General features: G+C 39.5%; 7 protein-coding genes across 8 annotated transcripts; 2 read left to right on the top strand and 5 right to left on the bottom strand.

The window, feature by feature from the left end:
* Positions 1 to 5525: 5525 nt before the first annotated feature.
* Positions 5526 to 11433, bottom strand: hsd11b1la (hydroxysteroid (11-beta) dehydrogenase 1-like a). Its single transcript, XM_020632064.3, has 6 exons — positions 11254 to 11433; positions 7548 to 7678; positions 7222 to 7425; positions 7037 to 7130; positions 6000 to 6165; positions 5526 to 5869 (listed from the first exon to the last, which is right to left on the bottom strand). Exons 1-6 carry the CDS (start codon positions 11336 to 11338, stop codon positions 5686 to 5688), a joined length of 864 nt encoding a protein of 287 aa, XP_020487720.1. The 5' UTR covers positions 11339 to 11433; the 3' UTR covers positions 5526 to 5685.
* Positions 11434 to 14674: 3241 nt separating this feature from the next.
* On the top strand, positions 14675 to 16753 carry micos13 (mitochondrial contact site and cristae organizing system subunit 13). The gene is made up of 4 exons (XM_020632077.3): positions 14675 to 14836; positions 15108 to 15264; positions 15959 to 16016; positions 16223 to 16753. Exons 1-4 carry the CDS (start codon positions 14808 to 14810, stop codon positions 16318 to 16320), a joined length of 342 nt encoding a protein of 113 aa, XP_020487733.1. The 5' UTR covers positions 14675 to 14807; the 3' UTR covers positions 16321 to 16753.
* A 76-nt stretch (positions 16754 to 16829) lies between these two features.
* On the bottom strand, positions 16830 to 23523 carry zmp:0000000521 (spindlin-1). 2 transcript variants are annotated; one of them, XM_020632076.3, is made up of 5 exons: positions 23203 to 23523; positions 22438 to 22476; positions 21741 to 21988; positions 21399 to 21632; positions 16830 to 20189 (listed from the first exon to the last, which is right to left on the bottom strand). In XM_020632076.3, the coding sequence occupies exons 2-5, from the start codon at positions 22455 to 22457 to the stop codon at positions 19984 to 19986; spliced, it is 708 nt and encodes a 235-aa protein (XP_020487732.1). In that variant the 5' UTR covers positions 22458 to 22476; positions 23203 to 23523; the 3' UTR covers positions 16830 to 19983. The 2 variants fall into 2 exon arrangements, with proteins under 2 accessions (XP_020487732.1, XP_020487731.1); XM_020632075.3 differs by having other exon boundaries at positions 22438 to 22479; positions 23203 to 23521.
* Positions 23524 to 23921: 398 nt separating this feature from the next.
* Positions 23922 to 38211, bottom strand: LOC109982730 (transmembrane protease serine 9). Its single transcript, XM_065956327.1, has 10 exons — positions 38082 to 38211; positions 37853 to 38000; positions 36812 to 36944; positions 35504 to 35767; positions 35251 to 35409; positions 26207 to 26252; positions 25954 to 26107; positions 24977 to 25106; positions 24617 to 24862; positions 23922 to 24333 (listed from the first exon to the last, which is right to left on the bottom strand). Exons 1-10 carry the CDS (start codon positions 38137 to 38139, stop codon positions 24181 to 24183), a joined length of 1491 nt encoding a protein of 496 aa, XP_065812399.1. The 5' UTR covers positions 38140 to 38211; the 3' UTR covers positions 23922 to 24180.
* Positions 30860 to 33420, bottom strand: LOC109982792 (duodenase-1). Its single transcript, XM_065955912.1, has 5 exons — positions 33276 to 33420; positions 33038 to 33188; positions 32768 to 32903; positions 32405 to 32662; positions 30860 to 31455 (listed from the first exon to the last, which is right to left on the bottom strand). Exons 1-5 carry the CDS (start codon positions 33334 to 33336, stop codon positions 31297 to 31299), a joined length of 765 nt encoding a protein of 254 aa, XP_065811984.1. The 5' UTR covers positions 33337 to 33420; the 3' UTR covers positions 30860 to 31296.
* A 9462-nt stretch (positions 38212 to 47673) lies between the features above and the next one.
* Positions 47674 to 78200, bottom strand: fgf22 (fibroblast growth factor 22). The gene is made up of 3 exons (XM_020632139.3): positions 76988 to 78200; positions 51943 to 52046; positions 47674 to 49402 (listed from the first exon to the last, which is right to left on the bottom strand). The coding sequence occupies exons 1-3, from the start codon at positions 77346 to 77348 to the stop codon at positions 49208 to 49210; spliced, it is 660 nt and encodes a 219-aa protein (XP_020487795.2). The 5' UTR covers positions 77349 to 78200; the 3' UTR covers positions 47674 to 49207.
* Positions 78201 to 86955: 8755 nt separating this feature from the next.
* On the top strand, positions 86956 to 128871 carry polrmt (polymerase (RNA) mitochondrial (DNA directed)). Its single transcript, XM_020632051.3, has 21 exons — positions 86956 to 87156; positions 87887 to 87985; positions 88821 to 89683; positions 90872 to 91005; positions 95557 to 95743; positions 97875 to 98024; positions 99446 to 99613; positions 100136 to 100306; positions 100970 to 101209; positions 103616 to 104401; positions 104717 to 104839; positions 106054 to 106176; positions 107056 to 107235; positions 108337 to 108423; positions 110944 to 111057; positions 119875 to 119927; positions 122641 to 122739; positions 123145 to 123217; positions 124972 to 125063; positions 126693 to 126766; positions 127964 to 128871. The coding sequence occupies exons 1-21, from the start codon at positions 87015 to 87017 to the stop codon at positions 128011 to 128013; spliced, it is 4008 nt and encodes a 1335-aa protein (XP_020487707.2). The 5' UTR covers positions 86956 to 87014; the 3' UTR covers positions 128014 to 128871.
* Positions 128872 to 132091: the final 3220 nt, after the last annotated feature.

Below are 132091 nucleotides of genomic sequence, written 5' to 3'. Positions count from 1 at the left end.
TACTTGATCCATCCTGCTTTTTTCACTAATTCATTCTGCATTATAAGGACATTACACATGCCCATTAACAAGCAGGCGCACACAGTGCGTGCAGATTCAACCTTGCAAAAAACGATCTTGCTGCATTGGAAAGGGTCCCCACAATCTAAATCCAGTAAATAGATTCAATTTAAACACATTACATCTATTAAGGCTCACAGACTGCATTAACTTTGCCACAGCTGTTCCTGGTTTCCCACTGTAATGATTTAAAAAATTCAGTTTTATGAAGGACTTCGTTCGACTACGATGCTTCACAATGGCAGCCACACTCTCACCTTTCGAGAGTGAGTGAAAAGAGGTGCCTGCCTCTCTTCTGATGTTTCTATCCCTGGCCAATAACACGCGACTGTGCCGATAACTGACTTTTTTTGTAGTCAATGAAATTCTGAACACGTGGATATGCTGCTTCAATCAATAACTTGGGGTGATTTTTTCATGCACACATTAAGTAAATTGATTGAAATTACTAGTTGTTTTCAGACTTGCACTAAAAGTATTACTAAGTTGATATTTAAACCAAGAGATGCTATGAGTCATGAATTCTTTGGAGAAAACAGGCAAACCTACCCGTATGTAAAATTAGAAATTGAGCATCCCTGAAAACTGTCTCCCTGGGTCATCAAGTGTGCTTACACCATCAATCAATCAATCAATCAATTTTTATTTGTATAGCGTCAACTCATAACAAGTGTTATCTCAAGACACTTCACAAAAAGCAGGTAAAGCACCTTACACTCATATGTAATAAATCATCTTGTTCATGGTTTTCTATGACACCTCTACATCCAACTTAACCTCTGTCCCATTTTAACCAGTGGTCACCCATTCTGAAGCTAGTGGCTGATAAATGTTACACACATACACACGCATGCACTCACACACAAGCATGCACGCACGCACATGCACGTACACTCACACAAGCTACATCAAGGCCGCTCTTTCTGTAGTTTTCAAGGTAACTGATGGATGAAGCTGGACAGAGATTTGTGGAGCTGTGGCCTTTGTGATCAAAGAAGCAGGACAAGAAAGAATCATAAATTGAGACCGTTGCATTTTGCTGGAGGTGCAGCGTAATCACTACGGATAGGTGACTATTTATGATCTGAAAAATTACGTTTTTTGGCTGCAACAGCAAATGTTGAAAAAATAAGATGATGAGATTACTCTGTATGCCATCTGGAACTTTTTTTTCTTCTTGTCATTAAATTTAATACTTTGGCACAAAAATAGATTTTCTTTTCTCATCAGGGGAAAATGAGATGAAAAAAATATACTGTGTCACGTATATTAAAGCTCTTGAGAGGATATTCTTGCTAGTTAGGAAACAGACTGAAATGAATATGGATGCCTCTTTATGACCTGCAAAAGCAAACAAGACCAACAGCAATAAGATTGACTATTCTTAAAGATTATTTTCAGAGTCTGTTACTGCTGCAACCGGGTAGACAAGGTGACTAACTGCACTCTGTCAAAACAGCCATTGTTTAAATGTTCCACTGCAAAGCTTAAAGGAGAGTGATTTGTTTGACTGTTTAAAAAGAAGACATGCTGATAGGGGTCACCAAGAATGATATGAAACCGAATGTGACTCACAGTAGCTTTAAAGCAGAATTCAAACCTCTGAGCCAAGTTAGGCCAATCTGACATCTTTGAAGATTGATGTGAAGTCAATATAGCAACCAGCCTCTACTTTGGTCTTTGACTTTGTTTTTTTGAATTAAAGATTTTTTTTAAATTGGGGGGCTTTTTATGCTTTTATTGTAGAGATGGGAAAGTGGATAGAGTCTGAAATTGGGGAGAGAGATAGTGGGGAATTACATGCAGGAAAGGAGCCACAGTTCGGATTTGAACCCGGGCCGCCCACTTGGAGGACTATAGCCTCTGTACAAGAGGTGCGCACACTAACCATGAGGCTACTAAGATAAAATATTTGATCTGGATATAGAGCGCTGTCTTTGACTATGGAGCCGGTTTAGCTCAGTCCGTAGAGCTAGGTCCCTCTAACTCTCTCCCCATTACCTGTCTCTCTCAAGCTGTCCTATCTAATAAAGTCATAAAAGCCCTACAAGTTATCTTTAAAAAGAAAAAAAAATCTCCATGGAACTGAACCAACAGGATAGTGATAGTAGTGTGGGCTTAACTTGTAACATGCACAGCAGTGAGGGGGGAAAACAAGAATGATTAAAAAAAGGACGTCCATGGATGCATGCAAGTTTTAATGTTTGATATAATATTGAGTGCATGTGTGTGAGGGTTGTGGGTGGATGCTCCTCAGCCTATAAGATACGTGCGTGGTGGAGATGGAGATGCTAGAGAAGGGTGAGAGGATTTATTACCTAGCATTAGGAACACTAATCTGTTGCAGGTGTTTCTGGCTGTTCTCCCAGGCACTGCCTGCTCTCCTCCCAAGGAGGCCCCACCACATTTGAGTGTGTGTGTGTGTGTGTGTGTGTGTGTGTGTGTGTGCGTGTGTGTGTGTGTGTGTGTGTGTGTGTGTGTGACACAGAAAGAGACAGGACTGAAAAGAAGGGAGAGTTTTTTTTCAAAGTTTCGTTCCACAGAATCTAGAGGGAGATTATACCATCGCCACAATCCTCAGTGTGTCAAGATAAGGACAAGAAGAACATGCATTGCAATCACGTCCCGCCACCATTCATATCCATCAAAAGACAACAAAAAACTGACAAGTTTAAGGAGAGCTGTGCAAACCTTACATTATAAATTCAAGGCCACTTCTTCTTGCTCCTGAAGACTGAATGTGCTCTTCTTTCTCTTCCTCAACTTTTCAAATTATTATTTTTTTCTTGCAAGGCTTTTTGATTTTGACAATGAAAACTCACACTGGGAATACAGTAGAGCACCACTATATCAGCAGGGTACAACCTCTGGGGTGTATTAAAATAAAGAAAAGACCACCAGGATGGATTGAGCCAACAGCTTCACAGGAAGCCTGTGGTGCTTTTGGGGGATGATGAACAAAGACACAAGGGAACCCACTGAGAAAGTCCTGCTCGGTAGGAAGTCTGCAATACCTACTGTGGCCGGCTTTGGAGAGAAGAAAAGAAATGAAATAGAGAAGAATAAAGATGGAGAGAAATCAAGGGGGGGCATAAAGAAGACAAGAAAAGGGAGGTTGAGTTTTGATGAGGATGGACACTTGGGGAAAAATACCATTTGTCACTCAAACATTGAAGAATTCAACATTTAAAGAAACCAAAGTAATGCAAAGTATTGTGCTAAATGACATCAAACATACGATGCTCTGGGTTTCTTATATTCATCCTTAACATAAAGTGGACTTTAGTGGGATTTGAAGGTAGGATGAAGTAGTCTAACATCAGTTCTTTGGCACTACTGCCCTCATGTGGACATTTAAAATACTATTCTGTTCAGATTGACGTGCCCTTTTTGACAGGTATGGTATTGAGCATGTATGGTTGTTGTTGTTTTTATAGTGTATACCTGAACGATTTAACAAAGTTAATTAAAGACATTTACTCTCGCTCCATCTTTTCCTCTCTGTCGGCCTCTCTTATAGCAGATCACAAGTGTTGACTCAAAACCAACCAGATTTTGCACTGAACTCTTCAAGTAAATCATATGGCTTCTGTCACACTTAAGGAATGTTTGCATGTCACAAACACTTAAGCTACCTTTTAGTTTCATATTACTGGTAGAAAGCTATGTGAGCACCATGGTGAGTAGAGTTAAGTCCCTTCTATACTTATTCCCCTTTTCTCAGTTAATAGCCAATAACTCAATCCAAGCTGAAATTCAAGCCTTCAGCCCAAAGGACATGCTTCGTCTTTGCTAAATTGTTAGCTTCCAATATTGCTAAAGGCCTTGTGTTACAAGTATGTACATATGAAATACGCAATAACCACTGGCATCTATTTGGATATAAAATCCTTGTATCTGAACCTTGGTCTGTTTTTAACTCACTCGAGGGAGAGGCTTGTTCTCCAGGTTCCTCTTTTAGAGTTAGTGCAGCAAATTCTTGGAATATTTTACAACATGATCTGAAATTGAGCACTTTTATCCCTTTTGGACACCTAAGGAATTTTTAAACCGTCCAATACCTGCCTGTAACTGTTTTATTTTATTTTATTTGCCGACTTATTATTGTATTTATATCAAGCTTTTCAATTATCGTCATTGTCAAGACTTTTGATGCTATTTGTAAGTGCTACATCCTCCTTGTCATTGCTTTTAGAAGAATACAAGTCATATACTTCACAAGTTAATTAATCATTCGAGATATTTAAAGGCTTTTGATTGATGTGTCTAGAATTCAAAGGTCAACTTCACATCCTGTTGCACACATAACGTGTTTTACTAGGGTCAGCATGACCCAGTTCAACCTCATTTGCAGTAAAATTGCAATATTTACATATTGTTATATCAACAACAGTCTAGTTTCTTTTCAGCTATGCATTTCTGAATGTGAAGCTTTTTCTTCTTTGTTCCGCGTCTTTTTTTTTCCTTTCCTTTATTCTTCCTCTTATGTTTTAAGGTTGAATGTTGACTATCCTATAAATCTCACTTGCACTTACAAATACATTAACACATCCCAAAGAGGTCCAATCAAAGCAAGAAGCAAGATTACAGAAAGGGAGTACACAACAGCCCTTATGATCAATTTAGTTGAGATTTAAATAAAAATACAACTATAAGAATGACATGTGATTCACACGTTAGTTCGATTCAATCCTAATGTGAATATGAAAAGGGTGCTATGTTGTGCGCTCCAGTTCCAGAAAAGTTTATGAACCAACCCTAATTCTCAATGCGTTTCCATCAAGTTATTAATTATCCTTTTATTGGGTGCACCGTGCACATATCGCTGCATTCATGGGAACTCCCCCAATAAACATACACCTCAATGACCTGCTCACCCTCAAACATCCACAAGAAACCTCTACTTCACTGACACCAATCGTCTCCACTCCCCCAGGACTATATCAATGGGGAATCGGGCATTTTCGTGTTGCCGCTCCATGGCTGTGGAATGCCCTCAGAGACCACCTGAAGGCGCCAAAAACCCTTTTGAGAGTTGAACAAAACTATGACTTTCCTTTTTTTTTTTTTTTTTTAAATTCTCCTGCACTTGTTTTATTGCTTTTGTACTCATGTTTACTAATTCTTCTGCCTGCTCTTACTTGTCTTTTTTACTAATTTCCATTCCTGCTTTTCTTGAATATGTTGCACTTTAAGTTTGGTTTACTGTAAATGAAAGTGCATTACAAATAAAATATATTATTATATCATGCATTTTTTTCCATCCAGCAGATCTTAAATCATCCTCGTTTACCTTTTTTCATTTTACATTAAATGGCTGCTATCAGTTTCCCACCTGATTTGACTTCATTGACTGCACTTAGAAATGAAATAAATTCAAGTCATAATATTTTCTCCCCTGTGGACTTTCACTGAATGAACCTCTCCCCCAAAAAAAGAGGGAAAAAAAGGAGGACAAGGGTCAGTTTGTTATAAATAGGAACTTTAACCAGTTGGCTGTAAACCTGTTTCCCCAGTTAAAAGTTAAACAAACATTTAGGCAAACGAACATTAAAGTCTGAGTCTACTAGAATATTAGTATTGCGTAACAAATCTACGACTTGCATCAGGGTACTACAGTTTCTTTCATGGGCTGTAGTTGTAGGAGTTCTGGATGATATAGCTTGTGAGGGATGGTAACCAGTCTTTGCTGAGAGTCACAAGTTGGGTAAACCAAGGGTAGTATAAATCTGTCTGTCTTGTAGCTCCTGTTTTGATGATGTTCAGTGCTGCATCTGTGGCTGGGTATGCTGGTATGTTAGTGACACCCCTAGGATAGAGAGAAAAAATACAGTCTTAACTGCAATGGAGAGCACTTGTAAATGTTATGTCAACAGCTGGTGATCATTTTCCAGCAGGGTTAAACGATCTGAATTGGACTCATTGTATGCTGGACTTACCTGACTTTGTCCATAGCTGCTTCAGTATCAATGAGACCTAGTGTACATATAGAGATGGACACATTACTTTTCTTCATAGCCAGCTCATGATGAAGGGCCCCAAAGAAACCATTCAAGGCAAATTTTGTTGAGGTATACGGTGCCACAAAGGGACTTGCCATTTTACCTGTGAAGAAAAGAAAAACTGTTCGAGAGAGGTTTCCGAAACAATTTGACAGTTTCAGAAACAGGATTTATAGGCAATTCAAGACTCTTATTCTCACAAACTTGATTTGGCATGTGCACTCATAAAATGCAATAGACTTGTTCTAATGGAAAAGATAAGCTCTTAGCTTGGAAACCCCTCTTTCCCATTATGCCCTTCTAACCCCTCACCTAAAGCATGGCACAGACTTCAAATTTTTTTGGGGGCCATTTTTCCAGAGGGTAAACCCGCTGTTAACACACCTCACACCACAGGAAATCTGGAAAGATAATCTTTGGAATCAATACATATTCGGGCCTTTTTTGACATTGGTGGGAAGTGGGGGCAAAATCTTGTAGTGTGTACCCCGCTTAACCTACCACATGGCCCTAATGGCCCCCATAATGCAACGGTGCAGATAGATGGGCAGCAAGAGCCAGTACATCATTGGGGTTATCCAGAGGGCACCTTACTTCACGGATGTTTTTGTCAAGTTAGGCCCACAACACCTCTAGGATGCTCAACAGTGAGCTCTGGCGTCCCAGAGCCACCCCTCTCCTTGCTAGCTCTTACTGCCAACCATAGCCACACGTAGAATTTCTTTATATTACCTTCTTCACCACAAGGCCATTAAACCAAAAAAGCAGCCACCATATTTTTCTAAAATGTGACCACATGAAATAACTGCATTGGCGAGCAGTTTGGCTTATTATTTATTTAACCTTAAATTAAATAAATACAAAAAGAATGAACGTAGGCTATACATATCTTGTAATTAATGGGTACAGTTCAGAAGTGTATAGACATATGTTTCAGTTGCTGGTAAAAAAACAAAACAATGTAGCAAACCTACCTAAAAGTGATGAAACAATCACCAGAGATCCTTTACTTTGCTCGAGGGAAGCCAAAGCCTTCCAAGCCATGTGAACATAGCTGAAGAAATTGACCTTTAGAAAGCACACACACAGAAAAAAGACACAAAGATCAGAGCATTCTCCTCACTTGATCTGCTTGTGCACTATTAAAATACTGCATTACCTGCATCAGCCACCTGGTGTGCTCCACGTCTCCGTCCCACATTCTGAAGGGGCTCGGCCCTATGTGGTTGAGAACCATGTAATCCAACCCCCCAAGTTTCTCCACTGCAAAATCGACCACTTGATCGGGGTCAGACACACTGGCCATGTCTGCTGCTATGTAGAGGGCTTTTTGGGCCCCTAAACTCTGGCATTTCTCTGCCACCTGAAACAAAAAACCAAAGAGAAAGCAGAATTAATGTATAATTTCAACCAACAGATAAAAAACACTCTTAAGGCATAATCAACCATTTAAAGCTTTAAGTCTATTTAAATACATTCGCCTACCTGCTGTAACACTTTCTCCCTTCTTGCTGTAATTACTATCTGTGCACCAAAGCGGGCGTAGTGATATGCCATCTGTTCTCCAATTCCCGTACTGGCCCCCGTCACCAATACCCTGGCTCCTCTGAGAGACTCTGAAAGATGTTCAAAAAACACAAAAAAACATCTGTTTGATAGAAAGAGGAAAAGTCATTTGAATGCCATTGACATAGTCTGTAAAATTTTTGATAATTCTGGTGTTGCCTGGGTAGGTTTTTGTGTTAACAGATATGTTATAAAAAAATCACGTGTTATATATAGTAATAGCCTATAGTACAGTGACTATGATGACGTTGGATTGTCTCAGATCACAACTATCAAACCATGACCTCCATTTTTTCGATACTTATTTAGCAAAGCCATGCATGAAAAATAGAAAGTCCTCTCAAAGTCAAAGTCCTCTACTACAGTATGTGTTGTTCAGACATATTGAAGACCTCTGATCCTGAGGCAGGAGGAGCTGTTACACATTTGTTATGCTCTGTTAGAGAAATATATATATATATATATATATATTTTCAAAACCGGGATGGCTCCTTTATACCCAAACTTTCTACCTTAATTAAGATTTTGATGCAATACAGACTTAGAAAATATTCTCTGGCCAATGTCCTCCCTCATAAATTTGTTGAATCACTGAGCACACAGACTAGGACAAATAACTATTGTTATATATTGTGTGTCTATAAATGTGGAGCAGATCTGTAATAAATCATTTGAATTTCCATTTGTAAAAAAAAGGCAATTAAATGTCAAAATGTAAAATTCATTAAGCTCAATTATCAGCTGTGATACTTTGACACAATGTTGTCATTGTTGAAAGCATAAGTAAACACTAGCCCATTGATGAAGAGCATATCAAAGCATTATATGTGGAAACTTGTATGCACACTGCTCCCTAACAACATGAATGCTGTGTTCTCTCTCTCTCTCTCTCTCTCTGTTCTCTTTTCTATAAGCAAGAGCATGCAAGATTATTACCAATTACTCGCTCAGTTTGGGCTTTTTTCCTAAATTTCCCCAGGGGAACACTGAACTTTCATTCATGATATACACATATTTTGCACAGTGCAAATATGATTATGATTATGATGATGATGATGATGATGATAAGGGTTCAAGTCAAATTGTGGACCATGTCCAGGGTGAATGATCCCTTTATCAAACATTCTGTCCATATAACCAATAAGTTTGCTCTTTCAAAAATAAATGTCCCAAAGATATTTTCAAATTGTATCAATTAGCTATAGATATGCTTAATTATATGTGTTTGAAGATTATGGTTTTAGTTTGTTCATCAGAAGGATTACAGAAAAACTCTAGGCCTGATTTTTATGAAACTGGAAGGTGGCTCATGGACCAGGGAGAACAAACTAGTTTAGAACTGGAGCTGGATCCCACTCACCAAATAAGCCAAAAATCTAACCCAATTCAAACACAGGTGATTCATTCTGGCAGATATGACACATGAAGTTAAAACGCCTTCCTACACACCTTCTAGGTTTGTGATTGATTACAGTCTAAGAATATGATATTAGTACATATGTACATGTTAGAGGCTCCTGAGAGACTCAGAACAAGCTTCTACGCCCAGGCTGAGCTGTATGTTGTAGGCTGAGGTGTATGACCATAATGAGGTCATACACTTACTGGTACATATGGTGCACCTTGCCCTTAAAGTCTACACTGCTATGATTGTCTTTTATCTGAAAAAGGCAAAGAGTTATACAACCTGAATTAAGTTAACTTGGGAAAGCATATTTGCTTGATTAGAATCCAAGACCCGATAGATTCTTTAAACATCTGCTGCTGGGTGAAGAAACGTTGTATTTGGTCAGAATTTCCATTGCAGGATTACAGTCTCCTTACCAAAAAGGAACACTTCAAAATGAGATCACCATGTACACATGTTGTGTTCTGTGGTCTTTGATCCTCAATGAATGCTTCTGCGTGAGACCTCCAGGTCTCATAAAATCTCTTCAGTCATGTGTTAAACAAATTTCAGATCAGGAAAGTATTTTTCAGGCAACATGTGATAGATGGCTATTAAAGTTGTTTCTGGTTTTCAACAAAGAATGTTAAGTTTTATTTTTGTTTAAGTTGCTTTTTTGTGTTTTTGCCTTTATTAAGATAGGATAGCAGAGAGTGTGGGGAATGACATGCGGGAAAGGAGCTAGCATTTGGACATGAACCTGGGCTAACCACGAGTCCATCAGCACCCCAAAGAATATTAAGTTAAAGACATTTTAGTTACACACAGCTGTTAAGAATATCTCAACATATAGACATTTTTTCTCCTTCCTTTTACTTTGGTCATTCTCTGTTTTCACACACAGGCCATTTTCATCTTGATTCATGTTCATTTTTGGAGGCTTAAATATGATTTCTTTCTGCTGTGTTCCAGATGGAAAGTTACATAAATAAAAGGTAATCTGACAATTGAAAGACAATAGAGAGTGACAATACAGAATAACATCTGGTCATATCTAAGTAAAACAACATATTCTCCTATCACTCACCGGAAGAAAAAAAAACACTTGATTAAAACACTCAGCTCTTTCTTAGCCAACATAGCTGTAGACTGTGTTACATGAAGTTTGGTGGGTTATCAAATGCATGTTTTACCCTTCAATGAGGCTCAATGTCCCTCTAGACTTTCACAAATCATTTTCCTTTCAGGTGCTGATCAATTTGGAAGCAATGCAAAGATTATGATTTGTTGGATAACCTAGTTTTATACAAGTACAAATGCAGCGGTACAATATTAGCAGCATTTGAACATTGTCTGTTACATCAGAGGATTATTGGTGCCATGTCAAAATCTAGTGAATTTTGACTCACTCCCTCACTTGCATTTAATTCATATTAGAACTGCAAAGTGTGACATGAGTCCAAACAAGTTGAACTAAACAACATGGCTCTTCGAGCTCAAGCATCTTGGGAACAATGTAGTTAGAACACTATAGCTTTAATCCTACCTGCCAACACCTGTGCCTCTGTTGCAATAAGCTATGGCTGTTAATTTAGCTGAACACAGCAGATACAGTGTCACGCAAACTAACCCTGAATGGGTCAGATTTGAGAAAGAATAAATACAGCACTGTTTAGGGATGTTTAGCCTGGTATATTTCCTGGGGGCTGGTCCATCATGCATAATGTTGTCTTGTGCCTTTTCTATTTGGCTTGCAATGAACCATCAGTCACTGATTCACTCAATTAAATTGCATTCTGCCAACCTCCTGAAGGACTTAAGAATTACCCAACAAATAACAATGTGGTTATATTTCATCACTGTGGTAAGACTGAACTGTATGCATTCCATAGATGTAGACTTAACTCAAAACCCTCCATTCAAAAGTTTTCTTATCAGAAAATGTATTTTGTTGTCTAAATGCAAATATTGTAAATTAATTGTATTGAATTCTGCATACATGTGCATTTATGTCTTTCTCCAGACACACCCCCCCCTCTTTAAAAAAAAAAAAAGGTCCATATCACCCTGCCCACCGTCCTGCAACATGGTTTACATATGTAGGTCTAATGAAACCTGCCATTACATCAAAGAGCTTTATGTTTTAAAGTAAAGAAAAACAAAAAAAAAAACACAAGAACATATCTAGACATTAGTGGAATCACGTTGACTACAATGTTGCAGTTGCGTCTCCCTTACCTGAGTCAAAACTCGGTGCAGACCACTTGACAGCAACAAAAGCGACACATAAACTTGCCAGCAGGACTTTTTTTAAAGTTCCCATTTTGTAAACTTCTAACCACTGAGAGTTTATGAGTAAGCCCAGTCGCACACGGAACGCAGTGCAGAACTGCGGTCAAGCCAGCCTCTCCTCGCTTTTACATGGTCAAGTGGGCCGCCCCTAAATTTGAAGTGCCCACGTATTCTGATCGCTATGGTAATGACCGAGCAGGCGTAACAGAGAAAGAGAGAGAGAGAGGTTTATGCTCCGTTATTATTCTCCTTTTCCAAACGAAAGTGCTAAATACTTAAGTCTTACCGTAAAACTGCCATGAGATACGCGTGTATTGTCATGATTTAGTTTTGGGTTTTGTATTTGAGTTTCCCCGTTGTATCCCAGTGTTGCTTGTTTCCCTTTGTGTGTTAATGTTTCCCTATGGTTTCCTAGTTTTGTCTTCAGTGTTTTCTGTTTTATTTGGTCATTTATTACCCTCGTGTATCGCTGTGTTCTAGGTTTTTTTTTTTTTTTTTTTGTTAGAATTTTAAGTTCTGTGTCTTCAGTGTTTCATGATTTATTTCGTATTGTCCTCAGTGTTTCTGGTCTTGTGGTTCTCCCTGCCTTGATTGCCCTGATTGTCCTCACCTGTGTTTTATTAGTCTCACCTGTGTTTGATTATGTGTCTATTTAGTCTCTGTGTTCCGTCTCTCCTGCTGTCACTTCATTTCATGTCAGTGTCAGTTTTTGCTCGTGCTCCTGTGTGGTTCCCTGTTTTTGATCCCTGTGGGTTTTTTTGTTTGTTGAACTTTTGGAAGTAAGTTTTGTTTGCCTTTGGCCTTTTTGATAATTAAATACTTTTAGTTAATTCTGCAAGTGGGTCCAGTTCCTTATTTTTTTCCCCTGAACATGACATGTATGAAACGAGAGCAAACAAAATTCTGTACAAGGAATAGCTTCGGGGGTCGATGAAGTTAATGAGGTGAGAATATTACTGCGAGTCTTCGGTAACATCGGTTTTTCAAAATAAGGTGTTCACAATTTAAAAAAAAAAGTTTTCCTGGGGAAAAAAAGAACACCATTATTCTGATATGGTTGGAATAAGTAGGCTACTTCTTAAAGCCTACTACATGTACAGGTACTATGACATACTGTGTACTCTTTAAGAAATCCACTATCAAAGTCTCTTATAAATCACTGTAATGAGTCTTTTTTTCTGACTTGTAAAAACCATTTCTTCCATTAGTACAGTATGATAATAATCCTGTCATGGATTACTCTTGTTTAGTTACACGACAGATTGATCTGGCCAGAAATATGGACCCAGCAGAACCCTTGGAGAAGCTGGATTATTTTTCTGCAAGAATCAGCTACATTCAAAACATTTTTAGAACTGCTTCTTTGAATGTCAATGGAAGAGCTGATTTGAGACAGTCACCCTGGACTGGAACTAGGCTGGCTATTTTTCCTAGTTCACGAGGAGGCCAAAGAAATAGGAAAGGTACCCATCACCATCTCCTGTCCACCTGAGCTCTGGCTCTCCCTGAACTCTAGACCTTTATCATTGTTAGTTGTCAGTGTTGGATGTTAGTCTTTGTCGGTCGTCTTCCTGTGCTCTAGTGTTTTCGACTTCTAGCTGTTGGATTTCGAAAGTAAGTTTTTGTTTGCCTTTGCACTTTTTATTCAATAAATATTTTTAGATTAATTCTGCACATGGGTCCAGTTCCTTGTTTTTTCCCTGAATGGGACAAATCCACTGTCAAAGTCCATTATGAAGCACAATAATTAGTCTAATTTTTCTGACTTTGATGTCTTTAAAAAACGAATTAAGTTTGAGATGATCTATGATCTAAGTATTATAGTGATTTATGATGGACTTGGATACTGAATTACTCAAAAAGTACACATTAAAAGTAGCCTATTTTATAGTACTTGTGCATGTAGTCTAAGAAGTACTAAGTCCAACCATATCAGAATCGTGGCCTACTTATGGAAGAATTTGTTTTTACAAGACATTAAAGTCAGAAAAACAAGACTAACTGACTGTGCTTCATGATGGACTTTGACAGTGGATTACTCAGAAAGTAGAGTAAAAGTACTTCATAGTACTTGTGTTTGTAGTCTAAGAAGTACTAATCCAACTATATCAGAATCGTGGTGTACTTATGGAAGATTTTTCTTTACAAAACATCAAAGTCAGAAAAAAAATCAATATGAAATAAAAGGTAGGCCTACTTTGACAGTGGATTAGGCCTACTGAAAAAAAAACACAGTTAAATGACATCAAAGTAATTGTTCATGTAGTCTAAGAAGTACTTTAACAGAAAGTTTCCCAGGAAAACTGTTTTTTTTAATTATTATTTGTAAACACCTTATTTTGAAAAACGGATGTTACCGCAGACTCGCAGTAGTGGCCTATTCTCAAACTAACTTGACTGACCCCCCGAAACTAATCCTTGTACAGAATTTTGTTTGCTCTCGTTTCCTACACGTTTATCTCAAAGCCAGTTTAACGGTGAGACTTGTGAATGTAGCACTTTTGTTTGGAAAAGGAGAAGAATAACAGGTCAAATCCTCAGTCTCTCTCTCTCTCTCTCTCTCTCTCTCTCTCTCTCTCTCTCTCTCTCTCTGCAGTCCGGATCATTTACCATAAAGACCAGATTACATGAGCACTTCAAATGTAGGGGCGGCTCACTTCACCATGTAAAAGCAAGGAGCGGCTGGCTGGCTGGCTGTCTTGACCGCTGTCCCACAAATTCAGTTTCCAGGGCTGCCTTACACGTGAGATAAAGGAAAGCGAATTCCATTTATGTAATCTCTACTCTCTCTTTCTCCCTTGACGTGTGTGCTGTAAGGAAGCCCATTACTACCAACAAATAAAGATCCTGCAATAGGCTTTAATAAGAAAGTTTGTTGAAATAATTACAAATTAGGCTATCTCAAAATAATGTCCCTTAAGCTATGTGTTTCAGCTTAAGACTAAAAGCATACCAGCCCAGAAATAATATTACTATGGAACAAAGTTAAAAAAACAAAAAAAACTCTAATGAATCATCTGTTACATAATCACATATTTATCAATTTCCATTGTTTTGAAAATAACATCTCTCTAATATCTTGTTTTACCTTTGTGCTTTAGGTTGGCATGCATGATCCTCCATTCAGGGTTATTGCCCAAGAGGTTATTGAACTGGAATCAGTTCTATCCTGCCTCTCATTTTTAACAAAACAAAATCACGATTTTATGTTTCGTGACAAAAAAAACAAACTCAAAATGTGTTATTTTATGTTAAGACTTCCCATTGTTATTTAGTCATAGACTATAAATAAACATTAACCAAAATACGTTTATTAGAACGAATCTGCTGCTCTCAAATTAAGATAGCGCTTCTTTTTGAAAGAACAACTTTATTGACAAACCTCTGGTGCACAGAGGCAAGCAGGCTTGTCCTTCAGTGGAGATATCTCTTCAATCCCCCTTTTTTTTGGTGTACTTGAAATAACAGAACCCAAAGGGAAATTAATCGGCTGTGGAAAAATGGCAGCAAAGATTTTGCCTGTCGTGAAGTGAGTATCTTTTATTTCAGCCATGATAACCCTGAAGTTCATGCTGTTGTAAGTACTAGCTGCTCGATTAGCTAGTTAGCTTACTGATGCTAACTTCCTGAGCTAATAGTCTACTTGGTTTCTACCCAAACTCTTCTCTTCGCAAAAATGAATACTCTCAAGTAAATGAAACATAACGCATTGTTTCCAGTCCATTTAAATGATGTGATACGGGATACGAGGGCAGTCGATCCCAGTTGAAAGCTTGACTCTCTGTGTTGTTCACTTTCAGACTAGCCACCAAGGTGAGCATCGCAGGAGGAGCCCTGTACGTGGTCTATGACTCTGGTCTGCTGGGGAACAGTGTGCAGGGCTCAGAGGCTTTGGGGAAGGCTAAGGCTGCAGTACCCCCCGCCATAGAGGAGTGGATGAAGTACTTTGGCCTGCAGGTACAGATGGGATGCACTTTTAATGCACATAGTGCAAGACAAGGGAGGAAAATATGTCAGGCAAACACCGTATACACCTTTTGTTATAATAAATGTTGATGTCACTAATTATGGTGCTTTTTATGATTGAAAAAAATGATGAATTAGATGAATTAGTTTAATTACATTGTTATTCCTTCATCTCTTGTCTTTTGTACCATTCTCTATGAGATTATAAAACACTATCATACAATGGGATGATCATTGTACAACAATGAAGTGTGTCCAGCATCTGCACACTGGCCATTTAGTTGTTTATTAAGTTAAAACATTTAACAATAGTGTAATCCAGCAGTTAAGTATTTCCTACTGAAGTCCTGTGGATCCACTACAGAAGTTGAAATGTTACACTATGTATTTGTTAAACCAACCATTTTTATACAGAATGTAATCTGAGCACAGATAACTTTTTTGTGTGTATGTATTCAGCTTTCTTCAGATCATTCGACCAGTTGTGGTGTTTCAGGAAAAAAAAGAAAAACATATTTACATTTTAAACATAGTATTAAAGAAGTCAAGAGTGATAAGACAATGTTGCGTCTTTCACATTTCACCTGTTAGAAAGTGTCGCACCTTCAGTGAAATGTAAAAAGAATAATAATGAATCTTAATTTTCTGTCCCAAACTAATGGGCCCCTCCCACCCCTTTTCTCAGGCTCAGCTTCCTACCATGCCTAAGATTGAATTCTCCCCGGTTCAGGGGTGGAACTCCGGTAAGAGCTGCAAGACATGCTTCTCTTTTAGTTTCAATTTAGGTCATACGTTCTTAGAGTGTGCCCAGACTTTAAATTGTAGTATGAAGTGATATGTTGAGCATGTCAATGTTATCATTCTTGAGACGATTATCTCTTGGATTAACTCCTTTCCATGTACTGTACATATTATTAAACCCAAACGTGTTTTTTTGTTATTATTTCAGGAGTGCGGTGGACTATTTCAAGTCTTTCAGAGGCTCCAACAAAAGCAAATGAATACACAAATCAGGGATTGCAATACATCAAAGACCTCGTCAAATGAACAAAAACTCTTTGGACAACCTGACCTCTTTTCAATCTTTTTGAGTTTTGCACTTGACAAATATTACTTCTTCAAAAGTTGTAGCCCATCACAGGAAAGAAACAGCATGAAAGAAAACTGTAAGATTCAAAGAAGTTGTTAAATCTGGCTTCAAGGAGCCTAGTCTTTTGAAATGGTACTGTGGTTCTTTAAATGAAAGTGGCATTCATCAGGAGTTGTGTTGTACATAAAGCTGAAATGCTAAATGCATTTTTGGAAAAGTTGTTTCATTTTGTGTTAAATACCAAATTTATTTTTCAATTTTAATCACTGACTGATGAATCATATTTTATTTCCCTTTTCTCAAACCACTCTGGGGTCATGAAGAGAATATCTCTTGTATATATGCAGTCTCTCCATTTGTGATTTAATAATACATCCATCTTCAAACACATCCAGTCTGACGTGTGATTTGTTGAGATATGATATTAACCAGATGTTGATTATGCAATCAAGGAACAAGACCAAACAAATGTGCAAAAATCTTTATTTCTCATGACAGAATAATGACACCAGTGGCTCGTTGATGTCGCTACAACTTCCCGACAGGAGGTGATTGAAAAGAATGAAGAGCACATACAGTCATTTGAAACTCCACGTTACACGACATTGAAACACTCCACAGCACCATTACTGGTGATGAAAAGTTCAAACCTTTTTTTTTTTCTTTTTTCTTTTTTTTTTTTAAATATGGGTTTAATAAAGAGCACTGATTCTGCCACACAGTCACTTTTCCTATTGTCAAAATGAAGCTTTTAAAATCTCCAGGCACTCTGTTCAGAGGACACATGCAGAGTTTTGACAGATTAAAATGAAGAGCCTTTTGATCCACTAGTCTACAGACTGATACACCGAATGACCTGAAGAAGGCTGAAAAGGCCAAAAAAACCCAATTCAGCTAAAAGTACATGTTGGCAAAGTTGGGGATGAAATCAGTACTAGAAGCATACATGTGTTTGCAAGACAAAGTAATGAAGACTAGAACCAGAGTGAGCTAGATACTGTAAACAAAGAAGTTTGTCAGTTTATTATAACTGTTAAATATTCAGTTGATAATTCATATATATATGAATAACCCTTCCACTAAAAGCTGGTGGTGCTTTCAAGAGATATTTATGAGTAGTCACAACAGGCAACAATACATGGCATTATACACAAGTTGTACATATTAAATAGTGTGTTTTTTTACTTTCTATATGTGTGTTTTACATGGTATTCATTCTGCCACATTTTCTTTTGAAGACAAAAAGCATTGGGGAAACTATGTAGTGTACCGTCATTTTTAATATGTAAACGTTAAAAATAAAGTGCACCAATCATAATGAGAGTTATACTTTAAGATCATTAGCATACCGCGTTAAGGGGAACACATCACTAATACATACTGATGGTGGAAAAACCTATCTTCAAGCCGACATTTTCACCTCCTCTGAATGAAAACCAAACAGCAGCCTTCATATTGCAATAACTCGAAGTGCGTAGCCATTCAGAGATACAGTATGTACAGTATTGCCACATGGGAAGCCAGAAGGCACTTCATGATATGTGTGGGGTCAAATTGGATATTGGAATTTAGCAAAGTGCATCATCATCACCAGGAAAAGAATCCGATACAATACAAGGCATGGTGCTAAGGTGCAGGAGTATAGATCATCTCAAACTTAATTTGACAATATGCTTGGATAAATACACTACACATATTCATTCTGTCCATTTATTTCAATAAATGCCTCAGTAGACGCAATTATATCATACTGATTCTTCACATGTACAGGCGTTTCTAAAACAGTTTTTTTCTAAAGAGGGTTTGGCCTTTTGTCTTTACTAACAGTGAAAATGGAGCGTTTATAAAGTCTGTTTTTAAACTCGTAATTTCACTGAAAACACAGAAGAAGACTGCTTGCACACTGCAGTAACCAAACACTCCAGAATGTTTATTTCACTAGGGTAGTGACGTTTTGAGCAAAGCTGCTCTTCATCAGACTAAAGTTGCATTGTACAGCGCCATCTTAAATGTATCTCCCAAATAGTTCTAGTTTTAGGAGAAGATTATTGATATCTCCTGTTTGACTCATTAACTGAAAAATGGTAAGCAACATGGCTCCTACAGTCGGGGTTTCTTATTGTACTCCTGTGTTCTGATATTCCAAGAGATTTATTTTCAATATACACATTAAATACCATGTCACCTAGTGGTCTAAACAAAGAAACGGACATCCGTCCTTTTTGGTTAAACTTTGGTTTTGTCTTTATGAGGGTCATAAATATGGTGCAAATGTGGTCAAGCACTTATCTATCTTTGTCCCAGTATCTCTGCCTGTATATAGTAGACCAGTTATAGGATATAGAAAGGCCTCTTCACATACTTTATGTTATTTACATTTAACTCTACTTGAGTGTGTTTTCTCTTTGTACATATAATACCAAGAGGTGTAAATAGGTGTTGTATATATTGGATTCTCTGCTCTCGATTTTGTGCTGTAATGGGATCTAAGTGTTTCCACGGTGCAATATTTTTCACTCGCATATCTTTATTAGTGGGTACACATTTTTTGGGGGATGTTTTCTGTGACTTATCGGACATTGATCATGTGATAGCTCATGTGACTGTGTGAATGTGTATTTAAAATGGCACTGTACAATGTAACGTAGAAAGTAGAAATACCAGTACCCCATGTACACGTTATTTAGGCCTTACTAGTTAGTACATTTATCTTTAACAAGATGTCTTTAGAGCTTCTTTTTTTTTTTTTTGGGGGGGGGGGGAGAGAGAGAGGTCAGACTTGGATTTTATTAGGATAAATACTTTAAGGAACCAGCAATGCAATTGCAGTAACAACTGCAACTTGCAGCTGTTGGGAAGTGCAATCTTGGACTGTCCTTAGTAAAAAGTAAAGCAGCAACAATTAAAACAAGTGAGGCCCTCTCCAGGAAAAAGCCAAGCAAAGCGGTGCTACAGTTCTGCTGTGCCTATGAAAAGCAGATTGCACTTTCTTCTGAACAATAAAGCATATTAAAGGAGCAATATGTAACTCTGACACATAGAGTTTCAAATGTGTTCTCCAGTCCAAATCCAAAACATCCCCACACCCCCTCTCCCCTAGAGCCGCGGAAACTGAAGCTTCAGTGTTTAGCCAGCTCTTGAAACCTTTATGCGTGCCAACCTCTCTCCATTTTTCAAAAGCATCTCAAACATTTATCCTAATTGTACCACGTTTCTGTTTGTGGAGCTTGTTAGAAAAATGCTGAGGCTTGGAGCCGGCTTCCATCGCTGCAACACCCGTTGGTTTGCCGTGATAACTGGTCTCATGTCTGGCAAACCGAGGAGCGTCCAAAACGGGTGTGCGGGGGTGCCTTAGAACCGCCTACCTGCTCTGGTTAAAACAAATTCAGACCACTCCAGACCAGATATGAAAATTATGAAGGAGGACCTACTGGCTGCTGCATTGTTGTCAGAGAGGCCAGCACTTCAACATAGCATGTCTCCTTAATGCCTGATGATTAAATATTGCTCCTTTAACTTAGAAACCCGGGCTTGCTTTTGAATAATAAGATTATAACAATGACTGGGAGTAGAAGCACACGGATGGACGGCTGGAGAGTGACATGAATTGTCCACTATCTCTAGGTGGTTTTGACCAGGTCATAGACGTGGATATGAAAGTCATCATCGTATTTGATATAGTAGACAGAGGGCTTGGCTGGGACCTGGTAGATCACCAGGCCTGTTCTCTTAACACCCTTGTCGGTAACATACTCTACTTGTTTTCCCACCAGGCTCTCCGTCTCTTCTCCTGGCTTCCTGTCAGCAGGCAACAGGTGCTTGTTCTCTGAGGAGTGAAAAAGAACATTACAATAACGTTGGAATTAGATAAGGTATTTTTTCAGTACTCAAAAGGATTATGCGCATAAAGCTTCAACGTACAAAATAACAAATGATCTGATTTTTTTCCATTTATGATCCTCCATGATGCCTCAGTTTTTCTAGATCTAAAGATCTGAATGTGACCTAATTAATTGATGTGAATATTAGTTTTTGTAAACTCATTTAATTATTCTGTAATTTAAAGCTGCAACTTATACTTCTTTAATAATGACCATTACTTCAGAAAAAGTTCAGTTCAGTTCAGAGTATGATTGAACCACTGATTAGAGTCTTGATTCTAATTATTTTTTTTTTTTTTGAAACATGGCTGTTTTTTTCAACAACCACACAAATGTTATGGCCTCAGGAAATCCTTGTCGGCCCTGATTTTACTACAGCTTTCATTTAGCAGAACATTTGTCTCTTGACGGCATACACTACCGCTCTTTAAAATCTTCTGCCACATGAGCTCGATTTAAAACAAGCTGAAAGGACTACTCTTCATTTTTCAACGGTCTTTCATGCTTTTTTACGATGGATGTTATTTTTTATGATCCCATTACACCAAATGTCACAGAACGAAACGCTTTACAACTGAGCAGAGCAACAGTTGAAAATAAGAGGTATAAGAAAGCAGCAATAAAAAGGTCAAAGAAAAGTTGAAACTTGAACTGGATCACAGAATATGTGCTGAACACACTGTAGACAAACCATCAACAATATTTAGAGGCTAGTAGCAGAATATTTGTGGTTTAATAGTTATCAAGGGTTACCTCCACTTTTAGACGGTGTAGTTAAAGTGTTTCATATTTTAAAAAGCCCTCATTGAAGAAAAGAATAAACATTCTTACATTCAAATTAAATGGAGACTTCATAACAAATGTATCTCTCCACCTATCTGTTTCAGTGGCTGTAATCAGTGCTTGTTATAAATGACGGACTTTAGCATAATGAAGATTTGTGGGGAATCCAGACTCCCACAGGCCACCATGACTCATGGTGAAGTCACATGGTATGCATGCTGAGCGAGATGAAATGATCTTTCAAAAGTGGAAAACTGATTCAAGAAGCAGAGCAGTTGCTCTTTACAGATTTTATCCATAATGTACTGAAATGAAGAAAGATTTTGTGTGATGAATCAATCTGCCTCTTTTCATATCCAAATTACAAGTACCTGCTTCAGGCAGAATTCTGAGGTCTCCGTCAGCGTAGTCGTCCCACAGTTGGTACATATAAAGAACGGGGTCCTTTTCATAAGTGATATAATACCAGTTGGTCATTATTGGCGCCCTGGAGAGGACCATGCCTCTCCACTCATTCTTCTCTCCATCCTCTTTTTCAAACAGATGCTCCACAGCTTTTCCCACCAGCTCCTCCGCCCCAGGAGGAATCTTTATCTTGTTGTTTACTGTGGAGACAAAGCTGCGATCAATAATGGCAATCTGTAATGTTGCAAAGTCAGCATAAAACATCTAATATGAGAAGCAGGGTGAAAAAAATACTCAAACCAGCTCACCAACTTTTTCTGTCAGAACTTGTAGGTTCGACACCCTGTCATCCTTGAACAACTCGATGCCGTAGACGCAGTCAAAGCCGTCATACTTCACCATGAAGAGAGAGGGGTTCACACTAAGTCTGTCCAGTACGGTTCCCTTCCATTTACTCTGGTTTCCCTTCTCACGCCAGTTGTGCTGGATGCGAACTCCCAGAATGCTGTTGGGCTCCGGGGTCAATGTGTCACTCAGCTCCCCGCTACTCCGCTTTCTGGTAAATGAAGAAGAATATTCAGGTTGTAAGGGTCTTAAGTTAAGGTCTAAAATAAGGTGTGAAGCTTTGCAATATAAAAGGCTGATATCAGGCTTTCATATCAGTTACAGTGTATCTTCTCAGAGTTTGATCACAAAATATTTGTAATTAAGACTTTTTTTTATTTTTTAAAGTTAGTGTTTGTTAAACTGAGGTCACTTCAAATAGCCTTTGTTTGTCATGAGACACTGACACAAATGTGTCCCTCTTTTACACGCATCTTATCATTTAAAGTTAACTGAAGAATCAACTTCATGTTATCATTTCAAGTCCAAATATAAACTTGTGATTTCTTCCAGAAGTTTACACCAATAACAGTCAATTTCCATGTAGCTGTGACAATATGTGTTATTTCTACAATACACTCTAACAGGGGTTGCATATACAGTAGCTTCGTTTCTACATACCTGCCCCTTTTCTTGGACATGCCTCAAGAAACTCAACCGCTACTGATTAAGAGAAAGAAAGGGACATTTTTAGATATAATGTGAGTGAAAAAGACAGCTGGCAAACTTCACATGTAGGCTACTGTATCCTACTGCATGAGGAAGGCCTCTACTTGGGCTGAGAGGCTGGCCTGTTCTTAGAGACCCGTGACAGGCTGCAGCCTGCTCAGCGGAGACTGACAACTCCAGCAGCCAATAGATTTGTATGATGAAATAACTTCCTGGGCATTTACTTTTAACTACACAGCCATTGAGGTCACTAATGCCAGACTATCAATTTGTGTTGATATGAAACGATAATGAAAGCACATATCTCGCCTCAGTGTATGGGTACGCATCTAACATATAATCTTGTTAACACTACTTGAAGGGAGCCCCTCTGTAAAGTATGTCACGTTACATTTCTAAAAAAAGAAAATACTAATGATAATTTTCACACTCGAAACAGAATAGGATCAGGGCAGCCATATGAAACACGTCGGAAGTCATGCCATATGTCACCTGTCCTGGACTGATTCCAGCACACCTACACCTTACGCTGTAGGTTATCAGTAACACTCGTATTGTCCTAGCTCTGCCTCAATGCAGATGTTAACGTTACTGTCAAGAGAAGTGGAGGCGGCTAGCTACATCCGCTCGTCGGGGTTGATAATGGTGGTTAACAAACACCGGAGACAGCTGCTCGTTAACAGCCTCATTCCGCCGCTTGAAAACATTGTCATTTACCTTTACGCAGTTTTCATATCAGTATTGTTCAGTTCGTCTGGCAGAGAAATGTTGCCACACACCACCCGCCTATGAGAATCTCGCGAAACCTGTGGAAAATGGGAGATGAGCGGAAAGACTCCAGCTCCCAGGGAGCCTTGGTGTGCCATGAACGCAGAGGAGGACGCGGATGTGTGCGCAATGAACAGTGGTAGTTTGTGTTTTCGTGACACGATGTGGACTACAGGAGATAAACAGATGTTGTTGTGCCGGTATTCGGAAATAATTACGGTATTAGTCCGCAGAATGAGTTTGAAAAGTCAACCGACCACAACCATGCATGAGTGATCGTAATCGGGGAAGTGAGGTCAAGGCTCTTGCTTGACGCAAACATGCCTAGTTATGACTTAAAGGCGCAGGCAGCAAAAAAAAAAAGAGGTGTTCAAGATGCTCTGGATCTGCTTGTTTCACTCTGCTGTAGGCCTATCTGCAGGCTTATGAGCAGGGCTATCAGTTGTACAGGCTATGTGAAACACCCGGGCTTGGTGTTCATTATATCCTAAGTCAGGGCAGCAGCCAATCTTTTTTTATAGACCTCCTCTTAACACTACTGTGTGACTTTTTGTTTCATTTTCTTTTTATGTGCAGGTTTTAGTGAGAGCAGTAGGCTACTGAATTCCAATCAGATATGCACAAAACATTGAGCCATTATTTTTAATAAACAGATCCAACATCGGCAACACAATTCATGATTTATTCACCATTCACCCTGTTATTATTAGGCTACATTGATCATGATACACTTTTAAAACTTTAGAAGGAGTTTTGCCTGACCAATATGCATATATAGGCTAAAACTAATTTCAGCTCTCATTACCTCATCTGAACAACCACAAAACCACAATGTTAAACATACGGTATATTAAACATGGCCACATGTTTGTTTATTAATGAGCTGAAGAACCTTCTTAACAAACAGACAATATTCAACTTTAAAGCCTAATTGTTCTTTAACACGTTTCTTATCCAGCGTCTGAAGGATGCTACGCGAGTGTAGACATCAGGAGTTTTGGGGTCTCCACAACGCTGGCCAGAGAAGGAGACGACACCTGCTGCATCTCCATCACAAACCAATGGACCACCTGAATCCCCCTTAAATAGAAAGATAGAAGACACTTCAGTGAGTATATGTGTTCTTGGTATAAAATATCCTCTGTGATCAATTTCATGTGCTATCTATTTGTTACTTTGGAAATCTCAAATAATGTGGCACAAGATATATAAAAAAACATTACTTTTCAGTTCTTGTTATATCCAGATCAGTTAGAAATTTAGAATATATTTTGTTTTTCACCATGCAACCTTACACACACTTCAAACTTCTTCAGAGGTCAATGTGGGGCCTGATTAATGTGTAACCACTGTATTTACTTACCGAGCAAAAACCTTGAAAGACACGGGCCCCAGTGCCGCAAAGCATTGAACTGGTGATGGGAACAGCTCCCCATCTCCTCTGACATATCCGCTGAGACAGAAGTGTTACATTGACTTCCTGAAGCCTGGTTGCTATGGTGTTGTTATCCCCTATATCTCCCCAACCAGCTGTGATGCACTCCCTCGGCCTGCCTATTTTTGGAGGGATGAGCTGCACTGCTTCAGTCAGTGCAGCACTGCCACCGAGCTGAGAAAAGAAGGTCAATGTTAGAAACAGCTCAAAATGCACATGAAACGATAATTGGGAGTATTTCTTCAAACATGATAGCATGTTGTGAACAACAGTTGAAACTGTCCGCACCTTCAGGAGCATGATGTCGTTTTCATGTCCGTCATAGTTGGGATGTGGAAAGGACCTGGCCACTCTGAACTCTTGCTTTGTAGATTCAGCACGGGACAGAGAATCAACTCCAACTACAACTGTGAACGGTCTAGAAATCACAATCAAATTCTGAAAGGACTTTATGACTTTTTTTTAGGTGCCAATAATCTCTTATGTCTAAAAAAAACATCTGTCAAACACATTAGAACATACGGCATCACAATCTTAGACTGCTTTTCATACATACACATATGGTACAATCAAAACTTTGAGACTTTAAATAGGTAGAGTAATTCTGTCAGAATTTAATTTCCTGCTGTTTTTCTTTTACTTGGCTTTGTCACAAGAGCATAACTGACTTTTTTAAATCTACATTTGGGCTTTTTATTCTGTAACTTTATTTAGAGATATGACAGTGAGATAGAGCCTGAAACCGGGGAGCGAGAGAGAGAGAGAGAGAGAGAGTGGGGAACAACATGCAGGAAAGGGGCTACAGGTTGGCCGCCCGCTCTCAAGGACTTAAGCCTCTGTACATGGGGCACACACAATAACCACTAGGCTAAAAGCTCCCTAATAAGAAGTTTAGAAAATTGGCCCTGCTTAATATTTATTCTGATTGAAAAAAACAAAAATGTCTAGCAATCTAAAACACAGGTTGATTTTAATTCTGAATTTATATGGAATTAAATTAAATTGGCTGCAGTGGACATAACAATATAACTTGGATAAGTTATAATAATTAATTGGATATAACAAATGTAAAATCAGATTATTTCATTCTTTAGGAATTTAAATTTATATTCCTGAAGACATTTATACTGTGGGGAAAAATTTCTGGAGGGGTTTACATTGTATTTAGCAATATTTCAAATACCAAGGTGTCTGTTGTAGTTATTTGAGTAGTTCTCAAAGCTGAAAAAGACACAAAATGAAAGTTCAATTTTTTGTATTCTTACCTATTTATCAAGCAGTGTGCTGCTGTGAGCACAAAGTCCTCTTTCACCAGAACTCCCCCGCAGAAGTGCTGACCTCGGACTTGCAAAGAGGCCATGTAAGGGCGAGAGTGGGGTGCAGCATCTTGGCCTCCCACGATTTTTGAACCATCAGCCCCTGATACACAAATTAATCATTTATTCTTTCCTCACATTTAGACAAGATACAGTTTTACTGTATAGATATACATTGTTTTATTAATAAAGCCTAACTTACCACTCAGGATGAAAAGCAACAGCTGTATGAAGATCAGTGCCATGGTCTCTGGTCAAAGCAACACTTTCCACACCAGTCTTTAAAGGTTTGGAGAAGAGAACATCTTGCTTCCTTTGTGGTCTTTATTGCTTCAGTAAGTTTAGTAACACACTTCATGATTTTCTTTTTGAAGTTGTGAAGTTGTAAGATTACAAAATAGTTGGTTTAGATTTTCAACAATGTTTCAGAAATGATGAAAGAAACCACTGCAGTTGCAATGGATTTAAAATCAAATCATTAATATTTCCTAAACTAAAGGTGACATTATCAATCAACAAGTGTCTCTGTGGGGTATTCTTACAGTTAGGCCTACTGCTTTGAATCCTGCAAAGTGAAAGCCCCATCATTCCTCTGTCCTCGTTCAGTCCCTTGCGTCATGTTGTGTTAACAAATGATTTTTTCAGGTAGAATGTGGTTTTGTGAAATAACTCACCGCAGACTTAGGACAGTATTGTCCAACTGTGCAACACTTGTCCCTTTACCTAATCTACCTTATTTATCAAACTACACCTAACATCCCTACTTTCAAAGCCCGCACTAACATTTCCTTATGGGGTTTTCTGGAGTTTTGTTGCAAATAACCAAAAGTCACAATAATAATTACTGCAAAAACTAAAATATTATAAAGTGTATTTATCTAATTTCTAGTCCAAAATATCTCAGTACACTTATTGTTTGTCCAACAAGTCCAAGTGATCATCTTATATCAGGATATTATGAGCAAAAAAAAGAGCCCTTAATGGCTTGTCTAGGCACAAAAAAAATCTGGAAATGGAACAAGAAAATATATTTTTGAGTGTATTGAAGTAAGACGTACTTTCTAATTTAGGGACATCTTGATTAAGGCATTCAACAGGTAAAATGTCAGATTTTTCTTTTTTTTTTTTACATCTCTTAAAACAATTTATGCCATATTTATTTTGCTTTTAATTTCTTGAATTAAGATCTTTGTTTGGACTTGTCAGATAAATATGTCTTATAATAAGTTTAATGTGATATTATTGATTAAAAATGAGACAAACACACTTGCTAAGATTCAAGTTTTGCAGGCAGTCAACAGCAGGCATTGTGTGTTGACTTCTAGGTCCAACAAACATGGCGAAACACGTCTCAAGAATAATGTTGCTCTAACATGCAGGTTTTCTTTACTGTGTTGACTCCTCAATTCTCCAAATGTAACCTTTTATGAATGTGACAACAGGCCTGTTAAAAAGATTGGAGGGCCTTTTTGGTTACACTCTTGTGGGAAACAGAAACTCAGTAATTCTATATGATCTTTATGACCGTTGAAGCCTTCACCACAAAGCTGAACAGGAATATATCTCTTATCAATATTTCATTTATCGGCCTCATCCTCCTGCCCTCCTCACTAAATATCTTGCAGAGTGAGGTGATAAGTAATTACCTGTTATCTGTTTATGCTTCCTTCTCCTTGTGCTTGATGAATGCAGTTAATCATCAAGCAAGCTGTTGGGTTGTGCAAGGTTAACATTGAATAGTCTGCAGAGCACATTACTTTCCTTTATTTTGTTAACTCCCAAACATGGGACCTGCTGGTCACCATTCTGCCTGTCCTGCTCGATCCTTAAAATGTTGGGCATTAACTCAACCATGATGATTAATTGTTTTCTATAAGGTTGTGTGGAGACACTCAATGAGAGCAGTTATATAACTCACTTTCATCCAAAGAATCTAGACTTGTCTGATATAACTGGGTCAGTTAATGCTGAAGTGTAACACTTAAAAAGTTTATATAAATGATTAATATATACAAACAAATGTTGTATATCTAACCCTACCCCTAACCCCTAACCCTAAGGGTCTGTCTCTTTCCTCGTAGTTTGATATTGGCCATTAATAATTGAATGCTTAACCTTGTTTAAGTTTTATTTTTAATTTAATCGTTAATCTATTTAATGAAAATGAAATCTGAATAGAAAGAGGAAGTTTAGAGGTGAAAAATAAAACCATTTCTTCATGTCTCGTACATATTCTACAAATGTTGATGTTGTAACTTAATTGAAACCGGTAACATTGCCGTTGTAATTTGAATTTGCGTGTCCACAGAGCATTGTCACAGTGTTTTCATGCCAAAACCGTCTGCAGCTCGCAGTAAAAACATGAATACCCAAGCGAAAAGCTCAAAGCTCTGTGACTGACATGTCATGTATACAAATTATACTCTACCCCACTGAGACACCAAGGTACACAACTGACAGTGTGTTTGTATGCTAGCCATATGGATTGATGGTCAACCATGTTAACACAAGTCAATCCTGGGGATGGTCTTAAAGACTTGGCATGTCCCGGACTGTAGCGCCCTCTCTGGCTTTCTCAGGTGCTATTACAGGAATAGAATGTAGGCTCCTAATTGGTGATAGAGAAAATCTCCAAAGGGTTTGTATAGCATTTTTTCCCTCCTAAGCAGGTAAGCTGTCTGATGAGTTGCCTAATTGTTATCTTTAAGAACAACCCCATGCAAGTCAATTGCAGTGTAGAAACCTGAGGGATTGTGACAAACAGTCTTCCTAATGAATCTGCTGTTCAGTCGTATGGAGCATGTGCTTAACCTTGGTTGGGAAATTGTATATTGATTTGGGTAAAATATAAAGTGTTACGAATTCAAAGGCGTTCACTTAGTAGGAAAGCAAGCAGTGTGAATTTCATAGTAACATTTATAGAAGTGAACTTTTTGTCTGATGAAGAAGTTTGAAATCACTGCTTTGGAGCTTCATGCCCTCATAAGGTCCGAAGGTTCTTGGCTAACCTTGTGGTACTCTGATTGTATTAATTTAGATAAGAGCTACACATGATAAGATAGTCTCTTATTATCTCGCTGCTGCTTTAGTGGACTTGTAAAAAGATTATGTAGATCTTGGAATATGTTTGGTAGTTTGTGTTGCTGTGCTGAGCTATGTGTTGATGCACTTTACGCAACAGTTAAGTCTGACTAATGGAACAGAAACAAATAGAATAGAAACAAATAATAGAATGCCTTTAAATCACCACATTCAGCTACACACTTACATTCCTTAAAAGTCAAAAGTTATAAATAGAGTTAACTAAAACAAGAAAAGTATGAGGAGAAATTGAGTGCATTCAGTGTAGTCTTCAGTATTGTAGGACCATTGGATGTTAATGTACATTACAAAGATAAAAACTGCACATGTTATGTATTTTATGAGATACTTAAAATGTTACATAGCATAAATATGTTGTTAAATATTACTGCACCTTAATATATATATATTGCACAGTAAATGCTGAAAATTATTTTACAGTAAATGTTAATGCATCATAAATGATAATGCACATATATATATGTCATGCACCTTGCTCATATACTGTCAACTGTAAGTCCTGTGTCCATGTTAAGTAATCTCATTGAACAAGAGGCATTCCACGACTTTATAGAGTCAGTCGTCTCTCAACTGGAAATCCTGGGTTCTAACCCCTGCTCCATCTATTTATCCATCCACATGGTACCTCAGAAACATACACATCACTGGAACAACTGTCAACAGCCTTATTTCACTGGTTTGATAATATGGGGAACCAATAATTGTAAAAGTGCAACAAAAACTGGTCTACCCTTAACCAAAGACACACTTCTAGTTGCAGAGTTAAAAACCAGGTGCGGATGTGTTGATTGGCAGTTCAGTTTCAGTCAAGTTGCAGAAGTTCTGTCTTTACAGAATATCAGCAGACCTTTGTTAACTGTTCACCAGTGGTGGTTCAAGGGAGAGGTTGGTTCACTGCTTTGGTCCAGACTTAAATACTTTTACAACTATGCGATTAACTACAATTACAACTATTATGTAAAGTTCATGTCCTTGTTCAGGAGAACATTTATATTCATTTATATTAATTGAGTAGTTGGATTTATGAAACAAAAAAAAAGCAAAATATTGCATACACTTGTATATCATAAAAGAATTATCTTGCAAACACAAAACTACTTTTTAAAATAATGTCACTTTGTTATATAGCCAAGGAGTAGATTTAAATGTCCTCATGTGTTTCACTGTGGCCTGCAGAGGGGGCTGCATCTCCTTTGGGCAGAGGCAGTGGTACTTAAGTCTATCGCTCAGATATCTGACATTCTTTTGAATCTCTCCTTTGCTTTGTTTGTGGAGACTACTCACTCAGCCACATCAAATGAACCCTAGATGAAGTCAATCTTCAGACCTATTTTCTTTGGTGGGTAACTACCCAGGCCACTGAAACATGTTGCATGACAACAATGTGAACTGCAGAAACCGCAGTTTACAGATTCAGGTATCTATTTTCAGACAATCACAGTTACCTGCTCTGTATATTCACTATATTTTGTGACACTACAGCGCCTTTTTAGCGCATCAATAGGCTTTTTTACAGGACTTCTTATACTTTAGATTTGCCCTCTGAAGTTTAATAAGTAACTTCGGAAGAAATGCTGACTTTTACTCAGATGATATTTCCCTGTTTGATGATAAATGAAACAAAAGGAAATACAGAGATGGTTATTTAACTAAATACATTTTATGTATGTATGTATGTGTATGTATTTTATTGCATTTGAAATAAGAAGCGAACACAAAATGACTTAACACAGTAAAGCATCCACAATGAGAATAGAGAGAGAGTTTTTTTATTTTTTATTTTTAAAGATTTATTTTGGGCTTTTCGTGCCTTTAATGCAGAGAGAGGACAGTGGATAGAGTTGGAAACCAGGGAGAGAGAGCGGGGAATGACATGTGGAAAGGGGCCACGGATGGAAGTGAACCTGGGCCTACTGCTTGAGATGAGAGTCTCAATACATGGGACGTGCGCCCTGACTATTGCGCCACCAGCGCGCCCCCAGGGAGAGAGTTTGTTTGCAGGACGATTAAAAACATTCAGCAATGTGATAGTAATGAAAAAAAAATATATTTATTTTTTAAATGAAGCCCAATATGTAATAGTGCATTTAAAAACAAGCTCTACAACCAAACATTTGATCAGTAGATGTTTGTGGGGGGGTTAAGAGTCAGTGACATACAAAACAGAAAGATGATTCTAAATAGTTCTGTTTAACAGCCGTGCTTTTTCTTGACTTTACTGATCCAGTGGAGATATTTCGATATATTTGTGTAGACGTTGGGAACATTTGGATAGTCACACCTGTTCCTATTGAAAGACACAACACCAACAGCCTTCCCATCGCACACCAGAGGACCGCCAGAATCACCCTGTGAGGAAAACAAGAGCTTAATCTTTTTATTCAATGTGTAAGTCAAACCATTTCAATCAAAATCTGTATTAATTTATTATTATTTTTGACTGAAATTAATACTGATGTCCCTGTTTGGTGAAGCCAGCCGGAGAACCTACACTGAAGCTTTGTTTCACTGCGGATGGAGTCACAAGAAACACTTTAATCACTAAAAAAAGTTTCACAAGTCATAAAATGTTTAAGTTTAGGTGTACGTATGCTATATTTTTGGTTACAGTTTCATAGATCCACCTTGAACCAGACAGTCCTTTCCTTAGGGACTATATTTTATAATCGAACTGCTGTTTGAGGCAGCAAGTGCTGTAGCCAGCTTAGACTTCACTTTTCTGAAGATATCAAAGTTGGCTCTTATTTTGACAGAATGTCCTGGTCACCATATAGACTACACTGAATTCTTCAGAGGGATAATGGCCTCAGACAGCTGTGGCTTACTGCACTGAATGAAACCATCAACACTGAGACAACTCTGAACTTAACACCACTAATTTTTCTAGGGAGGGTTGTGCTAAATCAACGCCCTACAATCCAGCTAGATTAAAGAGTATTACATGACAAACAAATTAAACAACAACAACAAAACCACAGAAGCACAACTGAAAAAGTTAACCTGTTTACAGGGCTGTTTCTGATGTGAAGTGGTGAAAATATTACAACGTAAACCACACACTAAGGTTTTTTTTTTTTGGTTTTTTTCACAAACAGGACTTTTTAATTGTCTGAAGTATGAACTTCTAACGACCCGATCCGCAGTGGTGTATACATTAGCTTTTGTGAATACATAGCTTGTCTTAACATGGGCCTTGCTGACTGTTATACTGCATTTAATACATTATTTATCATTCAACTATTTATCATTCAACAACAGAAACAACTTGATATTTTCCATGAACAAACAGAAAACATACCTTACAGAATCCTTTGTCTGTCTTATATCCACCTGCACAGATAACATTGGCAGGAAGATTAACCTTCCATGTTCTCTTACAAGTCTCATAGTCAACCACAGACACATCCACCTCTTGGAGCACATCAACAGACGGACCACCAGTTTCTGTGGAGCCCCATCCAGCTACAGAGCACTTGGCATTGTCCTTTATTTCTATCTTAGATTTTGGAAGTTGAATCAGTTTCACGCTTTTGCTCAGTCGAGCTTTCTTCAACAGCTGGAGACACAAGAAGTGAAATAACAATTCAGAGATCTTTCTCTGAAAAAAAAGCATTGTTCCCCCCTGAGACACTTCAGCTGCTAAGCTATCTACAGAACTTACTTTGAGTAGCATGATGTCATCACCAGTAATTATGTTTTTGTAGGATGGATGTTTGCATAGCTTCACTCTGTATCTCATCGTGCCATTATTTACCTTCTTGAGATTGTGGATACCAAGAACAACACTTGTTGGGGTCCTGAAGAAGTTAAAAGGTTGTCAGTAGCTTTCTTAAGCTGTGCAAACAAAAGAATAGCTAGAATAAATGAAAATCTGATAAATATTTTTGCTAAATGTAAGGTTAGGATTTTTATCTGTTCTGTAATTACTCACTTGTTGTAACAGTGTGCAGCAGAGACTACAAAGTCTTTACTGATGAGGAATCCACCACATATATGTATACCTGAATCATTCTGCAAGGAGGCCATATACAGCATCTGGTTGTCCGGGGCCTTTTTACCATGTATGATTTCACTCCCGAGGGCTGTGAAGGTTAGAAAATAAAGAAAAATGGTTAGTTAAAGAAGCATATGTACGCCAAAGACCAATAACCAGATTCATAAAATCTTACTGTTAATTTCAAGACATCCAAAAAGAACAAAAAGCAGACACTTGTGCAGAGAGTGCATCATGCCGACAACAAATTCAACTCTTTGGTTTTTGGGTCTCAGCTTGACCTTTTTATACTTCAGTTTGCTGAGTAAGCAAACCTGAAGTTTCCATTTGCTTCACCTCAACTTTTCAGCACCGTACTCTGTGCAAAAGAGCAACCTTTAATTGACATTTAGTGGTCAGTGCATGCGGTGAGTCAAGAAGTGAGGCGCCACACAGAAATGCAATTGTTACAGCTATATATATGAAGCCTGTGGTCCTGCTGCCTGGAAGACCTGCAGTGCACATATCTACATTATGTGATCGGCATGTGATGAACACGCAGAGTCTGTAATCATTCAATTCATGACCGTTTGATACCACTTAAGGCCACTCTAGTGTTAGTGAACTTTAAATCTAGATGAAATGTCATGAATATGTTTTTTATCACTGTGACTTAGAGGTGTTGGTGTTTGTCGCTTCAATTTCTCACCTAAAACTTATTAGTGAGAAACAGAAACCGCAGTATGTTGCATCAGTGTGCTTACATTCTCAGTAATCAGTAAACCATACTCTGAAGTCATGTGATCATTAACTGGCAGTTACAGGTACTGTGTCACTGTGTTTTTTCTTGAACCATGATAGTGAATGACTTTTGTTATAAATTGTGCACTACAATAATATCAACTATAATGAGACTGGCTTGCCTGACAAAGTTGGTATCCCTCTACTTTTAAATAAATAGATGGGAAAGTATTTCTGGAAAAGGAGCATAACTTGACTATATGTATGATTCTGGTGTGCAAAGCAAGAGGAAGTAGAAATTGTTGTTTTTTGTGGTGTGGTTGCATTAACACCTTCCACAAACTTTGTTGATGTGTTGCAGTGAGGCTTTAGATATTTGGTAAAGCTGTTTTTTAGGAGTAGTTAAGATTCCAGTGATGTGTGAATCTTTCTTTTTTGGGCTGACACGGATAAAATAGCTACTATAGATTAGCAGGCTTTTAATGTCCGTGACCACCATCAAATAGAACCTCAGTCTTAGGGAGACATGAGGGTAAACTAGCTGTTTAGCTAATGTATTAGCCAAGGATGTTGACTGTGTAGCTTTAATAACCTGGTGTTTGGTAACCCCTGGCTCCACTCGAGCACCACCTTCTCTCTTTTTTTAGCTAACTACCAACATGGCAGCAGGGAAATGCTAAGCTGAAGGCTAGCTATAGAGTTAACAATCCAATGGGTAACGTCACAGTATTGTCATTTTCCCATACGATTGATTTATACAGCTATTATTTTTTTTATATATTTTTCAATGACACTTTGATTAACTGCATTTTATTTATTTTTAGATTATTTTGCTTCGCAGTCCTTTCTGTGCTTGCCGAAACAGAATAATAATTTTTTGTTTTTATGAAAATAGAATTAAGTAAAAAAAAACACAGGCACAACACATTCATTGTGGTGGATCCATGTGTCACAGCCAAAACACGTTTCTTCAGAATGTGAGGCAATCTGGATGAACCAAAGAAACCACCAGTTGCAGCTGCACATATGAGCAGTGATGTTCCCACGATCACAAAACCAGCTAGGTCACTGTCATTTTTTTTCTTTCTCTGTAACATAATTTGCTAGACAACAAATTTAAAATGACCCTTATTACCCAGTCGGATGATTTTCTTATTGAAAACAATTCAGAATGTAAAAACTTATTTTAATTGTGGATATTTCAAGTTTAATTAAAAATACATCACAGACACACAGATACATTTTATTGGATAAGACACTTGTGCATTGGTTTCCACTGATTCAAGTAGTCACAGAAGGACTGCTTTCATTCCAATAGTCTGAATAATGCAGCAAGCTGACTGAGTCAAAACAGCACTTACAGTCACAATACATTCACATGTTATACCTCCACTATGAAGAGATCTTTTTTTAAGGCCCTTACATTTTTAACAGTTCTTTTTCTTCAGAATCTCTTTGATCCAGGGCAGATATTTGGACACGTCGGTGTAGACGTTGGGAACATCTGGGTAGTCACAGACATCATTATTGTTGAAGGAAACAACACCAACTGCCTGCTTATCGCACACCAAAGGTCCACCAGAGTCGCCCTTTGAGGAGAAAACAAAGTTTCATTTGGTCATTCTAAAAGATCTTTATATTTTCTGTATGTGTTTGACACCAGAAGATTAAAAGAAAACCCACCTGACAGAATCCTTTTTTTGTGCCGTATCCACCTGCACAGATAACATTAGAAGGAAGCTTGTTTTTCCACAGCTTCTGACATTTCTCCAGGTTAATGACAGGAACTTCCACCTCTCGCAGATCATTTTCAACTTCACCTTTAGTACTTGTCATACCCCATCCAACCACCTGGCATTTTTTGTTGTCTTTTAGTTTCATTTTATGACTTGGAAGCTTAATTGGTTTAATTAGTCCTTTTTTACCCAGGGGAGCTTTTACTGACAGCTACAAGAAATCAAATAAGAAAGAAAGTGTTACAATCTGACCCAACAACCTTCATAAAATGTGCCTTTTTCTTCAACAAACTTCAGGTTATTAAAATATTTTGAGTTCTGTGCGGTATTTGCTGTTGCACACCTCACATGAAAGGACAAACAGACAGAATATTTTGGAATTGAGTCAGAGTAAAACAACATGCTTCAATATCTTACCAAATTAATGAACTTTAAGCTACTTCTGTTAACTTGTGGAATCAGGAAGAGTTTGATTTTGTTTACTGTGATGACTGAAGATGAAACTTGAACAAATGTTTGGTAAATAAGCAAAACCATTTTTTTTAAATTATTATTTAATCATAACAATACCATCAATCAGAATGATCCGTGGATAAAACAAGCTTTTTAAACTGCTCAACAGTCGAAAGGTTTTTTAAACTTTCAACAAAACTGCTTCGATGTATCCCGCCAATATGGTACTGGCCAGGCATGAACTTTAAGAGAGCTGGATAAGAAGCAGCTAGCCGGGTCGCTGGTGGTGCAGTGGTGCAGGGGTTAGTGCGCGGGCCACATGTATGGAGGCTGTAGACCCCCAAGCGGGCGGCCCAGGCTCAAATCCGACCTCTGGCTCCTTTCCCGCATGTCATTCCCCACCCTCTCTCCCTGATTTCCGACTCTATCCACTGTCCTATCTCTCCAATAAAGGAACAAAATGCTAAAAGAAGCAGCTATAAACTGACCTCCCAAAAAGTCAGTCAAGTTTTTTTTTTTTACAGACTACTTCTAGAAAGAAGATGTCTGTAAAACAAATTTCAGGATTGCCTTTAATTTCAAAAGATATGATATTTCTTTGTGACAGAAAGTGTTTCTATTTATTCAAGTTATGATAATTAAACTTTAAGAAAGTCTATTTTTAGCCTCTGTACATGGGGCGCGCGACATACCTACCAGGCTATCGGCGCTCCATAATAATTGAACTTTTATAGCACATAATACAACTTATTATGTTGTAGTATAGTATAGCAAATAACTTGGGACCATAAGGTTGTCTTACTTTGAGGAGCATGATGTCATTCCCAGATCCAACTTCCTTATAGGATGGGTGTTTGCACTTCTTCACAGAGTATCTCATTGTTTCATTGAGTTTGTTGAGATGATGTGTGCCAAGAACAACACTTGTGGGTTTCCTACATAAAAAAAATAAAAATACTGAGAAATTAACAGAATGATTACGACGGAGGATTAAGGCCATGTTATTTATTTATTTATTTTTTTAAATAAATAAATTTAAAGTCATTTAAATAAAGTCGATTAAAGTCGTAAATTTACGAGATTAAAGTCGTAAAGTCGTAAATTTACAAGAATAATCTCGTAAATTAACGAGTTCGAGACCAGCCTGCACAAAATGATGAAAGAACTCTTAAAGCAATTTCCTCTGCAGACAACTTCCTCCAAGTCAGTGTGGTTCTTTCTTCGGAAAAGCCACAGTTTCTTGCAGTATCTTTTCAGGGTGCTGATATTTTATGACAATGTGAAGATGATGATGTGCCAAAAGCATGTGTAGTTTCATATCTGCATAAGTAAAGCCCCAACACAACTATTTGTGTCTGTTATCGGTCTGCCTTGTTAAAGTGTCTCATGTGCAGAGCCAGTTTGTGTCCTGTTCATCATTTTACAGATAAACAAGGTCTTGCAAGTTCAAGTGAAAACTTCTCTTGAACTAACTGTTTTACCGACTTCACAAGGAAGTAGACTCTTTCCTTATTAGTGAAACCTTTAGGACAAGATGCTCCATGTTTGTCATTTGAGAACAGGATGCTGCTGCTCTTTTGATATAGACTAAAATAACGACTTTATTCATTTATGCTTTAAATGCTTTAAGAGTTCTACTTTCATCATTTTCACGCAGGCTGGTCTCGAACTCGTTAATTTACGAGTTTATTCTCGGAAATTTACGACTTTAATCTCGTAAATGTACGACTTTATTCTCGTAAATTTACGAGACATTTACATTTTTTTATTTTTTTATTTTTACCGTGGCCCTAATCCTCCGTCGTAGAATGATATACAGTAACTGAAGACGAGAGACACTCACCACTTGTCACAGTGCGCTGCAGTGACCACAAAGTCTTCACTGATGAGGAATCCTCCACATATATGACCAGCTTTGCTCTGAACAGAGGCCATATACAGCATCGACTTCTCCTTGGCCTTTTTGCCATTTATGATTTCACTTCCCAGGGCTAAAATATAAGAAGGAAATTTTAACATTTTTGTGTTTCAATTTTATAGCAGGAGAACATAATGTGATTTGGTAATCTTACCATTTCCTCTGAAACCTGCCAGGACACAAAAAAGCAAGAGCTTCTGCAGAGCATGCATGATGGTGATAGCACTCAGTCAGTCGTCTGAAGACTGGCAGAGAGAGACCCCTGAAAATGACAGTTTGTTCTCTGAGACCCTGTGGTTATCACCTGCTCCAGCCTAGCTTCAGTCACATCCTGTCTTTGTTTGTACCACTTCAACTGAAGACAGGCAGTATTGCAATTATAACATTCAATGGAAAAACTAACAAAGTCTGATATTACTGTGTTCTTTGATTTCTTCCTTTAATTGTATTCAAGATATTTTGCCTTGAATCACACTTTCAATCACTTTCAGTCCCTATGTATTAATGAGCTATTGGCCTTTTGGACCTTTTACTCTCAGAGTTTGGATACTACAAGAAAATAGATTCAAGAATAAACTTTATTTGCTGCAGGTCTAAATGTGAGCTTTGTGTGGCTGCGATTTCGCTGCTTTAACAGTAATATGTTTGTTTCATATTTACTTAGCCTTATTAGAGACCTCAGTTGAAATCCCTTAAAAAATATTTGATCTGTCAGAATAGAGACATTTACTAAAGACACAGCCTCTTAGCTGTATCTTCATACAAACTGGGCTGTTAGTGGTGCCTCATTTAAATTGCTTAAGAACAAATTAATCTCATATTGGGGTGACTTGAACTTAGAGGTAGGTGTGTCGTAGAGGTCCACTGATGATCTGCCTGGCAGATTTTCGGGGGGTCAATGTTTGGCATTTGGGTCGGGGTCTGTTTTCACTCACCACTCTGTCTCTCCTAATATCCTTCCTACAACACTACCTGATTGGCTAGACATCACACAAGTAAAAGCCAATCAATACTAAAACCTGGATGCCACTGACATGCACAGAGACGAGATCAGCCTGAAGCAGGGGGAAAGTCTCATTTACTGTAAATGCATATCGGTTCCAATGATTGATTAACGGTCTCATGAACTACTGCTTATCAGCATTGGCCCTGAAAAACCAGTCTAAGTCGACCCCTAGAGTGTCGTCTTCCAATTGGTAGAGCAGTGGTCTGATCCCTCCACAAGGTAGGAAGCTGAACACTAAATCATTAAAGAGGCAAGCTGTCAGTGTATGAATATGCATGACGATTAGAAAAGTCCTCGCAACATTTTAAGTCTCACATAAAGCATGAAATTTGGAGTTATAAAGTCCACATCAGAGCCATCATGCACTCAATGATTTCACAGTGTGACAGCTCTAAGCAATTACTCACTCAGTGTAAAGCACTTGAGTGGATAGTAAAGCAGAAAAGCAGCAAAAGTCAAGTCCACCAACCATTTTGTGTTGATTTCCAAGGATTAATCATTAACATGCTTTCCCCAATTCACATGTTATTTTGCTATTGTAAGTCACAGGTTTGATTTTTTTAAGGAACTTGAATTGATATGTTCAACAGAAAAGGTTCAATTTTTACAGTCTCCAGCCCCAATGCACATATTACACTACAATTCCTTACATGTCAACATTTAGAGGTATAACATTATATACAGTATGAGCTCTATTTGTCTTTACTGTTACTGGTTAGTTCTCCATAATATCCAGCAGAGTGTGCCAGAGTCCACATTAAGACTTTAAAAACTGCTCAACGTTTTTGCCACCAGAGGGTACTGCTTCTCCATCAGTTCATTCTAAGGTAATGTCACAAATTGAGCTGTCTAATTACTCCTCCTAACAGCATCTGTCTGACGTCTTTGGTCCATTGAAGTCAACTCCCTCATTTTAAGGAAAGTGTAAGCATGTCATCACACTAAAAATACATGAGGTAGTCCTACACAGTTTGTGCCATTTGGAGCTGTTAATGAAGAAGGAGAGTGATGCTTTTTTTATTAAATCAATCCCCCTGTGGACTCTACCAAAGTAGGAAAAAAAAAAGTCAGAGATTACAAGAAGATCTAAAAAGATTTTTAAAGCTCACACAGGCAGAGAAGAAATGGACAATTATGATAGCAACTTCTGGACTTTAGAGTAATTCAAACTATTACAAAATAAAGATAACCTAGCCTTATACTTGAAATATTTGGTGCAGTTATAGGGTTTGGGTTTAAAACATTCACTAAATCTAAAATGTCTGAAAAACAGCAACACCATCCATCCTCATTCATTTTTGGAACACAAGACCTCAGAGCATCAGAGTAAAACTAATGTAAGCTCTCCTCACTGCGGCCGCTGTGTCTGATGATCCTGCTGTAGAAGTGCAGCACAAGATGAAGTCACTAGGTGTGTACGAGATAGCTCCTGGGTGGTTTTGTTATATTCTAATGTTCATGCATGTGTGAAAGTCATTAGGTGAAAGACAGATCTTTCTTTGCTCTCGATACAACTCTCTTTACTTTCAATTTATCTTGACTCTTTATTTTTGGCACTTATATTTCATACCAATCTTATCAAAAGTACATGTTAGTTTAATGAACATTACACTTTGTTCGCGAGATAATGATTATGGTAGATGACACAGCCCCTTGATACATAAGAAAATATTTTAGAGGCATCATCATGTTTTCTTGAACCTTCATTGTATGTGAGACTATAAAAAAAGATGACATGACAGCTCCCACAAAGTTAAGCCAAAACATGTGGAGCGCCCTGGCTGTACATGTCTAAAAGCCTGCCTCCTACATGTGTAGAGATGGGACATGGGTCAATCTATAAAGATTAGATTAAAATAATATGTCTAAGTCATAGTTCAGTTTAGTTTTCATAAAATGTTTTTCTGGAATTTCAGTTATCTTATCATTGATTCACGCCAGAGTGGGAAAAAAACCCCACAAGAGTCACTGAATTTTTCTTAATCCTGAGTTTCCGCCTCAAACCAACACCAGTATCTGTTCTGCTGTGGACTGTAACAAGTTTTTATCAGAAAAAATAAATATATACTTTGATTAGAGGAAGAGGCAGGACATCAACCTGCCAATCTGTACTGTGTGGACTCTGGCTCCAAAATGAGGTCAACAGCTCAATATTTCAGCAGGGGGTATTTTGACTTCATCTTTCAACAGCAGGAGGTGATGACTTATCATCCATTTGTATACAGTCCATGGGCCTCATTAACCATTATCTTCTTCAGAACTTTGTTAAAGTTCCAAAGAAAAACCAGAATCGGATTAATGACATGTTCTTTAACAACAGAATTGTTCTTAAATTGATTACCGCCATGTTTTTCCTAATAAGCACAGAAAAAATGTTGTGCCCTTATGAGGGCATATTAGGGAATGTCTTGAGATAACATTTGTTAAATAAAACTTATTGATTGACTTCATCGCCAAGCCCTGACCTTGGGCTGCAGTGGAGCTCTAACAGCTTTTCTTAACATATAGCTAGAATTATGTGTCAATAGTACACAAAACATTATCCTCTTTGTTTTTCAAAACCAAATTGAAGCCAAGATTGGAGTAGAAGATTGTTTCTTTACAGACTCATCATTTGGAGTGGCTGTAGCGTCCTCAAGTTTTTCAGCTTTAATCAAGTTCTTTCTCCTGACAGACTTTGACAGAGGAAACTGACCTGTGCACATTTTGCTAATTGTATGGCACAACCTTTGAGTTTTAATCCAATAAAAAAAAACTCAATCTGCTTTATTTCAACCTCCCTAAAGGAAAAGGAAAGCAGATTTCATCATTGTACAAAAAAAAATTGTGTTTAAGGAAGAATATGCACCTGTTCATTTCTGATTTAAAAAACTGCAGGGTTAAAAAAGAAATTCTACCTTGCAGGCAGTGACAAAACACAGAGTCTGTCTGGTTTCACTGGCACGAGGAATTACTTCACACAGCCCAGCTCGGGGATCAGGGTGGATAGTCTTTGGCACAATTAAAACTTTGTATGAAGCAGCACTAACTTTGGTCTTTTCCAGTCACTGACAGCCAAAGACAACCTCATGATGTTGACTGGGACACAGGCCAACATGTGACTGCTCTGCTTCAGTTAGCCTGACTGTAGGAGATGGTCTGTGCTCCTTTCGGCTGCCACTACCTTTAAACTGATCTTCTTATATTAGCACACTCTTTACATTCCCATCTTTGTTTTCTTGGGTTAGATTTCCTCATTCAACTTTAGAAATATGAAGAATTGGTGTAACCTTTATACTAACACCCTGTGCATGTAACATTTCTTGAAGTTGTGGGAGCTAGCCTGATTGCTATTTCATGTGTTTCTTTAGGCATGGATCCTTCAGACACAAAAGCTCCCCTTAAACGTCATCCTGTACTATCTAAGAGAAACAGAACAGCAACATGTTTGTGAAACACAGGTAAACTACAATTATTAGATTACACTACAAACACAGTAACATTACTTTACTTTGGTTGTACCTTGTGTGCTTTGACAGGTTAGGGTAAATGTTGATAGGAAAGAAGGCTTTTAAGGGTTAAGACCCTAACACACCAAGGAGATTGTTGGCCGAAAGTCCTTGCGATGTGTCCAGCTCTGTCGCTACCCGTCGGCCCCCATCTGCCTTTTTTTGGCTGATTAGACATGTTGAGTTGGCGTCTGCGCAGTTGGTGAGAGGAATCACTCTGATTGGCTGTTCTGAGGTTTAATTTATCGCCAGCGCTCGACACAGGTTTGGCAAAGCCCCTTGAGCCCGCCGCTGTAGTACCCATGCTTTCACCCATTTAGTGCGGTTACTCCTTATTTGTCGCCTCCGCCTCTTCTTTTCTTTTTCCACTAAAAGACCAGAGGCTGACAACACCAGTGCCATTTTAAACTTTTTATCAGACATTGTTCTCGATTAAAAGTACCCATATTACGAGTGGTGCGCAACATCGGTTTGAAAATGGTCTTCTCGTACCATAACAACGGACTACCGCCGCCTGCACACTCGCATGCACAGAAAGTACATGGTGGTTGGCCGTCGGCTGTAGTCTTAGCGGTGTGTTGAAGTGCAACTTTTTGGCCAAGACTATCATCAAACTATCATCCCTCCATCCAAGTCTTCAGTTTGCCCCCATGTGTCTGGCTCGGCTGCAAACATCCAGAGAATGTCTGACATGGGGTTTGGCTGGTTGGCAGCACATACCTGCGGCGTGGCACTGCAGGGCTTTAGGGGAACTGTGGTGCATGTGCCACTCAGCGGCCTTGTCTAATGTCCACTAAGTGGCTTCATGAACACTAATCCACTCAGTGATGAGAAGGCCACAGTCTGATGGCTCTGCTGCAGCCTGCCAAGAGGGCCCAGACACACACTCTAGTACAGGATGGAGCACAGTGAGGACAAACTCCAGACTCCACTGGGAAACATTGCAACTTAAATGAAATTTGATTTCCTTTGCTGGTATTTGACTGTGATGAATCAGTTTGCTCACGCTTTCCTCTTTCTTATTAAATATTTAATTTGAAAAGGGGACAAGGCATTGTATTGCTTTTATATGAAATAGAAGACTCAATAATGGATGGGATGTGGTTAAGATAGTTTTGGAGCTGATTTTCAATAGTGACATATTTCACATCTCTATAAAGATAAGTTTGAACAATGCAACTCATTTGTTGCTGCCTTCACACAAATTTGATTAATGAATCATTTGTTACATTTTTAACTCCTCAAAACAGACAAAGATTAAAAGGTTTGGAAGGAAATCAAAATGGACAGAACAACTGTGATTCAGTGTTTGACATGGTGTCTTTTGGTCTTGAGATATCTCTATTGCTCTTTATTTTTCTATTTCTATTGGCAGATTCAAAGAGTTTAGATGAGTGCTTTTTTGTTGTTGCTCAAGTTCAGACTTCTCAGCTTGCATGGACTCTTCCCCCCTCAGTTAATGCCTCCCTGTGTACACATCCATCCCACTTCCATACCGTCAATACAATATTTCAAGCTCTAAATGTCAACTTTCCTAACACTTTATAAGTATACACTTAATACAGAGATATCTCTGTTCAACATTCAAAGAAACAAAACATTAACAGTACATACTGTTTTATACCCCTTTCCACCTTTTAAAAGATGGACAAGGGGTATAAAGTGGTCTAAATGAAACATCTGTGATGTGCTTCGGTCAAAATATAACATGAATCAAGCAACAGAGGAGGTTTGTGACCCTGTATAAACCAGCTCTCTCAGAGCGCTCCGTTTTGTGTGTGTGTGAATCTTTAAATGCAATGAGCCCCCCCTGAGTTTTCCTAACAGACATCACTTTGATGCTAGTGAGAATAAAAAATGGCGGACCTGGGCAAAAGTTTTGCTGTAGCCAGGGAGTGGAGTCAATGGGTGGAGATACCAGGGGAGGGGAGGGTATTTCTTTTTCCAGAATCTCACTGTGACGTCACAAGGAGAGCAAATTTGAAATGAAGCATTTCTCTATGTTGTGAGACCTATGCAGACCACAAACAAAGGACTGGATGTGCTTATTTCACATTTTTCACACTAAGGTTATCCAAATATATGTTCAAAAACACTTGGTTTCTTATAATCCCAACAAAGCCCTAAGAAGTTCAAAAGGATTCTGCTATAGCTGAACATTAAAGCTGCAACAAATACTCTGCAAAGAAAAACTACAAACCTTCATTTTAGCACAACTTATCACTGAAATGCGAATCACGTCAAAATCCTGACTACATTCTGTGTTCTCATGCATTGGTCACAAACCTCAGCATACCTGGTAACCATACATACACAAGTCCACAAACTCACATGCACACTCATCTGTCGTCCACCCTTTAGTCTATCTATTCAGCATTATAACTTCGGCTGTTTTTGTAACAAAACAAGGCCTAATCCTAAATTCAGGGAGCTGTGAATGTGCCTCAACAAATGGCAGACAAATGAGAAGGATTAGCAAGGGCCTGTGAAAGAGTGAAAGGTTTGCCATTGATCTACGGTGGTCCTGTTCTCTTTCAGGGCCACTCAGTTTGAAAACCCCACTGAGTAAGAGCATACAGGGCCACTCCAGAGCCCCCTAGGCCACCGAGAGACACACAACAGCCACAATTAGTCTCAGGAGCTGTAATGGCAATTCAATAAGCGCTTTAAAATTGTGCCTTAGTCCGTCTGCCACCCCACAACCCCTCCCAGCCATCCCATTTTCGTCTACATACATAAGATTGGTATTATGAGTGGCGAGGGTTCTTTTTTTTCTTTCCCACCCACCACAGTTCTATTCAGTCGCTGTGAGAGAAAATGACCACACAGGGTTTCAAAGGTTCCAGAGGCTGCGGTTTGTTGTCGCTGAAGCAGCATGACTTGTGCCCCTGTAGATTTTGGCTAAGGCCCTCAAAATGGGCTTCTATTATTACTTTTTTTCTGTCACTCAGCTGCAAATTAATTTTTAAGCAAGTCAAAGTAACCGCTTTTGTATTGGGCCATGCAGAATACCTTCAGCTGAGTATTGTTTTCATAGATGTGCAGATGTGAATTTGTACTGTAATTCATGTTTTGAATATTTCATTACATTGAATTCAAATAGAAAACATATCATTATTCTCTCAGCAGCCTAGCAGGTGATTTCATATATTCATTTCAGCGACAACTTTATAGCATGACTTACTCTGCTTACACTGATCAGATCAAACGCAGGCCAAACACCTGTGCTCCTGACATCAACACATCACATCACATCACAGCAGAGCAGGAGCTGAAGATGTCTTCTGGATGGCTGTCATTCCCATTCTCCAGGCTCTCTTTGGGACATTCCTCGTTGATTTTGCACAGTGTTTAGTTTTTTTTCTCTTCCTTTTGCTTCTGATCAAAGGCCAGAGCTTTTGATCAGGACTTCCAAGGGATCCCTCTTGTTTTGCTGGCGAGCACACTGACAGGATAGTGGTGGGGCAATGATAATTACAGCTCCCATTTGGTGTCCCTGGAACTGGCACCAGCAGACAGTCGCACCCTCAGGCCAAGAAGAAAGGAGAGATTTTTGGGCGTTTAAAAAAGAGGAGAGCCGAGAGGTAGAGGAGAAAAGATGGAGGACACGTTGACAAAGAGGTGAGTCAATCGAGAGAACAGGCAGAAAATGGGATTACTTTATGCCTTGCATGTTTGAGTGTCTGTGCCAGCTGATGGTTAGATGGCGATCATATGTTCAGAGTCACCTGCAACACTGAAACACACTGTATTTGCACAAAAACAAAGGGACACTGCTAACTTGTCAGCATTTTCATGAAGAAAGTGCAAAGTGTATTCGACAAAGTATTGACAGAGTATTCGGATTACTTTTTTGTTGTAAAAAAAAAAATGAAACAAGTCAGATCTGCAACTTCAGTAATCCAACATTAAATTAGGATACTGTTGCATAAAAGTAATCTCGATTGTCTTGTTTTCATGATCATGTGAAGCCAAATTCGTAATTTCTATCAAAACTGGATTAATTGCACATATGAATATGCACTCAGTTTATTCAACTTGCAAAATGGGGCTGCATTTACTTTGGAGAAATACGCCCATAATGTTGAATTTTTGGACAAATTGGACACAATATCATGATAGACTTTAAGTTCAAGTTCAGTAGTCTTCATTGAAACAACAGTACCTGATATGCCTTTTCCCAGTTCGTGGTCAGAATTTTAACATGAAGAGGTGTAAAGGTTACGGCGTCTGTTATTCCTGATATTAGTTGCAGGTTTTCAGATAATGGGCTGTAAACCAGACTGTGCAAAGACGGGATGTAGACATACTGTGTGCTAAGTGCTGGCTGGACAATATAACGGACATATGTAATGTGTTCCAAAGGAGTTTTGATTTGGAAACCAAAAGTACTATTATTATGTAATGTAGTAAAGAAACAAGTTACTTTTTATTGGCAGTAATCTTGTATGGTAACGTCTTAATTTAGTCAGTCGAGGGCCCTTAGAATCATCCTGATTTTTTCCCCCTATACAGCGCTCCTGTGTACCATACAGACATGTGAGTGGTTTCCATTTCTAAGCTAACCTCTGGCAAAAAAATTGCATTCGGTATAATATAAACCTTTCTTTAAAATTACATGAAAAGATTTGATAGATAAATACAACAGTAACATAAAGAGAACAATTACAAGCAGTCTTTAGAAATGTAAGCATCTCTCAATGGTGCATATCTGAGGACAATTACATTTGCATGGCAACAGCTCCACCAGACCCCCCATACTGATATTTCACTGCTGCACCCAGACAGAGCTGAGCTACAGTGTGACTTCACGCCATTCTGACCAGACATGTACCCCGTCACAGTAATCTCACATTATGACAGGCTGAAAGGTTGGCCTTTATTCACCCCAAACAGCCACTATTCATCACCGCCTCGCTTTTCTGTTCGCTGAAAAGACAGAGTGGCCTCCTGTGCCACTGGAGGGCTCGTCTGTGTGTAAATGACCTCGATGCTCGGTCCCATAGTTCATAGCCACGTAGCTTTCATCAGACACGGGGAGGTCCTCCACATCAACGCCTCTCCTGCTGTGAGTTTTTTCATGATTATGATGAGGACGGGGATTATCTGGGGCAGCTTGGATGGAGATGTTACCAGCACTTAACAATCATTGTCACACACAAGACACGTCCCCCGCCCCACCCCCCACCACCACCTTCAATTCTGTCTTCAAAGTTGCACTCGAGATTTAAAAAAGGACTTGCAAGCATGACTCATGATTTATGCACATTTTTTTTTATTGAAGTTTACCAAACTCAGCATGGACCAAGGCACTCAAATAACTTTACTTAGCTGAAATGAATCTAAACACGGTTTGTTCTGAGACTTTGCCTTTATATACAACCTACTGTTACTGGTCTATGAAAGCTGTTTATGATAAATGGATCACAAATGTACCTAGATAGTACCAGCAGTAATACCATACAAAATGAGCTGAATATGATGTCTTTTTACCCCTCTTTTTTTCTTACCAGTATGACCAGAATTCAACACAGAAAGTCAACAATTACAATATTCACCAACTTCAAACAGTTAAAGAGTACAAAATGTTTTAAATATATTAATTGTTCTATTAGCATCAGCCTTATTGTTGAAATGTTAGCAAGACTTGACAAGGAGACAGTAACAGTTTACTACTGTGTATAAAATAATCGAGGTACCTGCTAAAGACAACTGAACTGGCGTACCTACAGCTGCTATAATGCATTAAATGAGTCCAAGTGTCCTTTTATTATATCATTATTTTCACGACTGAACTAAAAACCAAGAATCTGAATCTTAGCTGTAGATTGTTGAAAGGAAGAAGCAGACAGAAGCATGCACAAACATACAAAAGGTCATGTCAGAAAATTCAGCTTGTTATCCCAGTAGTTAGCTTAGTTTCTGTTGTGTTATTGTCATATGTAGACATACAAAGACAGAACAACACAATTATTTCAGTCAGAAGAGATTTTCATCTTGTCTCCACAGCTCAGGTGAAAACCAGCGCCCTTTAACAATAATTAGTGTCCTTTCAATATATCCCAAGAAGCATTTCAAGTTCCTGTGAGAGCTTTCAGTTCATGCCGTTTTAGCTGTCCCCAAAAGTGGCCAAAGCAGTGGGTCCTATCGATGCTTTTGTCCCGTAACTGTTAAAGTGTGTTTACTGATGAAAGCGTCGACAAAGGCATCTTTGGGCAGCGTGCTGTTCTAAGCTCATCTAACACCTACCCTCTGGCAGTGGTTAAAGGCATTACAAAGGAATATAGTTCATGTTGTTCCTAATGATCTTGCTTGCTTTTGTAGGTCACTAAAAGGCCTCAGCATTATTTTCAGTTTGTTTCATAACCAGCTTAAAACTTCTCACAGGAGCTTAAAACTGTAAAATTTTCAGTCAAAGAAGGTCAAAGGTGATACTTTTCTATCGCTACAGATTTGACAAGAATCATATTTTTCGTACCAGAGGTTTCCAATCTTATTTTTCCTCTTTTTTTTGTACCTTGTACAGTCACTCAAAGTCAGTGAACATCTGCTTTATATGCAGACATGCAGACAGATACTGTAGCCTTCTAATGTCATCAGAAAACGGAGGAAATAACTTAAAAGTACATATTATACTACCTCTACAAATGTTACAAGTCTCATCAAATGTATTTTTTTTTTTTGACAGGAGGATGGGATAATAAAGATAAAGAGCACTTTCACTGCTAAAACACTAGTGAGTCAAGTGAGCCAGTTGGTTGCTGGTCAGAGTTCAGACTTGGGCAGCTAGGAGGGGAGCATAGGCAGGAAATGAGTTGACGGGTGCCTTCGTCGGGCCTTGTGACCTCGCCGTGGCTTCCCTCTTCCGTTCAGGGAAACAAACATCTGCCTGCCACCGTGCTTCCAGCGCAGAGAGGCGTACGTGTTGTAGCCGTTCTCCTCGATGCGCTCCTTGAACTTGCAGCTTGGGTTATACTTCACCTGAAAAACAAGGGATGAAGACAGAAAGGTTAAGGAGGTTATAACAGATGAGTGTTTAGCGTCTGACTGCTATTCCTGCTGTGCTATGCTAGGCCGGCTTCCAAGAAGAGCACAAAGGTTAATGTCTGTTGTTGCACAGAAGGATTTTCCATGTGTTAGAGTAGTTGATATGTTGTTTTAGTGTTTTTCTAACCCTAAGTATTCTTCTGGGTTTCTTTTGAGAGCCACATGAAACGTTTTGTTTGAGTCTAGAAGTGAAGATTGGCGGTATGTTTTCGGTATGTGCTACTCAAGGCATTGGACATTTCCAATTAAAAAAACTGGAAAGCACCATGTCTTTCCAGTAACAATGTTGTGGTTACTCAAAATAATCTACAGGCCTCATGGTTAAGTTTTCATTGGGACAGAGCTCTGAAAAGTGATCAGTAACTGAAACTGATCACAATTAGGTCTGTTAAATATCTCGAGTCACCTGGATTTTGTAACTGGAAAGATTGTTGCTGCCAAAGTACAACACAAACCAGAGCATACCTTATTATTCCACACATAATACCATTATTATCAAGCAATATCACACAAGGAAGAGGGATATTGTACTGCATATCAGCACGGCTGTGATGTTGTCAGAGGCTTAAGTCAATGTCAGCCTTGCTGATACTCAGTTTCCTACATCAGCCCAACGTCAAGTGTGCTACTGGTTTTTATACAACTGTTCTACAAGCAGCCTATAGTATTAAAAAAAAAAAGAACCAGAAGATTATTTCTGATAATTTTATCACTCAGTTGTTTTTTTCCAACACAACTACTTCAACAACTTGACTGAACTATTTCCAAGCAAACCCCAAATTCTCCCGGCACTCTGGCTACCTTTTGTGACTTCATGTAACAGACAGACCAGTTACTTTGTTCTCAAACATGTATCTGTCTGTTTCCATTCACCATGCAGCCAGTGGATTAAGACTATGTTAACAGTTGCATTGATGGTCTATGTGATTTCTAAGTTATTATCCAGTCTGATAAAACTAGACTGTGATGTTAATTAACAGTGTTTGTTACACGACTGTGTTAAAAACTTGATTCTGATTGGCAAGTTATGCATAGCAATGGTCCGCTGTCCCTCAATAGCAGACAGTTGTTAAAGAGAACAAACCGTTTCTAAGAAAAGCCCTCGGTTGCTAGGGATGTGCCTCTTATCACAGATCATGTAGGACCAACTGTAATTATATCAATCCGCGGCTAGAAGTTGGCTTAATTTAATGTTGGTCTGTTTACCTGATGCAATAAAAAGAGGATAAAAGACGTACAAAACTAACACTGTGATAGAGAAAATTTACGAAACTGAAAACAGCGCATAAAGTTAACACAAAATTGGAACGTGCTATGGGATACAGTGGCATTAAAAGACTGCTGAATGAAAAAGAAATGTCAACAGATTCGGACATTATGGGGCAGAAAAACTCAATCAGGTGCTGCAATGAGGATGCAGATCTCTTCACCGTGTTCTACTTCACCATCAGTGGAAAAGTAACAGCGAGGTTAACTTAAATGTTCAGTTTAATGTGAGTAATGAAAGCAACAGTTCACTCTTTTTACGAGGGCTACAGAGTTAAGTGTTGTTGTGGATGCATTTTTAACACTTATCCATTCATACACCGCCACCGAAGCAGCGAGAGCAATGCAGGGTTAAGTGTCTTGCCCAAGGACACATCAAACATGTTGCTCAGCTGGGGATTGAACTCTACCTTTTTTTGGTTGAGAGGCGACCACTCACACTTCTTGTAGAGATTTGTTGATCTATGTAGGTAGAGTGAGTGTCAGCTAAAGTGTGTCTTATCAGTTTGTCAAAGATTCCTGAGAGATAAAAGTGACAAAAGGTTCCACGCAATCTCCTTCTCAGATTCTTATCATAGCTGCTTTAATGAGGTCCTGACTACATCAGATAGCATTGACTGGCATGATTCACTGCTTTTTTGTTACTATGGGAGTTAAGTAAAGACCTGGGTCTTCAGGTATGTTTACTGTGTAAGGCTGTTGAAGGCACTTGTGTTATCACTGCTGCTGACTGATTGCTTGTCCCTCATTCTCCAAGATATAAATACATGAGCTGCAGATACCGCACACCTCAGGTCTGATGTTTAGATGATTTTAACAAAGAGAGGTGATTTCTTTTAAAAGCTTCATGTGAGAACAACAGGCAGATGGCACGCAAGAACTTTGAGGAGTCCAGCTGGCTCTTTGTCTTTTGTGGTTGCGTTTCTTTACACTGATATCTATTTTGACAGTGGAACACGCCAACTCAGGCTGAAGGTATCATCCCACATGGCCCAGCCAGGTGTACAGCAATGAAGGATTGTAGCACTTTGACCTTTCTGGACTTTCACAGCAGAAGATTCCTGACATTTCCAGAATCCAACATGTTTGGGTGGGCACTCATTTGGGACCCCTATACACATACTATACCTCCCCATACGCTCACCTCCCTTCCCCCTTTCCCTCCCATTTTGAACCCCAGAAACATTGTTTCCAGGTTGTATACGCACCGATCCAAAGAGCGTGCCTTTCTTGGACATAGCTAAGTACAGCCCAGTGCTGACAGATTTGATGGCGACAACTCCCACACTGACAGATCGGATTTCCATCAGGCCTGGAAAAATAAAGGAGAGAACAAGAGTCTGGGTTACAAACATCTAGCATTGGTAGTTTTACCATCAAAAGAGACTCAATCAATAGCGATTAGGATTCCAGACTGACATATGCTCTGGGGAGAAAGAACAAAAAAACACACACAGACGAATAGAACATGCACAATGACCTTAGCAAGCTTACATTGTGGAAGACCTGGGGAGATAAATGCATGAAAAAACAGAAGGTTAAGGTTAATTATACACAAATAGGTGGGAAATTGTGAATATTTTCACATAGACACTTAATTGAAGTATGCATCCTTGTCTCAGACAATATCCTTGGTCAACATAATGTAAATCTGCCTTGCTGTTTGCAGCCACTTAAACCTCCAGACTCCAGATGTGATGATGCCTTACATTGTTTACTGAGGGACATAAAAACCTGTGTCTGCTGGACTCTTAAGCATCCTCTCCAACACACTTCAACCCATGAAAAAAGCTGCCAAGCTTGTGAGCTAATTGTTTCCTCTGGGCAGTGATTGCAAACAAGTCCCATGTGGCTAACTCTTGATCTGGTTTTTGTCTGCATACAAAAATAAAAGGCATGCAGCCATTGTCATGGCTACATGAGGGAGATGTTTTGGAGATGACCCGAGGGCGTACCACAGGGTGCTGAATAGCTGCTAATTACTGAAGATGAAGCTCTCTCTTGGATGGTTTTATTTTTTCTGGCTTTATTTCCCCACTTACACCTTCAAAAGCACCCTGATGGGGCCTGTTATCAGATCAGTGCACGATATCCTCTTTTTACACCCCTGGAAACAAGTCCGTGCAGGGAAAACATGTAGTGTTGTTGCTCAAAGACAAGGCCCTGCTGGATGTTTGTAAAAAAACAAAACAAAAAAAGAGACTCTTGTCCTTGGACAGATGCTGTAAACATAGCACGAGATCAAGGTGATGAAGGACAGGGTGACCCAAAGCTGGTAGGAAATGAAGAAGTCACAGAAGTAACAGCGGGCACCTGGCCATCCGACTGACCATCCCCAGCTGCATCCATACAACCACATTACTGTACAAGGCCCTGACTGAGTTCCTCAGCGCTCTCGCCTGTTAAAACCATCCAGCAATGAAAAATAAACGCTCACAGCAGGGTTTCAAAGGTGCTGCCGTATTTGTTTGTGCAAATCCAAATTTGTTTTGGAGAGAATAGTGAGGCTGAAATTGGCACAAATACTTAAGTTACTATGTTTCATATTTAAAAAAAATCATTCAACATTTCCTTCTCAGAATGCTTATAAGAAAAGCTCACATTTTTTCAGGTAACCCTTAATACACAATTTGCCTTTAAGATGAGAAGTTATTTAAATTCGAATGCTCTAAGATGGCTGATTTACAGGATGAAATCTGTTGTCTGTGCCTTCCCAGACCATCAATAAATCTGATGAATGACATTAAGACCCTATGGCAAATGTTTGGTAAAGGTTGGGACAAAAAGAATACTAGGTTGGAAGTATTAACCACGGATTTGGTTAAAAAAAATGGAGGATTCTGTTTGTCAAAAAACCTAATAAAAAAAACTTTATTAATCCCTGAGGAAAATCCTGGTTTATACTGCTTCTCACACGCACAAGCCCAAAATACACACATGCACAAACAGGACCTGTGGATATACATTAATGGAGAGATGTGTGAGTGGGGCTGCTACACACTGCTACACAGGAAGCGTGCCAGAGCTGTTGAGGGTTCAGTGCCTTGCTCGAATGTACCTCGGTACTCAGGAAGTGACCCGGCACCTCTCCAGCAACCAGACCAACTATTTTGGTCCACATTGGGACTTGGACCAACAAAACACCCGGTTCAAGTTCCTGCGGATTACGGTAATAGTTGAGGGCAGCTACTGCTGAAATAGCCAGTGCTGTCATTTGTAATCGGAATATAAGACTCAGACGCCCATTTATGCTGACAAGGAGTTTAATGTTTTCTTTCACCATACTTCCTGTCATTAGGCTACTGACTGCCAGAGGTTCCATTTTGTATGTGACATGAATTGTTTGGGTACAAATCCAAGAACTCTGATCTGTCTCCCTCTGTTTGTGTTAAAATAGTCAAGGAGCAGTAAGAAAAACAGTTGCCAAAAACTGTAAATTATACTGACATGATTTCTCTAATTCAGATGACTGAATACTCACTGATTTCTAAAATGCCACTTATAAGTTATGGTTATTGTCCCAATTTCAGCCGCCCAAATCTGTTTAAATGTATATATTGGCATTCAGGCGTTCATGGACTTATAAAATGTGATGATTTCATTTAAAATGTTGTGACGATTTTACAATATGTGTCTATTGTCCTGATTATGCCAACACTATATTATTCCATATTCTAACAACATGCACAGATGCTACCATGTAACTACCTGTTTCCCACAGGATGGCTGTTAATGTCATCAGACTGCTGTTTCTGGTCTCATAGAACACATCTGAAGGGCTCTAAAACTTAAAAACACACATCTGCTGCCCCCATCTCTCTAAGCACGCAACTATCTCAAACCTTTGTTTTCTTCAGCTCTGAACATCACCAGCCATGCTTACCCTGTGAGGTCATCTACTTCAGGCACAGACACAACGGAGTACAAAGAGTAAAGAGGAGGACAGAAAGGCACAGGAAGGTAAACAAACACAAACTCCTGTTGAGTGTCTTTCTTCTCTGACAGGAGCGTGTAAAAGAAAACCTCTCTAGGCTCCACACAGCTGCAGGGAAGGAGGGAATGCCTCAGTCGAGGAAATCCAGGTACAAACCCAGCTGCACCCCCATCGTTCCCGCATCGCCTCTGATCCTCCGAGGAAACATTAACACTTAGATGGCAGCCTCCTCTTTACGAGCTGTGTTTACAAACACCGGGTGTGCTACAGTGGCACCTGGAGCGTGCAAGGGACTCATAAGCAATTAGTTGAGGCCCGGCTGGTGATTGGAGCGCTGCAAGGATTTATGGGATATTAGTCCAGGCCAATGAAAACCGCTGGTGCCTGAAAGTGGTGCTAGCGGTAATTGCCATTATTTGCTGCTTTGGGTTCCAGGCACAGTAGGTGTGTTGGAAGGATGTTTGTCACAACTGAGACATTTCAAAGAGTTGGTCATAAAAGAAAACATATCAGGCTTTGAAAGTAACAAAAAACATGCAACTGCTAGATACTAGATTTAATACAAGAAAAAAGAGTAAAAATTAAAGTTGATTTGGTTGATCTGTGACATTTGTTCTAACAACAAAACCTATCAATAACTACTGAAGAAATGTATCACTTAGGATTTGACAAAACTGTGGTAAAGGTTTGGTTAAAGACGGTCACTACAACAACTTGGTTGGTTTTAGGAACAAGTAAAATAAGCACATGGACACATTTTTGTTTCAGTTTTGAAACAGTTGGCTGTGGAACAATAAAAAAAAAAATGGATTAAAGATTTGAAAAGAGAAAACTTAATGATTAGATAGAATTAAATACATAAAAATTATGGAGTTGGTAAAGCACTTTATTAAAAAAAAAAAAAAAAGGACCATTTTGGGTCTACTAGTAATATCTGTGTACTTGTATTGACAATACAGAAGGACAGTCATTTTCTCCTGCTCCTGGTCTTGCAGGTACCCTGCATGTCACTCCATTCAAACATGCTGGTGTAGCAACCAGACGACACAAAAGATCAGAGCACATGAAATGGGGATTTCACATAGTCTGGAGGAATCACTTGGGCTCTGGACGCTTGACCACACATCTATAAAGACCAGTTAGATCCATATAACTCCCAGTCGCCCCTTTGAAAAGTCACTCCATTGTGTTCAAAGCCTGAGAAATCAGAGCGAGCTATTCCAGGCCATTAGAGGGGCTTCCTAACTGCTGAAATCCCAAGGTCACATTACTGGAAGTGTTGGTAAGATTCATGAGCTGCTTAGTCTACAGACTTGGAGACATGTGCGTTAATATTGCAACATTTTTCTGAGGTTCAACATTTTTTACCAGAATTTTGACTTAATAATCTATCAAGGGATTTGAGTTAGGGCAAGCCTTGTGTTACTTAATCTTGCGTAACCAATAACGTCATTTGAGGGTAACATTTTTTAGTATTTTTCCAAATTGTGAATCTTTAAAATGTTTTTTAAAAGTATCACTTTAGGAAAGAATAAAGAGAATTAATGGCGACAAATTAACTATTTGTTTCTGAGTTCACATTGCAAAGGTCACTCCTGCTCCGCTTTCTGCTGAGCAAGTATCAACTCATGGCCCTATTGAACTCATGAAAAAGGTACTTTTGGCTTCCCACTTGCAATTGGCAAGATCTCTTAACCTTTGACATGTTTTGGCTGGGACTGTCAATAAGCCCAAGCTGCCATTACAAGCAAATCCTGCACTATACGAGTCTAGTCAACTGTGGACTTGCCATTTATTTCTCCTCTATGGGATTTTTTTAAAGCATAGAAAAAGTCTTTCACCCAGTCTTTTTTATACTCTTTCTTTCTCTCCATCCCCTATTTTTTGGACGTTAGCCCATCGTCAGATCATTCAAGCCTTTTCTGACTTTGAAAAAAAAGGGGCAGAAAGGAAAGAGGGAGACACTCTCACGGGGTTCTCTTTTGTCAGATTCATGGTATAGGGGAGGAGGAGGAGGGAGCAAGTACAGGGTGAAGGTGCTGGTTATAAGCTTCAATAAATCTTTGTTACTCACCTGAGAGGTGAAGAGCTAGACAAGATCTTATTAATGACCGAGCAGTTTGAATGGGCCTCTACAAAGTGTGGCAAAATGGTTCCTTTCATCCCGAATTTCAAGCCGCAAAGAGAGAAAGACTGAGCACAGAGAGAGTGAGGAAAATAAATTTTTCTGCTCCGTTCCTCCGGTCTTCTTTTTTTCCCTTTTCCCAGGTCTTTAATTTCTTGGGTTGCACCCTTGAGCAGCTCTCCATGGCTCAGTGCTCGACCAGAGCAAAGCCTGGGAATCTTGGAGTTCCCGCTGTGGCCCTGCTCTTGATTGACATACCTTTTCAATTATTTCACAGTTTGCTTGCTTTTTAAACGAAGAGGTCCCTGTTGTTTTTTTCCTTCTGCCCTCCTTTTCAAAACACAAGCTTTTCATGTCGGGTCTGGGCTGCTGGGCCCTAATGGCTGTGACCAGCACCTTTGATCTGCCATGACCCCCTCCAAGGGTCTGGATCTGGGTGAAGCAGCCGCCTGCGCTGACAAAGGCTGCATCACTCACTATTGCTCTAAACACCTTGAAAGATTACCATGAGAACAGGCGCTTTGGTGAAGGCCATCACAGGTGGTATGATACGGAAACTTGGCCATTAACCCTTGCATGTACAGTAAAATACCAACCAGATGTTAGAGAGGACTTGTGGAGAAGGATGGTTTTGATATAATCCAGATTTGACTTTCAGATATTTCTACTATGCAGCACAGTTTATAGAACGCTCTGGCTTAGCTACGAGGCTTACTAACAGTAAACTAGAAAGACTAAAAGTCAGTAACACTGCTTACAGTTGACATAAAGTACAATTTGACATGAGGAGCTCGTTTACCAGCCATGTCACTGTCCCCAATCAATATCAGGACCGCACAAACAAATGGCAGGTCATGTTTACTGTCTGCCACAGCCTGAAATAACAAATTAACATTTAATAGGGTTTGACATGCATCCTTGTTGCTATGGTTACTCTTTTAAGATTATGATACTGATACAGCCAACGTATTAGTTAAGAACTGGGAACAGATTCGCACTACTTCAGGGGTCAATTATCATGAATTAAATTAGGCAGATTTTGATGTAAGCAGATTTTGATAAACATGTATTTTTTTTACAAAGGAGAAGTTGTTTTTTTTAGGTGTTGTCTGCAGACATCTCTTTGCTCACTTTTTACCAAGCGGCAACCCCTGGTCTTAAAAAATGAATCCAATGCTGAAGAGCAAAATCCTGCAGATCGTCGAGTGTCCGCTTGAGGCTGGCTCCAGGAACACAAGAAGTCACGTATACGACTGGCAAAAAAGCAGTTTTAACAGCATAAATGTTTACAGCCTGGTACAAAAAAAACAAATAGTTCTGATTAGTTATTGTCATCACTGGCACACACTGTACGGAGGGTGAATTTTTTAAAAACGGCTCTTTTTTGATTTTGAATATGATGATACATGTTATCCATAGCTAGGCGTGAAGCTGACATGATTGACAGGTGGGCGCGATGTAACGGTTCGTCAGGAGGCTTAAAACCCGCCTCAGCTTCTGCTCGAAGCCTGTCGTTAGGTTGACTGAAGGTTAGATTGACTGAAGGGTAGATTGAGACATTTCCAGCAAGGTGGCGGCTGCTTTTTACACAACTTTCCATTCCATGTGTAAAACTGAGTGAAATACTATCCTAAGACAGCTTACAAGTAGAGATATGCGCACTGTTGTCTTGATTTGTTCCATTCATTGTGATAAGACTAAAATGTCATACAAACCAAATGACTTCTGTGTGAGAGATTGATGCAGCCTGCGGGCTTCTGTCTTAGCCATGTGTGACAATGTATGATATTATATTTTTCTCCTGAAGAGGACTGGCCTTGTCTGTATAAAGCAACAAAAAAGATTTGATGTACCAGCCCCTGTTTTTCCTGTGTTTGATCTAACACACTTAAGTCAACGCTAATGCCCCTATATGACCTACAAAAGCAAACAAGACCATTAGTGACACGATAGACAATATCTATATGATGATTTTGATGTTAGTGAAGAATGCCATCAGGTGTCACTGACACGTGCTGGCATTGGCTTCATCTGACACGTCAAATGAAGTTAATATGCTTCAACAACATATTCTACAGCAAAGATTCAAAGTGTGTGATGTGTTTTACTGTAAAAAGAAAGCAGGATGAGTAGGATGTAGCAGGATGTAAGTTGCCGTGTGTCCTACTGCTTTAAAAAAATATATATTCATAATACCATTGCTCCTTAGTTGTTACTTGATGGTTCAAAAAATTATAACCTGCAAGGCTCTTCTCGAATAACAAGATATGCAAGATATTCCTGAACCACATGACATTTGTGAGTTACATCGGCCATCTTGATTTTGAAGACATTTTTGGTACACTTGCTGACCAAAGGATCAAAGTGTATGGGCTGACTTGTTAGAGACCACTGGAGTGGCTAATGTGAAACCAATTTTTCAAAACCAGTGCATTTAGTAGAAAACAGATTTTGAATAGCTGTCCACTGTAGTGACCAGTAATGCGTGAAAGGGTTAAAAAAAAAAAAAACTGACCTAAAAATGTCACCAAAGCTGGATGAGTTGGAAAGCCAAAGAGGCAGCCAAAGACACACAAGCGATGATTGCACACTGCATGCTCATTTAATAGTCCATAAAGCATCATCATGACAATGATTTGGTCAGAGGTCATTGTTTATACCCTGACAACACAATGTTGTGCCTCAAAAACTTTGATTATGACTCTCAGCAAGTCGTGACGGATCTAATCCAAGTCCAATAGTGTGTCAGCAAAAAAGTGCGGGTCAGCAGCATGAGTAGGGCTCTGCCCTTATGCTCTGTCTGAAAAAAGATGCTTGTAAAAATTTAAAAATGACTTTTTTGTTGCAAATTATTTGTTAAATTATCTTTGTGTGAATGAAATAAAAACCTAAACACTTCACATTGATCTCATCAGGAAGCTTGTATACCAGAAGCCTGACCATTAACAACACACTGATATCTCTCCTGTGTGGCCTGTGATACTGTGTAAGAGATGATCTCATTGAAATAAGAGGCCAATATGAAAGCTGATCAACATTTCTCTGTGGAATATGACAGTGCAGACACGGAAAGGTCAAGATTTCAAGGAAACTCAGTTGAAGTGTTCCACTCCCTTTCAAATAGACAATCTACCCCGATTAAGTCATCTTACCCATCCTGCTGTGTTGTTTGTTGTGAAAAAGCAACGCCCTTAATCTGTTGGTGTTCAGAAGGTTCATGTTTAACACACTGTAGCCCCAACTAGAAAGCAAATACAAAATTTAACACTTTTTTTTCGTTTTTGTAGTGTACATGTCTTTTAGGTCATTCTCATTTTGATCTTAAGCAGGTAAAAATCGAGCTGGTCCCGCCAGGGTAGCGATGACAGGAAGAGCTCGGTTCACTTTCCGACAAACTTTATTATCTGAAATCAGCGGATGAGTTTGAGTCACAACACAAACGCACAAAAGTCGCCCAAATTGAGTGTAAGGCAAGATTAAACATGGTCTCACGATGCGCCAGTGAATTAGAGAATGATTACGATTTTCTACAGGAAAAGTTTAAAATGATCAACGAAACTTTTAACCCTCATTGGACCGCTCCATTCGGAGTACACAGCTCTTGATTAGCAGTTGCCAGTTGGTGTTCAAATGCTGTTGATATGAGTTAAAATAGAGGGGAAGAAATGTTGCTGAAATCTAATTGATCTTAGTAATGATAGATATGCAAAAAAATGAGCCCGAGTGATTTCCAAAATTGCAAAGTAAAGTAAATTATAGTTTCCCTTTTTTTCCCCTCAGTTTAATCATGTTACACTCATTCCTTCACCTGTCGTTTCCTTCTACCAGCATGTACTTCAAGGCACCATGTTACATTTCCTGTAACTACAGCACTCTTGGTATTTCCTTGAGTTTTGTCTGAGAAAAATATCTCAATTTGTTCTTATGTTTTTAATTTGATAGCAATAAATAGATGTGATGCTTTTGTACCTTGCAATAAATCTGGACAGAATGAGTAAACGTCTTTGATATAAATCAGTTTGTATTTTCTGGTTCATCTCTCTCATGCTTTTCCCTCCCAGGAAATAACAGAGCAGGTGTGTTGCATCTGTTTTCAAAGGACAGAGCACCTACTTTTACGTGACTGATTGGGCTGCCATCATGATTTTCTGCCTTATATCAGAAGTGATATCATAAATTAGGCCTTCTTTGATCGCACTCCGACTTTTGTTATGATGTTATTAAGTTAGTATGTAAAAAGTTGCTCATCTCTATGTACCCCTTCACATGTTTACCCCCTTCTGTCTTTTTTACAAATGCAGGTTATGCCCACTCACAGAACAGTTCTAGTTATAATGCTGTGCTGCTACACCATCAATAACATTAGCCCTGTTTTTGCAATGAATGATGGACCTTTTAAGTCAGGGGAAGCACACTCTCTATGCTCTTCTGTCTGAGGTTAAAGTTGGAAGTACAAAAAACAACAACTTGAATTGTTGAATCACTGTCCATAATGTTTCAAACATTAAGTGACAGAACGATTACATTTATTTCTTGTTTGAATAAATACTACCAGACTCAAAATTCACATGATGCAATCCCTTCATGGGGTTTAAATGACCAACCAGTTGTGGACAGCAGTATGACATTTACAGTCTCTTTTACAGGAACTGTAACTGCTACTGACTATGAGAGCTCCACTGTTCCAGCAGAGGATTTCTGCTGCTTGTCTGTGTGTGTTTGGGGGGGGGGGGGGGGGGGGGGTCTTGTGCAAATGTGTGTGTGTTTGTGGGTCGACCCAAGTTGCAGAGTTACTCGCTGTGGGTCCAGTCGCAGCAAAGTGTACCTGTCTTTCTTTCCTTACTTGTCTCCCACCTGCTGGCTTGTTTTTTACTACCCGTCTGTCCCTTACTTCTTCCCTTTGGTCTATGTCTGTCTCAGCCTGCCTTTGGTCTCAGATTTGAAGGTAAAAAAAATTTAAAAGCAAGATATGAAAAAGCATAAAAAATATGATGATTGTTAGTTTGAAATGCACTTTAAAGTCCCCGATCATTCAACTCATGTGAGTCAAAGCAACAAATTCCAGCCAACGTGCAGAGTACTGGTGCTATCTGGAAGTCTGAACAGTGTTTTCTGTATTCCTGGACAGCTTTGAATCCTGTAACCTCAAGTCATGTTTGATTGGATCAAACAAAGAATAAAAAGAACATAATTAAAGTAACAACAAAGGAAACAGGAAACAGGGCTATTTTGTCACTGCCTTTTCTCTTTTTGACACACGTTAACTTACCCAGATCCAAACATGCTGTCACTCTCATAATCACTCTGTACACAGTGTGTGCATGTGTGCTGTCACTCTATTACGACTGTGTGAACTGTCCTATGTACTTTGAGGGAATAGGACCAAAGAAACCTGCTCTGCATGTGTGTGTGTGTTTTTGGGTGAGGCAATCCCCTTGCATGTGGCAGAATACATCAAAAGATCAGGGTCGATGGATAGAGAGGTTGCAGGACAGGAAGAAAAGAAAGAAAAGGCTGGCAGAGCGCTTCTCCTCCCTGCCCAAATATAACTTGTTGTTCCCACATTCCATCAAAATCCCTGGAGGGAAGATGACTCTGATAAGATTATTTTTCTCCTGGCTTCTTTTTCTTTTTTTTATCTCAGTCCGTATTCAATGGCATATGCCTTTTTTTTCCAGCAATGCTTTTGCTATTTTTATTATTATCATTTTTTAGCATCAGGTACTGCCATTGGACCTCATTAAAGAGCTTCTCATGCAGGCTTGTCCCTACCTACATGCAGGACATGTGCTGTGCTTAGGGCTTCATCAACTATGGAGGACCACATGTTTGCGGAAAAGTACATTTTTCACACCAGGCTCGTGTCTGACGACGATGCGATCAATCAGTTAGCGTTCCCTCCACTCCAGCCTCTCTCGCTCCTGACAACCTCACTATTCTCTAAAAGCAACCTTTTCATGTACCGCCTGTGAGTATGCTGGTTCTTCTTAAATGTCTCCTGTTAAATGTCAACAATGTCAAGGCATGGTTTGTACCTGATGTAGTTCTGTAACTTTATCAAGTTGGTTTTGATCGAGTGCACTAATTTTATTTTGGGGCACCATACATTTTGTGTGTCTTGTGAGCTTGAATGGGAGACCAAAACAAATTCTGCTTCGGGTTACTTGTGCCAGGTACAGCCCTGCTCTCATGCAAACATCTATGGGGCCTGTGTCGTCTAACAGCCAGCAGACAGCCCACAACCTCAATTTCAGAGTAATTCTCAGGAGCCCTAACTGTTGCTAATTTATAGAAGTTGTATTAGACTACTTCCGCTTCCCTAGTGACCATTTGCTCTGTATGCCTAATTTGGCTGTGTCTCAGTTGTAGGGTTGGTTGTTTCTCAAACGTGGTTTGATCCCCAAGCTCCACAGTCATGTATAGTGTCCTTGCGCAAGACACTAAACCACAAATCGCTCCGGCCGCCAGCCAGCGTTGTGTGAATGCATGTGAATGGATTAGTACTGTTCAGCGGTTGAGCACTTTACGTAGCAGCCTCTTTTATCAGTGTGTGAAAGAGGAGTGAATGGGTGAATATGACGTATGATGTATATGACGTATATGATGTATGGTAAAAGTGCTAGGAGTAGTCAGAAGACTGGAACTACTATGAAAGTAATTTTAATATTTATTAGGTATTAGGGATATTTTACAAAGAAAAAGTTAACAATTATGGACAGGAATCACATCCTGGCATTAACAGCAGCTAAAAATCCCCATGAAATTAATAATATATTTTATTGTTTCCAATCCAACGTTCCTGTGTTAAATGTTCAAATATCTGCCAAAGAATTTTCAATAAAGCAATATCTGAGTATTTTTACATGAAACAACCATATTTCTCTTTTTGTAAAACGTTTCAAAGGTCTGATGACACATCCTGTACTTATTGGCGTCTAGGGTTAGGGTTAGGGTAAGGACACAATCAAATGCATTCTAACGGTAAATCCAGCTTTATATCTTATGTTACTGGTAATATCCTGTTTCATATGTGAGTTCGATACTTTCAATGTTCCGTTTCATGCAAACTTTAAGACCTTGAAATTGCCACTAAAAAAATGAGTCTCAGTTGGCCAATGTAAGATCAGTGTGAGGAAAAGGATCAGCTTCTCCTCCGCCATTGTTGTTGACAAAGTTGATAACGGATGTCCCGCCCCTGCTTGATTTTGATTGGTAGCTGAGGGAGAAGTGTAATGGGAAAGCCAGGCAATGTTCTTCAAAATTTAACTTTTTTCAACTAAGGGTGTTGAGAGCACAGGGACAAATAACGAGGCATCTTGCAGCCTGTCTAAAACCGATGTGTTTCTTAACCTTACTGAAAGTTTAGAATTCATCTTCTTTTATCCAGATAATGTACTCCTGCTGTATCATATTCCCTCGTCTGTCAGTGTCATGCTCTTCAGTAAAGGCCATTTTAAGCATCTTACTTCAAGTCAAACCACTCTCTCTTCATTTCCGCCTGTCTACAATACTGCAGATTCCAATCTCCTCTTTTATTGAATGAGCAAATATCATCCGTGAAAAACTACTTTGCACAATTTTAAAAAAGAATCTGGAAACGATTCGAAATTCACTGTCTGAAATTTGTTTGCATGCCTGTCTCCAGCGTGCTTCCCATGCCTGTCAGACTGAGCCACTGAGGGAGGTGTAAACCAGAGAGAGAATCTCCTCTTCTACAAACAGTTTTTTTAAGCCTGTGAACAAGCCACACGGCGGTGATCCGTTGAAAACTGACTCCCGCACTCCCTCAACTGCAAGGGGTGACATTCTCCCACATACAATCCAGAGGCTAGTCCTCTTTCAGGACTCGTACTCGGCCCCTGTTACCCCCACCCCCTTTCATACGGTGCTGCTGGGAGAAGCACTCCAGGGATTAGCCCAGCCAGGTCTTTCAAAGGCCATTAGAGCAAATTACAGGTATCCTGTTACCAGTGCGCTGGGACAGGCCAGGTGAGGGGCGCAGAGGCCAGGCGGGAGAGCAGGGGTCAGCTTGGGACAAAAAGACAAGGCCACCCTGGGCCCCAATCGTTCGGAGTGTCTCCCTGGCTGCACAAACTGGTAGGCCTGCATCTATGAATGGCTCACTTGATGGGACCTCAGAGACATTGTCTCACCACCGTAACTTTAGCCTTTTTTTTCTTTTACCCCCACCAACCACCACAACTCAACCCTCCCCACCCGGGTTTTCTTGTCTTTCAATTGATTTGGGCAGGACTTCGCCCAGATGAATGATAAAACAATCACTTCTATAAAACATGAGAAAATTCAATAAAACACACATTAGGCTGTGATATACGAATGCAATTTTTAGAGTTTGGCTAGATGTTGCAAACACTTCTGCTACATCGCCATCAAGCGCCACACAAGATGCCCTGCCTTGGACTGAAGATTTCATTTGAATAACATTATCCTTTTCTAAACCTTAATTTAAGTTAAACTGGCAACCACACAACCTTTAATGTGTGGTCTGTCAATGTATCAGTACGCTGCAGGCACCAGAGGACTGATGCTGGTGATAACACAGTGGAGATGGCCACAGGGAGTTCCGCATCCTGTCATTTTCTCTAGACTACTTTCAAACACACACATACACATTTGCCAAGTCGGATGCCTTTTGGGCCACTTGTGTCCGCCACACTCACACTAATACACACACTCATTGCTTCACCAAATCCCAATTGATGTATGATAATCTAGTGGAGGAGTTGCGGAAGTGTTTCATTAGCCAATTACCGTTTGATAGATAAAGGCTGCGTTCCCACAGTCTGTGAGGTTGGGGGTCAAATGTAAACAATTACCCTCCATCCCCTCCCAGGACAGATTAGCCCTTTTGATTTATCCCCAGACAGAATGACCCAATAGTCCAGAATCACCATCCACATCTGCATCTGGATCTGTGTGTGTGTGCGTGTGTGAGTGTGTGTGTGTGTCTAAGTTAAAAGGTCAAAAATTCTCGTACTGAAATATTTTTTTACCACACACACTCTCCCCATCAATCAGTGATTAGTGTTGCTGCATGTCCTGTCAGCATGCAGTCCATGGTAGTTACACCACTGAACACTAACTTCCTTGGACATGCTAAGCTGTGATTGGATGTAATGGAACATCAGTTACTTAATTATGGACCTCCAGGATGCTAAATCAGAAGGCAAAGACCCTCCGCTGATCAAACATCCAATTTACAAGCACGGTGGGGGTAGGCAAGCCCAGAAAGGTAACACTAGAGGAGAACCTGAAGGGAGAGGGCGACTGCTTGGATGGAGGTCCTGTGTTAGTGAGGGTGAGGGATAGCGAAGGTGAAAAAGGTTAACGAAGCCCACAGCGTGCTCATCTGTGCCTGTGTGGCACCGAGGGGCCGCAGTCTGACCGACAGAAAAGAGGTTTTTCTTTAATCAAGGACGGCAAACTTCCTCCAAATCATGCATCACATCCGTAACAAGCAAACAGCAAGCTATCAAAGGTTTCACAGATAGTTACGAACAGATCTGCCCACCAAGAGCTTAGTGACTCACGGCTTCTGCAGTTTCCCGCACTTTGATGCCCTGGGAGGGTCGGCTGGGATGGTGGGATCCACATTAGACTGAGGTCATTCCCCTGTGTAACTAAATTGCAGTAAGCTGCTGTATTGCATCTGTGGCTGGTTTGGTTGGCTGTCCATACCAGCCTCAGCCAGTCTGCATGGAAACGCAATCACAAGAAACAAGAAACTTGTTTTCAGTTTCCTACCTTCATATGTACCCTGGTTTCTTGTAAAACTCAAAACATAGATACTGAAAATCACTCAAGTCATATTTATACCAGCTTTTCCAATTAGCACAAGTGAGCAAGTGAGTTTGATATTAACTGGTAAGAGCTTTAACTGGTAAGAAAATACACTCACAATGAGAGATATATCCATGACATTACGATGTGAGGACTTGTGAATAGTATTTGCACCAACCTCGGAGTCGTGATCACAACAAAACAAACATTTCCTATTTTTAATACAGCGTTGTGACTTGGTTCATCATTTTACAGTGGTGCCTGAAACCAACCAAACATTGAAGTTTCAAATCTTCTCCAGTTGGTAAACGGGTGCAGATTCTACCACGAGTAGATTCTGCTCAGTTGTATAACTGTCTTCTGTGGATGGAGCTTCCCGTAATTTAAAAAAGCCAACCCAATACTATCAATAGAGTTACCTAGGCTTTAGTCATGAATTAAATATTGCAGGTGAGATGATTGAAAGAAGTAGGTAAAAATGCTTTACAGTTGTATTTTGGGAATTTTGGGTCATGTGTATTTCTTGGCCCATACGATAAACAATATCTAAGGAGAATATATTCTTTGATTTTAAACACTCTGTTTTGGATCTGTCTAATGTGAGTTCCCCCGATAAGTCTAACTCAAAGTGTAAATCAAAGTGAAGTAGTAGTTTTTGCCTTTAGTTACAGATTCAACAGCAGTTGAAAACCGAACAAATCCAAGACAGTTTGGAACACACTGCCAACTCAAAGTGTGTGCATGTGGAGCTCAGGTGTGCAGCGGGGTTCCAGTGAGTGAGCAGCAGGACACAGAATATTCTCCCTGGCCTTAGCCTGCCCCATATTTACATTATTAAAATGAGATGGGCATACAGGGAGGTGACAGAGGGCACAAGAGTGAAATCAGGGCCCTGTCAGAGCTGTCACTTGCTCCACTGGCCAAAGGGCCCTGACCCCAATCCTATCCACTGCAGGGGAGGACAGTGTGAAATGGAGACTGCAGAAAAGTGAGATGGTGATAGGTAGAAAGAGGAAGACAGATAAAACTAAAGAAACAAGATAATGTTGGTGAGGGATATGTGTATACGAACACACACATACATTTTTACATAGACTTCAGTACTTCAGTGATTCTGAGTGTCCTTCAGTACTGTAAAATAGGACTGGGGGGGATACGCTGATTTGATTTTATCACAATTCTTGGGTGTTTTTTTTAAATTAGAAAGTATTGCAAAGCAACAGGTATTGACATACCTGTTTGACTGTGTCGATTATTAGAATTTTCTTTTCCTTTTTCAACAAAAAGAAAAGTTGAATCATGCAATAGAAGAGAGAGAATATCATGGGTAATATTTACAAAAATAATGCACATCACATTACAGTCAGTCTGTCTTTGCTTTTTCATCATCATTAATGTTTTCTTACTATTTATTAACATCCAGGCGATCTGTAACCAAAATTCACTTTCTCTGCGATGATCATCTGTTTTCTTTGTTGCCTTTGTGGCAAATCCTGCCCCATCTAGTAGAATTTGGTTGCCTGTAGCGCCAACTTTTAGCACTTTACTGACCAATACGGACTTAGATGAATCAATAGTTGCGCCGAGAGTGTCTTAATTAAAACTAAACAAACTCTTAGAACGCTCTTTAAAAAAAGTACCAAGTTCCCGTGACTGGCTACTTATTTTACTCTCTCATTGGAAACAGCACCTGCAGCTAACGCTGATAGGCAAACATGAATCAATGATCACCTCAGCAGCTTTCTGCTAAATTTGTTAACCTCATTATCACATACGCTAAATTGTTCCACCAAATAAATCTGCTCAAAGACTGTGGGCCAACCATTGAGACTGAACTGACCTATTAAAAAAACATGTTAAGGCTTCCTAACAGAATTGTTTTCAATCCTAATCATGCTCTAAACAGTGAATAACAAACATTATAATCAAATCTGAGATAAAGGGTCTAATTTTTAATAAGGCAAGACTGAAGCGCTCATTTGAACAGTGAATTCTTAAATTGAAAATGGAGCAGAATCCCGGATCAGAAGTAAACTGAAGACCTCAAATATTTATTTATTGATTTAAATGTGTCAAATGTATGTATCTTTGTGTCTTGTCTTTACTTGTCTTTCATATTTATGTTGTAAATGGAGCTGCTGTCATGAAAGTCAAATTTTAGACTTTATCTGACAAAAAAGTCCTTTCAATTAATCGATCCATCCATCAATCAAGTAATCACACAGGAGCATGCAGATGTTTGGTCCGGACAATACCGTCCTGCTTCAACTGCAAACCCTTGTGCCACCCTCTGTGTTCTAATGAGGAGCATGACGTTCCAGACAGGAAAACACCCATGTGCACTCAAGCTTAAACACACTCACACACACACACATGCACACACGCATGCACGCACGTCTGGTTCATATTACCCATTAGGGAAAGCAAATGCACATCTTTTTCAGTTTAGGTTCCACTTCATGCTCCCTCAATGGCACAAGTATAAACACAGGCACATGCATTCTAACTGTGCACACATTCAAAGAGACCTGACACGATACTCACATCCCACTCATATTAACTTCGCCAGAACAGATACAAAACAGGTATGGGTAGAGATGTGTGATGCGGTTGGAAAAGTGACACAATATGGTCTCAAAGCATCTGCACAGTTATTCAGTCTGACCAGGAGTTCTTACCTTTAATCTCCAAATGACAACAGCTCTGAGGTTGTAAACCTGAAGGACACATTCTGACACATTATATGAATCTATGTTTACACAATTTTCATCTCAATCTAAGGCAATCATTGTCTGATTTCATTGTGAATTTGTTATAACACAGCATTCAGTTAATATTGTATGCATATCTACCTTGTTGTCTGTGACCTGATTTTTTTTTCTGCACTCTACTTCGCAGACTTGTCCGGAAAACTAGTGGTGTACTTTCATTAAAGTTTGTAAAGATATCCATGGTCCCCATATGATAAATCCAACAGATTGGATGTTCCAATAACTGTTTATCAAGTCATACAATTATACAATTAATTTAGCAGACGCTTTGATCCAAAGCGATGACATCAAAGAGTAAGTACAACACAAGCAAAGATCTATTAAAGAGGACAATGTCAGTAAGTGCAAACAGACTGCATTAAGTCCGATCGGACTCACTTGCAAGTATTTTTCTTTAGGTGCCTTTATTTTCTATATTTGTTTATTGTGTATATTTAAGTGTATACAACAACTAGAGTATATACAATGCAATGATATCTTTACTGGCATATCAAGTTCAAAAAAGGATGTATCTAATGACTCTGTGGATTTCCAAAGTTCTTTTCTAGTGCCATTAATGCATGTCATCCATTAATCACCAAAAACAAAAGAAATAGTTTTTGCTGAGCATTAAAGCCAGATCTTTGCTGAATGACACTACAGCATTCAGGACTGCTGACATGTCTTCTTTAAATTTGTTCTTCATAATATTTCCTCATACAATAGTAAACTATGTTTTATCTGCACTATGGGACTTGTGACACCCTCTCAGGCTTTGTGCTGGGCAATATTTTATAGCAATTTGTAGTGATAAGTTATTATATATGCAGATAGGACATGGTTGGTACAGTTCAGCAACATTTCTCCTCAGATTTGTCATTGGTAGATACTGTTCCTGTCTAACACATAGCCAGGAGCTCTAAAAATAGATTTTTATGACTTGATTGCTTGACAGCAAGTCAATATTTAGCCGCACGGATTGATGGGCAGGTTGTTGGTTTCTATTTGTGTGTGTATGTGTGAGAGTTGTTTGTGACTGAGAGAGAAAGAGTTTAAAGTCTACTGAAATTCCACAGATCGCCCCATGTGTCCCTTTGAAATAAACATCACATGAAAAGGGGTGGGTAGCCCCAGATTTACCAAACTATCATCTAGAAGGAAGGCTGAGGCACCTGATTTTATTGCTTTTTATTGCTTCCTTTATGATTTGGACAAAATAGTTCAGGGAGGGATATCTGTCTTTAGGGCAGCAGGTGCATTTCCTCCCTGCTACTATTGCCTCCCAGTCCTATGCTCCTTTTGCTCTGAAGTTACACCAGACCTTTATATTCCTTTAGTTTTAGCCAGTCAGCCATGGCTGTATTAAGTGATGCCAAGTTGTTTCTTTTTCCTCCCAACGGCAGGGGTTCTCTTTCAGCTTCTTTATTTCTAGGCCAGTAGTCAAACACCTTCCAAGACATGATGTCTGGCTCAGTTTGAGCAGGGAGGTGAGAGGCTTTATTGAAAGGGTCAAAACAAAACCATTGATCTATGTTGGTCTATCTGTGACTGAGGCTATCTTTGACTTGTCTCCCCAATGTTCTGATTATGTCAGTGCATGTGGGAGCGTATATTTGTCCAATCTGAGATGTGAGTTTTGGCTGTTTTTTTAGGGTCAGAATTTTGCTTGGTGAATGATTTCAAATATGTGATGCCACATGAGTGAGACTAGCTGGCCTACTTTTGTAAGCTTGTCTCACTAAATACTCATTTTACACCTTTCACTAAAAAGGTACAGATGGTTATAACCATGCATAATGTGTTCTCATTGAGGATATGGACCAACTCCACAGCCTCATTTTACATTTTAAAATGGTTTCAGTCCTTCAATATGATGTCAAGTCGACAGGACTTTTGTCTCTGATGAGTTAGCTTTTGGATAAAAGAAAAAGGGAAAAAATGGAAAATAGAACTTAAAATGTTTTTTTTGGGGGGGGGCACATATAAAATTCATTAGGGTCAAATCTCTATCTTACCCTAATTGACATTTTCATAATTTTCCAAAAGTCATATTATATATAATAATAATATTAATCATTCTATCATTATTTAACAAATGATACTTAAACCATGTATTCAGTGTCACTCTGCCTTTACGAAGGTTTGCAGAACATCGCTGCGAACATCTTTTATCAATGGCTTTAAGCTACCAGTAGTTGGTTACTGGCACTGTGAAGTCTTCTCCTTTGTGTTCCCTTCACACCCACAGGATGTCCAGAACTGTGGGATGCTATTAAAGAACTGGCTGCTGGAGCCAAAGTCAGACTCTATAAACCTGCTGATGAACCCAGTAAATCCCAGAGAGGAGCTGCAGCCAGACTGCTAAAGGTTGTTAGTTACTAATTGCTACATTTCTAAGCCCCATTCATGATATCAAACCCTGGTGGCAGAAACCAGGGAGCCTCAGCTAATTGGTGTGATACTGACACTCTTGTCCTGCAATGTTCCCAGGATGGTGATAGCGTATGTGCGTTTCAGAAAGAGATTAAACATGATCAAGAAGATGTACGTACCAGTGTAGTTGTATTACATTTTTTTGGCCTATGAACAGCTGACAAAGGTTTAATTCTTATCAGTCTCCCACAGGCTGAGTTCATGCAATGTCCTTATAGCTAATAAATGCACGATTCGTGGGATTTTACCCTCCTGTTGGCATCCAAAATGTCCACGAATCCCCTCTTAGATGAGACGACCCAGAGGCGACCTTATATAATGCCTAATGAGCAACGGGAAACACTCCAGCACTCCTCTAGCCTTTAATTTCCACCTCAATACTGAGCAGAGCACGCCCCGGCCCTTCTCCTAGCCTCATTAACATGTGTATTCTCAGGATTCAAAACACCAAAGCACTTCCTTCAGCCAGGTGCTTCCCTCTTTGGCTCCTCCAGCCCCTGGTGCTGTTGATCCAGTCACACGTCCCTGTCTGAGCTCTAGCAGAATTAATGATGAGTCATGGCGAGGACGAAGAACTGCCAGGACAAAATAAACTTTCTGACACCTTAAAGTAGCAGACAGCACAGAAAAGATTTGTCGAAGGAGAAAAGTTGTGTTTCTGTTTTGAGGCTAAACTAAAAAATAAAGCAGGATATAATTTCAGGGCTCTGCTTAACTTCAGTGTCGTCTGTCAATTATTTATTATTATAAAGTGAGTAAAGAGCAAGCTGTAAGGTCAGCTACTTATGACTAATCAGGGCTGGCTCTAGATCATAGGCGATAAAGGCGGTCGCCTATGATCTAGACAGACAGACAGCTGCAGATGGTGAAGAGAGAGAGAGAAAAGAAAGAAAGAGAGATAAGCCAAAAACGAGAGGAAACATAAATAATTTATGTCACCAGACGTTACGTTAAAATTACAATGCAATTTGGGGCGCTGGTGGCGCAGTGGTTAGAGCGCGTGCCCCATGTTCGAATCCAACCTGTGGCTCCATTCCCTACACTCTTTCTTCCTGATTTCTGACTCTATCCACTGTCCTATGTCTCTAATAAAGGCCCAAAATGCCCAAAAATAAATCTTAAAAAAAAAAAAAATTACGATGCAATGCTTATTCTTGTTGGCAGTGAAAGGCATTCTCTAGTCCTGTATGTGTTAGCATCAAGCTAACAAACTAAGATAAACATCCTGGTCCATCAGTGAGAAATTGTGCCCACCCTGTAGAACAACGCACCAGCCGCCACTGTATTATAGCCAAATTCTAAAATGTTCTCGTTGTAGCCTAATACTAACAACTTATTTGAAACCATTAATAACTTTTTTTTTGAGTCAATTTATTGTAGCCACTTTAGATACTTTAGACAAAATGTCTAATTCATTAATCTGTCAAACGTAACATTTAAAGAATTTTCTACTTTTGTTCACTCAGTGTTGCATTTTCAGCTATAAATGTGTGGAGGGTAATATCGCCATAATTGCCAATGCTGTCAAACTTGTCAAAACATTCAGGTGGATTTAGTCATCTGTCTGTAGCACTCTGCTTGTCTTTTCCCATTTCAAATCCAAGTCAGTCTCTCCTTGGCGAGTGACAGTTTCCCCTGTCTCAAACAAGTTTGAATAATTTCCACAACATTTTTCAGCAGGGTGGAAGATTTTCTTCCCGTGGGTCCTATCCAAGTCAAACACACACATGAACCAGGAAAACTCTCACATCAAAACAGCAAAATGTTGCACACCAGGGAAAATTTTGCATTCACAACACTCCCTTGATGTAAGATCGGTTGTAGAATCAGAATGATGCTAGTATGATTGCAATGACTTCTGTACTGTAAAGCCGCTTGATGAAGTCACCTTAATTCTAAAGGGTGAATGGGCTGTCACTACGTGGAGGCTGTACAAAGGTTTGATGCGTTTAGCCACACACACCCACAATTTAACAGCCCATAAAGCAATTCAAGAAATGTATCCACTGCAGCATGTAAAAAAACACCTGGAGAATGTGTAGCCATAAAATCCACAACATTGTAGTGATTGCATTTCATAATAGTGGCTGTAGAAGATACATTTTTGTCCTTTCCTCTACTGACTTCAATGACTTGCTGTTTGAATTGATCATGAGATGGTCGTTGGGTGTGCCCACACAGCTGTTGAGTCGCAGCTCTGTCTAATGAGCCGGCGCTGACCGATGACCCAGGACCGGATATGATGCGTACCTGCCTCTGGAGCTTTTCTAAACACTTGGGTGTGTTTTTCCCCTCAATGCTTTTCTGCTTTGCAATAGGTCAAAAGAAAAACATGTTGGGGCCCAACTCTTTGGTGCCTCAAAGCACTGTATCTATGTGGCGATTTTGATGCTATTTTTAAAAACTTTGATCATCAGTTCAATCTATTTCTAGATACAGTTTTACAAGCTGTAGACTGATAAGAGTTATTTTCTTATCAGATTCATGTCTTTCTGATTTGGTTAACAAATGAAGAACGGGCCTGTAAGCTGACAACTCGCTTCAACCTGATCACAAACTTCAGGAATGGATACTTGAAACTTTAGTGTTTGTGTGTGTTAGAGTGTGTGTTTGTGTATAGTTCTGCTTGTGTGCTTACAAGGCAGGACTTTTTTTTTGTTCAGAATTCTTTGAACATGTTACTTGAACACATTCAACCTGTCCTGTCTGTTGCTGATGACTGTCTTAAATTACATCACTTAAAGAGTGTCTATTGCCAGTCCTTAAAAACGTGGCAGGGCATGTTGTGTGACTTTCGTGTGATATTTATGCATGCCACAGCTTAGCAAATATGTTTCTTTTAACCAACTGATTGAGAAAGAAAATACTTTACAATATGTGTTTTGTTTAAAAAAAAAAAAAAAAAATGTCCCATTAACACTGTCTTATCCTTTCAACCCTCCATCCCTCAAACTTAGCCTCTCTCCCTTTCAGCTCTTCCCTCAGCTGTTCCATGCCCCTGCTCCGCTGGGATTGATACAATATTTTCCAACCTCAATTAGCAGTGAGCCTGTTGACTAATTCCAACTGTTTTTGCACCTGAGAGGGAGTTGGGAGTCGGGGATGGAAAAACTGAGTGGGGTGGAGGTGAGGGACGGGGCTTGGGTGTAGCAGGCAAGAGCTGTCGGGGTAATGTGGCTGTGTCGACAAGAGTGTAAGGGCAACACAGAGGACAGAGGAGGGGTCAAGCAGACTGCCGGGTCGAGTTTGTGGAAGCTGCTCTGAAGGCTCAGGACAGCATTCTGAGCTCAGCTATCGTACGTTAAGCTCTGTTTTTAGGGTTTATGTCAGATCATACAATATATTTTTAAGTGTTTCAAATTAAATTAAATTAAATGAGTCCTTTTTATGAGACACTGATGTTGCACTCCAGTTTCTTTGTCAGCGCTCATGTCATTAAAAATGTACAACTTCCTGCTTGTCCTGCCACTCGCATGGCAACCGTATCAGTATCAAGAAATGGTCAGGGTCAGGAGGCTTCAAGCCTGATTGGTAGCCCTTATACAGGAACAGAACTAGACCTCAAATCAACCTTAAACCAGATCCCCCCCATTGTAAATTGCAACCACAGACTGACCACAAGTTCTACATGAGCAAAGGTTTGGCACAGTGCTCGGCTCAGGACACAGGTAAACACCCTCGCTCTGTGTGAGCACAGAGAGGATCGTTCTTTCCACCGAAGGAAATGAGATGATGATGGCTGAATGGTATGAGAACTTTACATTAAAGGGGGCTGCTCTTTTCATAAAGAGCTACAGTAAACACCTTAGCATTAATGACACTACAATAAAAAGAATAAACACACATTTCATAATCCTCTGGCATTCGCTATTTTCCAAAGAGTCTGAACAACTCTTCAAACTTCCTCATGCAGCCATAGTAGATCTATTCTAGTCTTCCAGCATGATATATGAAGTGTTAAATTCAGGCAAAGTCTGGGTGAAATATATTGTTATGGTAGCTGACACATATTACTACTAATATGCAAGAATAATGCCCCAACTGGGATACACTCGCGGGTCCAAATTTAACAGTGTCATAATTCATCTCAACTTGAATTTCTACCTTTGTGTAAAGCGTTAAAGATTCTGTCAGGTGACTAATCCCGACAGGTTAACAAATGTCATCCAGTCTGCAGCTTGGAGCTTATTGAAACAGTTGAAACAGACCGGTGGCCTATAGCTGGACTCTGGCCCCCAGTAGCAGTATGGAAAAACTCTGACTCACTCATTTATATAAAAAGTCATGACCAACATTCATCATGTTGGTCACATTAATAATACAGTCAAAGGCATATGTCTCTAAGGATTCTCCTGTTGATGTTAGCTTTTGACACCATTGTACCACTTTTTCTTTCTTGTGGGTCCTGAGGGGCTCAGCTTTTCTTGGATACAAGTAGGGAGGGGGGCTCCAAGGAAAAAATGTTGGGAACTACTGCTGTAGAGGCACCTCCAAGGTATCCCTTAACAACAGATTATGTGTAGACTACAATCTTTGCAGCAAATTAAAATATGATTGGCCTGCTTTGTTGCATGCTAACCAAAGTGATCACTTTGGAAATAAATGCTGATGCTAATATGATGCACGAAGTGAGGGGGAAGGAAGAGTAACAATAAAAAGAGACTCTACAAAGAGACTGGACGTATTATTGCTAGAAAAACAAAGCAAAAACCTGCATTAAAAGGCTTTTTGTAGCACTTTGCATTGCAGTAGCATTATTCACGACTTATCAAATGAAAAAAAACACATGAATCGCTGTTAGCATTTGTTACAGAAGCATGTACAGCTGCTTCTACAATGCATGCACTCTCAGCAAAGTTTAGACAAGTTAATCCACACTAACATTGAAGCTTTTTTTTCCAAACCAAATTAGCATCAGCAACTGATGCTCAACATCTCTCCTCAAGTCAGCTCTCCCGTACTGTCTGCCCTTTGAGGAGCTTTAATCCACTCAAGGGTATTCCCTCTTCACCTAGCAACGCGCCTCTCATGCTCCAAACACAACACACAACGCTCAGCAGTGATAGAATGGGATATCCCTGTGAACAGCTATAAAAGTGAAAAGATAAGAAAGTCCAGCTATAAGAAATAAAAGTGCAAACGTCACAGGGGATTCTGTCTGCTCAGTGACACCATTTGAGATAAAGAACTCAGCTGCGCCGGCTACTTACTGTCTGCGTAGTTCTTCCGCCGTGTGCCGTCCACCTTGCCGGTTTTGTCAATACAGAGGAAGAACTTGTTGGCAGAGTAGAGCCGCCGTAGTCGGACGTCGCCCTCCAGGTGATTGTAACTGCGTGTGTGCCTTTCCAAAGTCCATGAACAGTTGATGCCACTCGCCAGCACCTGAAGAGGTTCATGCCCTACCCCGGGCTGACAGGCCCCTGCGGCAGTGCCAGAGGTGGCCAGGAGCAGGGTGAGGCATGCCAGGCACAGGGAGGCTGCACTGGGCAGGGGGACAGGTCGCCCAGGAGAGGTGGTGCCAAGGGCAGGCTCAGGACAGAGATGAGCTAGGGACGGCGTCCATCTGCACATGGTGGGTCAGACTCCCAAGGTGCACCTTGTGCAAGCTGTAGGCATGCTGGTGATTGGGAGACAACCCCAATGGAGGTGATGACAGGAGGGTGCAAGTCCTAGAAAGAAAAATGATGGAAATGTCTCTCAGAGCAGACCCTCTAGATGTCACCGATCTTCACTCTGGGTTGGCAGCAGGACTTCCTACTGAAACTAGCTTGTCAAAGTTTCTCCAGTTGTCATCTTCAGCTGGTTTTCAATTCTTTGTCCGGTCCTTTCATAGAGTGCTGTAATGTCACAAACCCATCTTTAAAAGTTTGTCTTTGGTGTCCTCCTTGTTCTCTGTTTTCTCTCCTCCTTGGTCTGAGGTCTTCTTTCCTGTACCAGAGATAAAGTCCTGGGATGTATGAGGATGTGCATGTGTGTCTATATGTGTATAAGTGTTTCTGTGTGAGTGTGTATTCAAGTATGTGTGTGTGTGTGTGTGCACCTTGCGATGCTCTAAGCTTTCCAGCTGAATAGGAACAAGGTGTCTGTCTGAGCTGCTGACCCGTGGCTGAGAGGGAGTTGAATGAGTGACTCTGTATGTTTGTGTGCGTGTGTGTGTGTGAGAGAGTGCACGCGTGTATGAGTGTGTGACACTAAGAGAAAGAGAGAGGGATTGAGCAAGAGAGTGAGGGAGGGAGAGGGAGTTGGTGTGCGTTTGCGAAAGAGAGAGCGAGAGAGAGAGAGAGAGAGAGAGAGAGAGTGTGCCTGGAAGTGTCAGAGTGAGCGGCAGTCAGCGGGTGTGTGTCAGCCTGCACGGGGCAGTGAAGCAGTGAGTGAACAGCCTCACGCTCTGCTGTGTGCAGTCAGTCAGTCCTCTCTTCTGTGGAGGCATAGGCTGAGCTGTCCTGCATTTTATCCTGGGCAGGGCCAGCATCTAGGGGCTTGAAAGGAGAAGGGTGGAGGGAGGGTGGGGCCACGGCACTCATTCATAAACATTTCAAACAATGAAAAAGCCTCCATAAAGCACCGTCCTCATTTTATCCTCTCTCTGAAAAGTTTATTCTGAGTCATTTGCTTTTCACCTGAGGATTATCTATTTTCCTCCCTTCTTTTTTTTTTTTTTGTCACATAAACCTAAAAAAACGTTAAATCCCCTTCTTGTCCCATAACGTCTACTGTATCCCCTCAATGTGACAATGGTGTATTTTATTAACATGGGTAAATGGGCTCCATTGCTGCCGACTGAACCCCTGAGACGTTTTCTGGACACCTTTGCCTCTCTTTTCTTCTCTCTGGACACGTGGGGCACATTAAGGGAGCCTTTCCGTTTTTTTACGGCTCCTGGTTTGAATCATCAAGCGGTCGCGAACACAGAGCAGGTTACAGGAGTGTCGGTGGAGTTAGTCCAGATGAAGCCTGAGAGACTTTCTGATCACCTTTGTTAATATTTCAATGAAACACCCTCTCTGATCTTTCCTATTTAATGTGGTAGTGCGGGACGGAAATGAAGAACCCCTTTTCTGTGACTTTTTTGCACTCTTGTCTGTTTTTTACAACCTGTGCGGTGAACCTGATTAGGATCAACATAAAAATCCCGCCAATATATTCCAGTTAGCAGGGATGAATCTGTATCTTTGACATTAGCTAAGATATATAATTATTTCAGATGATAACGTGAAAAATGATACTTAAAAATATCAGGTTTGACATGTTTGTGAGCAGTATATTTTTTTTATTGCTTGAAGTTAATTAGGCATGATACCACTATCCAGTCCCTATAAGAAGTCGCAATGACATTTTGCCTTTATTAGTACAGCTGAAAAGGTTGGGAGCAAAGAGTGGGGGATGACATGCATCCAGGGCCATGGCCGGACTTGAACCGACGGCCAGTTTCGAACCGACGGCTGCTGTGATGAGGACCACAGTCTCCGCACATGGGGCATGTGACATAACGACTAGGCTATCTGGTGTCTAGATATATAAATATATCTTCCTATATAAACTCTATACAGTAAGTAACAGGTACAGTACAATACTTAATGTTTCCTTGTTATAATATAACAATAGCTGTCCACCTAATCATCCCATGCAGCCTTGAGTTTAGTCTGATGTCCAATCAGAAGCTTTGTTCCTCCATCCAGCCAACAAGAGGCTCTATTACTTATGTGTCTGTCAGTGATCTTAGTCATGATTTTGTTTTATGATAAAAATAGCAATATACCAAACTATCCCCTAAATTCCCTGGAAAATTCGAAAGCAACTGCTGTTCATACTTGTCTTTAAATTTAAGCAACAGCAAGTAACCAGAAATCCTATTTCTACTCCTTCTACTTTTTCCAAACAGATGCAAATAATAATATCATTTGTAGGCCAGAGAAAAGATTTTGGTGTAAGATATATTATGACTTTACTTTTTATGACTTTACTTTTGAGTAGTACCGACCAATCAAGTCGCAGCACCAAACAGTTGTATGTAAGTGAGTGTGGAAAACAAGAGTGGTTAACATGTAATCAAAGTAACTATAATCTATCTACAGCTGACAAATAAATTTTTTATAGATCTATATAAATAGATTCCTGTACAAATAATAATCTGGTCGCAGATATCATCCCTCAACTTCAACTCCTCTCTCATGTCACAAGTAGCTAGTCCAACAGTTCTGTAAATCCTCTGGCTACAGTAGAAGTCCAGGAATGCTGTCTGTCGGCCACAAAGGATTCATCTTCTTCAGACAATAGTCACTTGGTTCCAAGATTTCCAAACTGTAAATTTTTTAATTAACTCATTCTGATTGGTTGAAAAGTATCTGGAATTTGTCGCAATTTTCCCAAGGGAGTTGATACTGGGTCCTGAGGTTAGACCATTTGAGAACCACTGTTCTTGTCTTTGTACCAATCAAAGCTAACTGCCTGCTGTATCTAGCTCCATTTACTGCACATCATGAGTGATAGTGAATTGGCTGCAGACAACAGATGTGCACTCATTTTTTCACATAACGGTCAGCAAACATGTTTTGTGAATGTGCTCAGGAAATCCACATGTGACCTCCCAACAGCAAGAAGCCCCTACATTTGTTGTATTTGGCTGCACAACAAAGGTTTCCAAAAGAGAGAATTGAGTGTCTGACAGCTTATTGAGAGGATGGAAAAAACAATTCATGAAACAGGTGTTGGTGCATTCATTCCGTCTTCTCGGACCGAGGAAGATGATACAATTTACATCATAAGGCCAAGCAAATGCAGCGACCAAAAAAGAGAGATTGACTCTTCATGAAAATGCAAAGGTTCTTGGGCCTGTCTAGTTAGCAGTGGCAATGGCCTCTCTTTTAAAAGAGTCACTGTTTCAATTACGAGTACCACCCTGAGGCAAAGCTTGTCCGGCTCTGGCTCTAGAAGTGTGTTTGAGAAGTATGTGCTCAAAGAGGGTGACAGTCACTTCACACTCTTTAGCTTGTTAACTGCCCCCAGAGACTTGCTGTCCCCCTAGCCCCTATTTAAACCCTAACATCATAAAAAAAAAAAAAAATGTGAAAAAAAGACCACTCACCTCTTTCTCCAAGCTCTCAGCTCCAGCCCCCATATCCCCCAAAGCCATTCCTGCCACTAAGTTCTGGTCTTTGGTGCCCACCAGGCTCCTCATCAAAGCCACTTTCAGCATAGATCTATGCTGGGACCTTCGTAAAAAAAAATCTCCCTCTTTCACCCTCAATTAAACCACACTACAGTGGCTAATAATGTTCTCTGGTCTTCTGTTCTTCATAGCTTTTACTCACAACCCTTCTGAACTTTCTGACATAAGGACATGAGGACATCACGAACTGGTGGGATTAAGAGAAAGAGATGAAGAAAATGTGTTTTCTTGTTAGTGTTGTAGGAAGGTTTTTTCCAGATCATTAAGAAAATCCCAACATGTACAATGATTTGTAGGACATCTAAGTCGTTGTAAAGTAAACAGAGTTAAGCTGCATTGTAGGTTCCATGTCTCCATCAGCAGTGTGATAGGTCAAATTTCCAAAAGTTATACAAGGTGTTTTAACAGCTGCTGCAATGCTTGTAAATACACAAAAATATAGAATGTTTTAATAAAGAGTATAATGTGAGGCCCATGATGCTGCATGAAACTATTGGTTACTTGGTTATTTATTATGCCGTGTTTTCTGTTTGAGTAGGTCATATTTCTTAAGAACAGATGCCATTGTTTTAAAATTCAGTCATTGAAGTTACATTATAATTTGTGACTTTTTTGATCACCTAATTGTCATGTAGAGAGGCCGGTCAAACAAATCAATCTGTTGTCCCAAAATTAAAAGCACAAACTTATTTTTAGGATAAAGATCCTTTTAGAAGGAACAGTAAATATATACTGACATTTAAAGAAATAATCAGTTAACTGCTTATTTGTCAAATATTCAAGATACATTACTTTGAACACTAAGTCAGTAAGAACTTAAATGTATTCCAACCAGTCGTGTCAGATAATATTATTACAATGTAGGAAAGAGGATTGCATTGTCACCGTGGATGTAATTAAAATGCTTTTTTCCCCGCTGACTTGTATCTGGTTATGTCTTTCTTTTGTAAAATAATTTTAACTTTCGTGTAATGGTGGACAACTTAGTTTCGCTTGTCTTTCTGCCAAACACACAAACACATGCAAACAAACCAGGGATGTTCCGGTCCTTTTTGCTTTGCCGAATTTCCCTGTAATTAAAATCATACAATCATTGGATGTACTGTAACTTCTCAAAAATCCGATTGGCCCCTGAGGTCAACAACAAAGAGGGGGCCTCATGTGAGTGTCAGATGTGGCGGCAGATTGCTTTGTGGTGTCTTGGAAGCAAATGTTAAGTCTATGAGCTCAGTGTTCCTGTGGAAACAAGCATAATGTATTTCTTTGTTAAATGTTGTAATGTCCAATCTGTCTCTATTTTACCATCAGCGTCTTTAGCCTTTTTACATTGTCAGTTCAAGGCGGGATATTTACGCCCCTGTGCAGTCTCGCCTTCAGTGTAAATGTAACGGAGGTGTAATGGTGGGACCAAGTCGTCAAACGCCAAAACCTGAAATGTAAATCTCTTATGGCTTGTTGCAAAATCACAATCTTAAAAGGGCTTTTGACATTCAAAATCATAGGGATTTAACTATTTATTTTAGTAGGTTTCAAGGGCTTAGCGAATACTAAGGAATACTACATTTTTGTTTAGAATCAAGTCAGACTGTAAACTGCTGCTTAACTTCTCATGACCGATCAGAAACAGAAACGTCTGGTGCTAGCAGCTCTTTGATGATGATATTCATGATTTGAATAAAATGATGAAACACAGTTTCATTTTAAATTAAATGTATTTAGTTACAAACAAAGGTATTGATACAATTAGACATTTGACTAAAATGGCACAAATCAAATGGTTGGGGGATTAATAATTGATAATACTACTTGCTAGGTGGAACATGACTGTTCCACATTTTCTGACAAATTATTGAGATTTATCCTCTGAGGATCATGAATGTTTGTCCAAAATTGGAATAGTTGCAAAGACATTTTCTGTCAGGTCAGGCATGGACCACTACTGTCATTAGCAGAGCCATACTATCAAAAAACATGACTGGTCTGGTGCTGCGATTTCATGAGACCTCTGGGTACCTCCACATACCTGATGATGCCTGTGTGCAGAGCATGGATTACACTGGATCTTTATCCCCCTGTTGAGCTGACTTGAGTTGAGTTATGCTGTGTGGGTGTGCCCTGAGCTGAGAACAGGGCTCTCTGAGCCAGGCACCCATGGAGGATGTACTCAAGTTGGGGAACCTAATCTGTCCCAGCAGGAATCCAAGCGGCTCTGTAAGTGTATGAATAGAGATAATATCTCTATAATGAGGCCTGTTTTGTACCATCAAAGTCTTCAAAAGGGTCTGAAACCCGACCTCCCTCCTAGCACTGACAATCCCCTCAGTAATAGCTCCCTATTATTAATTGTTTTCCCTGTTTGCTAAGTCCTTGGTCCCCTCTTTCTCTTTCTCACTCTTGTTGATGTATTTCAGCTGATCACCCATGACTTAGTGCTTTTAAGTGTGCTGACCTGTGTATTTATTTGTTTTTCTCTTTTTAAAAGGAAAGTGTTTCCAGAAATACAGCATTATACTTTTTCTTTATCACTTGAGGAAATTACCTCACACATAATATTCATGGGTAGTAAATTCCTATAATTTCAACTGTTCTGTCATTTAGCCTCTCGGCACGTCCAATGCTGCGTGTGTTGCAGCGTTAGCCACATCACAGGTGTGCTTGAAGTGTTCAAGCTGGGTGCTGTGCTTGGCTGACAAACATCCGGACGTGGTTATAGGAACTGACCAGATCACCCAGACTTCAGCCCCAGTGACAACATGGCCCTTTGCATATCCTGCTTCGTGACCATTGTCTATTGTAAGAGGCAGTGTGATAAGTGGGTCGTCTATCTGATGCTGTGGAGAGTTCTGAAAGATCCAGCCACCCAGTTCTTCACAGGATAGCAAGCAGAGATCAAAACCACTGATATTGCTTGATGAAAAATGTGACTTGTCAGAGGTGATTTAACATCCGCACACTGCTAATCTGAGAGATCTGACGCAGGGGAAGAGGACAGGACAGGATGGAGGTGGTATACAGTAGGGATGGGAAAGCACTTTTACATCTCAGCTGACTCAGCATTTCTTCTCTCTCCTTTCAGTGCAGGAGCTTTTTTTTGAATGTTGAGGTTGAGCATAATTAAAGCTTGAAGTATACATCGTTCTTTTCAATCTATTTCAATAGAACTCACTTTGTAAGTATGACACATCTTAAGACATCATAACAGCCTCATTTATTGGATGCATCCTTGTTTGGGGGAATCCTGTAAGAGCTGTGTGAGTCACAGCATCCAGTAATGGCCTAGTGGATCACTCTGATGTCAGTCTTTTAATGGACAGTAATGGATATAAAGTGAATTATATGATGACTAATATTTCATAATTAATGTTTGTATCAGTGATAAATAATTTAACAGCAGATTTAATCAGAATTTAACAGAAGTTTTCAATCCGCTTGTGATACGTATTCCCAGATGTCACAGAAGTGGAGCCTCAAAAGGAAGTTTCTTAAGAAGCAGCCCCCCTCCACATGGTGACAGGTTACTAATTCCTTGTAAGTGATGCAGAGACGCACACAAGAGACTCACGCAGGCACACAAACACATGCCAAATGCATTTACCAACACAAGCATCTCACGGAGAAGTTTCTCCATCAAAAACAAGCTCTCTCTCCATCTGTTAAACAAATAGGGAGCCCCTACAAAGGTGTGCAAAAGAATCCCCATGATCAAAGTGTATGAGAATGGCAGCCTTGTCCCGGCCTGGCCATTATCAGGCCCCATGAATGCCTGTCTTCTCCTCTTTTGTCGGCCAGGGCATTGACAGTCACTCACCCGGCAATGACTGTCACACCAGTGCAAAGAGCCAGCCGCCGACAGGGGCCAACCACATCAAACGAGGCTGTCAAGGGGCCCTGCTCGTGAACCGTGGCAACAAACACCTCCTGATCCTCACCTACAGCTCAGCAGCAGACACCCACCGCTGTGCTCTCAGCCACTGCCTCCACTGAGAAAAGATGTACTGCCTGGACCTCATTTCCCTCTCTGCCCCCCCTCCCCTCACCCAGCACCACCATCCTCTCTCTCTGTCAAGTAGTGCTTGTGTTAACCTCCAGCCTGCCGAAACAAAAAAGGGCCGCTAGAGTGTTTTAGAATGCTTTATGGATGCGTGACAAGGGAAGGCTGAGACTACTGGGGGTCAGAGAGCATACAGGATATGAATGAGATACAGTTTTACATTGAATTTGGAGCAGAGTCACACTTGTTCTGGACTGTAAAACGTTTGAAATTCAAAAGCAGACTGAAGGAGGCAGACAGTCATTTTCAATAGACTGTAACAGGTACTGTGGTGAAGCCAGCATGTGCTCAGGCAGCATTTGTTTTTAACAGAGTTCAGACTGGATGCAGTCTTGTTCCTCAGTTGATTAGGGGTTCTTATCAGAAGTAACAATAACTGTATCAAAGTAACTGGTTTACAATTCTTGAGACAACATACCCTCACCTGTTTAAAGAAGTTTATAATGTGTATTAGAAAACTTCTACTCATTAAAACAAGCTTAAAACTGTGAAAACATTACATTACAAAAACTCCACAATTAATGTTGAAAGTCTTTGGAAAAATTATTTACAAATTTACCGGCTGAAAAAAAAAACAGGACTTTTGTTCAGAGACAAAAACGTAGAGTAGCTAATTTTGCAGGACTGATGTGTGTTTAACACATTTAAATAGAACAAAGCACATACACCGAAAACAAGAGCATGGGGGCGCTGGTGGGGCATTGGTTAGTGCGCGCGCCCCATGCATGGAGGCTTATAGTCCTCCAAGCGGCCGGCCCAGGTTCAAATCCAGCCTGTGGCTCCCCTCCCGCATGTCAATCCCCTCTCTCTCTCTCCCTGATCTCTGACTCTATCCACTGTCCTTTCTCTACAATAAAGGCACAACAAGCACAAAAATAAATCTTAAAAAAGCAACAACAACAAAAAACAAGAGCATGGTCATATGTCCTTGCTAAATTCAACTGAACCTGTGTCTTTAAAATGACATGATTTACCTATTCAACATCTCAGTGAACTAACAAACAGGTACATGTGATATAAAACATTTGCATGTACCAATCAATGTAAGTCTAATTTTCACATTGGACCGTTTGACCTCTATTCAACTTTGAGTGGGCCTTCATGTGGGGAGACTGCCATCTGCAGGCCAAAAGAAAATTCAACATTCATTTCAAACCCCTAAGATGCAGACAGTGAACATTTCAGTTGCACTGTAAAGACAGAAAAATAAAAATAAAACATATTTTAGGAAATGTTTAGCATTAAATAATTGGATACCTGCCTGTTAAGTTCTGATGAAAGATGAGACTTAATTGACATAATGGGCCTGATAACTAAAACTAACTAAAAAGCCCCAAGACACAAGTGGAACATTTTATGACCTCGGCATTTTGCTACCAACTTTCAAAGTTTTTACGTCTGAAACTTTCAGTTACCATACAATTAGTTATAATACCTTGTATCAAACAACAAGTTCCCTTGTTGCTAAATGCTCAGTTTCACTTTCAACCCATTAACCTACATTAATCCCACAAAGCTTAATTAAAAAATGTTGTCACCTTAAGTCTCATATAGCCATAGTTGATTTTAGAAGTTGTAAATCCAACACTATATGACCTTGTGAAATTGAAACTTTTTGAAAGGACATGACAACTTGTTTAGCAATTTTGTGTAATGGCACAAAAATAAAACACATTTGCAACTCACTTTTTCTCACTCTTACTGGCTCTGTTCAACATATAGGTCGAGTGATTAGTAACAAAATATTCAAAGGAATTGGAATAAATAGAGCCTACCTCATATTAAAAAGCCAGGCTTCCTTAAGTGTGGCTTTTTTATCTTCAAGTTGGCTAATGTCAATTAATGTCAATGAAATCCATTAACAAAGAAATTAGCCTAACTGAAACTCGATTTATCTGCCATCTACTAAGCACGACTTTAAGCCTACATCGATCGCGACTAGCGACTAGCTTGGTCTTATTTAAGATGGCTGCCTAGTGCTCGGTAGTAACGCGGTTATGGATCATTACATGTCAACATGTCACTTCTGAGAGTGTCTGCCTTTGTTAAATGCCTTAACCGTCGCAGTTTGTTTGAAAAGTGTGCTGTTCGCGTGTCTTTTGCGGACTGCTGTCGGCTGTGTGTGTCATTAAGGAACAGTTCAGTCAGGAGAATATCAGGTGAGCAGAAGGAGACTGTCTGTATCTCAGCACAGTGACAGTGTGATGCACATGTTTTACTGTCATAACGCTTCAATGTGCATTAAAATCCACAATGTGCCGAATAGTTTGACGAGCATATTGCTGGATTAGCTCATGTAACTTTTAGTTAAATGACTTGTTATTGAGTCCATGCCTGAGACCTTTCTTAATAACTCATCCTAAACAGTCTTGTTGTAGTCCACTTTGCTGCACTGTGAGGTTGAAGCTCAGGTAGTGACCCAGGTGTAGCAAAGAGCTCCTTCTATTTGTTGACATAATAACACCAAAACTCTGCTCATTTGAATGTAAAGACTATAAAAGATGAGCTGTAAAAGTTTGTGAAGGGAGATCACTGTTGTTTGTAGCTTTGAATTCTGTCTTTCTTGTTGTATTAATGCATGACGTAATTATTATTTATTATATTTCATTATATTATTGTATATTATTTTTGTATTGTTTATTTTGACAGGGACAGTGTACAACCATTTAGCTGTGCCAGAGTTTGCTCTGAGCTAATTTACACATGTAGTCCCTGGGCAGGAGACAGACAACCTCTTTGTTAAAAAAGAAAACATCTATCTGACAACAATACATAACCAGTGCACTTTACAACAACATTTCATTAATCCACAGTGAAATTCACAAATAGAATTAAAACAGTAATAGTTTAAATACTTTACTAATGTATAAAACTGATTTTGTTTTTCAGAGTCTCCCTTTCAGCTCCAAAGAAGAAATGTTTCATTTGTTCTCCCGAAGGCAGATGATGGAAAGAAACGTGTGCTGGAGCAGTCTCAGTTGTTAGATGGTTTGTTATTTTAGGCAGCTTTTCATTTTGAACTCACAAATGATCCTTTTCAAAGTCAATTTCACCTAAAGTTCTGCTATATCAATTTCTCTGACTTGCTTATGTTTTTGCCAGCCAAAACTGCATTAGCCTTTTATTTATTTTACAACCAATAAATCTTTATTATTCCTACTGAAGGCAATATGTTTGGACAACATTTGTAACGTTTCATATAACAAATAAAGCAAACCTTAATATATGAAACAAGATCTGAAATGAATCCTGATGATTTGGCCAGTAGATGAACAATTTGGATTAGAAAATAAACTATGAGTCTTAATTCAAGGATAATCGGATCAGTCTGTCATGAAATATTAAACCTATTAAGCAGAGAAGCAGTAAGTGATCTGATTGAAGAAGAGGATGAACAATTGTAGTTTTAGTTTTACAAGCAGATGAAACGTAAGAGTGTCCTGATGGCAACAGAGAAAATGCACTCTCTAGATAATTTCAAGAAAAAGTCTGAATACTTGCAGCTTTCTGTAAGGTCTGAGAAAGAATTCAGATTTGGTTGTCCAAGGTTCCTAATGATAAACGAGACAGTACACAGGTCCTGATGGACCTCATGTTGTGCTCATTGTGTGTGGAGTATTCCTTGATTCATGAAGGGTCTTTGTGTTCCTAACTTGGTTCCTGTTGTATTTGTTTCAGACTATTTTTGCTACCAACCTGTGAGATGTGAAGAGTTGTTAGGCCTGTTGCACCATATTGTTTCTTTTTTTCTGTGTTGATTTTTAAACGCTTAGTCGTTTCTTGTGTTTACTGATGTAAGATCCCTTTCTGTTTTTCCCGTCAGTGCTTGAGGCAAGGATACACCAACTCCAGTCGGATGTCGTTCTAGATTTCCAGCATGCAAAGGTGCAGTTTGTTAAAGCCCCTTCCTCTGGGAGAGGGAGTTTACCCAGTAAGGGTCCCAAAGGTGGCTCTCAAGAAAAAACTGACATTACAAAATCAGGACAGACTGCTTCAAAGGCAGCCACTAAATCTCAGCCCAGCAGATGGATGGAAAAGTTATCTCGGGAGAAGAAAATCAAACTTAAGAAACAGCAACACATCCAGCAGAAAATCCAGAATAAGCCTACAGCCAAATCTAAAGGTAGCAAAGGCAGCTCCATGCTCCCTGGCACATCGCACAAGACTATTTCTACCACAGCTAAAAAGACTTTACCCTCGGTTAAGAAAAGCAAAGGTCACAAGAGGTTGGCTGATGAGATTCAGGCTGCAGTTTCTTCAACCGCTTCCTCCACTGCTGCTTCTGCTGCAGTAGTGATGGCAGCCATGCCGCATAAAGCTGCTGAAGGAAAACAGAAAAGGCTGAAAAAACAGGTTCCTACTGAAGAGAGCCAACAGAAAACTGTTACTGATGCTGAGAGCAGGGCCAACGAGCTGGCTGAGTTGGAGGAGCTGGAGCGTAGGCTTAATCTAGAAGCAGGCCAGGCAATGCATTCCAGTAAATCTGAGCGTCAACAGGAGAACTCTGTAGGAACTGCGTGTGGGGACCTCCAGATGAGCATTCACTCTTACCTTGAGGCATGTGTGTTTGCGGGGGAAAATGAGAGGGCACACCGCTTCCTGCTCAGCCAGCACAGAGTGATGAGTCGACGTAAACATCTTAACACAGACATCTACAACATCATGATGAGGGTGTGGGCCAAGAAGGTGAGTCCAACAAAAGAAAAAAAAAAAAAGTTTAAAAAAAGCATCAGTTTATTTGTAATTTTGTATGCACTTTCTATTGGGGCGGCAGTAGTTCAGTCTGTGAGGACTTTGGTTGGTAAATCGGCTCTAATCCCAGTGCGGACCAAAATTGAGAAGTTGGTCTGGTATCTGAAAAGATGCCATGGCACTTCCCAAGAGTATTCTGCCAAGGTGCTCCCTGCGTAGCCCCACTCTTACATCTCTCCACTAATGCATGTCCACAGGTCCTGTTTGTGTACATGTGTATTTTGAGCCTTTTGTGTGTGAGAAGCATGCGCCTCTAATGTCATTTGTCATGAGGAAAATCAGTAAAAAAAAAAAAAAAACGATGAAGAGAAACGTTTGACGCTCTACCAACAAAGAGGTTTGCTGTGATGAAAGAATGTTGTGAGATATTTTTAGAAGTAAAGTTACTTTGGAGTGAAAAATATAAATTATTTCAACAAATAAAATCAAAGCCCCAACCAAAGCAGTTAGTAACATCCTTTTAGCACATCCTTACAGCAGCTAACAGTTTTTCAAAGTGGGGGTCGCCAGGGGGTTCTAGGTGGGGTCAGGGAAACTTGGAGGGAAGTGGGGGAAACTGGAATAAAAATCAACTTCTATTAATATTAAACATACCATTTTGATAAATGCCTTTTTAGATGTTATTGATTGCTGCATATTCATACTTGTATTCTTTTTCAACAACAGTCTTTCAGTATTGTAAAATAACAACAAAAATACTTATTGAATGTAATGAATGATTAACAAGGGAGAAAACATGTTATGTTACAATGACTGTTGATTGTTGTTGGGACAGAATTTATAAAGGACTGTTTACAAAACCATAAACTGAATGAAATGGATGAAAAATTACATTTTTAAATGCTAACTAAATAAGTAAGTAAACTTATTAAGAAGTTAAGTCTTGCTAAAAGGAATTTAGCTTATTTAGCAGGAGGGGGTCCATACCAGAGTTTGATGCTATATGGGGGGGGTCCCTTGGCATGGCAAAGTTTGGGAACCCCAGCTTTGGTGCACACAAGCCATTTTGGATCACCACTAGTTTCCCTGGTAACAAAAGACATCTCTGGAATAAACATTAGGGTTATGTGTGAGTGGAAGCACAGTTTAATTACCCTCCAGTGTCTCCCTCTCTGTTTAAAGGGCACATTAAATCAGATTGGACGCATGTTTATCCTGTTAGAAGAGGCTGGTCTGAAGCCAAATCTGGGATCCTACTGTTCTGCCTTGGAAAGTATGGGCCGCAATCCCAACTGCTCCCCGAAGGTCGTCACCAGGTATGTTCGCACATTCAGCAGCACACACACACACACACACACACACACACACACACACACACACACACACACACACACACACACACACACACACACACACACACACACACACACACACACACACACACACACACACACACACACACACACACCACTATATGAGTCAGGTTCATGAAAACCTGTTGCTTTGTGATCAAAACATGTATACGTCAAACTCTTTGTTAAATATAACTTAAAAGTTGTTGATTATTTCTTTTGACCTAAGGGACTTTAGTTTTAAGCCAATTGGACAGAAAATACCGTTTTAAAATAGGGGAGTGGTGATACAAAGAGTTGCCTGCAGGGGTCATGCTGTGCTCATGTTTTATCAAACAGACTTCACATAATATTCTGATGAGACAAAGTGTATCTTCAGTATCTGGTTTTGTGTGATATATCATCTCTGGTAACTGCTAATTAGTTGTCTTATATAATAAACTAAAAAACCTAATTAATTTTTTGTACGTTTTATTTTAACAACCAGCTAGTTTCTATTGCGTGCTGCTTTTTATTGACTTCTGGTAGAGGTGTCACGATACCAGAGTTACACTTCCATACAAAACTACTCATTTTCATGTCAATACATGTTTCAATAACAATGCAACAAATACAGAAGTCCTAGGCATCGTATTTTGGACTATTTTCTTGTTTTTAATTAACAATAAATGTAAGCAAACACCTGCATGCCTTTTCAGTTACACACACATATTGGCAAGACTTCTGTAACAAAACCTGAGTTTTACGACTTGCTCTGAAATAGGTCCCTCGTGAACTGGGGCACAGCTAGTTTCTAATCAAACCAATGCAAAAATAGCCCACTCCTTCTTCATTCCTTTACATGGAAATCATATAGTATTAGTTCCCTATGTAACTTACTTGCTGGCTTGATTATATGTAACAGACCTTGATCAGCCTCAGTCACGTTGGTTGCTATTGCACAAACCACCCACACACAGAAAGCATATCACCCCGTACAGCATGGTCCAATAGAGGGGACAAGTGACCGGGCAGGAGGGTTGGCAGTAGATATCAGGTTGGACAATCGATCACTGTAAGCTGATGCTTACATGACATTTGTTGTTCTGAAGTCATGCCCAGCCTCTGACCAGGCAGCCTTTCTTCCCTCTTATCTTACTCCTCACTGTGGTGGAATTTCTGTAGTTATTTAGATTATAATGTACAGACGTAATTAGGTTTATTCACTGTTCTCTAATGTTAGTCAGACCTGACAGAGTTCAGTTGTTATTAAATCACCAAGTACAGTTTAGAGAGTGTCAACTGTTTTTCCTGATATCTACAAGGATGTTTTGTAGACTTATTGTCTGCTCCAGTGTGACATCACAGTTTAGTTTAGGTGGGTCAATGTGACACGACCCTGATAATGGTAATGTTTTTTGGGATATATGCGATGCCTTTCGAAAAGTTTGGCAGATGTGATTGAGCAAGACACGAGTACAGAAGTGTGATGTTGAATCATTTCTCCTCATGAGTATTCTTCTTATGTATGAACTTTCATCAACGTAAGCCATCTGAGTCAACTGAGTTTTATTGTATGGAGTCAAGTCTTAATAATTTCCTCAACACTCACCATCATCATTTTCTTCATGCTTCTGTCCTGTTCCTGTCTGACTTGTCCTGCCCTGTCTCCCCCTTTATCCTTTACGATGGCCTGACTGCTGTACTTTTCTTAAATCACACTTGTCTCTGAAGTCTCTCCTACCGTATCCTCGCCCTCAATGTACCAATCTGTTCCCCTCTCATATTGCGTGCTCTCGCTCTCTCCTTCTCTCTTTCTCTCTTTTATCCCTTCAAGTTTTTAGTAAGTGCTGTGTCCTCCAGAGCTCTTTGCTCCCTTGGGTGAAGCAGAGCAGTCACCAGGCTGATTATGCTCTATCTTTCAACCTCTCTGCTCTCTTTGTTCTGGTGGACCACACTGCCAGCACCCAGACTAATCCTCTCTTTGTTCAAGGCTCCCTCATGTACTCAGACCAAATTGCACATTGCATCACGAGAGACTGCAGGGCATGAGTGAAAATACTAAGACATTTAACCTCTTTGGCTTGCTTTAGAAGTATTTCCAAACATACAGACACACAACAGAAAATTGTAATATAATGGTTTCTTCATTGGATTAATTATTGTGCAGAACCCCTGCTAGCTTCTGATAAGATTAAGTCGGTGGAGGTTGCTGAGCCAAGGTTTCCTCCAGATGGAAATTAGTGTGCAGTTATTTATAAATGTCATGAGGAAAAGGTGTACAGGGTGAAGCTGAGCTCTTTCATCCATTGTCCTTGATGACAAATGGGTTTTTCTCACTTCTGTCCTTTGGCTTAGTCGTATAGTTCTGTTTTCAACCTCTAGAGAGCAGTACAACCAAACATGGTTTTCAGGCTCCTTTATTTTGTTGGGTAGAAGCTTCTTACCCTAAAATGTGCATTAAACTGACTATAGTAGTTTTACATTCACTTTCTGTAAACACACCAATGACAATGATGCATTTTATTAACTGTAATTCATACAAGGACTTAAATTCAGTCATTTACTTGGGCCAATATGCAATGGAGCAATCATGAAATCTAAAGTTTACTACTGGTACTTTCTTTTGCACGTCACAAGCATTATTTTTGTTTCCATCTAAAGTAAGGATATAAAAAAGTACTGCATATATTTTTTTAAATCCAAAAATATGTCTGCACAGCTTAATGCCATTAAAGCTTCTTTGAATTGTTTTTAGCAGGTTTTGAAACAGACTCAGATCTGTCTAACGCCTCTTCATTACCTACAAAAACAAACAAGACAATCAGAGAGGATATTATTTCTATACAGCACATCATTTGCCTGTAAACGCTTCCGATGCTCGGCTGGGTAGGTGTAACATAGCCGATTAACAGCCTATTGTTCACTTGCCATTGCAAATATTCATTATTAGTAATACGTTGATTGTTTAAAGAAAAGGAAACAATACCAAAACATGCTCAGGACAAGAACAGAAATTATTTAAAACATCTTGCTTTGTCACCAAAGTCGCCAAAATGGACTCAAACCAAAAGTTCCTCTTTGGAGCTGAAAATACCAACATTCATGTTTAATGGAAGGCAACAAAATATTTAGTTCTTTACTCCCTTAGTCTCACTAATCATAGAACAGTTAAGATCCAGCTGTAAATATTAAATCCCAAGCCTTGTTAGGTAGCATCTATCAAATTGAGTTATTGCATTTTTATCTTATTACACATTTTATTTGTATTCCAGGGACTGGTCACACATTGGCATTTACGGCATTCTGCAATCCACTCATGGACACTGATCAGTCTACGATATCTCTGGAGATTTAAATAAACACTTCACTGATGTAGCCAGAGCTCATCTGGCTTTGGATCAAACTCGTACTTTGTGTCTGGCAGAAAGAGCTGTCAATGCAAATGTTTAAATTAATATTCTGCGACTGTCAGTCAGGGAAGGGGAGACATATACAATGATCCCACAGACTGGGGAGAGGTTTTTTTTTTTTTTTCTAAGTTGAATTATTCAGAAGCATAGACATTCCTATGATTATGAGTCTCATTCCCACAACAACTAGCAGGTCAGGATGTTATGACCTCTGAACTTATGATCAGACTCAGAAGTCTGTTCGGTCATAATAACCATAATCTCTGACGGTAATGAAAATGGACTTCTTGTGTTGACCAATGGACTGTTTTATTTTCTGGCTCACTTTGCATTAAATATAAACAAACACAGAGCTAATCTGATGAAAAGGTAAAGTATTGTGATTACTTATTTTTAATTGAAATTTGGGAAAGCAACTTTGGAGAAACCAGCAAAAGTGAGCTTAATCGAACCAAAATAATAGTAAATAAAAAATTCTCCTCAGAAAAACATGAACGTGCGCTACCTGGCTGCTTGTTTAAAGGATGTCCAAAGGAAAACAATTGGGAGAAAAGCCTAGCAGATTAACTTTGCTTACTGTGTCAAAATTCATGTGGAACTATCTTGCTAGCTTTGGCTAGTGGAAGATGTGGTTCATGTATAACATGTCCACCTGAAGAGTGGGTGTATTTAAGCAGAGAGACAGGCATGTTAGTTGTCCAAATTATTAATTCTGAGTTTGATGACTGGGCGGGCTTATGACCGGCCTGAGAAAGCCACAGATATCGTTTCGTTTTTTTTCCTTTCTTGTTTAGACGCAGCACATGTGACAATCATTTATTAAATGTTCTTGATATTCTGCGTTTGACAGCTTAACCAGATGCTGGAAGAACTTTTTCCTGCCACTTGTAAAACTGCAGATTGATTATGTTGTTTGAAATTCCTACATATAGAACTCAATAAGAGTCATTAGGCAGTGACTGTACAACATGTTATTTTCCCAAATAATCTCCAATAGTCCAAACATTTCAGAACCTTAGTAATTTCTTTGTCAGTCCTTCTGGTATGTTTCCCCAGGACCCCATAGATAAAACGGGTTCTAAAACATTTGGTACACCTACTTTTTGTGTCCATGTATATCCAGGTGCCTGATTCAGATGGAGGAGGATTGTCTATCGGTGGACGATTTGTTCAGCCAGTGTGTTTTCCGTCAAGATGAGAGAGACATGGTGCTGAAGGCAGTTCACATTGTCCAGCCAGACTATCAGCCCAAACTCAAGCCCACCACGAGCGACTGCTTCTCACCATTGGTTCAGGACTACTACATACAGGTATCATAACTGTTTTTTTCTCACTGAAAAATACAAGAGTCTAATACACTTATTAATACAAATCTTCAATTGTATTATGGTATGCATCTTTGTGAGGCACACTGATTGCAAATGTTTTAATTTGCCATTGATATGTCAAAGTATTGATAGCTGACTTATATCAAGTTTCAACGGTCTTAACTTGTATATATTTTGAAATATCGTCAGCCTAGTATAACATGAAATGATAATTCTATAAGAATTGCAATCTAATGATTTGAAGAGAATATAATTGGACCTGGCAGTAAACCTTGTGGTACACCACAAGTTAATTTTAAGTTTATAGGGCATTATTGTTAAAGAAGAAAAGTGCAATTGATTGACTGCTATTTTTGGGTAGCAAATGTTTTTATTGTAATTTTGTACCCAAGTATAATTGATTTGATTAAAAAAAAACTTGGAAATGAATTAAATAAGGAATATAACTTCCAATCTTCATGGGCGTTGTATTAAAAATTGGTTATGTAAGCTGTCAGGAGGCTCCAGCAGGACTACGAAAGATTTGATTGTCACCTCTTCACAGCCAGACCGACACTGGCCTATTTATAGGGAGCCAACTCTACTTTCTAATAGGCCCTCTGCTTTCTTTGCCTCTCCACCTCTCACCTCTCCTCCTGGTCTCTCAAGATTCATTCTCAGCTTCTTGTAGAATTGCAGTATTCACAACCTCAATCACTGCACCATACTCACTTTAGTGTTCATCTGAGTGGAATATTTCTGGTCTCTTCTAGGTTATTGTTTTACTGTATGTAGGGTGGTCGCAAACAGCAGGTTGTATATTGTACAAGTGAAAATAAGACAATTATTGTTCCACTGCTGTACTACTGTTGCCACTCATTGCATTTTGAACAGTTGACTTACTATCCGGTCTGTTATCTGACCGTGGCTTTTTTAGTAGGTTGATTAAATGACTGAAAGGCTGTCCAAATAACTGCTCTACGAGATAACAGAGGAGCAGACTGGAAAGTCTCTGGAGGTTTTTGAGTCAATGTTAGCTGCAGACACAAATCTAATTAGAATAATGTTTGTTGGGGTTAGATGGAATTTTGATGAAGCTGATGCTCATCCAAATGCAGTTTGATCTAGTTTCAGTTTGTCATCAAACACATTTTGGTTTTCTATTATAGGATTTGTTTTTTGTACAATTGCCCATATGTGTTCCTTTAAAAAAAAAAAAAAAGACACAAAAACATGTAACTGTGCTTAGCTGCAATAAGTCCTCCTAAGTAAGTCTGTGACGTAAAATGCATTTACAATACATCACTATATATTACTTTAGCAAAAACATTTCTAGGCCTACTAGTCATTTTAGTTCGGACTATTTCAAATGTTTATTGGCTTTGTTTGACCAAACAATTCAACACTTCTCAGGCCTTAATAATCATAGACATTGATGGTCTACTTACGGTATCTGCTATCAGTTGAATCTTGAAAACCATGCAACTAAGACGTCAGAGTTTTTCTTGCTTTCTATTGATACTGTGCCAAAGATAATGGATTGAAACTCTGTCAATCACTGCGGGCAGTTGTGGCTCAGAGGTAGGGGGGTAGATTCAGTCATCTCTCAACCAGAAGATCCCAAGCTACTGCAGATGTCCAAGTGTCCTTTGGCAAAACACTGAACCCCAAATCATGTAAATGTGTATAAATGGGATTAGTTTATACTAATGGACACTTACCAGCCTCTGCCTGAGTGTGTGAATGTGATGGGAAAGGCTTAATGGGACATTCAATGTAAAAAGCTTTTAGTAGTCAAAAGGCTAGAAAAGTGCTACACAAGCTGAAGTCCATTCACCTTTCACTGTTGTTAAATGGTTTTCTGTACCTCTTGTCTGAAGTAAACTTCAGTAAAAGCTTAAAGCCAGGTTCTCCACTTGCAACTTCTAGCAATCAAATGCAATACACCTCCTCCTGACGTTTATGTCAGGAGGAGTGATTAAAGTCAGTCAATCTTTACTTTTTTTTTTTTTTTTAGATTAAGCACAGGACAAGCACATGCCTCTAATGTATGTATTTTAGTAGTAGTATGATGTCCTGATGGTTTATCTCCTTCTGTTTCTTTCTCATTGGTGTGCTTGTGCATGTGTTTTAGAGGGAAGACCACTATTACCCCAAACTGAACTTCACTCATGCTGAGCTTCAGGAGCGTTTCAAACATCAGCTCAGCATTGAACAGGCCTGCACTATCACCATCGACTCCGTGGAGGGGTCTAAGCCTGTCTCTGAAAACATGGCCAAAATGGTAAAAAAAAAAGATGATTTATTTATTTATATTTGTGTATTTTTTTTACATTTTATGTTGTCAATAACAGGTGGTTTTGAGCTAAAAAGCTGAACAGAACCAATAATTGTATAAAATACTACTGGTGAAATATATGACATTTGTGAGTATAGTATAGTATTGTCAGGTGAAAGATCATCTCCCTGCTTTGTTCCATAATAGGGTCTCTTTAAACTGCTAAAAATCCAGCCTGCATGCATTGTAAGAAGCAGTGTTGCAGACTGTAGAAGATGCATATTATCTTGGCAGTGCCCTGTCCATGATTATTGATGATACTTTGACATTTTAAACAGTTTAAGGTTGAGTTCAGTTTCACTTTTCCTCTCATGTAAAAACTTTGAAATTATATGCATTAAGGCCTGACAGGTTGGAGGAGGGAATCTATTATTCCTGTGCCGTGCCTTCTTTCTAACTCTGGCATTTACAGTCCAGCCTGGCTCATCTGCCTCTGCAGATGGGCTACGTGGGAAGAGAGCAGGCTGAGAGTCCCTGGTGGTCAGGAAGCATTTACAGACAGACAGGACAGAATAATAATGTATTGTAATGGAGGCCTCTGGAGAGAATGCAGAGTCACCTTTCCATCCACATCCAGACTAGCCTCTTATTCAGTCACACCCAGTGAAACTCTTCAGTTGAAGAGAGTGAACATTTGAACATACAGTGGTGAGGGGAACGTACGTATAGCCTCAATATCTTCATGAACAAAACTTCATACCCATCTACTGATTCTCACTTTTCATGGTTCATCTTTAATTGTTTCACATTAGTCATTATAATCTGTAAAAACACCACTTAATATAGAACCAGTGATGCAGGATCGATTGCTTGTTGTTGGTGCAGGATTAGATAAATACATCAAATCAATGTATGAACCATAAATGAAGAGTCCAAGAATTTTAAGTAATGAATGCTGTCTAATTTGAATGGCAAAGGAAGAGAATCCCCCTGACTACTAAGTATGTAAAGAATGCATACTATCTGCAAACCTTTGTGATGAGCCAAGATGGGAAAAACAGGTTCCTCCTTCCTGTTTTAGTCCCTGATTAATAACTCTGTGACCCAGTTGTGTTTCTCTCTGAAGGAAAGTCTGTTTTCTTCTCGTCATCTTGAGGGTAACTGAACCAAACAAGTCTAACCATCAAATGGAATGCAGGCTCATGTTGCACAATAAATATTATGTCAAGTGAGAGCTGGCCTCATCTAGTCACTGCTTCACAACTTATAACGACTTTCCATTGTGGCCATGTAGTACATGATAAACAATGGATACTGCAGGATAATTATATTTCGTTCCAAACATCCTTTGAGAGATTCACTCTGGCCGGCCGGCGCAGCCAGGAAATGGATTACCTCCTGTACCTTCAGTTGTGTTGTCTTTTCAGAGGGAGCTGCTTGCGCATCAGCGGGCACAGTGGCAGAAGATCCTCCTCCAGGCCCTGAAGGAGAGCAAGATGATCCTGTCTAACACTGACACCAAGAACTACAGGCTTAACCTTTATCCCTACCTCTGTTTGCTGGAGGACAGGGAGTATGTTGACATCATGATACAGGTAATACAAACCACCTTACCCAAACTACGGCTCAATGACATGCTGGAAGTCAGTGATTTAAAAAAACAAAAAACAACTTGCCTTTGTCTAAAATAAATAGATTTGATCACAAGTTTGATGTTACTACATTATACAACACATATTTAGAGATGTCACTGTTATGCTACTTAGTATTCAAGACACTCTTGTTGTGCAATACGACCCAACCAATCTGGGAAACCACAAAATCTAATCAAGTGGCTGACAGTGACAACACCTGCAAAAGAATCAGGCTTTGTCTTTGGCAGCAAAGGAGAGCTTGCTTTGATCAGACACCTTGTGCTTCCAACACAGACAAATACACAGGATGTGATTTTAACCATGAAGAGACCATTCTCACTTTGATTTCCCTCTCTGACTGAAGGATTGTCTTTACTATTAAACCAAAGCAGGTCTCCCCAGAGATTGGCTTTTTGTTTTGAGTTGTCATTGACCTCTTTATTTTTTTTTGACCCTTTGAGCTGTGTCTTGTTCTTCCTCCAGAGTGTTGCCAACATGCCTCCAAGCGGTGAGTCACTGAAGATTTTAGCCAGAGAACTTGGCAACAGGGTCCACACCAAGTACTCTGTGCGGCAGAAGAATAAAAATCAGGCAGTGGAGAAGTTGGGCAACATTTACAACGCTTACACAGAGCTGCTGGCCAATGATAGCAAGGTAGAGAAATCTGACACCTCTCTGTATGTTCATTAAAAGACGCTTATATTTCCTGTTACATGCAATAACACAACAGAAATCTGTCACGGAAAAAAAAAGAGGTAAACTTAAAACTGTACTATTATTAATCAGGCTGCATCCTGGGAAAATACAGAGTTTAATTTATTTCAGATGTTTATTTATGGACATTTCAGGGAAGTAAACGACAGCTTTAGAGCAGGAGCTCATTACACTGCATTAGTTAAATAAGAAGTTAGTTAAGGTGTCTGCATTATGCAAGCTATTTAACATGCAGCCTTTGTAGTTAAAGTGGTAGCTGTGACTTTGCCTTTAGTGTTTGTTGTTATGAGACTGAACATTAATCCAACTACTGTATGTGGTTATGGAAAGTTCTCAAAAGTTGCTAAGCTCTCGGCTCTTGTTTTTAGAAAATTGTAATGCATTTAGAAATCGTTACAGTACTTCACACATTTTTTGACTCAACCAGAGACAGGGACCTGTGGAACAAACTCTATAGTTCTGAATTTAGAAACTGATATCGTTTCATCTTTACCAAATGTTGACATGTCTTCCAAACACTGTAGCTTATCGTAATAACTGATGACAGAATTTCTGATATAAATAAAAGATCACTCCTTCCCTACTCCATTCCTCTCCCCATAGGCCTACTCCATCCTTCCCAGGGAGCAGTGGTGTGTGCTGGAAATGGAGCAGAGTTCTGGACCGACACTGCAGGGCGGGGAGATCCCCTGGCCGTACATAGTCACTCTGGAGCTGGGCACTTTCATGGTGGATTTGATGGTTAAGAACCTGAAGATTAATAGTGACATCCTGAACCCGGCTTACGACAGGAAGCTCATCCCTATTCTCTACCACATGTACACCTTTCGCAGCACACGGCAGGTACGGTATGCACAAGTCTTTAAAGAACTCACTCTGTCTGTTCTATGGGATTTAAAAGGCGTCTGCTGTTCTGTAGTTGTAATGAGTATGTGAGAGTGGTACCACCAATTAGACTTGGCATTTATAACTTGGTAACAGGATTCTTGAGTGTTAACCCAGACCAAAAAATATCCTTTCTGCTGTGTTTTATGTGGAAACGTGGTCAAGGATTAGACTTGAATGAATCTCAAAGCATCCCAGTCTGCACAAACCTGGATTTCAAGGTTTAAATCTGACTGATAAGAGGATGAAATAGGATGAGAGTGTCAAAGACCTCTTTGGAACCATTTTTCACCAGTTAAATATGATTAAAACATCAACATGTCAGAAAATTCAATTTTGTGTTATAGTGTTGATAATTAGTTCATTTAACATTGAAAGGGAGATAAGATCATGATTCTAGATGCTTTTCCTCTAGATGATTTAGAGGTTTTTGGTGAAGTCAGGTTTAAGTAAAGATTGAATGTCAACACTTTTTATTTTTCTTACAAAAGTCATACAGTGCTCTATGGGCTGTGTGATGTTAACAAGAAGAGTCAGAGACAGTAGAGGAAGAAGTTTAAAACATTCCTCACAGAAGGAGAAAAAAGAAAGCTGCACATGCACTGGGAGTAAGGCTGTGCAGCTCTGACTCTGAAAGCAGAACGACCCCTGTGTGCTGACGTAGTAGTCTGAAAGTTGAAGGCAACTCTGAATTGGATAAAACTTGGGATGATTAGCTGACGGTGATTATCGAATCCAACGTCTCCACCTATGACTGCATTTAAGTCACTATATATGACTATGAGATGAGATTAACCAAAATCTTCAAAAAGTTCTCTTTCTCTGTCTGATGTCTTTTTAAACATATTTTAAATGGAAACATATTCACTGGGACACATTGTGAAAATGTTCTAAACAAACAAAACACAATATCCTGTTCATAATGAATACCCTTCATCATTCAAATCCAAAGTTTATATTTAGTGGAACTTCTGCTTCAGTCTTAGACTTCTAACAAAAAGATAAAGTAGTTAAAGACTTAACATGTTCAACATTAGGAAAATAACTATTAGTGAAGCAGAAGCAAAGTGAAAAAACCCTGAAAAAGTTGACCTTCACTTTGGACAAGTAGACTGTCTGTCACTCTAAAGCCTATTACCTGGTACGCTCACGCAGCCGCCTATCCAGTCTGAAGCTCCAAAGAGTGTGAATTATAAAAAACGTTTGCCCCCTTGTGTGAGTTGGAAGAGGCAATAGTGGAGTATGATGAATAGGTTCCAGACTAATCCCTTTTTTAGTGTCCCTTTAATTGGCTCTCTGAATCACTGCTGTGGTACCCTGCAGGAGGCTGAGCCGACCGTGTCAGGGGTGAGAGAGGCAGACACAGGCGGAGGAAATTGTAGACTTTTGTACTTCATGCACTTTGGCAATTGACTTTGCTTTGGCAGAATTCTGTCCTTGTGTTTTTTTTTCTTTTTTATATCAGTCTTACTCTGTCTACTTTCTGTTGCTCTCATTCCCCCTCTCCCTGTTGTCTGTCTTCTGTGGAAATCCCATCAGGGGTGCATCTTAATGATTTTACAGCACAGCATGAAGGCTTTGACTCATTCAAGCAATGCAGAGGTGTTTTAATTGTATTACTGTTGTCAGGTCATATATGCTTTTAGTATGAGTTAAAAACCCATTACACAATCTGTCTTTTATCAAAGTCGAGGCCTTCAAGACATCATCACTAACTCCCAACTCTGACATAATGTAAATAAGAAAACGAAAGATGTTCCAGCAGATTGTCTGAGTGTGAAAACTCTAGTATCAAAGCAACATTTCAGAGATTACGTTTTATAATATAAGAACGGAAAAGCTGTTTGTTGATGGTTTATGGAACTACAGTTTACTACAGATTGGAGAAATCAGATCAAAGGAAACTAATGTTTAGCCTGCTCATTTTGGTCCGTAATCGCCGGAACAGAGGTTGTAGTTAACCCTTGACTGCTATGTATTAACCAGAAATGCAATCATGTCAGAAATGGCAGAAATAAATTAGGACGTTTCAAGCGGTCATGGCGGCTTTTGAAAGAAGCCAAACTAGATTACCGTAATCATTGGGGAGTGAAAAAGTCTCTTTTTATTCGCACAATGAAGAATTCAATAAACAGGTTTCTACTTTTACTGTGTAATAATTCTAATAGTTTTTTGTATTATATTGCCTTTACTAATGAGGTTTAAGGCTGAGTTTTTTTTGTTTTTTTTTACTGCGCTGCTACTGCTTATGAGCTGATAAACTGCCTTTTGTTAGATTTTATAACAATGACAATAAAGACCCATATCCTTATCTTTATCTTATTACACTTCTAATTAGATGTCCTATGATATTGCACCCTCCAGGTTGGCTTCATCAAGCCTCACCCCATCCTGACTCAGATGCAGCAGGACGCCATGGAGACCACGTTAACCTTTGACTCCTATGTGATGCCCATGCTGTGCCCTCCCATGCCCTGGACTTCTGTCAGGTTTGGAGCATACCTGCTGACACCCACCAAGCTGATGCGCACAGTGGAAGGGGCCACACAGCATGAGCTGTTGTTGGAGAAATGCCAGAACCTACATGCAGTCTTTGACTCTCTTAATCAGCTTGGCAACTGTGCCTGGAAGATCAACAAACCCTTGTTGGATATAATAATCTCCATCTTCAACGATCGAGGTAGTGAAAGGCTGGACATCCCTCCTCCTCTGTCAGAGGCCCCTAAAATCCCCCACTTCAACCCCCACGATCCCTCTTACACGGCGTCTGAGAAAGCCCACATGAAGAGGCAGGTGATTAACGCCAAAAAGAAATGCAGTGAGATGCACAGCCTGCGCATGGATGCTCTCTATAAACTCTCCATCGCCAACCACATGAAGGATGAGCTCTTCTGGTTCCCTCACAATATGGACTTCAGGGGACGTACCTACCCCTGTCCTCCATATTTCAATCATCTAGGAAGTGATGTCACGCGAGCTGTCCTTGTGTTTGCAGAGGGGAAGAAACTTGGTCCCAAGGGTCTGGACTGGCTAAAGATCCACTTAGTAAATCTAACAGGACTGAAGAAGAAGAGCTCAATGCAGGGGCGGCTGGAGTATGCCAACACTATCATGGAGGACATCCTGGACTCTGCAGACAACCCTCTCAATGTCAGTTTCTCTTGTCCTGTCCTGTTCATTGATAGTTCTGTTCAACCACACTTTCATAGTTCCATGTAGCCTTTTTTAGAACTGTGTAACTTTTATGTTCACAGCTTATAAGTACATTGAGCAGACACAAAAAGTGGCTCCATTTTCAATTTCTGAAAACAGTATTTCAGAGCATTGCCCTTTCTAAGGGAACTGGGAGTTTATGCAGTTACAAAACCTAAAGGGTTTTTCAATATCGGGCAAAACAAAAACTGAAAATGCTTTCAGCCCAGTGCTTATACATTCAGGATAACATGTTGTGTTTGTGTTTCTCAGGGTAAGAAGTGGTGGATGAATGCAGATGAGCCTTGGCAGGCTCTGGCCTGCTGCATGGAGATAGCCAATGCTGCGAGATCCTCCGATCCAACTCAGTTCATCTCTCATTTTCCCGTTCATCAGGTGCCATAAAAACACTTCAAGATTGATTTATCTCTTTTCACAGAGTTTAAGTCTACAAAGTCTAATGTTAGATCTCATACTAATGCATTTTTAGGAATTTATATTGGAAACTCGACATTTTAAGGTAAATCTATTCATAGTGTGGAAAAAAACAAGATCGTTAGCACAGATTTACTCATCTGTGTAATTATTAATATTAGAAATTTATCCATCTGTCACCAATTTAGGCCAATTATAGTTTCAGGTAATAACCTCCTTTAAATGAGGTCTACCATTCAGTCAGGTTTATGGAGCTATTTCAGAGGGCACATCAAAGTTAACAAGGCAAGACCTCACCAGCCATCTGGGGCCATTTTCTGTTATTTACCATAAACCTGTAGCTGTAATCTTACAGACCAGACCACAGCTACGGCCATTCCTCACTGATTGCTGGCATTTAACTCCCTTCATGAACACCAAGGCAATGGAGAAACCCTCCAGGACAGTGTCAGTATAGGTTTTATATTTACTACATGATGTAGCTCACTAACTGTGCACCCATGTGTCGGACTGATCCGTGGCTTTTATGAAAAATGTTGTGGAACGTTAATTCAGGTGTAATGAAAGTAATAATAATTTCCCTGACGCTCGGCTTTATGCATATTCAGATTAATAATAAAAAAAATATACTGACAAAAAGTTCTGTGTAATTGTTAAAAGTACTAAGCACCTCCTGTCAGATGTTATGAAAGGACAGAAAAAAATCCAGTGCAAAAAAAATCAATTACATTTGATCCTGTATGACAAGTTAAGAATTTATCATAAGTGAATTGCATACAGTACAGATTTAATTCTTAATTTTTTCTGAAGGGAAATCCACTCCAGATGTTGCTTTGATTGATGCAGTTAATTTAAGATTCTTTGAGATGGTGTGAAAGTCGAGCACGATCGGCACTTTGTGACTTTTCCAAATCTTTTCCTCCTCTATGTAGTTATTTCTGTTTCATATTGCTCTTTCTCTCAAATATATTTGTTCCTTTCTTCTCTTTAGTTTCTGTGATTGTCTCACCATATTCATAGAGTCATCTGTTTTTGTCTGTTCCAGCTTTGGCCCTTCCCTCTGTGTTGCCCTCTCTCATTCTGTCCCGATCTCTTCAATCTTCCTGTTTTCTCTTCTCTCCTCCTCCGAATCACTGCTTTAATCTCTCCTCTCTTTCTCTCCGACTCTCCTCTAGGACGGCTCCTGTAATGGTCTCCAGCACTATGCTGCTCTAGGCAGAGATGTTATTGGTGCCACATCAGTCAACCTCATGCCCTGTGCCGTGCCCCAGGATGTGTACAGCGGAGTAGCACAGCAGGTCAGCACCATCTGGGTGTTTTTTGGTTTTCAGTGTTTTGGTCCCTTCTTTGAACTACATGGACTTTGAGTTGCGCAACAAAACAGAAATGTGGATGCAGTTGCTCAGCTGTTAATATTCATAAATCAGTATATCCCTTAGAGAGTGACAGACAAGGTGTTGATGATTTGTTTCAAGTTTCTTACTTTAGGTTCTGGATTTGAAAGGGCTTAGTTTCTCAAGTCTAACATTAAGGTGAGAGTTAATTGCCTGCCATATCAAAAGGCATAAAGAGCAAGTGTGCATACAATCTATCAAATGACACAGCCTGCTGTGAACCTGAATATTTTAAGCAATTTAAAGCTAATTGTGAAAGGCTGACGTTTCAATTCAAACCATTGTGTGCTGCCAGGGAAAGAAATCCACTCCCAAAAGTGTATTGTGGAGTTATCAATGAGTTGTGAGGACTGACAGAAAATGGAGTGCAATTCTCTGCAGGATGCTTTCTCTCTCTGTGTTTTATATTACCTCAGAGCAGCAGAGGTATTGTTACAGGATACAGTAGATCATCTCAGGTAGTACATAGATTAATAAAACTTGTTGTCTGTACTGTGGATGACAAAACTTTACAATAACTAACTGCATTAGTCCTATTGTTGGACAATAAGATTATTATTATTAGTTGTAGTAGTAGAACAATTATTTGTTTAGAGTGCAGATTTTTCCTTTTGTGAAAATACAGATATTTGGAACCAGCGATTCGATAACTGTATCATAAGAGTCAGGATGACGATATATTGCGGAATCGATATTTGTCCCAATGCTAATGGAGCATGTTTTATATGGCTTGTATTCCATGGACATTACACACAAATCTTATATATGTCCATGTTTTTTTAGGTGGAGGAGTTCCGAGTGCGGGATGCAGAGCAAGGTCTGAAGATCGCCCAGGTCCTGGAGGGCTTCATCAGCAGGAAGGTGGTCAAACAGACCGTGATGACTGTGGTGTACGGGGTCACACGCTATGGGGGACGCCTCCAGATAGAGAAAAGGCTGAAGGAGATTGATGAGTTCCCTAAGGTACAGTGCCGGTGGAGGTTGCTGGTGAATGGGGGTTTCCCTCACACAGCATACTGTTTTATTTAAAATATTTTATCCATGTGGTATGGCGGGGGTGGCCTTGCAGCACAGGATCTCCTCTATATGGGGCTCCCCTTCCACCTTCCTCTCAGGCTATACATTCTTACACTCATTAATCATGGACAGACTCCTAATGAAGTACAAGGTCTCTTTTCTTCCATGTATATTTTGCTCTTCTGTCTCCAGCATGTGCATAGAGACATTCATCACACTGCTGAGACTGAATGCATACCATTTCAATTGATGATACACCCATTGGGAATTTATAAATGTTGACCTTGACATTAAGACTCTTATTGCCTCATAGTGAGCATCATCAAGCAAGATCAGAAGCTTTTAAACTTTATTTTAGTCAAGTTTATTTATATACTATCTCACTGCAGTGAAATGAGATATTGCTAGGTTGTATCAGGAGGTCTTCCAACAATAGATGCACTTGGTATCCAGTGCATAGTCATTATGATCTATTTTTAGTTTAAGACCATTGCACTTAGAGGTAGTTGGACATTAATGGTTGTTTGATAAGCACACCCATTCTGTCAAATGACTCCATGGCAGAAGAATAAAAGCTTTTAATCTCACAGCCCTCGAGTGCTTATTATCTGCTGAATAGCTGCATAGTTCCTTACAATAGGTGGACTTAATCTCATTGTCAGTATAGATTGGTTTGGTATGATCCTGCTCTCACTGTATCCACCGTCTCACTGCCAGAAGATTGTGCTAAATGACCTCTGCATAATGTCCCTAATTGTTTAAACGGAGAATTAGGGGGTAGTGTAATTGTGAGTGATTACAGGGGGATAGATCGGGGATGAGACAACTCCCAGCAAGGATGAGATTATGTCGCCTTAATGAATTTAGGAAATCACCCTTCTCATTCAGTGCTGCGAGTTCAATCAGTTATGTTTATATTCTATTTTAAATCTTATCAGATTGATTAGCAAAAATCTCTGTTGTTTTTTCAGAAATGTTGTGGCTAAAGGATAAGTTTGTATAAGTGCGATGAATACACACAAACATAATCATGTCTTGTATTTTCAGGAGTTCGTTTGGGATGCATCTCACTACCTGGTGCGTTTGGTGTTCAGTGGCTTGAAAGAGATGTTTACAGGGACCAGAGAGATCCAGGTGAGTTCATTAGATCTTTAAAAAGTCAAATATTTACAGTTTTTAAAGTAACCAGTTCAACAACAGCACACTCAAACATCAAGGTGCACGGCCGAAAAAAATACTACAAGGTAACAGGAAAAGGCAGCACACTCATTGTTCTTTAAAGTTTGTATTATCTGGGTAGAGCAGCTGCGTACAGATCAACAACAGTCCTAAATCCACAGGCGCGTGCCCGCAACCTGCGATCAGCATACTACCACGCCCCCATCTCTCCATATTAGGACATCCGATTGGTGTATCAGGACGAGAGCTTAGAGGTGGAGACACGTAGGCTAGAAGTTTTTAGGAGATGGCCCCATAAGGTAAAAAAGGTCGCTGTGTCTGGGGGCTTAGATGCCGTTGCAGTGAATTACATAGTTGCAGAAGTACGCGCATTGGCAGTCGGAATCAGCTGATCAGTCATTCGTCACACTCTTCAAACGTGTTTTGACGGTCTGATGCGCTCTCTTCTGAAGGCACTGGCTGCTAGTTGTTTCAGCAAGGCTAGATCTCTACACTTTCTTAGATGTAAATCACAATCATGTATGTTCCCTACATGCTCTTAAATATTCTCAGATTAATCAGCTGGTTTTGGTTACAGATGCAATATTTCATGGCACTATTGGTGGGAGTGGTCTACGATTAGATTTTAGATTAAAGGATGATAAGGTGAATATTTCATGGTTATTTAATACATTTAGTCAATGCATTAGTTAATTCACGTTTTTAATGCGTGTCTTTTCAACATTTGTTTTTTTATATATTTATATTTACATATATATATATTTATTTATTTATTCATTACTGAATGTATTTTTATCATGTCATGCATTTAGTGTATAAGAGTGTATGTTAACATTTTCTGAGAAAGCTGGTCAATCATTTGTGCGTATGCATGGTCTGAGGAGGTTCTATTTTTGTTCGCAGAGTAAGAACAAATTCAAGTAAAAATATATTGATGAATCCCAGATTTGTGCTTCAAACGTTCGTACGCACAGTTAAAGCACATATTTGTGTGTACGCACTGTTCGTGAATGAGGCCCATTGTGCTTGCTGACTTTTCTGTTTTCTTGTGTTCTAACAAATTACCACAACTTTTATGAACTCTTTTGATGTTCTCTTCATATAACTATACATACATACATACATACATACATACATACATACACACATATATATATATATATATATATATATATATATATATATTTTTTTTTTTTTTTGTCCTCTATTTCTAAATAACAGTAAACAGGGTCTTGTATACTCTTTTTTCAGATTATTACGTTTCTACTACTACCTCCTTTTATGTTTTATTTTTTATTAATGACTATTTATTTTCACAATTACCCCAGCAACAGCACCCATTCATCAGAGACTCCATTTATAGATTTAGGCCGTGCAGCTGACAGGGGATTGTACATTATCTCCATAGAGAGTGTGGAGTCTGGCGAGCAAATAGAAACACCTCCCACTGCTTGTGTGTGTCCTTTGGGGAAAGTGTGGGGACAACCCAGTCTGAGATGAAAAATCCCTCCTTCCCGTCAGACCTCGGGGCTGACCTGATGCTCTTGTGCGTGCGTGATTGTATGTGAGTGTGTGCCGGTGCCCTTTAAATAGGTCACACCTTCTCACATTGTGCAGCAGGGAGTTGAAGTATGATTGAAAGTGAGGAAGCTGATCAATCGGCGGCGCTGTCATCCTTGACCTCTCTACTTTCTCTGTATGTGTCCAAGTTATTCAGTCAACACTGATGTTCTCACTCTGCCTCTGCCTACCTTCTATCAATCTATTGATTGATCAGTCACTCTCCCCAACTATCTTGCTAGTTAATCTTTCACTCTGCATTCTTCCCTTTCTTTCTATCTTCATTTTGTTGAACCTGGGGAGAAAAAAAAAAGACGGAGGGAGGTGATGAATGGAGCAGCTTTGGGCCAGACTGCTGCCTTGAGTTGCCAGGACATATTTATCTTTCCTACAGCTCTCTGTGTGCCTGCATGCGTGAGGAGGCTCTGGTGGGACTTTAACAAGCCTTCTATTCTTGGAGATAAACTGTGCCAGACACTTACGCAAACATCACTGTTGCACTTGCAATTTTTAGAGAACGCAACAACTCCTCACCTGTACCTCAGCAAGTTTGCAACAATTGTTTTGCTGCACCGCAAACTAGAACAGCAGACATAAAGTCAGAGATTAATACTGGGGGGAAAAAGTTCCTATTTTCAGTTTTTTTTTGTTCCAAATACACCATGGTGTCCTAATAATCAGATCCTGATCTTATTAAATCCTCCTCCCTGAAGAACATGAAAATGTCCTCACTAGACCATCCGTATTTGCTGATGAAGGCTTGATTGATGTTATCATGCACACACACACATTGAAAACACAACACAGGCTAAGTAACCCATATGATTGTTGAAGGGCTTAGCATATATTTCTGAGTCAACATTTCTCTCCAGTCAGTGCCCTCACTTCCCCTCTGCTGGCATCATTGTGTTGCAGGATTGGCTGACAGAAAGCGCCAGGCTCATCTCCAAGTCTGGACACACTGTGGAGTGGGTGACACCCCTGGGTTTACCCGTCATTCAACCTTACCACCGCACACGCAACCAAGTGGTAAGTCCTATTCTCAGGCATGTTTGGTGGCTCTCTTCAAGCCCCTAAAAGCGGAGTTGTGTAGGATTAATTGTTTTGATCAGCCAATACACTGCAGAGCTGGAGTGTGATTTCACACATCATTTCGCAAATAAGTGTGTGGGTTATTTCTATGGCCACTTTTGTACAACTGGTATTTAACTCCACTTCTGGCATTACCATTCTAATGCAAAGCTCCCCACCTACTTTTGATGACTATAATTTCATACATCTATTGATTGACAGCTCAAACGATACCCGGTCTGTCTTCATTTTTCTGTATTTCAGAAATTCAGCGGCTGACCTTTCTAAACTTCTCCTCATGTATCTTCACCTGGTTGTCTCGCTCCTCTTTGCTCTTTGTCTCAACCTTCACTGCATTTTCAATACTCCCACAACTGACCTTTTCATAGTGTACACTGGATACATTTTTAACTCACATTAGTACAAGGATGTAGAGAACTCATTAATCTCAAACGCCATACTGGCTAAGTGGAACCCACTGTGTATGCTCTATTGCTGTATGTACTGTATAGATTTGAGCTAGAGTGTTTTGTTTTGATTACTTTTAATATTATCATAACTGAACGTGTGATTTCAACTCATTATATCACGGTGGAATTTATTTTATAGTAAGTGAACAGAAGAGTGAGTTAGGTGAATATTTAATACAAAACGGTTAAAACAACAACAATATCAGCTCTCATGATGGCTTTCAAATTACCAAAAGTTTGAAATCTTGTAAAAACTAAAGTGTTTTTAATCCACTGAGAGCAAGCTGTTGTCGTCAAACAGGCAGCCCACAAATTCTGCTTCACTTGTTGACACTGCCGAGGCCGTCACAGGCATGTGATTGGATTAGTGGCACTGCACATAGATTTGATTTGCCATTTTTTAACCATTAGATTATTGATGAGTGCTCCTCTTGGCTCTCAGATGTGAACATAACTGGAATGACTCACCACACACTTGAAGATAGATAGATAGATAGATAGATAGAAAGATACTGTATTCATCCCCTGGGGGAAATTCAGGAATGTCCCATAGCTCACAAGTTAGAAAAATAGAACAGTGAAAAAAACAAAATAACAATATTAATTTAAAACTGCATAGATATTTACAGAAAATTAAAATACTAGAAGTTTTTATATTCCTAAATGCTTCTTATAATGGTACGAATCCCCAGGGTGTTAGGGAGAGAAACAAGAAAAAGGCAGGCAGTGATGTTTCACTCACAGCTCCAGTCATGAGCTGCTACCCTTAGCCTGTGTGTTAAAAAGCCTAATGGCTGTGGGGACAAAGGATCCCCTGAACCTCTCAGTCCTGCAGCGCAGAGAAATTAGCCATCCACTGCAGCTACTTCCCTGACCTGCCATAATGTCATGAAGAGGATGTGAGTTCTTACACCTGCCTAAAACTGAGCTAGCCAGATTTTAATCAGATTTAGGTTTTCAAATTTATTTTCAGATGTCTATCTTAGAGAAAAACAGATGACTGGTCTCGTTATGGCCCTTTGATGGACAAATGTAAATGCTAATTGGGTCATTCTTTCCCCCAAAGCAATACATCAAAGAGTGAACCTTTTTATATTTTCTTTTCATGTCAATATAAACCACTACGCACTTTACAAATCAGTAACTATCAAAAGCTATCAAAAACACGCCAAAACTCCATGATGAGATAATACACAATAACTGAAAACAAACACAAAGAAAAGCACATTTAAACCCTCGACTTTCCTACTTGACATTTCTGTCCAGCAGTCCTATCAAGACAAAAAAAGGAATACAGGAATAGAGGAAGGAAATGCTGATTTAGCCACATTTAAATCAGGTCAAATGAAATAAGTGTCCTGTATTTCTGTTCTTCAAGTTTTCAAATTGAGATACTTCAATCCTTTAAATGGCTGTGGGTTTTTTTCAACATTAAGATAATACACGGTAAGTGATTTTCTGAGATACAGAATAGTCTGGCCGTAGGCTTTGTGTTTCTACAACCACCCCACCCCTGAATGCTTTTCCCCCAAAAAACATTTTAAATCTCTAAAATATTTGTTTAATTCATGCAAGACAACTAGAGCGGGGCAATTAATTAGGTTTCAATTTCAATTCAATTTCAGCTTCCTTCCATCATGAAAACAAGATGATAGAGATTAAACGGGATAGAGAATGCCGGGCCTCACGCCGTGTTGCGTTCGTTTTGGCCATAATTTTTGCCTCAGAGTGCCAAGTATTAAGAGTGTTGTGTGTTAGACTTTAGACTATATTATCCTCATGTAATTCTTTTTCACAGCACTGTTACTGTCCAAACAGAAAATTCCCACCAAAGAACATATATACACAAAACACAGTGTTGTTGTGAAATGAAAACATAATTTGATTAAATAATAGTGATCTCAATGTCAATCAAAATAATCATGATTATGATTTTTTTGCCATCATGGAGCAGTCTTACACCCAACCTATCATGAAGCTGCTGAAGTACTGCAGGCTTTGTAAGTGGAATTTCCCAGCTGTGCTTTCCAAGTCATTCTAATTGTCTGTCACTATGGAGATCCTGACAGCAGTACGTCTTACAGATAACATGTCTGTGTGCCAGCACATTTGTAGATAACGTGTGTGTGTGTGTATGTGTGTTTACATGAAAAGGAAGGTCCTGTTTATGTCTATATGTATGTAATTTTAAAGAAATACATTTTAACCTCTAATATCCTTAAGCACATGAACTACTTGCAGACTTCTTACATGCGTAAAGCACACGCCACATGCTGACATTGCTCATAGGCTGGTGCTGCATGATGCTCTTTTAGGATGACATCAAGCAGAGGGTTGGCTTAGAGGGGCAGCAACACCTCACAAGTGGGAGCAAGAGGGCGATAGTGACAGATGGTTGGTCCCCTGAGGGTGCATCTCTGCTCTTTTTTTCTATGATTTTTCAAGGCCTGGAGATTAATAAATAAATTAATGGATGTAGTGACGACCTCATGGATGAATGAGGTATTAGCTTACATTTCACAGATAACTTTCTTCATCCCCTGCTATAATTCTCTAATCCAGTTGCATCATTGTGCATAAAAAAAATGAAACTAACTTGCAGAAAGGTCACCTTTTCCCTGCATAGCTGGATTAAATTCAATCTCCTCGTCTCCTCTCCGCCTCTTAAATCCAAGGCCACACTGTTTCTGGGGGTCATTAGTAATTAGACTCTAGATAGAACAGGGAGATGAAGTGCAGTAGGAAAACCAATAAGGGAGAAGGCAGAGTAGCTACATTACCATCATAATATCTAATAATATATATATAAGTAATTTGCTTGTCCAGGTTATGTAAGAATTTGTGTTAATGCTTCTTCCTTCATTTCAGTGGGCACATGGTGATGAGTATAAATGCCCCATGGTGTATTTAAGTATTTTTCATTGCTGGGAGATAGGGGAATTAAAAAGGATGGAGTAGCTGAATGGAACATACAAACATCAGAGAGGTGACTTTTCAGGATTTGGAGATACTAATCAGATCAGAGGTCACTCGGATACCTTGTTTATTTTCCATTCCACTTTCACCTCTCATCCGCTCTCAGCGGCTGCTGACACAGGGGGAGTCATCTGGATTTGTGAATTTGTAGTGTGACTGAAAGCTTATGATCTGATGTCCTCTCTGAGGAAAAAATCAGTTTGGCCTTGGTTTTTGGTTGAAATTTCCCTTAGCAGATAAACATGGTGCATTAATTCATTATGTACAGTACCAAACGTGAAGTACAGTCCAGTGGCATGGCATTATTCCAACACAAAATAATTCACTGCCAACAGTAATACAAAGTTTGATGTAACAAGTTTTTGGCCTCTGATTGAATACTTTAAACATGTTCTACTAATCATGGATGAATTATGATTTTCCGTAATTGTTAAAAAAAAAAATCCTTTAAACATGTAACATTATAACATTTCATTATGCACCTTATTGTGGCCATTTTCTCTCTAGCCCAGTTTTGACCAGAGGCACTTTCCCCCAGAACTGCGGTCTTTTTAAAGAACCTGAAAGAAATCTACCAGGGGGGCGCGCTGGTGGCGCAATGGTTAGGGTGCGCGTCCCATGTATTGAAACTCTCGTCTCGAGCGGTAGGCCCGGGTTTGCTTCCACCCGTGGCCCCTTTCCGCATGTCATTCCCCGCTCTCTCTCCCTGGTTTTCCGACTCTGTCCACTGTCCTCTTTCTGCATTAAAGGCACGAAAAGCCCAAAATAAATCTTAAAAAAAAATCTACCAGGGTCTAAATTTAGTTCTGGGGTAAATAATATTTTAAAAAAAAACTGCTAGGGGGTGGTACTTTTCAAAAGTCAAGGGTATTTTGGGGCAGGGCAGGGAAATAAATATTTGAATAATACATTTTATAGAAAACAAGAAGGGAAAATAATTATAATCCATATAATCCTGGTTTGCATATTTTTGTATCTTCAATTTCAAAGAGGTGTGTTTCTGTCCCCGATCTCATGTTGCTACTTTGTTATTTGATAGCACCATTTGTCTGTCTTTATCCACTGTAAAGCTGCAGGATTACAGCTTGGAGAAGTTCAAGGGGCATTAACAACCAGAAGGAGTCTTCTCTTCTCATTTTGAGAAACTATGTATCTCTAAATGTCAGAGTTATGCCCTCCATAGCGCCTTTTGCCTCGGAATAGAAGTGAGACGGTCCCGAGGGTAGGATGGTGTTTTCCTGGATCTTGCAGAATCTTATGGCATTTTGGGGATGAATGAATAAATGTAGTTTGCGTTTCGGGGACAGCCCCAAGTGGTAGAAAAAGAAAGTTTGGTGATAAAGTAAGTCTGAAAAAGGTCAGTTGAAGCATAGTGAGACTCGGGGGTGTTTGTGACTGTGAGTCTGCAGCTGTCCCCATCTGCCTTCAGAGGAAAAAGTCGAGGTAGATCACCAAGTGACTTAGAACATTAGAGGAAAGGGGTGTGTGAGGTGTAACCCCAACAACTGGGATGAGACGTGCTATCAAGGACAATGTGATGAATGGGGATTCCCCTATTGCACTATGATTATATATATATAATTTATATACAGTATATGGTTACAGAGAGCTGTTGCATCCATGACTATTTGTGCTGAAACTCTCAGGAAGCCTCTTCCCAAAAGGCACAGCAGGGTTCACCAAGGTCTCATTCATCACAGCCTCATGGTTTGAGTCAGGTCATGTACACAAATCATACTCTTATGCATTATAAAGAACAGGACTACAGTGCACAGTGGTGCGACCTCTTTCATAGTGTGGCCATCCATTACTCAAACCAGACATAACTTCCATGTCTTCACCTCACCCCTCTCTACATCACAGCCTCCCCTTCCCCTCCCTCTAGCCTATACATTAGGAGACAAAGAGGTGATGTAAAGATAGGAATGATGGACAGATTCCCCTGCACAAGTCCTCCTCCAGCAATGATGGATGAGATAGCAGCCATGGCAGAGACTAATGGGGTTTTACCATCACACTTCTATTTTTAAAGCCATTCCTTGATAATTGTGTGATTCTGTCATTCATCATAGAGCAACCTTAAAGCTTTTCCCTGGAATCACCAAACAGAGTAGCTTGCCATCTCCATGAAATTGGCTTCACTGTACATGTGTCCCTTTGATCCCTGGATAGCCTGGCTTTTTATGTGTGCAGCCAATAATAATAATAAACAAATAAAAAAATGTCTCCATAAGGGATAGATTATTATTCTTCAATATGGTCCAAAAAGCATTCATGGATCCATGGATCTTTTCGTCTTGTTTTTTAACACAATCAAAATGATACAGAGGACACAATCTTGTGATCATTTTAGAAGTATTGCTTTGGTATGTAGAGTCTGTCTTATTGTTAAATTTAAAAATGTCTTAACAGCAAGAAGACAGATGGTGTTAACAACAAAAAGAGAGACACCTTAGAGCTGCTCCGTAGCCACTAAATTATGAACAAAATATCAGAATACCTGACAGCACCTATAGAGATTTTACAGGGATACTGTATGGAGATAGCCATTCACAACTGTATACATTACTATCAATTAAACCTGTTTGGTGTAGCGTCGCTTTGTGGTTTCACTGTGTTGGGTCCAACTGAAAATGTCTTGTACAACTGGAGGAAAATTGCCAAGACAATAGTTAAAAATGTATTTCCCCCTTAGAGGTACTTCTGTTTATTTGATTAATAAATTAGACAGATTGTAAGAGGATCAAACAGAGAGACATCCTGTCGCAGCTCTGTAGCAACTAAATAATGGAACATATTTTACAACACCTGACAGCACCCACAGTGATTTTCAAGAATATATAGACATTCATTCACAGTTGTTACCCTTGCATTCAATTACAAGTCCTCTGATGTCATATTCTAAACATATGTTCTGAGTGCACCGATCCATTTAAAAAAAGATGTCATTACAAATGGAGTTCTAGATGTCCAGCTCAGCATTCTTGTTGACACTGACTTCACATAAATCAAGCACCAGGCATTTATCTTGGAAGGTGTAGAAACCGCTTCCCAATGGAGCCCACAAGACATTGCAATAAATTGGTACCAAACATGAACTTTTTAAGGCTCCTCTCAGGGTAGCAGTGATCATGCTGTGGTAACATGTGCTCTGGTTTGGTGGCGTCATTTGTATTATTGACAAAGAAGAATTTTGATTTCAAGACCCATTCAACTGCAAACATAAGTAAATTCAAAGTCAATCCAATGTAGCACTATGAAGCCAACTAGCAACTGATGTATGTATTTCTTTACTTTGGCTGTTTGTGATATAATTCCATGTGTTGACCAGAAAAACAAACAAATAACTGAGTTTAACATGTCCTGTGAGAGCTCACCTAAAAACAAACCCCATCACATTTTCTAGTTATATTACTGGGGGGCGGGGGTATTTTTCAAAGCATGATGTCTAATGATTTTACAATACAAGCACTTCTATTACTCAGTGTTTGTAGCACTCTGATTATGGTTTCATTGTGATGGCACAACAGTTCTGTGTCCAACATGTCCTCATGTGAGCCCATTAATAATTGGGAACAAACAAACTCAAACCCATTTTCCATGCATCCATACAACTTAGGGTACATTTTCTTCAAAACAGAAACTAACAATAATGATGTCTAATGACTTTAAAAGTGCTTCTGCTATTCTGAGTACTGATGGATCAAAGGGTTTTTTTTTTTTATGTATTCACAGATACATTAATGCAGGCTAAATGCAAGGCAAACAGACGGATCCGAAGTGCTCACATCCATGAACATTTGGCCGCTTTCTGCCTTTCATTTCTCTTCCCTGATAGTAGCCTGCTGTTGCCAACCAGGCATGGTTCCAGGGGTCAGGGAAAGACTGCCCTCCCTCACATGCCTTCCTTGGCAAGGCAGACTGGGGGGACCCTCAAGGTCTCAGGAGATTAGAGCGCTAAGTCATCCCTCCCATGAACTAAAGGCTTTGGGGTGCTACTCTTGGACAGTGTGTAAAATAAAAAAACCATGATGGAGTAAAGCGAACAGCTGAGATCAAAAGGATCGGTGTGCATAAACTGGCTAATTGCCTGCTGTTCTTAATTAATCCACTGAATGTTGGCCATTAGGGTCATACTGATAACTTCCTATAACAGTTACTTTTTGAAGTAGATATCTAAGAAGAACAAGTAGAGAAAGTGTAATGGATGAAGTTATATACTGCGTTCATTTGTGTCTAACTCCTTCTAACTTTTCTTCAGTTAATGAAGTCTAATAGAGTCATGAATCACTGTGATTGATTACTACCTACTTATAGTAAGATGTCTTTTTGTGACACTCAGTGCTTCGATGTTTCTTAAACTTTCTTTATTTTCCTGACTGCCTCTGTTTTTCATCTCTTTCTTTTTTGTGGTGTAAGGTCATGAATGAACACATCACCAGCTGTTGGCAGAAAGTTTACGCTAAACCAAATCACAGTTCTTCTGGATTAGCACTTTGCCAGATACCTGCCACACAATGCAGATTATTGAAATCATGATTCATGGCCAAGATCCTCTTGAACAAGCATTTCTACAAATGTGCATAATTAAATTTAACCAGTTTTTTGGAAATATCCATAAAAGTGTTTATTCATTGTAGATGTAGCCATGTTGTGTCCAATTTGAAATAGCTAATTTGATGATAAACCTCTTAGTATTTTAAACCCCTGAAGGAGATTGAAGACCCCAAACTCCAAATAAAACTTTATTTTGAAAACTGTTGAATAATTTCAGCTATTTTCGGGTACATATGTCAAAAGATCTTTGATTTAAGCTCCTCCAGTGGGATTGGCTCTGCATTGGTGGATGTGTATTTTGAATATGTTGCTATTTTTAGACTTTGGCCAAAACAAAAAGCGACAGTAAGCCTTGAAGGACTCTGTTTTTCAAACCTCTGATGTACTTTCATCTGTATAGTCATTAATGAGTAACTATTGGAGTTCAAATATACAAATATGCTGTGTTTCTTGGTTCTTTAACTTTAATGGATCTGTATCATGCTTGGAACAATTTACCCAAATGTACAGTATGTACAATGTTTAAAAACAAAAGCTACATTACTAAATGTTCAGGTGTCTTGTGATTTCATGTGTTTTGGCCTTCAATATGAAATAGTTGTTCTTTTAGAAACATTTTGATCTTCAGTAGAATCTGAATGCACGTTTTCTTTTTACTGCATTTTAAGTAACAGGCATTTTAGCATTATTCTCCTTGTCTAGGACCTTATCAGCGTGCTGTATTCAGGATAGTTAACCCTCTCTTGTTTTGTCTGTGTTTTTCCCTCTTCAGCTGAAAAGTACCATGCAACATATCAACCTCCAGATCAGCCATGACACCAAAGAGTAAGTAATTATGTAGCTCACATCTGTTTCTAAATTACCCATATTATTTGATTCTACTTTCATCTTCCATTGTGCTCACTATCCTTAGAATTGAATTATCATGTTAGTGACATGACACAAAGTAGAAGATATTGGATGAGAGAAATTCTGTGTACAGCAGGCCATTTTCTTGTCCTGAAATTTAGAGAGTTTGTTGTCAAAGGTTTTTTAGAATGTCCTTTCAGACTCTGTTTAGCTTTTAGAGGTGGAAAGAAGTAGAAGCCTCTAGAGGCAATTAGTTTACATTCAAACAACCTTCAGCTCCACTAAAGCGCTGTCTTCAGTGGATATTTCACTAATTGCCCACTCAAACTTGGCCGTAACTCTGCATGTGCCATCAGAAGTGTTTTAACATTTTGAAAGCGAAGTTTTGGACTTCTAGTGTCTGATTGGGGAGGCTTCGCTAACAGAAATGAGCAAAAAAACAAAAGAAGGGAATTTAACCTCTTTTGTTCAGAAGCTCTGGCAGAAAATAATCACCAGCAAATCATATAACTGCCAAAGTATGCCCAATTTGACAAAGGAAGTAGGTTTAAACAAGAAATAGTTCACATTAGTAACATAGAAGACAAAACAAAGAATAAGAAGTACGGCAAAATAACAGATCAGAAATTATAAAAAAATATTTTTCAAATGTTTTCATAGAAGAATGTGTGAATGACTGAATCAACATGATAAAAAGAAAAAACAGTGAGTTAGAACAATAAAAACACTTACTAAACTAGTGTACTATCATCTCCATGAATAGCTTGTTCACTAAGATGTTCCATGACAAAGTGAGATTCACGCCAGAGAAGAATACTATTTTATCGTAAACTGGTTTAACCGAGGATATTTTACTTGTGAATAAATTTGAAAAGTATCAATATATTACAGTAGATGGGCCTCTTTTTGCTCTGTTGATTGGCAGTCTGCTTCAGCCTGAGTACGCCTGACCTTTAGGGATGAAGCAGAGAGCGATGTGTTTTCTCTGAATAAGTGCTAGTCTGGGAAGTTTGTATGACTGCTATTTTGGGGAGGTGAGAAAGAAAAGTCTGGATTGAGTTTTAAAATAGGAATGGTGATGAAAGTGAGAAGAGGACAGAAAGAGACAGAGTGAGAGACAGCCAGGCAGAGTGAGTGCACTGCAGACAGAGAGATGACAGAGACTGACAGCCATCCTCCTCAGTCTGACATTTACAGTACAACACACATCCAGCAGTTTGAATACTGAGAAGCAGCTAAAGCAGTGGGAGGGATGAAGAAAGTTAGAGATGGAGGAAAGAGAGGGCCGGATGCCACTTAAATACCATCTTCCTTAAAACATAAAACTGCCCTGTCAAAAAGTGCATCTGTGTTTCACCAGCTGACATTCTGAGCTACACTTGACACAATCACTCAGGCTGATTTTCCTCATCATTTCCCCCTGCAGAGACACACACAAGCGTGATCATGCACAAAAGCACATGCTGTGAGAAAAGATCCTGAAAAAACATGTGAAGTCTCTAAATATGTAAATATAATCACAGACGGAGAACTGGCAAGTCGTCGTTTTTTTCTTTATTTCTCTGTGAGAAATAACTATGCAAAAACAAAACTATAAGGCTAAGCCTTTTGCCAACTTTCAAACTGTCTTGTGGTATGAAAAGAACTGTCAGCTCTATAAGGAGGACACTAACACTTCAGAGATTTATGGTTGCTATCCCAGAGTACTGACTGTGCACCTATCAGCCAGTCAGGCCTCTGGGATTTCAAGGTGTCGTATTTGTTTATTGTTTTTTTAGTGTAGGTGTGAAATAAATTGAAATGAAAAAAGAAGAACATCTTGTTCTGAGCTTGGATTGTAGACTGTTTTTACAAATACACTTCCAAGAATATTGTTTGTTTTTTCTGCTCAAGCCCAAAAATGCAAAACTAAAAGCGACGTGATAAAAAGTGCAACATTTCCAAGCCAAGCGTTGTGTGCCTATGACAGTGTGTTTGTGTGTGCCAGTTTGTGTGTGTGTTCCCCGTGTATGTTTTAGCTTGGGCCAAGCTCTCTCTTCTCCGCCTGCATTTCCATTAGAAGAGCATTCTGTCTGTTGCAGCCCAGAGGATTTGAATGGCTCAGGCGCAGGGTAATGGGAACATGGGGATAGAGACAGATTGGCAGAATATTTTTTCCATCACCAGTAGCAGAAGCACTGCATTGATACTTCCTTACACTGTTTCTGTTCTCCATCTCTCCCTATATTTTATATGCTCACATATTGACATTTTGAAGAAACTACAGAGCCACAGTGTCCCATGATTGTCTCATAGAATTCAATAAAAATGAATGAGGAAATCTGTACACATTATTGTCGTTCAGTAAGTCCCACTCCTCTGTTTGTTAATGCTGCTGGTCAGTCAGGCTTGGCAAAAAGTTAACTGCATCATTATCAGACCTAAAAACTTCATCCAGGATGTTTTTTTTTTTTTAAATGAAATACACAACATTTCACAAACTAAAAAGGGAATCAAAACAATATTTCTGATTCTCACTCTCTCCCAGGGATTTATCATCACGGTTCATAATGAGGCCACTTCGGGCTGAAGTGATAACTTGGCTCAAAAATCCCATTTTGGGTTAGAAATCAGGTAAACTGTAAACACAGGTCACCTTACAGAACTGTCATTTTGACCTGTATTTGCATGGCCCTCTGTCCCTTCCCAGGAGGCCAGACACAGTTAAACAGAAGAACGCCTTCCCGCCAAACTTCATCCACTCTCTGGACTCCACGCACATGATGCTGACTGCTCTCCACTGCTACAGGTATCATTGATCATATCATACACCTCCAAATAAAGACAGATCCATTCCTTTTATCTTCAGCGTCCTATACAGAATGACTTCTCTTAAAGCAGTATGTAATTATGTATACATGACCTCATATCGGTTTAGGAATATGTCCTGCCGTCTTGAATGCAATTAACACCTCAGCTAAGCCGAGTATGTTATGTATTATACTACAGCCTCCTGACATGTGTGATAGTTCATTATGGCTCTCACACTGACTTTGAATGAATGAACCGCTGTGTGAGGGATCACTATCGCTGTATAACATCTTTATGAAGATATTCTTTGGCAATTTAAAAATAAATCTTTCTCTGATTCAGTCCGTGCTCATTGACTCTCCTCTCTCTCTCTCTCTCTCTCTCTCTCTCTCTTTCCTCTCAGTGCTGGCCTTACATTCGTCTCCGTTCATGACTGTTTCTGGACCCACGCCCTCACTGTGGACACCATGAACAAGGTATTCATTTACAGTACATTATTTTTGTCCCCACATATCCAGATTATCTCACCATTTCTCATCCGCATTGTTCTTTCAGAGTTGTCTAATTGTTTAGAAGCAGGGTACATACGATTCATGATTCTACTGGCTCTCGTTTTCTAAAACACATACACAGGTTTATTGTAAGTAAATTTTCCCTTAATGGTAGTTTTGAAAGCACTGTGAAATTAGCTTGTTTAAGTAAATGTTATGAAAACTTGTTTTAAGTACTTCTTTAAGTTTAGGCTGCTGGCTGCAGGAGGCACAATCCAGCAGCCTGTTATGCTGAATTAATTTCTGCCTGCTCCTGCCTTCTGAAACTGGCTTCTCCAGACCCAGACTGTGACACAGCTTAAAATAAAACTAATAAAATGCCCATAAAGTCCCAATTTTCTGTAGACGGAGCTGTAACACAAAGTCATTGTTTTATGTCTTCAACAAATCTCAGAGGAGTACTTAACTCTCGCTACATTTATTTCCTCTCATATACTCCTGATGTGTTTGTGTACACCTTCCTCATTACACAGGCAGCTGAACACAGCAGCAGAGGGGAGCTCTTTAATATCCTATAGTCAACAAATATGTGGGAGATAGTCCTTATTTTAGAATCCAGAGCCTATGATTCAAATTTAAACCATTTTTGTCAAAGGCAGTAAATACGTCTATAATCTGCTGACTGTTCATTCTGTGTGTGCTGAAACACACATTGTTTGCACACCGCCCTGGCTCGGTTTAATTGGAAACAAAGTGACTCAGACTGAGCCAAATAACACAACTGAAGCAAATAAGCAACATGTAGCTGTGCAGTGTGTTCAGACCTCTGCCGTTGCGTCGAGCTTTTGTCCTTGTCCACGTAGCAAACAGCTTCACCATGTTAGTAATGAACCTTTTTTTTTTTTTTTAAGAGTTACAGTAGACAGGAGGCTATCCCAGCCTGCCTTGGATTAGTACGAGTGTACACCAAGGCCAGGCTTCCAGAAAGACAGGTTCTGATCCTTGTTATGGTGAGATGTGTGCAGATTAAAAAACCAACAACAACCAGAATGTCTGAGATGTTGTAAAACTTTGAGGCATGAGTTGGGTGAGGATGGTTTGTGTTTTACACAACACTGACACCTCAAAAGTCAAAACTTTCAATTGGTTTTAAATTCTGAGAATAAAAACCTTCCCTGTTTGCTGTCAATGTTACCTGACCACAGGATTAATGCCACCAACTGTAATTCCAAGGAAATTCCCATTATTTAAAAAAATACTGGATGTGAAAGTGCATTTCAAGATGCAAACAACTGAGGTTTTCTACTGATTAATACTATACCACACTATAAGAGGTATATACTATCAATCCCCTAAACTAATGTATCTGGTTTTCAGCAGGTTTTTGTATTTTTACATTTCAAATGTCAGTTGATCATTAATAATGATATTGAGTAAATAAAAATGACCAGTTATTAAACTGTCATCCCTCAACAGCCATGAAAATAAAATGTACTCTAATCCCTCCTTTCTACATTCAACCTGTTTTCTTTAAAGACAATAGCCTTCTATTTTCCAATAACATCAGGATGGCTCGTGTTATAGCAATGTTATGTTCTCTTTTTTTTTTTTCGCTCTCATTTTCAATGCGTTTTATTTTCTACCCAGTCAACCAGCAGGACAGTCTAAGGAGCTGATGGGTCTACTGTTTGGGCAAGAACTCAAATTGTGCTTTTTCTTCTCTGCCTCTTCTTTGTCAGATCTGTCGGGAACAGTTTGTCAGCCTGCACAGCCAGCCAATCCTTCAAGAGCTGTCCACCTTCCTGCTACAGAAATACTGCAGTGGGCTCTCGTGAGTGTTCACACCTGCACGTGGGAACATGTTTAAAGTTTGAATTTCTCTCAGGGATTAATGAAGGATATTAAAAAAATAATAATCAAAATGTACACGCTGACATCTGCAAACTCAGTTTCTCTCAGGGGAATCAGTGGTATAGCTGTCCTTCTTTTCATAGAATTTATTTTTTTGTGTATAAATAAGTACAGCTGCATGATAGCTACAATTAGTGAAATAGAAAAGGTAATTATTTCACATTTAGTTACCCCAAACTGCAATCTGTACTTTTATTGCTTGCACTTTAAAATTGATGTTACACAACAACCATTATGGCCATAAGTCTCTCTGTCTGCCTCTCTCTCTCTCTTTCTCTCTCTCTCTCTGTCTCTCTCTCTCTCTCTGTTTCTCTGTCTGCCTCTCTCTCTCTCTTTCTCTCTCTCTCTCTGTCTCTCTCTCTCTCTCTGCCTTTCTCTCTCTCTGTCTCTCTCTCTCTCTCTCTCTCTCTGTGTCTCTGTCTGCCTCTCGCTCTCTCTTTCTCTCTCTTTCTCTCTCTCTCTCTCTCTCTCTGTTTCTCTGTCTGCCTCTCTCTCTCTCTCTGTTTCTCTGTCTGCCTCTCTCTCTCTCTGCCTGTCTCTCTCTCTGTCTCTCTCTCTCTCTCTCTCTCTCTCTCTCTCTGTGTATCTCTCTGTCTCTTTCTCTCCCTCTCCCTCTGTCTCTTTCTCTCCCTCTCTCTCCCCCCCTCTGTCTCTGTGTTTTTGTGTTCACTTCACATTATCTTTATGGTCTTTTATGGTATAGACAAAAGTGAGCATACACTGAACATGCAGCTCTCACATGTACATATATTACATTATAGTACAAACAGAAGGAAGACACACGTCCATGAATGTAAAAGTTATATTAGTGTGTGTGCTCCTTCACTCGACTTTAACATTAGATACAGAATGATTCCCCCTCTCTGTCTCTGTCCTATTATCTCACAGTATCGGTCTTACTGCCCTGCGGCAGGGTTATGCTCATCATCTCACTCTGTTTTTCTCTCTCTGCAATAATTGGACACCTTCTCTACAGCCTTTACTCCACAATAGTCCTCGTACTTTTTTCACAAACACATTTCTGTTCCCTTAGCCTTTCAAACATATTGTTCCCTATTTGAGGCAATGGACAGAAATACTTTGGGGAGTTTTTTGATTCCTTCACTTGTTGCAACGTGAAGCTGAATATATGTTTATACTCAACCATTAAGGGAGTAATAATACATTTTGGAAAACATGCTAAAGATTTGTGTGCAGAAAAGCCAAATGTTGTTAATTTACAGTATGGATAATTAGGTTGACAACTTTGTAGATACGGTAAATGCTCAGATATTTACATCACATACATGTACTTGTTGTATTATCTATAACATTATAACATTGATCTGAATAAGAACTAACATGTTACCCTAACAACTTAAATATGACATCTAGGCGGGAGCAACCTGCAGAATTTTGTATAAGTGGCATCACAAGTCAGCAGAATATTTGGCTTTTGAATGAGTTTCTAGAAACTGTAGAGAGAGACAATTGACTTTGATACCTATGAACAAAAAAAATGTTCTTTGTGGAGTTTTACAACTTGTGTTCGTTCCCTAATTTGTGACAGGATTGAGGCCAAGAAGAAGAAGTACCAAGAGTACAGGAGGCTGATTTTGCTGCTGGCCAAAGTTCCACAGACAGGTCAGTATGAATGCAAAGGGCTGGCCACAAAACCCCGACATCACCAAGGCTTAGGTACTGTGTGAGGGGGCCAACATACTAATTGGGTTGAGGACTTTAATGTCCCGAGGCTCTGCTTAGGTTAGTTGGAGTAATAGGAATGCACAAAGCTGTATTTCGATCCCATTTTATCAGTCCTAATTGTTGTTGTGTATTGTTTCTAAAGGTATCCCATTGTTCTCAGTTGGTTGTCAAGCTGTCTTTCTTGCACGGACATAGTGTTCTTACTGCTGAATCAAACAGAAACATCCTCTAAATCGGGCCAAAATTCAATTTCCAGCTTCTTTTATTTATATTTTCTTTCAGTGTGTATTGTTGTCCAAAGTGAAGGTTCATAAAAGTCATCTGTCAGACAGGTGGACGGAGGCTTTACTGTTATGTAACCTCTCTCTCTATCTCCATCTGTACACCCACTGTCTGCTTAGCACTGACAGCTGTGCTGTGTAAATTGATTACTGTTAATTGTGTCCCTCCCCTGAATAATCAGCTTATGTGGCTGAGACCAGTCAGGTGTGTTCCTGAGGTGCGTGTGTGCGCGTGTGTATATCTGTAAGTGTCCCCAAATGTCAACCGTGTCCAGTTTCAATATGAGACCAAATGAATCTGAAGCCAAATCCATTATAATCTTCACTAGGGAGGACCCTTAAGAAGGGGAATTGGGTTTAAATGGGTGTAATCCAGCAGGTGAGAATGGATTACACACAATGAGTAACTTGCTAAACAATTCCCTTTTCAGGGGTTGTATTGTTTTGGTCTCTACATTGCACCTTTTGTCTCTTTCATTTGCACCAAAGCAAGGGAAATTGATTCACAATCTTGATTGACTAAACATCCACTTATTACTTGTATGTTAAAAAGTACTGTATATGTGACCTCATATCCTACATAAAGGGTACTCTATGAACTAGCTTGGCAACATTTGGTTAAAGCTAGAGCAAGGTACTGGAGTTATATAAAAAAAGGGTTACAGCTGAAGTTGGTTTGCACCGTCATCTACATTTTATGTTCGTATGTCATGCTTTAGAGGTTTTTGTTTTTTTGCCATATTCTAAGTTAATTCATGGTTGTATGTTTGTCTATGATTCAAGCTGCACTACATCTGATGTAATTCATCTAACCTGAAAGACTTAACGGACACTTTGCGTCTCTTCTTTCTAGGTGATTTTGATCTCCAGCAGGTGAAAGAATCCACTTATTTCTTCAGCTGAGAAGCTTGTGAGGGGAAACCAGTGGAGGGAGATGAGTGGAATTGACAGACTGCAGCAGGGAAGCCAAAGTCCTGGGGTTTCAAATGGCTTTGTCTCCTTCAGACATCAGTACATTGATCCAGCCGCGCCCTGCCTGTCTCCTGGTCCACAGGCTGGCTGGAGCTGCTGGACGCATTAACACACAGTGAACCTGCCTGATTAACTGACTAGTGGGCTGATTGGAGGAAGAAAGCGGGTGGGGGAGGGGAAGGAGGGGTGCAGTAGATGGAGGAGTAAACCCCATGGGGGGAATATTGAGTACCCAATCAGTGAAAATACATCTTTTATAAAGGATACTTTATGCTATATTCGGGTGCATGTGTGAGTGTGTACACATGAACAATACTGACTGAATCATGTATGAAACTGTTTCTGTCTTTCATACTTAGCAGCTGTTCTGCTGTTCAGTAATACTGAGCAAAAACGTCTCAACTGAAAACTGTAAATGTGAGCAACTGATGTGTTAGTTTGTGTTGTGTGTGTGTGTGTGTGTGTGTGTGTGTGTGTGTGTGTGTGTGTGTGTGTGGGCATATTTTTATGCTGTGAGGACCTCCTTGGAGTTCTCATTTGCCTTTGTAGCTGCCCCACCTAAGTATCAATCACATTACTAAACGGAGGTAACCCGTTGTGAACTATGAAAAGAAATGAAAGTGGACTTCACTGTAACATGAAATACAGGACTCTCCTGTAAGGAGAAACAAGGAGCAAATAGCCATGGAGCTCTTTACATTCATTGTGTGCTGCTGTATACTCTTGATTTTTAGCTTCTTAGAGTGACTAAGCACTTGGCAGCTTTCCTAAAATAAATATGTTTCTTAACTTGTCTCCTTATTTCTTCAGCGGTTCACAGAAATAGCTTGTGCTCTTACTTTCTTTCAATAGAATGAATGAAGCAGCCTGGTATTTAATCGTATTCATATTTTCAGCCGTATTGTGTATCAAGAGACGAAGGCCTCCTTTTTTCAACAAAGGGTTTGAACACTTCACTAATCACCTCAGATCTAGTTTTTTTTTTTTTTTTCTGGGCCAGTGCTGCATCTAGGATTAAAAATAGCAGAAGTGTTATCTTATCATAGCTGGAAACGTTACAGCAGATTCAGACAAAAGGTGCCGTTGATGTTCAAAGGCAAATGTAGACTCAGCCAAACAAAGCTGGCTGAGAGGCAATCTGATGAAATGGAAATGATCTTCTACGGGGCATAAATAGGGTGCTGATTACACTTTTGGCTTTCAAATGATTTGCATGGAACCATGCACTCGAAGATGATATTTATATTCTGATCTGAATGAGACATGACCTGCGACTTCAATCGGTTAATTTGTTGCAGTGATTAAAATCATCATGTTACACAGACCGTGCAAATTATATTATTGCAGCTTGTAAGGTACTGTACCTAAGACATAGCCTGGCTAGTGTTCCCTGCCATGACAGTTCAAGATGTGGCCAAGCGGTAACCTCCTGTGTTCAAAAAATGAAGCCAGTGTGGATGTGCGAAGAACTGCATTTCCTCCAGTGTCCACTTGCAGTATGGCTGGCTACAAAACCATGGAATCCCCAGTAAGTCAAATATTTCAACAGCAGAAATAAACATGTTAACAGCTGGGTACAAAAAAAACATTTTGCTCTCTATACTTAATTTGATTCCTTGAACTGTCTGCTTCTTTTGTGTAGTTTTCTTCATTTGAAATATGCTAGCTAGATGAACTAGGTGGGCATGTCTCAGCAACCAAGATATCCATTCTCCCCACAACCACCCCCCCCCCCCCCTCCCCCCCTTTGCCTGCGTCTCGATAAGCCAGAGGTAAGTTTGAGTCTGCTTTTCCAAACGGCAACTGCCATCTTTGAGCTTAATTATGCCTCTTCAGAAACAAATGAGTGACATCATTCAGACAGGCAGAGAAAAACACATTCTGCACTTAATGACCTGAGATCAACACAAAAGAGTAGCCATTAGTTGATTGGTGGATGTTAAGGGTTTAGGTGTCTCAACAGGGATTCGGCCATGAAAAGGTTTCAGATGTTGCATCTACAACACTCAAAAAAAATGGAAGAATATGTAGCAGGGTAAGCCCACGTTCCATCTCTTTGCTGAGGTGATGTGTTTTTTTTTACAGATAGTAAGTATAATTTTCTCTGGCTGAGGGAGCATACTGGCTACTGATGTCCTTGATGGGCCTGTCTCAGTTTTTCTGAGGTGATTCCAAAGATGTCTGCTGCTACAGCAGATCGGAGAGCTTGCAGCAATAGAACAGGATTTTTTCTAGATGAAATAGTCAGATAGAATCCATTATGGGGCCTCTCCAGAGATGAACATGCCTTGATGATGATGATTCTGTGAGGGAAATGTTAAGTGCAAAGGGGAGCAATCTGTAGGAGGTAAAAAAAAACCTTTACATTTGATAAAACAACCTGTGGGCCGTGCCATGAGATAAGACAATGCAACCTTGCATGACAAAACATTCACTCATTAATGCATTTTACCCCTGTGAACAGTCAGATTTGAACAGTCTGTTTTGTGCCTGCCTAAGTGATTAGACACTGTATGACTTCTATAAAACACGTTAGTTGGTAGTTGTACTTGAGTCATTTTATATTAAGAATTATGCAATGCTTGCCACCATTGTTGTGCTTATTGATTGACAGAGGTCTTAAAGCCCATAAAAAACTATTTCCAAAATGGCCTTACAATTAAAGTAAATGAGTATGTACATAATATTAGGTATCTTTAGAAGAAATTAGTTTCAATTCAAAACAAAAGCATAGACATTTAAATCTCTCAAATTGTGTTTGGATGGAATACAAAAATAAATCAATTGACCAATAACAGGAAAGAGTCACACAGGAGCAGTTTGTTGTTTACATCCAGCCTCAGTGTCCTCCTGAGGCCTACAATTGAAGGCCTCAGATGTTGATAGTCCACTGCTGTTGTAAGTCTTCTGCTACAAATGTTTAGTTCAAGCAGATGATTTTTAACGTTGAATGTTGACTGTCAGCAGGGGGAGATACCTTTGTAATAATAAAGCACTAGCTAATGTAAGAGAGCTTCCATTTAGTATTGCATTCACAAATCAAGAGCAAATATGAGCACTGGGTTTTTTATGCCTTTATTTTAGAGATAGGACAGTGGAGAGAGCCATAAATCAGGGGGAGAGAGAGAGAAAATCGATTTGAATAGTCAGAAGACTGGATAAGCGCTATACAAGCTGAAATCCATTTACCATAACAGTACACAGAAGATCTTCTTAACTGTAAGCTTTGGTACAGAAAATACTTCATTAAATTATCTATATGATTGATGAAACACTGTTACAGAGCTGAATGCGCTCCTGAGAGAAGTACACACTTTTGTGCATAAGACTCTTGTTCTTCCTCTTTTCTTTTTGGTTAGGCCTTGCAAAAGTTTTTGACTGTTTCAAGTTTGTCAGAGTCGGAGTCTACTATGATTCAAATTAATCTCACTTTCTTCAGTGGATAAAGTTTGCTTCCTTTAAAAGTCTGTGAGATGCAGTTGAATGTTTTTTTTTTTTTTAAATAGCCAGTATGAGCACCTTAAATTGTCATAGCAAGAACCTATTGAGTGTTGAGTTGGGTGTTAGTTGATAGAGGCTTAATCCTTTTCTCAAATCCAAAGCGATAGGCTACAGTCGACCATAAATCAGAAAAGAGAGAATTAGTTGTTGTAAAATTATAATTGAACAAGTGGTAAGCAAATGCTCCTTTCAAGAGAAAATAGATGAATATCTCACATAACATTCTCTAATATGGTATGTAGCCAGTTTCACACTTTAGTTACACTAAAAGTTGAGTAGCCTTTATCACATCTAGATTCTCTGGACTCTATGGAAGTGTTGGTCACTATCGGCGAGGCATGCCAGAGCTGGAAACCACTTTTTGATAGCTGGTGGACCACTCACTCTCACTGAGAGCACTTTGATTTCCTTGCCAGGCTCCTGGGCTCTCCTGGTCTATCTGCTGCCCTTTGGTGTCATGAGAGTCCAGCACTCAGCAGCATGAGCAGGGGAGCAGTGTGCAGACAGT

Source organism: Labrus bergylta, chromosome 6 (genome assembly GCF_963930695.1).
Source record: "Labrus bergylta chromosome 6, fLabBer1.1, whole genome shotgun sequence".
NCBI classification, from domain to species: Eukaryota; Metazoa; Chordata; class Actinopteri; order Labriformes; family Labridae; genus Labrus; species Labrus bergylta.
The sequence above is the reverse complement of the archived record's forward strand: the minus strand, read 5'-3'. Positions and strand labels throughout refer to the sequence as shown.

Coding starts and splice junctions, on each gene's coding strand:
- hsd11b1la (XM_020632064.3), bottom strand. CDS start 11,338: ATGGGAACTTTAAAAAAAGTCCTGCTGGCAAGTTTATGTGTCGCTTTT. Junction 7,679..11,253: donor TGCACCGAGTTTTGACTCAG/GTAAGGGAGACG, acceptor AACATCTTTCAG/AGTCTCTCAGAGGAGCCAGG. Junction 6,166..7,036: donor GATTGTTTCATCACTTTTAG/GTAGGTTTGCTA, acceptor TTTTCTTCACAG/GTAAAATGGCAAGTCCCTTT.
- micos13 (XM_020632077.3), top strand. CDS start 14,808: ATGGCAGCAAAGATTTTGCCTGTCGTGAA. Junction 15,265..15,958: donor TGAAGTACTTTGGCCTGCAG/GTACAGATGGGA, acceptor CCCTTTTCTCAG/GCTCAGCTTCCTACCATGCC. Junction 16,017..16,222: donor GGTTCAGGGGTGGAACTCCG/GTAAGAGCTGCA, acceptor TTATTATTTCAG/GAGTGCGGTGGACTATTTCA.
- zmp:0000000521 (XM_020632076.3), bottom strand. CDS start 22,457: ATGTCCAAGAAAAGGGGCAG. Junction 21,633..21,740: donor AGTTCTGACAGAAAAAGTTG/GTGAGCTGGTTT, acceptor TTGTCTCCACAG/TAAACAACAAGATAAAGATT. Junction 20,190..21,398: donor CAGAATTCTGCCTGAAGCAG/GTACTTGTAATT, acceptor TTCACTCCTCAG/AGAACAAGCACCTGTTGCCT.
- LOC109982792 (XM_065955912.1), bottom strand. CDS start 33,336: ATGATGCACTCTCTGCACAAGTGTCTGCTTTTTGTTCTTTTTGGATGT. Junction 33,189..33,275: donor TGGATGTCTTGAAATTAACA/GTAAGATTTTAT, acceptor TAACCTTCACAG/CCCTCGGGAGTGAAATCATA. Junction 31,456..32,404: donor CAGACAAAGGATTCTGTAAG/GTATGTTTTCTG, acceptor TTTTCCTCACAG/GGTGATTCTGGCGGTCCTCT.
- LOC109982730 (XM_065956327.1), bottom strand. CDS start 38,139: ATGCATGCTCTGCAGAAGCTCTTGCTTTTTTGTGTCCTGGCAGGTTTC. Junction 38,001..38,081: donor GGCAGGTTTCAGAGGAAATG/GTAAGATTACCA, acceptor CTTATATTTTAG/CCCTGGGAAGTGAAATCATA. Junction 25,107..25,953: donor GCACACTGCTTGATAAATAG/GTAAGAATACAA, acceptor TGTGATTTCTAG/ACCGTTCACAGTTGTAGTTG.
- fgf22 (XM_020632139.3), bottom strand. CDS start 77,348: ATGTGCAGATGGACGCCGTCCCTAGCTCATCTCTGTCCTGAGCCTGCC. Junction 52,047..76,987: donor GCGGAAGAACTACGCAGACA/GTAAGTAGCCGG, acceptor TTATTTTTCCAG/GCCTGATGGAAATCCGATCT. Junction 49,403..51,942: donor AAGGCACGCTCTTTGGATCG/GTGCGTATACAA, acceptor CTTGTTTTTCAG/GTGAAGTATAACCCAAGCTG.
- polrmt (XM_020632051.3), top strand. CDS start 87,015: ATGTCACTTCTGAGAGTGTCTGCCTTTGTTAAATGCCTTAACCGTCGC. Junction 89,684..90,871: donor TGAGGGTGTGGGCCAAGAAG/GTGAGTCCAACA, acceptor CTCTGTTTAAAG/GGCACATTAAATCAGATTGG. Junction 99,614..100,135: donor ATGTTGACATCATGATACAG/GTAATACAAACC, acceptor TTCTTCCTCCAG/AGTGTTGCCAACATGCCTCC.